Source organism: Oncorhynchus masou, chromosome 15 (genome assembly GCF_036934945.1).
Source record: "Oncorhynchus masou masou isolate Uvic2021 chromosome 15, UVic_Omas_1.1, whole genome shotgun sequence".
Classification (NCBI taxonomy): domain Eukaryota; kingdom Metazoa; phylum Chordata; class Actinopteri; order Salmoniformes; family Salmonidae; genus Oncorhynchus; species Oncorhynchus masou.
In genome coordinates, this window is record NC_088226.1 from 46,099,016 (window position 1) to 46,243,194 (window position 144,179).

The 144,179-nt window shown below is 45.0% G+C and overlaps 5 protein-coding genes and 1 pseudogene across 14 annotated transcripts in view; 2 read left to right on the forward strand and 4 right to left on the reverse strand.

The window, feature by feature from the left end:
* Positions 1 to 659: 659 nt before the first annotated feature.
* LOC135556322 (protein furry homolog-like) lies at positions 660 to 71,814 on the forward strand. Its single transcript, XM_064989423.1, is given in 63 exon segments — positions 660 to 1,180; positions 25,338 to 25,537; positions 28,870 to 28,923; positions 30,243 to 30,382; positions 30,550 to 30,646; positions 31,201 to 31,280; positions 34,886 to 34,966; positions 35,155 to 35,323; positions 36,048 to 36,140; positions 36,633 to 36,731; positions 37,201 to 37,302; positions 40,059 to 40,162; positions 40,439 to 40,547; positions 40,657 to 40,743; positions 40,840 to 41,011; positions 41,263 to 41,395; positions 41,480 to 41,587; positions 41,748 to 41,985; positions 42,431 to 42,610; positions 42,770 to 42,856; positions 43,147 to 43,415; positions 44,101 to 44,302; positions 44,489 to 44,613; positions 44,799 to 44,856; positions 44,948 to 45,039; positions 45,159 to 45,331; positions 45,460 to 45,620; positions 45,716 to 45,826; positions 46,085 to 46,239; positions 46,333 to 46,432; positions 46,538 to 46,706; positions 46,894 to 47,159; positions 47,254 to 47,394; positions 47,485 to 47,656; positions 47,871 to 47,958; positions 48,035 to 48,147; positions 49,890 to 50,040; positions 50,137 to 50,240; positions 50,404 to 50,586; positions 50,784 to 50,985; positions 51,316 to 51,437; positions 51,601 to 51,788; positions 52,089 to 52,183; positions 52,637 to 53,253; positions 53,438 to 53,706; positions 53,945 to 54,085; positions 55,466 to 55,666; positions 55,973 to 56,134; positions 56,228 to 56,302; positions 56,433 to 56,609; positions 57,361 to 57,573; positions 58,612 to 58,788; positions 60,888 to 61,017; positions 61,020 to 61,215; positions 61,392 to 61,469; positions 62,780 to 62,987; positions 63,078 to 63,227; positions 63,506 to 63,604; positions 64,369 to 64,437; positions 65,451 to 65,468; positions 68,426 to 68,536; positions 69,624 to 69,817; positions 69,918 to 71,814. Coding segments are annotated over 63 exon segments (9,522 nt in total). The 5' UTR covers positions 660 to 960; the 3' UTR covers positions 70,162 to 71,814.
* Positions 71,815 to 72,078: 264 nt separating this feature from the next.
* Positions 72,079 to 73,617, reverse strand: LOC135556323 (zygote arrest protein 1-like). Its single transcript, XM_064989424.1, has 4 exons — positions 72,919 to 73,617; positions 72,679 to 72,771; positions 72,515 to 72,589; positions 72,079 to 72,407 (listed from the first exon to the last, which is right to left on the reverse strand). Exons 1-4 carry the CDS (start codon positions 73,606 to 73,608, stop codon positions 72,264 to 72,266), a joined length of 1,002 nt encoding a protein of 333 aa, XP_064845496.1. The 5' UTR covers positions 73,609 to 73,617; the 3' UTR covers positions 72,079 to 72,263.
* Positions 73,618 to 74,414: 797 nt separating this feature from the next.
* On the reverse strand, positions 74,415 to 77,204 carry LOC135555113 (sodium/bile acid cotransporter 4-like). Its single transcript, XM_064987472.1, has 3 exons — positions 76,657 to 77,204; positions 75,934 to 76,144; positions 74,415 to 74,942 (listed from the first exon to the last, which is right to left on the reverse strand). Exons 1-3 carry the CDS (start codon positions 77,202 to 77,204, stop codon positions 74,415 to 74,417), a joined length of 1,287 nt encoding a protein of 428 aa, XP_064843544.1.
* A 7,660-nt stretch (positions 77,205 to 84,864) lies between these two features.
* On the reverse strand, positions 84,865 to 103,572 carry LOC135556324 (SLAIN motif-containing protein 2-like). 5 transcript variants are annotated; one of them, XM_064989428.1, is made up of 9 exons: positions 102,655 to 103,572; positions 99,389 to 99,531; positions 93,608 to 93,781; positions 93,324 to 93,509; positions 92,244 to 92,600; positions 91,905 to 92,054; positions 88,403 to 88,441; positions 87,695 to 87,908; positions 84,865 to 87,572 (listed from the first exon to the last, which is right to left on the reverse strand). In XM_064989428.1, exons 1-9 carry the CDS (start codon positions 103,140 to 103,142, stop codon positions 87,512 to 87,514), a joined length of 1,812 nt encoding a protein of 603 aa, XP_064845500.1. In that variant the 5' UTR covers positions 103,143 to 103,572; the 3' UTR covers positions 84,865 to 87,511. The 5 variants fall into 5 exon arrangements, with proteins under 5 accessions (XP_064845500.1, XP_064845499.1, XP_064845497.1 ...); XM_064989427.1 differs by lacking the exon at positions 88,403 to 88,441 and adding an exon at positions 90,607 to 90,738; XM_064989425.1 differs by lacking the exon at positions 88,403 to 88,441 and adding an exon at positions 90,607 to 90,741.
* Positions 103,573 to 104,454: 882 nt separating this feature from the next.
* LOC135556859 (anaphase-promoting complex subunit 4-like) lies at positions 104,455 to 120,589 on the reverse strand (annotated as a pseudogene).
* A 3,455-nt stretch (positions 120,590 to 124,044) lies between these two features.
* The window catches only part of LOC135556325 (palladin-like), a 121,272-nt gene continuing 101,137 nt past the window's right edge, over positions 124,045 to 144,179 (forward strand). For 3 of the 6 annotated variants that reach the window (XM_064989431.1, XM_064989432.1, XM_064989436.1), the window contains exons 1-2: positions 124,046 to 124,216; positions 127,965 to 129,050. In XM_064989431.1, the coding sequence (XP_064845503.1) occupies positions 127,966 to 129,050 (1,085 nt within the window). In that variant the 5' untranslated portion in view covers positions 124,046 to 124,216; position 127,965. Of the gene's footprint in view, positions 124,217 to 127,964; positions 129,051 to 144,179 lie in introns of all 6 variants that reach the window. The other 3 variants (XM_064989434.1, XM_064989435.1, XM_064989433.1) reach the window with 2 other exon arrangements.

Consider the following 144,179-nt stretch of genomic DNA (forward strand, 5'->3'; position numbering starts at 1 on the left):
TTAATCAAGTCTGGGCTTATGTAAAACTGGTGTTATATGTCCATGGGAAATTACGCATATATGGTAAAATGTGTTTCGGGGCTATAATGATGGAACGTTCCTAACTGAAGGGAGTTCCTGGAAGGAGTACTTTAGGTGGTCAGTTGGCCTTTGCCTGGGGGAGAGCAGGCTGGGCAGGTAACAGGTTAGCTAGAGTAGAGCAGAGCCATACCTGAGTTTTGTAATAGGTAAAGAGTTGTTGTCGGAACAGTTTATACCTAGAATATCTTAGATTTATTCTTTGTCAACATCTTGTTTTTATTTTCTATACTAAGTTTATCGTCCTGCACCTGTTTAATATTGTAAATAAAAGCCTCCTAAGAGAGGTGAGCGCCAGAACATCCAGTCTCTCTGATCTGCCGCTTCTGTTTTTACACTCCACTTCTCACTAATTCCCCACCAAGACTGGTCTCTCTTCCTTCTCGCTCACTCTTCTAAGAGAGGTAGGCCAGGGTGTTGTCTCTGTTTTGATTGGCTGTGGGCCCAGGCGTGCGTTATCTCCTGTGGAACATGTTCTGGTCCTGCCCCTGATAGGGCCTGGCAACTGACCTGGCTTGGCTCCACCCACTCCTGATTACATCACTGCTGGAGTGTGATGTCTGTTTGCCTTCTCCCTCTGAGCAGACAGGTACTGTTTCTGGCTGCGCAGGAAGTTTCTCCCATTCCGACTCTTCGCTGTAGGGGGATACAACAGACTGAGTTTCAATAGGCCAGATAGTGTCTTTTCATTCTTCTAATGGGCTGTCTGTTGTTGACTATCGTAGTCTACGATATCACTGACTGTACAGCGCTAAGCAGCAGACAGACCTAGTGGCTGTAACCCTGGCTATTAGTGGTAAACAGCCAGGTAGTTTTGTGGGGGAAGATGGTGCAGAGTGACTGGATGCTGGACTGAGTGAGTTAGCGTGAATACAGACACACATGGAGTTCCTAAGGAGCCTGGTCCCGGCCGCCATATCGTGGGACGGGGGGGCGTTGGAGTCTGGGGGAGGGTTGCCCCGGGAGACAGGCCCCCGTCTGCTGAGGATGAAGCGCCTGGGCCTGCTGGCCATGGGCCAGACCATCGAGGAGGACCAGGAGGGTCTGGTGAGTACCTCCACTACCAGGCCCGTCCGCTCCAACCGGACCAACCGCATCAAAGGTACTGACAGACTAGGAAGCTTTCTCTTACAATGAATGACTGGCTCGCCTTATCAAGACCTACAGAGTTTTGCATTCATGTTTAACTCTGTCGTATGCACTTGAGGCATTGTGCTGTTGAGCAGAGTCATCAGTCAATCAACTGGCTGAATCTTTAGTTTGATCTTGGCCTAGTACTTGGTAAACCAATAACGTCATCAGCTGCAATAACTTTCTAATGTGATACCTATGAGACGCCATCACATGAAACACAGTAGGCTATAGGGTCATTGAGGGTTTGTGCTGTTATTGCCACATCAGTACCTTCAGGTAAAGTAAGGCTTTGTGTCTTGTGTGTGTGAAAGAGTTTAAAATTATTGTGGTAGTGAGTGATCTGGGACATTGACGATTCTGGGCTCTAAAGTGGTGCAGCGGTCTAAGGCACTGCATCTCAGTGCAAGAGGCACTGTGTGAATCCATGCTGTATCACATCCGGCCGTGATTGGGAGTCCCATAGGGCGGCGCACAATTGGCCCAGCGTTGTCCGGGTTTGGCCGGAGTAGGCAGTCATTGTAAATAAAAATTTGTTCTTAACTGACTTGCCTAGTTAAAGGTTAAATAAATAAACATTTCACATGCAGTATGCTCATACTGCTATGACAGACGGAGAACTCTGTGAAAGGGCCCAGTGAAAGTTAGCAGGACGGTGGAATATTCTATCACAAAGTCACTGAGCGGTGTTATATTGTATGCTGAAATGGAACTTGAGTTGCTGTTATTTTTTTATTTTTTTGGCTGAAATATATTTTTTATGCTCTATGATACGGTAGCTTCTGAGTTTAATGGCTTGGAAAGGACTTCTAAAATGGTTTGTTTTGTTTCTGAAAGACCATTAAATACACAAAAAATAATTTACTATTGACTTCAAAATGGAGGACCCAAACGTATCGGTTTATAGTAAGCACTAAACAGGCCTCTCGTTTTGTGTGTGTGTTCACCAGCCTCTTTCCATCATCCGCAGGGTGATGACTCGTCAGTCGATCAGCGTGGCTTTGTGCTCAACCCTGCCTGTCAGAACACGCTCGCTCTTTGTTTGCTCCTCCCTGAAACATGGCTGAATCAACAAATCAACCAATTCTCCCTATGAGAGATTTACAGCTAGTCCACACTGACAGCTTGCTACACCTAAATACAGTCCCACGCTGTTTTCCCTTCAGACGCACCAGGACACACCAGTTCTGACCCGAGGTTGAGAGAGAGAGCTTACATGTCTACGAGACGACACAAACAACTTTTTACTGTAGCAGCTGGGTGAAGGTATGAGTGTTACTCTGAACTCCACGCTGTTACACCTGATATTCCTATTCTGGGGCAATGAGGCGCCTCTATTCAGGTTAGATTTGACAAAGTCGCTGAGTTGTACAGAAATGTATCCATGCCACGCACATGGTGGAAGTTGAGCGGGTAGCACTTTGCCCGGTTTGGAAGTTGACCCTCCCCTTCTCCGGGACTTTCCTGTGTGGAACATGTTTGTGGTCTCTAGATGAATTTCCCTCCCAAATTTTCTCTCTGAGAATGAAAAACCTGAATGAATCCAGGTTCTATTCAACCAGGACACTGCCTTCCGCTGTATTAGACAGGAACAATGGTAATGGTGGTAATGTGTAATGGATGGGGTGCGTGATGATGATTTACTGTAGTTTATGGCATAGCCTAAAGAATCAAGGAACCATTTTGAATGTTTTTGAAGCGGCTCTTTCTGCAGTTTGCGACCTCCCTCACACACCCTTCCCATATGATTCAGTGTCACGTCCTAGGTCTCTCCTCTAGTCTGCCATGGCCTGCCCTTCCTGCATTGACTTTTGAGGTGGTGCTCTCTTTCGCTCTCTGTTATTGGTCATTGAAGCACACAATGACATCACCCCTGTGGTGGATGTGCTGCAACCTGATTCCAGGGAATTATTTGATACGTATTTGGTTAAAGGGTGCCCGGTGTGTTTGTGAATGTGACCTAAACGCAGTGTTTTTGTGTGTATGTGGTGTACTTTATAATGTGGAGGTGTGTGTGTTAGGGATGGGGTTATTGGCTTATTGGCTGACTCTTGATACACATGTTGTAGCCTAGTACCTCTTTCTCAACTGGTGTCTCTGACCTCCAGGATGGTGCTGGTACAGACATCTAGCGCCAGTTTTGTAATCGGGCTGCGTACAGGGAGCAGTCCTGAAAACCCAAAAGGCAGTAACAGTAAAATAGTATTACCGAGCCAGCCAGCACAGAGCTTGGTCTGCAACTCCAATGGGAAAACTCTCATAGCAGAGGGGACACATCATTTTATGAACACTCAGACTCTCAAATAACTGACCCATCACATGAGGAATGAAATTGCAGAGAGTGAGGGGCTACGTGTGTTTGTGAAGAGGCTTAATTCCAAATTGGCTGGCCGACAGCAGCTCTGTGCTTCTATCCGTAGGGAGGGACTCATTGTGCTGTGCTGTGGTGACCTTAAAGTAACTCTCCCCTGACTCGGCTCTGTGGATTTGATAGTCAAATCTGGGGAAGCTGGGTCAAGTGAGGTGGAAGACAGGATATGGTGAAATGGCGTGAAGGAGGTGGTGGTGGTTCTGGTTGGAAAGTGAATGGTTATGGATGGGAGCTTCTAGTGCGCATTGTTAGACATGTTATTAACATGTTAAACAATTATTGAATATGCTCAGCTAGTTGCTTAGGGATCAGAGTTGAAACAAAATATTTTCGAACCAACCTTGCCTCTCACCTTGACGTAGTGTTATGGCGCTAAATGTAATGTTGATAGCATTGTGAGCCACGGAGGAGGACGGTCGACCTGTTCAGAATTTTTATATTTTTTATTTTACCTTTATTTAACTAGGTAGGCCAGTTGAGAACAAGTTCTCATTTACAACTGCGACCTGGCCAAGATGAAGCAAAGCAGTGCGACACAAACAACAGAGTTACACATGGAATAAACAAATGTACAGTCAATAACACAATAGATCAAATCTATGTGCAGTGTGTGCAAATGTAGAAGAGTAGGGTGGTATAAGGCAATAAATAGGCCATAGAGGCGAAATAATTACAATTTAGCATTAACACTGGAGTGATAGATGTGCAGGGGGTGCAAATGAGCAAGAAGATAAATAACAATATGGGGATGAGGTAGTTGGGTGTGCTATTTACAGATTGGCTGTATACAGTGATCGGTAAGCTGCTCTGACAGCTGATGATTAAAGTTAGAGGGAGATATAAGCCTCCAGCTAAAGCAATTTGTTCCAGTCATTGGCAGCAGAGAACTGTAAGGAAAGGTGGCCAAAGGAAGTGTTGGCTTTGGGGATGACCAGTGAAATATACCTGCTGGAGCGTGTGCTACGGGTGGGTGTTGCTATGGTGACCAGTGAGCTGAGATAAGGTGGGGCTTTACCTAGCAAGGACTTCTATATGACCTGGAGCCAGTGGGTTTGGCGACATATTTATTTATATTATATATATTTATTTATATTATATATATTTATTTATATATATAGATATATAGCGTGAGGTCCAGCCAATGAGCGCATACAGGTCGCAGTGGTGGGTAGTATATGGGGCTTTGGTGACCTAACAGATGGCACTGTGATAGACCACATCCAATTTTCTGAGTAGAGTGTTGGAGGCTATTTTGTAAATGACATCACCGAAGTCAAGGATCGGTAGGATAGTCAGTTTTACGGGGGTATGTTTGGCAGCAGGAGTGAAGGATGCTTTGTTGCGAAATAGGAAGCCGATTCTAGATTTAATTTTGGATTGGATATGCTTAATGTGAGTCTGGAAGGAGAGTTTATAGTCTAACCAGACACCTAGGTATTTGTAGTTGTCCACATTCTAAGTCAGAACCGTCCAGAGTCGTGATGCGAGTCGGGCGGGCAGTGATTGGTTGAAGAGCATGCATTTAGTTTCACTAGCATCTAAAAGCAGTTGGAGGCCACGGGAGTGTTGTATGGCATTGAAGCTCGTTTGGAGGTTTGTTAACCTCTGGGATATGTGGGACGCTAGCTAGTGAAAATGCAGAGTGCCAAATTCAAATAAATTACTATAAAAATCTAACTTTCATGAAATCACACATGCAAGATACCAAAGTAAGCTACACTTGTTGTGAATCCAGCCAACATGTCAGATTTCAAAAAGGCTTTTCAGCGAAAGCAAATAATGCTATTATCTGAGGATACCCAGTAAACAAAGACAGAAAAGCATATTTCAACCCTGCAGGCGTGACACAAAACGCAGAAATAAAGATATAATTCATGCCTTACCTTTGACGAGCATCTTTTGTTGGCACTCCAATATGTCCCATAAACCTAACAAATAGTATTTTTTGTTTGATTAATTCCGTCTATATATCCATTTATTTGGCGCGTTTGATCCAGAAAAACACTGGTTACAACATGCGCAACGTGACTACAAAATATCTCAAAAGTTACCTGTAAACTTCGCCAAAACATTTCAAACTACTCTTGTAATACAACTTTAGGTATTTTTTAACGTAAATAATTGACAAAATTGAAGACTGGATGATCTGTGTTCAGGAGGAAAACAAACTGCAGCTAGCTTTCAGGTCACGCGCCTCTATCAAAGAGTCCTCTTCACTCTAGCCTTGTTCTGAACCATGTTTCTTCTTCATTACATAAAGGAAAAACCTCTCCAATTTCTAAAGACTGTTGACATCCAGTGGAAGTGATAGGAACTGCAAGAAGGTCCCTTAGAAATCTGGATTCCCAATGAAAACCGATTTGAAAAGAGTGACCTCAAAAAAACAAAAAAAATTGTGAATGGTTTGTCCTCGGGGTTTCACCTTCCAAATAAGTTCTGTTATACTCAGACATGATTCAAACAGTTTTAGAAACTTCAGTGCTTTCTATCTGAATCTAATACTAATAATTTGCATATCTTATCTTCTGGGGATGAGTACCAGGCAGTTTAATTTGGGCAGGCTTTTCATCCAATATTCCCGAATACTGCCCCCTATCCTATCGAAGTTAAGTGTCCAAAGAAGGGCCAGATATATACAGAATGGTGTCGTCTGCGTAGAGGTGGATCAGAGAATCACCAGCAGCAAGAGCGACATCATTGATACATACAGAGAAAAGAGTTGGCCTGAGAATTGGACCCTGTGGCACCCCATAGAGACTGCCAGAGGTCCGGACAACAAACAGGCCCTCCGATTTGACACACTGAACTCTATCAGAGAAGTAGTTGGTGAACCAGGCGAGGCAGTCATTTGCGAAACCAAGGCTATTGAGTCTGTCGATAAGAATGCGGTGATTGACAGAGTCAAAAGCCTTGGCCAGGTCGATAAAGACTGCTGCACAGTACTGTCTTATCAATGGCGGTTATGATATCGTTTAGAACCTTGGGCGTGGCTGAGGTGCACCCATGACCAGCTGGGAAACCAGATTGCATTGTGGAGAAGGTACGATGGGATTCGAAATGGTCGGTGATATGTTTTGTTAACTTCGCCTTTGAAGATTTTAGAAAGGCAGTGCAGGATGGATATATGTCGATAACAGTTTGGGTCTAGAGTGTCTCACCCTTTGAAGGGGGATGACCGCGGCAGCTTTCCAATCTTTGGGGATCTCACACGATACGAGAGATTGAACAGGCTAGTAATAGGGGTTGCAACAATTTCGGCAGATAATTTTAGAAATAGAGGGTCCAGATTGGCTTGCCCAGCTGATTTGTAGGGATCCAGATTTTGCAGCTCTTTCACAACATCCGCTATCTGGATTTGGGTGAAAGAGAAATGGGGAGGCTTGGGCAAGTTGTTGCAGGGGGTGTAGAGCTGTTGGCCGGGGTAGGGGTAGCCAGATGGAAAGCATGGCCAACTGTAGAAAAATGCTTCTTGAAATTATCGGTTATTGTAGATTTATCAGTGGTGAGTGCAGTGGGCAGCTGGGAGGAGGTGCCCTTATTTTTCATGGTCTTCAATGTCCCAAAACCTTTTGGAATTAGTGCTAAAGGATGCAAATTTCTGTTTGAAAAAGCTAGCCTTATTTTTCCTAATGGACTGTGTATATTGGTTCCTGACTTCTCTGAAATGTTGCTATTTGACGCTAATGCAGTACGCCACAGGATGTTTTTGTGCTTGTCAAGGGCAGTCATGTCTGGGAGTGAACCAAGGGCTATATCTGTTCTTAGTTCTACATTTTTTGAATGGGGCATGCTTATTTAAGATGGTGAGGAAAGCACTTTTAAAGAGCAACCAGGCATCCTCTACTGATGGGATGAGGTCAATATCCTTCCAGGATACCCGGGCCAGGTTGATTAGAAAAGCCTGCTCGCTGATGTGTTTTAGGGAGCGTTTGACAGTGATGAGGTTTGACCGCGGGCCCATTACGGACGCAGGCAATGAGGCAGTGATCGCTGAGATCCTGATTGAAGACCGTAGAGGTGTATTTAGAGTAAGTTGGTCAGGATGATATCTAAGCGGGTGCCCGTGGTTATGGATTTAGGGTTGTACCTGGTAGATTCCTTGATAATTTGTATGAGATTGAGGGAATCTAGTTTAGATTGTAGGATGGCAGGGGTTTTAAGAATAACTCCGTTTAGGTCACCTAACAGTACGAACTCTGAAGATAGATGGGGGGCAATCAATTCACATATGGTGTCCATGGCACAGCTGGGGGGCTGAAGGGGGTCTATAACAAGCGGCAACAGTGAGACGCTTGTTTCTGGAAAGGTGGATTTTTAGAAGAAGCTCGAATTGTTTGGGCACAGACCTGGATAGTATGACAGGACTCTGCAGTAGATTACAGCTCCTATCAATTGTTGTTCTCCCCCCCTACTTTGTGCAGAACACTGTGGACAGGAAATGTATCTTCTGTCCTCACTGTGGCCGTATAGGAGGAACTCCCCCTGCCCAGTAATGTCTGGAGCCAGTCAGGATGGCCAGCCACTGTCACTCCTCCCATTGGACGTCTGCCTCTACCTGACCTGCCATGGTCTTTTTCAATTGAGCTTTGAGCGCTAGTACAGATGGGCCTATATCATCAAAACAAATTGCTAAAATGTGGAGGTATGCATAGCTTAGTTTCATTGTTGACATTCTTGTTGGGGGCCCAGTGCTCTTTGATGATATCCTGTTCTGTTTTGGAAGAATACTGTTTGATCTAACCTGAGAGAGCTGATACTGTTGTACTGCGTTCCTGAAGATATGAACAGTGTTTATTCTAAACAGTCTTACCTCTGATATGGGCTCCTGAGTGGCGCAGCGGTCTAAGGCACTGCATCTCAGTGCAGGAGGTGGCATTACAGACCCTGGTTTGATTCCAGGCTGTATCACAACTGGGAGTGATTGGGAGTCCCATATGGCAGTGCACAATTGGCCCAGTGTTGTTTTGGGAAGGTCGTCATTGTAAATAAGAATTTGTTTCCAAACTGTCTTGCCTAGTTAAATTAAGGTTAAATAAACAATTTGAGCCATGGGTAGGTGAGGTGTGTGTGTGTGTTAAAGGGATACTGCTGAACTTGACCAATGAGGCCCTTTATCTACTTCCCCACTATCAAATGAGCATGCTGGCAGATACCCATAGACTTCCATTCAGTGCGATAATGCTAGTTAGCATTGGCTCGTGAAACTACCTCTTAACTTCCTTGATACCAAACAGAGACTTAAAAATGGTATCCACAAGTTCATATGACTCTGGGGAAGTAGACATTGCCAAAATCCAAAAGTATCCTTTTAAGGCTGGGAATTTCCAAGGACCTCACAATATGATATTATCACTATACTTGGGTGCCTATGTATTGCTATTCGATATCATGATTTTCTATGTATTGTGATTCGATGTTCCAAACTTGGGCCTATTGCTCACTATGCCTGCTGCAAAGGGACGAGAGTGCATGAGAAAACGAGGTTTGATCAGTCATTGAATGAAAGTACTGAAAACGTGTTGGCTCATCATTGGCAAAAAAAAGAGTTTGAAGGAGAAATATTTTAAGTTTTTGTGTAGGTACAGCCAAGTAGCACTAGCTACCGTTACTTAACTCTAGAAAAGCCCTGTTGGACGCCCACCTTTGGGCCAATGACATGCTTTTTGAATGTCAACATTTTTATAAATACATTTCATACACGTTATTGCAAAAATGAAGGTTTTTATGAAGGTCTTGGGTAACATTAGAATACGAAAGAAAATGTATCTCAAAGAACACAATAGCATTTTCATTATTTTATGTAGCTAGACTATGTCATGAACAAACCAAAAACCACAATACCAAAATTCAAGTATTGAAATCCGTTAAAGGGATACTTTAGATAAATGGCTTCATTGCCAAAATCCCACTTTCCCAGAGTCTGATTTGACTCATGGATACATTTTTTAGGTCTCTGCATCCATTATGAAGGAAGTTATAGGTAGTTTTGTGAGCCAATGCTAACTGGTATTACGCAGTTACCCATAGACCTCCAGTCATTGTGTCAACGCTAGTTAAAGATTTCGCTAACGCTAGTTAACAACTTCAAATTGCGGTTGAGGAACATTGCTTCTGAATGAAAAACTGAGATGCAGCAGAGCTTAGTATGCTGGTGTTTAGACCGACGCCTCAGAATGGCACAGCCACATACGGTCAATCACCGACAGCAATGAACATACTACTCCCGCTCCTTTCTACTGTTTTTGTTTTAAATGGCTAAACTAATTCAGTACTGCTCCATCATAAGGCTCCTGACTGCCCAGTGACAATACTGCAGGGCGGGCAGGGTGTGACAATGCAGGTCTTTGTGGAGAGTTTGTTTACAATGCAGAGCCCTGCTTGGTTTTGCATAACTTGTTATGTTGTGAGAGACAGTCATGTGATGGTGAGAGCGACTGAGAAAGAGAGAAGTGGAGAGGTTGCGCTACAAACGGAGGAAAAATAGATATTTTGTTAGTGTTCTTCTTGTATATCTGTTCTCCCTGAAGTGTTTTGTGAACCAAATGTAATAATGTGTATGACCACAAATCTGTTGTCATGTGGCTCTATTTCAGTCTGCAGCCAGGGTTTAAAAAGAGACACAAACACACAATGGGGTGTGTGTCGCCAACGATGTGCGTGCGTTTCTTTGTGTCTTGATGGCTGTTGCTGGACAAAACTATGATGTAATCCTATGACTCCTATGGGTGTGTCAGTTTGTTGTTGACCCAAACGGATTAAGTATCCTTCTACCCATCATGCCATGCTCTGTGGGTGAGGGCTGCAGCGTGCCATGTTCTGTGCCCCAGGCAGGTGTAAAGGTGAAACGCCCCAATCTGGAATCTCATGGCCAGCAGCATACTCTAGGCTACTCTGTGTTGGTGTGTGTGAAATACATTTTTATAGGTGGAACATTTTTTGTATTTAAAAAAAATAATTTCCTGTTTTTGTTGAAGTGCTGAATGGAGTTTGAATAGTGTTTAATTTTTTGTTTTATGCTGCTCTGGTGTCCTCTGCCTCCCTCCATATTCTTTCCTCCAGCCCCCACCCCCCGGCTTATTCAATCCCTCTTTTTCTTCCTCTTCCTCATACTGCAGTCGGGGATGACGCATCAGTACTACTGTGGAGAGAACAGGAAGTGTAGTTTTGATAGGCCAGCAGCGCTGGACCACAGCCAAGGAACACTCGCAGCATTTTGATGACATCACCTCTACCCCCCCCCTCACCCAGCTATTGAAACTAACCCTCTAGAGGGGGAGAGAGAGTGCGTCAGCAAGCATCAGTGAGCGAACAAGAGCTAGTTGAGGAGGGGAGGGGTTGTCCGCAAGCGAATGGAGAGGGAGAGCGCGACGGGGGGAGAATAGCTGACAGTGCTAGCAGTAGCAAGCTTGGACTCGACACAGAGGAGAGAGAATATTGCTGTGCTCCGCCGAGACAAGAATATATATTTTTCTGCGTGCTGCTCCACTTCCCATTCCTCTCTCTAACATCGGGAGGAAAGTTGTTTGTTTTATTTATTTATTTTCCTACGGTATTCATTCACCTCTGTGTTGTCTGTGCTGGGAGCGTGGTAAGGGACTCTGTGGATTGGCTAGCGAGCGGACGTTTGGATGGAAATGCAGCTCTAAAGATCCTCACACTCTCCTCTCTCCGTGCCTCACTGGGTGGTTGTACTTTCCACTGAACCCAGCTTACCGCCTGACACTTCCCCATGGGCCTCTCTGCAAACAGCAGCTGACTGGTGTCTGTTCTGAAATTCACCATGAGTCCTATAACCAGCTCCTCTGGAGGGTAGAACTGGGCTCCTGTCTGTTAGGAGGAGAGGTGTGTGTGTGTTTTGGGGGAGAGGAAGTGTGTATTTGTGGGCCAGCGAAGTTGGAGTTTCCGGTCTGTGTTTTGGAGGATAACGTTAACAAGACTGGTCTTTGGTAACAGCCCTCGCTGGCGTCATGCTGAGCCTGCAGGATTCGCTCTTCTTTGAGATCAGTATCAAGTCTCTGCTCAAGTCGTGGAGCGGCAGCTGTGAGTACCCTCGTCACAGAGCCCGTCACAAGCGCACACCCAACGTTTACATACCATACCTAGCAAACGACACGCTCATCCATCTATATCACACGCTTACGTGGAACACAGCCATTAAGACTGCTTATTCTCTTGGACATTTGCACCAATGGTTTAATCCGAGCAGAAAGGGGGAGCGGGGGGTCTAGGCGGTAGACAGATGGGGAGATGTTTGGTCCAGCTGTGCCCGGTCTAGTTTGGTCTGTGTGCGGGTAGGAGAGGATTGAGTGTTCCCCCCCCCCCCTCTCGTCCTGACCTCTCTACTGGTTGGCTGCCCTTTATTCCTCGGGGCCTGTTGCCCTGATGAGCATCTGCAGATACAGACTCCGATTACAGGCGCACACAGGCGGGAAGTCCTCTCCCCTGAGTGTCTCCGTGAGGGCGCCAGGTGCTTGTTGTGTGGGTAAATGTGTCTGCACGAGCTCTCTCTCTTTTGCTCTCTGTCGTCTGTCTGTCCGGGTCTCTCCCTCTCTGTCATCCTCTGGGATGGCTAATGTTTCCTCATTGATCCGTCTTCTCGTTGACTCCCATTAGTCGACTGGTATACAGATCACATTGGAGGGCCTGTGCACCATCCTATTGACCTTACCCATGGTCCTCATCTCTACTGGAAAGTTAATTCCAGTAAGGGTCACTACTGAAGCTGTGCTTGTTTGCCTCCCCTCAGTGCCTTTGATTATCAAGAAATACGCACAGTGAGTCACTTTTCTTGAGCAGTGACCCATTAGACTATGACTAAGCCTATTCTGGCTTTGTCTCATTTTAATATTTCCTCAAGGCCTAAGTGGCCCAGTTTTTAATGTATTTGATTTTTTAAATCATTTTGATAACTGTTTTCTGATCAAATGATCATCTGTACTGTGTTCCTTAGCTTTGAGGAACTTCGCCCGTACTGAGAGTGTGACTCAATTGCAGAGCCTTCGGAGGCCAAATCAAGCTCCGTACCGCATCGCGGTGCGCCTCCCAAATGTTGTCACAATGCAGAGGGCTCCGTAAAGCTCTGCGTTGACATGATTTAGTTGACGGTAGGTGGGGAGTGGTGGTACGTCCTGTATCAACACAAACTCACTTCCTTGACAACTTCCTTCACAACAGCCTTGCGAAGCACACATGCCCTGACCTCTGCGGAGGCCGAATCGCAGTACATCAAATCAAATGTTATTGGTGTCACACATATTCAGCAGGTGTTATTGCGGTTGTAGCGAAATGCTGTGCGGCCAATGGAGACACTGGAATAACATAAATAGCATTTAATGTGGCTTAAGCACAATGAGCGGTGCTTCATTTTCTGTTGTCAAACTGCTACTACAACCCTAATTGTAAACCAGACTAAACGGTAATATGAAACTGACAGTCTGTTATTCAGTCTGTTACAGTAGCTAGCTGGCACCTCGTAATGGCTCAGTAGAAATGCAAGGTGACCGTTGGGTAAACATGTTGTTTCCTAATGAATGCCCCTTCACCCCTCTGTCCCCCCTCTGTGTTGGCTGCCAACTCTCCATTGGGCTTCTCACTTAGAACAATGACGAGTAAGGCTTAGTTTCAGCAACTGTCACTATGCCATCCTGCCAAAACGCTTTTCTCCCGCTTTCCTTCTGTTTCCCCCTATATTTAATGTCCCAGGATGTGCCCTGTCCTCAGTCACAAGTGTTCAGCCTAAACACTCATTATAACAATGTGACTCTGATCATCATGCTCGGCAGTGAACCGACAGGTGTGTAATCACGCCTTAGTACAGATAACCCTGCTATCAGTCTGCTTGTTACACCAGGGTTATCCACGTCCCTTTTTAAACACTGGGAATGCATTTCACTTTTACTACATTGCATGTGTGATCTGAGTAATACAGTGTTGTCTCTGAATTGACTATGGGATTATTTGGACCAAAAGGAGGCCAGTCCAAACGCATTGGAATCTGGACGTGTCCAGACACATTTCTAGAATAGCGCTTCAGTACTACAACAGTGTTCTGTATGTGCGAACACATACACATAGTGTGTGTTCGATTATCCCTGGTTGTCTTGGGAGCGGAAGTGAGGGCCTTGGGCAGGGCTCTATTTTTAAAGTGACAAGGTGGAGTCGCTGGCTCTAATACTTGTATAATCCCGCTGGGTGCTCTTTTTAATTGCAGGTCTCACAGTGGACCTCTGGCACGCTATGCATGATGAGCATGGAGCATGTGTGGCCTGGTTCATCTCCACTCAGCACAGTAGCTACTAGACTAGCTCTGGCTGGAGGGCTTGATCTGCAAGAGTAATCACTATTATTAGTCTTGTAGATCCTTACCATTCAGAGTCCTCTTCTCTCTAGAATGTCCTCTTCTTGGAAAGATCACGAAGCGCTCTGACGGGCTTGGTCATTTACTTGCCATCACAAGGTCATACTATGCGTTTGCATTGCAATTTGAATGTGAAATGGGGTGTTGGGTGAGTCAGTACTGTAGTAAATCAGTATGACAGGCCAGACAGCAAGTGGAAGCAGCTCACAGGTTTATGGAGTGTTTGTGAACATGTGCAATCGGGTCAGTTGGGAGAGGGAGGGAGGGAGGGAGGTGTTGCACGTCACAAGTGAGCGAGGCAGAGACTTGGCCAGGGAAAGGAATTGGATGGTTTGCATTTTTTCTTCACTCTGTTGTTGAGTGGAAAAGTACAAACAATGTTGGGTTTCTCATTTCTGTGAGCCAGGCAGTCAGCAGCCCAGCAGGCCCGGGACAGTGGGAGACTGGGGGGAAGGGGGTGAGAAAGAAGGGGAGAGGGACTGGGAAGGAGTCGGAGAGGGAAGAGGGTAGCAGAGGGGGGGCGGGTTGGAGGGGAAGGGAGAGGTGGTGGGGAGAAGGGTATGAGCAAGGGAAGTGAGGGAGAGGAAGGGAGCAAGGAGGGGGAGTGAGGGAGGGAGCAAAGAGAGAGAGGTGGGGTGAGGGAGAGGGGAGGCAGTGGGGTAAGGAGGAGAGAGCGAGGGGACTGAGGGAGAGCGAGAGCGAGGGGACTGAGGGAGAGCGAGAGCGAGGGGACTGAGGGAGAGGGAGGGGAGAGAGGGGGGGGACGGAGAGAGAGGGAGGGGACGGAGGGAGGGAGGGAGGGAGGGAGGGAGGGGGAGGGAGGGGACGGAGAGAGAGGGAGGGGATGGAGGGAGGGAGAGAGAGGGAGGGAGAGGGAGGGGAGAGAGGGAGGGGACGGAGAGAGAGGGAGGGGGAGGGAGGGAGGGGACGGAGAGAGAGGGAGGGGGGAGGGAGGGAGGGGACGGAGAGGGAGGGGAGGGAGGGAGAGAGAGAGAGGGAGGGGAGGGAGGGAGAGAGAGGGAGGGGACGGAGGGAGAGAGAGAGAGGGAGGGGACGGAGGGAGAGAGAGAGAGGGAGGGGACGGAGGGAGGGGACGGAGGGAGGGGAGGGAGCTGTGTGAGGGTAAGGGTATGAGCAGGGGAAGTGAGGGAGAGGAAGGGAGCAAGGAAGGGGAGTGGTGTAGCGAGAGGGAGGGAGGGTGAGGGAGAGGTGTGGGGGGAGTGGGGTAAGAGGGAGAGAGTGGGGAGGGACGGAGGGTGAGAGCGAGGGGACGGAGGGTGAGAGAGGGGGGGACTGAGGGTGAGAGAGGGGGGACTGAGGGAGAGAGGGGGGGACTGAGGGAGAGAGGGGGGGACTGAGGGAGAGAGGGGGGGACTGAGGGAGAGAGGGGGGGACTGAGGGAGAGAGGGGGGGGAATGAGGGAGAGAGGGGGGGACTGAGGGAGAGAGGGGGGGAATGAGGGAGAGAGGGGGGGACTGAGGGAGAGAGGGGGGAACTGAGGGAGAGAGGGCGCGAGGGGGGGGTGGGGAGAGGTGAAGGGGTGAGGGAATGAGGTGAGGGTAAGGGAACGGTATTGTAGAGGTAAGGGAACGAGGAGAGGAGGGAGGGGGGACACTGGAAAAGGGCAGGAGGGTGGGGACTGGAAAAGGGCAAGGGGAGGAGGAAAAGGGAGGCTGAGAGCACAGGCCTGTAGTGAGCTGGCTATGTGACGTCATCAGGGGAGAAAGAGGGTGTTGGTGTGGAGCACAGTAAACAAAGTGGGACTGTTTCAAAGGCTCTCTTTGCTGCAGAACAACATTTGAACTACTCTCAGCTGACACTCCCCAATTTTGTTCCCCCATTAACCCAAACACTGTCCCTGACTCCCTGAGCTCTTTTACATAAAGCAGCATGACTGTGCTGCGATTCTGCTGCAGCTGCTGAACCAACCGGAAATGTCCGATTTATGTTAAGTCTGCAAGTAAGGGTGCCACCTTCAGCTTTTTGTGACTGTGGCTGGCTACAGTAACAGTAGACTAACTTGCGTGGCTGCTGATTTAAAAAAAAAAAAAAAAAAAATTATTTAAAAAAAAATAGAAGGGCTGTAATGCTCCCCAACACTAATGTATAGGCTAAAGCCACCCAACTCTGAAACGCAAACGATTCTGTTAGGGCCCATTCATGTAACCTATGAGTTAAACTGTGTGTCTGTTTGTTCAGTAGGGTTTTAATGGGGGAGTTGCTGGGTGTGAACATGTTTCCTTCTCTTCTGAAAAACTCATTAATTTTTACTGTGTGCTGGTTCACTCCTTACTATTGTTTTGAAGTTTGGGCAACACACCAGTGTTCCCATGGTAATCAGGAAGAAACAGTGAGGCGTTTCCTTGGAGGGAGGTTGGGAGTCAGCTGACCATTGGCCATCCGTCCCAGAGTCCCCTCTGTCCTGGCAGGCAGACTGTGTCCTAGTACAGCAGCAGGGCCCCTCTGTTGGTTGCTGTGTCTATTAATTAGAGGTCGACCGATTTATGATTTTTCAACGCCAATACCGATTTATTGGAGGACCAAAAAAAGCAGATGCTGATTTTTATTTATTTATTTGTAATATTGACAATTACAACAATACTGAATGAACACTTATTTTAACTTAATATAATACATCAATAAAATCAATTTAGCCTCAAATAAATAATGAAACATGTTCAATTTGGTTTAAATAATGCAAAAAGTGTGTTGGAGAAGAAAGTAAAAGTGCAATATATGCCATGTAAGAAAGCTAATGTTTAAGTTCCTTGCTCAGAACATGAGAACATATGAAAGCTGGTGGTTCCTTTTAACATGAGTCTTCAATATTCCAAGGTAAGAAGTTTTAGGGTGTAGGTATTATAGGACTATTTCTCTCTATACCATTTGAATTTCATTGACCTTTAACTAACTATTGGATGTTCTTATAGGCACTTTAGTATTGCCAGTGTAACAATATAGCTTCCATCCCTCTCCTCGCCCCTACCTGGGCTAGAACCAGGAACACATCGACAACAGCCACCCTCGAAACAGCGTTACCCATGCAGAGCAAGGAGAACAACCACTCCAAGTCTCAGAGCGAGTGACATTTGAAACGCTATTAGCGTGCACCCAGCTAACTAGCTAGCCATTTCACATCGGTTACACCAGCCTCATCTCGGGAGTTGATAGGCTTGAAGTCATAAACAGCGCAATGCTTGAAGCACAGCGATAAGCTGCTGGCAAAATGCACGACAGTGCTGTTTGAATGAATGCTTACGAGCCTGCTGGTGCCTACCACCACTCAGACTGCTCTATCAAATCATAGACTTAGTCATAACATAATAACACACAGAAATACGAGCCTTAGTGTCCGGATTCGACCATATTAATGACCTATCATCTCGAAAACAAGAAGTTTATTCTTTCAGTGAAATACGGAACCGTTCCGTATTTTATCTAACGGGAGGCATCCCTAAGTCTAAATTTTCCTGTTACATTGCACAACCTTCAATGTTATGTCATAATTACGTAAAATTCTTTCAAATTAGTCGGCCCAAACTGTTGCATATACCCTGACTCTGCCTTCATTGCACGCAAGAGAAGTGACACAATTTCACCTGGTTAATATTGCCTGCTAACCTGTATTTATTTTAGCTAAATATGCAGGTTTAAAAATATATACTTCTGTGTATTGATTTTAAGAAAGGCATTGATGTTTATGGTTAGGTACACATTGGAGCATGTCGTGGAAATTTCCTCTATTTACCAAATCATGAGAGCAAACCACACACACGTCAGAATTAGTTATCAAAGTCCATCTTTAATTATATGAGCTCTATCACAAACCCTGTGACTCTCAGATCAATTCAGTGTCTATCAATAAGTTCTCTGAGTCCCTTCCACATTGCAATAGCATTTTGACTTTCAACAGTTCAGTATCTCTAATGAAAAGTTGAGAGTCCCAACATAATGGCAAATGGGATCATTTAAAGCAAAGATCCACCACCCCCCTAGATGACATGACAAACCACAGGTCTCCTAAACAAAGCTCTTATTTCATCCCTGGTACAAAATGGTACCAAGACATTACCCCCACCCTATGATATATATCAAATTGTCATTTAGATACAACCAATTCTAAATACAACCAATACTGGACAAGCTCACAGAGAGGAGAGTGAAGCTATAGGTTAAGATAGGGGCAACAGAAGAGGGAGCATATAATGATTCCAGACACTGCCATCCTCCTCTCCCCGATGGGAAAAGTAGGGAGTGACTGGCACACAGACACAGTGGAGCAAAAGATATGTTTACACATGATGACACCTTGACCTCTCCCCTCTCTGCGGCCCAAGCAACTTAGTCCTGACAGAGAACAGATAACTGCCAATGGCCACCACTATAGTACAACAAAATACATTCTTATGAGAAATAACTCATAAGCATATCATGAAAATAAAACATCCTATCTATGTTACCCAACTAATTCTGATTATTCCCCAACAAGCAACGGCAGTCCTTTTTCACATATACGCACCGCATCAATTATATGCAACGCAGAACACGCTAGATAAACTAGTAATCTCATCAACCATGTGTAGTTAACAAGTGATTATGATTGATTGTTTTTTTATAAGATAAGTTTAATACTAGCTAGCAACTTACCTTGGCTTACTGCATTCGCGTAACAGGCAGGCTCCTCGTCGAGTGCAATGTAATCAGGTGGTTAGAGTGGAGTTAACTGTGAGGATGCAAGATTGAATCCCCGAGCTGACAAGGTAAAAATCTGTCGTTCTGCCACTGAACAAGGCAGTTAGCCCACCGTTCCTAGGCCGTCATTGAAAATAAGAATGTGTTCTTAACTGACTTGCCTAGTAAAACAAAGATTAAATAAAGGTGTAAAAAATAAATGTAAAAATCGGCCAAATCGGTGTCCACAAATACCTATTTCCGATTTGTGATGAAAACTGGAAATTGGCCCTAATTATTCGGCCATTCCGATTAATTGGTCGACCTCTACTATAAATGTCAGAGAAGCTTTCTTTCCCTTCAGCTTGGGCAGTGCGTATGCAACCACCTTGTGTGTTAAAGGTTGACTGTGTTTAATAGAAGTAGTCCTGGATGTGTGTGTGTGTGTGGTTCTGTATAGTTTGGCAGACAGTAGACAATTTTGTGCTTGAATAATGAGGTTCCTGCCCCTTGTAGAAATACAGACATGTGTTTTCACCTGTTTCTAGAGAAACCAACAGGCTGGAACAGCACACAGATCAAACGAAGACTTAACTGACACACACACACACACACACACACACACACACACACACACACACACACACACACACACACACACACACACGATGGCTATTGGCTATATTTAGTATTACAATGTGTGCACGTACCAACCAGTGTTTCCATTAGGAAAATATGACTCCGATTTTAATTTCCTGGACCTATATCCATTGGGTACATAAACCATTAGGGGCGTCCACATACAGTGCTCAGAATGACACAGATCACATTTCTATTATGGTAATTCATCTTAACAGAACATGCAACTTGTGTAATGAAGCAGCCAATAAAACATCATTTTCAAACATGTGCAAAAATGCTATTTTGTGGGAAAGCACAATTCTAAACAACTCCCCTGATAGCAGTTCCATATGTGACTGAGATCTGAGGATGCAACAACGAGGATGGGTTGCTAACATGACTAGGATGGTGCCTTTGGCTTCTGGGCAATGAAAGAAATTGATATGCAAACCAATAGAACAGGAGAGAAATTGCATAGTGGTGGATCCAATTGGGAAGTAAATGGAAATACATTTTCCAAAATTATAAAATGACTCATGTGCATACAGAAATAAATTAAATAATTAAAATACCTCCCCAGAAAGCATGACTTAGCCTAGGGTTGCACATTTTGAGGAATATTCAGAGGTGGAAACTTTCCATGGGAATTAACAGAAATGTATGCAAATTAATATTAATACCATTTAAATGTAGATGTTTTTTTGCATTGGATGTATTTACCATATATGGAGACAAACAAACATTTTACCTTATAAGTAGGCATAGTTGAAAATGATAAAATCCTAGAAATATTACACAAACAATTTAGTTACTAATTGAGATTAATTAAAATGAGTTGACTCTTCACATGGGATGATTTCACTGAACAATAAAATAAATGGAATATTAAATGATCCATCGCATCTCCCCAAAAACATTTTGAACATGCATCTGTAAAATTATATTCTAGAAACTAAAGCTTTGGTTGTCTTCCTCTCAGGCTTCCATGTCTTCTCCCTGGACCTCCTCAATGTCCAACTCTTGAACATCAGGCTCTGAGTTCTCATCTTCACTGCCACTTTCCAAACTTGTTGAGGATGGCTCATTGTCAGGCTCAAAAAGCCTCAAATTGTTGATGGCCACCAATTTTTTAAAACCTTGTATTGGTCTGTGTGTGTGTGTGTGTGTTCCCAAACAAGGACCAGTTGCGCTCTGAGGAGCCTGATGTTGGTGGGATTTGGAGGAGGATGATGATGGCAAAAGGGGAAAGAGCCTCAGATCCACAGTCCCTTCCACCAGGTGGCTGATGAGATATGTTGGCACGACTGCCATAATGCATTTTCATCCCAAAGCCCTTGCTTGGAAGTGTACTTCACCAGACTGCCAAGAACCTTGCCCTCATCCAGGCCAAGGTGGCGAGACACCGTAGTAATGACACCATAGGCCTTGTTGATCTCTGCACCAAACAGGATGCTCTTGCCAGGACACTTGGGGTCCAACATATACGCTGCGGCGTGTAAGGGCTTCAGGCAGAAGTCTTCACGCTTTTTGATGTATTTCTTTACTGCAGTTTCCTCTGCTTGGAGCAACAGTGAAGTGGGCAGGGAACTACACATTTCTTCTCTTACATCTGCAAGCAGAGTCTGAACAGCAGACAGGATGGCATTGTCTCCCACAATCCGTGCAATGGCTCCTGCTATAGGTTTCAGGCTGCTTACCACTCTCTCCCAAAATCCATCATCCAGGAGGAAATGGTTCGGTATGTGAAGGGTCATCAAGTTATAGCAGCAATCTACCTCACCAAACAAAGTGAGAAGAATAAGAGCACCACATTGAAGCTTCCCAGCAACACAGGTTGTCCCCACATCCCCATCAAGAGGATCCACCAGCTTCAATGTGGTGCTCTAATTCTTCTCACTTTGCTTGGTGAGGTAGATTGCTGCTATAACTTGATGACCCTTCACATACCTAACCATTTCCTTGGCTCTCATCCATTGTTTTCAGTGCCATGATGTCCTTGAGGAGCAGATTTAACGCATGAGCAGCACAGCCAATGAGTGTGATGTGAGGGTAAGACTCCTCCACTTTAGACCAAGCAGCCTTCATGTGCGCAGCATTGTCTGTTACCAGTACAAATACCTTCTGTGGTCCAAGGTAATTGATGACTACCTTCAGCTCATTTGCAATGTAGAGACCGGTGTGTCTGTTGTGTTTGTGCGCTTGTAGAATACTGGTAGAGGGGTGGAGATGATGTAGTTAATTATTATTTTCCCACGAACATTCGACCACCCATCAATGATGATTGCAATACAGTCTGCTTTCTCTATGATTTGCTTGACTTTCACTTGAACTCTGAACTCTGCATCCAGCAAATGAGTAGATAAAGCATGTCTGGTTGGAGGGGTGTATGCTGGGCGAAGAACATTCAGAAATCTCTTCTAATACATATTGCCTGTGAGCAACAGAGGTGAACCAGCTCAAGCAAGACATTCATCAGCATTTCTCTGACTATTTTCCTTCATTGATTAAAAAAAAACTTCTGATTCCAGGAGGACCATTAGCTGTTGCTGTCATTTTCACCTCGAATAGAAGTAGAGGGACTTTTGTCAACGGTTGCTTGTTGTGAGCGCTGAGGGAACTTTATAAACTTGGCCAGATGATTCTGCATCTTTGTTGCATTCTTCACATATGATTTGGCACAGTATTTGTAACTGTACACAGCTTTTCCTTCTACATTAGCTGCAGTGAAATGTTTCAACACATCAGATAGTGCCCGTGGCATTTTCCTGTTAAGAATATGAAAAAAATGTGTAAAACAAAAACAGAATACAATTCCATGTACACCTAAATAGTTAAGCAGTTAGATTAAACAACTGATTTTGTAAGATGTTTTAAAATGAAACATGTATGGAAACAGGTTAATTAACACTCCTCAGTTAGCAGGCTTAAGCAAGCTAAAACCAACATGTTAGCAAACCCTAACTAGCAGAAATTAACAAGTTAGAAATGATTTAAACACACTTTGCTGTAGGCTACTATTTAGTAGTTAGTAATCAAACCAGTATTGTAATCAAACTTACCAGAAAGCGTTTAGTCCTTGACTCAGACAGTGTAGTAGTGTGGGCTCAATAGCATCTCATTAGGGTGCAAGATCTTGAGAATCAGCTGTACATGTGATGGAGGAGTGCACTGTACATGCTGAGGGTTGCACTTCCATTTGAATTGGGGATAGTTTAACCAAAATATGCCGCAAGACCTAGAACTGCCTTATGTGTATCCCACAAAAAAAGTTTCACTGTTATAGGCTAACTTTTTTTTGATGAATTTAAGCAAAATTTCCCGAATTCCAGGGCTTAACTTCCCATTGAAAATTTCCAGAAAAAGTATTTGGTTTGTTTCAAATCACAGGCTCGTAGGCCTATGCCTATTTGGGCAGCGCCCTTGGCAATAGGCCTAGCTGATTATTGAGTTGCGTATGTCAGTGAAATGCATCTAAAATATGTGTGAAGATAATGTGGCTTTTTGTATAATTAAAAATGTTGAGACAAGAAGGGCAGGGGTGTGTGGCGAAGATATAGACAAGTTAATCTCTAGATTGGCTGAGCTGTCACCTGCCAATTCTTGCACATTCATTGTGTGAATGTTTTGCTCTTTTGATTAATTTATTTTTATTCACCATTTACATATGACACTAGTATTAAATGTACTGTTAATCCCTGTCATTTGGTTACATACATTTCTGTTAATGCATGTATTAATTTGTCATTTTACCGTTCTCATTCTTGGAGTGGAAACATTGTTTGCAGAGTCCACATCCTGCTACACTTGTGAAACAAGTTTTGGTTCATTTCATAACCATCATTTAAGAGATTTGTCCCTTTGTTGATTGCTAACATTGAGCACTTCAAAGAAAAGACGATAAGAAAATCTGGTTTCTCTGGCCTGCTGCATAGAAATGTCGGAAAGTGTTGTACTATAATGTTAAGATGTTAAGAAAAATGGATGTTAAAAAAAAATGGATGTTAAGAAAAAACATCATTACAAATTATAATATATTTACTGTAGTTCCTCACATTAAACTATTTTACAACAATCTCCCCCTAGATAATCACCAATCCTCAGTGTGTGAAAGAGCAATTGCAATTATAGGCCATATGAAAATCATAACTGGCACGCAGAACAGTAGAAATGGTAGGATAAATTGTAAACCATTCCCTAACTTGAAACTCACTCCTATGAAGTCTTTATACAAGCGCTTCACTACACCCGCAATGACATCTGCTAAATAGATCTATGTGATCAATAAAATGTGAATTATAAAATCATTGCCTCTCCATTTCCATGGTCAGATTGTGCCTATAGGCTACTTTGTAGCAAGGTACGACATGCCTCATAATATGAAATAAAACGTTTTTAGGTTTCAAACAATTAAGTATTTCTTAAATGCATACTGCCTCCAGCTCACATTGTAAAGTGGTTGGTGACTCGCTTGATAGCCTGTTGCCTGCAATTGAATGGTGAATGGGAGGCGCACTTCAAATTCCAGTTGAGAAACAAAACTAATTTTAACATTGCATTTAGCATTGTTGCGCAATGACAGGGTTCATAAAAGCAGATACATTTTTTTCCTCCAGTGGCAACCAGCTGAGGAGCTGCAGGAGAAATCCATCTGGATGCTGTGTGTGTCTGATAGTCATCGTGTATCTTATTTATCCAACAACTAACGAAAATACACAGGCAAAAAAAAATGTATTCCACTAAATGATGCACATTTTACCTATAGACCGATAAGTATGACTGTCAAATGTATTTACTTCGACTGGTATTTCCATGAATGAATAAAAAGCATTATTTTGCAACGGGATTTTCTTTGTGGTTCCATGTCATTTTTGTCCGTCAGGTTTATCGGCCTTTCACTTTGTTGATTAACAGACACCCTGGTACCAACCAGCCCTCACATAAGGGCGCACATTCACACACTCTCCTCTCTGAGTTTAGTTTCCATCCTGACCCCTCTAGGAACGTGTTACAGGAAGCTTGTCTAAATATTGAATGCTTCTGTGCACAGTTTGTGTGAAGTTTTTCACTCTAATCTGCTGGGTTCTTTGCTATTCCTATTTACATAACTGTGTTTGTGCAATGGGGCAGGGAGGGTGAATCTGCTTCTGTTTTAACTTCTCATGCGCTAACACGGAGTGTACAAAACATTAAGAACAAGAGACCTGACCAGGTGAAAGCTATGATCGCTTGTTGATGTCACTTGTTAAATCCACTTCAATCAGTGTAGATGAAGGGAAGGAGATGGGTTAAAGAAGGATTTTTAAGCCTTGAGACAATTGAGACATGGATTGTGTATGTCTGCCATTCAGAGGGTGAATGGGCAAGACAAAATATTTAAGTGCCCCTGAACATGGTATCGTAGCAGGTGCCAGGCGCTCTGGTTTGTGTCAAGAACTGCAACGCTGATGTGTTTCACCTCCAACCGTTTCCTGTGTGTATCAAAAATGGTCCACCACCCAAAGAACTTCCAGCTAACTTGACACAACTGTGGGAAGCATTGGAGTCAACATGGGCCAGCATCCCTGTGGAATGCTTTCAAAACATTATGGAGTCCATGTCCTGACAAATTGAGGCTGTTCTGAGTGCAAAGGGGGCGCAACTCAATCTTAGGAATGCCTTGTTAATGTTTTGTACACTCAGTGTATATTGTTGCTCTTCGTTGGTCAACTCATTTGGGTTTGATTCGGTGTAGTCCAGTGAGGCCAGAGACCAACGCTACATCCCTTTTACCCAACATTGAAAGTGTGCTGTCCTCATAGCCTGCAGTTAGTTGGGTGATAGTAAACTTTTCTAGTGAAATCAAGCAACCAATAGGTTATAGGCTAATCAAATGTGTAGATTCTTTTTGTCGTCTTCCACTGAGCACCCACTGGCATACTAGCATAGCTCCTCTGTGTGTTTAGGTTGATTTATTGAGGTTCCTTCTCTCTTTCATCTCTCCACTGCTCTCTCTCTCTGTTTGGATTATAGCTGACTCCTGACCTCCAGTCATGTGATGGTGTTCAGAATCACTGCCTGCTCTCTCTACGCAGTGTCTCTGACCTGTCCCTTCTCTCTCTCTCCCTGCAGCCTCAGCCCCAGTCAGCAGTGTGAGTAGACGCCGCGCCCCCTCCGTGGCCCCCCTGTCGTGGGAGAAGCGAAACGCCGCCATGTCGAGCATCACCATCGACCCCGAGCTCAAGCCCGGGGAGTTTGTCATCAAGAGCCTGTTGGCTGAGTTTGCTGTGCTGGCTGAGAAGAAGATTGAGGTGGTGATGGCTGAACCGCTGGTGAGTTGCTGTGATCTGAGAGCGAGGAAGTAAGGCCACATTTCAAATCAACCCCTAGCCCTGAATCCTAGGCACTTGTCTGAAAGAATTGGATAGGTGAAGCAATAAAAAAAAAATGTATTCATTTATTTGACCCCTTTTGTCCCCAATTTCGTGATATCCAATTTTAGTTAGTCTTGTCCCATCGCTGCAACTCCCTTACGGACACGGCAGAGGCGACGGTCAAGAGCCATGCGTCCTCCGAAACACGACCTTGCTAAGCTGCACTGCTTCTTGACACTGCTCGCTTAACCTGGAAGCCAGCTGCACCAATGTGTCAGAGGAAACATCATCCAGCTAGCGACTGAAGTCAGCTTGCAGGTGCCAAGCCCGACACAAGTCGCTAGAGCACGATGGGACAAGGAAATCCCGGCAGGCCAAACCCTCCCCTAACCCGGATGATGCTGGGCCAATGGTGCGCCGCCTCATGGGTCTCCCGGTCACAGCCACCTGTGAGACCGCCTGGGATCGAACCCGGGTCTGCAGTGACTCCTCAAGCAATGCAGTGCTTTAGACTGCTGCTCCACTCGGGAGGCCCATTGAAGCAATATTCTGACCGATATTGCAATGTGCTTTTACCTTTCAGATCTACATAGTTCCCCTATTTGTAGTGGCTAGCCTAACTGTTTATTTGGAATTAAGCAAAAAGTTTACAGCTTTTCTCACTAGCCGTTAATCAGGCCGTGTCCTTAGCCAAGTACTGCTCTGTAGCAGGAACTAAGGGCCAAAGAGGTTAAATGTAATTTTTCTAGTGACTGCTTAATGTTCAGTCTGTAAACAGACACATCCTTAAACTTGGAGGGGTTTATGTGTGTGATTTCTTCCTCTGTGTGTGTGAACGTCTAGAGTGTAAGAAATGAGGCACATTCCAATGTGCTTTCCCAGAATTGGAGCAATAACATTTTTCTAGGAATCTAGAGCTTTTTCTACCCGGATATCGAGACTCCGTGGGAGGTGTAATCCCATGCCTTAGCTAGGGGCTGGGAGGTGTGTGTGTGTGTGTGTGTGTGTTGGACACTCGACTGTTCTCTCCATTTAGCTCTTCATCTCTATTCATTTACCCGAGTGCTTCCCTCGTTCTGCTGCCATCCCCTCTCTCTCACCCCTTCATTCTCTCTCCCTGGTCCCTGGCTGGTGTGTTTGTCCAGTGGTCAGCTGGTAAATAGACTCCTGACTGTCTACTCAGGGGCTGCTAGGCTGGTAATGACCCCAGGCTGATGGCAGAGCTCGTTCACTGTCAATTGCTATACTCTATATCGCGGGGGGGGGGGGGGCTAAAAGTACGGCCTGCCGGTCACTTCAGTCTGGCACGTGAGACACAAAAATAAACATTATATACACACAGCCTGTGTGTGTACAGTGGGGCCAATTGTGCAAGTTCTGCCACTTAAAAAGATGAGAGGCCTGTAATTTTCATCATAGGTACCCCTCAACTATGACAGAGAAAATGAAGGGGAAATATCCAGAAAATCACATTGTAGGATTTTTTATGAATTTATTTGCAAATTATGGTGGAAAATAAGTATTTGGTCACCTTCAAACAAGCTAAATTTCTGGCTCTCACAGACCTGTAACTTCTTCTTTAAGAGGCTCCTCTGTCCTCCACTCGTTACCTGTATTAATGGCACCTGTTTAAAGTTGTTATCAGTATAAAAGGCACCTGTCCACAACCTCAAACAGTCACACTCCAAACTCCACTATGGCCAAGACCAAAGAGCTGTCAAAGGACACCAGAAACAAAATTGTAGACCTGCACCAGGCTGGGAAGACTGAATCTGCAATAGGTAAGCAGCTTGTTTTGAAGAAATCAACTCTGGGCGCAATTATTAGGAAATAGAAGACATACAAGACCACTGATAATCTCCCTCGATCTGGGGCTCCACGCAAGATCTCACCCCGTGGGGTCAAAATGATCACAAGAACGGTGAGCAAAAATCCCAGAACCACACGGGGGGACATAGTGAATGACCTGCATAGAGCTGGGACCAAAGTAACAAAGCCTACCATCAGTAACACGCTACGCAGCCAGGGACTCAAATCCTGCAGTGCCAGACGTGTCCCCCTGCTTAAGCCAGTACATGTCCAGGTCCGTCTGAAGTTTGCTAGAGAGCATTTGGATGATCCAGAAGATTGGGAGAATGTCATATGGTCAGATGAAACCAAAATATAACTTTTGGGTAAAAACTCAACTCGTCGTGTTTGGAGGACAAAGAATGCTGAGTTGCATCCAAAGAACATCATACCTACTGTGAAGCATGGGGGTGGAAACATCATGCTTTGGGGCTGTTTTTCTGCAAAGGGACCAGAACGACTGATCCGTGTAAAGGAAAGAATGAATGGGGCCATGTGTCGTGAGATTTTGAGTGAAAACCTCCTTCCATCAGCAAGGGCATTGACGATGAAACGTGGCTGGGTCTTTCAGCATGACAATGATCCCAAACACACCGCCCGGGCAACGAAGGAGTGGCTTCGTAAGAAGCATTTCAAGGTCCTGGAGTGGCCTAGCCAGTCTCCAGATCTCAACCCCATAGAAAATCTTTGGAGGGAGTTAAAAGTCCGTGTTGCCCAGCAACAGCCCCAAAACATCACTGCTCTAGAGGAGATCTGCATGGATGAATGGGCCAAAATACCAGCAACAGTGTGTGAAGACTCACAGAAAATGTTTGACCTCTGTCATTGCCAACAAAGGGTATATACCAAAGTATTAAACTTTTGTTATTGACCAAATACTTATTTTCCACCATAATTTGCAAATAAATTCATAAACAATCCTACAATGTGATTTTCTAGATTTTTTTTTTTTTTTCTCATTTTGTCTCTCATAGTTGGTGTACCTGATGATGAAATTATGATAAATTACAGGCCTCATCTTTTTAAGTGGGAGAACTTGCACAATTGGTGGCTGACTAAATACTTTTTTGCCCCACTGTATATATATATATTTTTCTCCCCAATTTCATTGGTTCCAATTGTCCCATCGTTGCAAGTCCCGTATGGACTCGGGAGAGGCGACGGTCGAGAGCCGCGTGTCCTCCGAAATACGACCCAGCCAAGCCGCACTGCTTCTTGACACAATGCCCGCTTAACCCGGAAGCCAGCCTCACCAATGTGTCGGAGGAAACACCGTACACCTGGCGACCGTGTCAGCACGCATTGTCTCATCTCCTGTTTCACCTGTCCCCACATCCAGGGGTCTGCTGGTATCAGTGACATAGGGGTCCTATTATGTTAGGAATCCATATTTGTCCTTTGTGAACTTGACTGACAGCCCTGTTTCTGTCTCTCTCCCTCAGGAGAAACTGTTGTCGCGATCCCTCCAAAGAGGGGAAGATGCGCAATTTGATCAGGTGAGTTCTAATATATATATATGTGTGTGTGTGTGTGTGTGTGTGTGTGTGTGTGTGCACATGCATTGTTACATAGTCTATCCCTCCCCCACCCTCCCTTCCATACAGTAGTTTAATACTCCAGCTCCACCCAATCAATCCCCACTCAGTGCCCCATGCATCCCTCATCTCCAACTGGTTCCTGCAGAACTCTGAACAATGGAGCTGCTGCGGAGTGCTTTGTTCAGCACAACACAAAGTCAATGAGGATATGGCGCTATAGATCCAGCTGCCTCCATTGTGACTGGGTGAGGGAGAGGGGGCATACAGGGAGGGGGAGGAGAGTGGGCACAGAATCGCTGTGTCATCCTCCGCAGTAAATCAGTGTCGGCCGCTGGAGTGTGTCCGCCTGGCGCCTGGAGGGCTCAGAGAGCAGTTGCATAACTCTCCCTCCCAGCATCCATCATCCAGCACCCTCAGCACACTGCCCCTCACAGCATACACTGACATGCACTTAATTCAGGCACGCGCCATTCATTGTGCGGAAATGTACGATTACTCGGCCCAGCTGCATATTGCCTGACTGTGAACACTACACACTTGACATGCATAGGACTATGATTGCTCTGGTGCATGTTATAGAAGAACAACTGAGGATAATGTACCGTAAACCACGTACATTTATTGCGAGCATTATGGCTCTATACCCCTACCATTTTGTCTACCATGATGTTGATAAAATATCCATGGTATGAGGTTGCAATTCACCCTCTGTTCGTTTAACATATTTGATCTGATGATCAAAGTGCTGAGGAGGTATTTCAACCAGAGCCTGTTTGTTGGTCGGCCCTGACGTACTCGCTGTAGGGCCACTGCAGAGCCCTGTGCTGTGGCGGCTGCAGCGCCAGCTAGCCGCTCAATAGGATAGGACCTCACTGTGCTCAACACGTCAGCGAACACCGCACTCACAATCCCAGTCGATACATCCTGTTCTCTACTGTATGTCACCCAGTAATTACGTCATCTCCCCGCAATCCCTCTCCACTTCTCTCTTTCTAGATCCCCCACTCCTCTGTATCCCTTTCCCTGCCTCCTCCTTTCTCCTCATCTCAACTTACAGTGGAGTCTTTTCTCTGTGGTGGTAGAATGGGCTGTCAACATAAAATATAGCGCCTCTGTCTGAGTGTAATGATGTGTGTAATATTGGCGATGAAGCTGTCTGTTCCCGTGAAGATGTTTGTATTTATGTAATTTACTTTTTTTGTTGTACATTCTCATCTGGTAAGCTATAATAACGTGTGTCGACTCTATTATGAAGCGTCTGCGTGCTCTTCTCACAGTTAATAAGCTCTATGAGCTCCATAGCGGAACACTGTTTGCCCTCCCTGCTGCGCACACTGTTTGACTGGTACCGGCGGCAGAGTGGCACCGAGGATGAGTCCTATGAGTACAGACCTCGCTCCAGCACCAAGTCCAAAGGGTACGATACTCCTGTTATCTGCTCATCCCTCTCTCCTGTCCTCCCCTCACTTCCTGCTCCTGAACAATCAACCTGTTTCTGGTAAGCGTGTTTAGTGTTATTCAGTCCGTCATAACCCTCTCCCTCTCTCTCTCTCCCTCTCGATTTATCACCCTCCCTCCCCATAGGGATGAACAGCATCGGGATAAAGACTACCTATTGGAGCGGAGGGATTTAGCCATAGATTTCATTTTCTGTTTAGTATCAGTAGAAGTTTTAAAACAGGTAAGTCCTGTTTAACTTTACTTCTGTTTGTTTGTCTGTGCTGTCAGTCCTCTCCCAGCATCCCGAGTGGCGCAGCGGTCTAAGGCACTGCATCGCAGCGCTTGATGCGTCATTAGACCTGGGTTCGATCCCAGGCTGTGTCCCAACCGGCCGTGACCGGGAATTCCCATTGGGCGGTGCAAAATTGGCCTGTGTCGTCCGGGTTAGGGGAGGGTTTGGCCGGGGGGGCTTTACTTGGCTCATCGCGCTCTAACGACTCCTTGTGCCGTGCACCTGCAAGCTGACTTCAGGTTAATCCTCCGACACATTGGTGCGCTGGTTTCCGGGTTAAGCGGGCAGGTGTGTTTTGAAGGACACATGACTCGACCTTCGCCTCTCCTTAGCCCGTCGGGGAGTTGCAGTGATGAGACAAGATCGCCAGCCCCGACTGAGCATAGAGCTTGGTTGTCCTTGGCTACAACAGGGAGGAGAATGAATGTTAGCAAAGAGAGAGGGAGACAGCATGAAGTATCAATGTGCCTATTATGACTGGAGATTTAATGTTTGCGTCACAGATTCCTCTTCATCCCGTGCCAGACGCTTTAGTACATGAAGTTCTGAACCTGGCATTCAAGCACTTTAAACACAAAGAGGGGTAAGTGTAAATAACACACACACACACACACCAGACCTGGGATGACTCTAGTTAACTATCCTTTGTGATCAATTCAGGGGAACAAATAGTTACTTAGGAAGTGACTACAGCTATTTGAATACAGATCTGAGAAAGCAAATACTTTTAAATATTTGACTACTGATCTCAGGAAGTGGTTGGTTTAAAACTTTTTTTATTTTTATTTTTTATTTTTTTAAACTATTGGATTGGCTGCCTTCAGCTAATGGCAGGGCTGTATCTGGAACTGTATGTTGAGGATAGAAATGAAATGATTTGTGCAAACACAATATCCTGTACAATTCCAGTATACCGGACTTTGATCTACCGAATACATTTCTATCGGACAATTCAGGAGATCTCCATTCTCCCGAATGTCCATTGCCCCAGGTTTACATTATCACGTCAAGCCAATTATATTTTGTGGAGGGAAGAATAAATAAGTTGTGACGCTCAACTATTGTATGGCTCTTTCAACATGCCACTGAAAAGGTTAAAAGCTGCTATTCATTTAATGATACCTGAAAATACTGTAGAGTAATTCAAAGCCATTTGCAAACAGCAAGTTGAACCTCTTTGTTGAGCCGAGGGTAAGTGTTGTTTCAAGCACACACACAATACCTTTTAAAGGGATAGTTTACTCGGAATACAGAGTAACATGATTTCCCACCGAACTCTGCTGTAGTTGATTCAACAAGGCCGTTTTGGGATATTTAGGTTCCTTCCGACACTTAATAGAAATATATTTTATTACTGTGAGCATTCTCCTTAAACGTTTAACATTAAACTGTTCTTGTGCCTGTGTAATAAAACTGTAATTACTTTTGGCGCAACATTTTTATGAGCGTGTTATATAATACTTTCGTAGTAGCATTTTAATTGCGCGGCAATTAAAGTTTTTAACTACTGTACCCAAGGAAGTTCCACATTTTAATGTCACATGCACAAGTACAGTGATATGCCTTTCTTGTAAGCGCTAATCCTACAAATGCAGTAATCAATAACAATGTAATACTAAAAGTAACAAGGTAGAACAAAAACACACGATATAGAAATAACACAAACTATACTATATACAGCATACTGCTATATATGCGTATGCAGAGTCAGTTCCAGTGCAATATTTACAATGTGTAGGGATACCGGATTGATAGAGGTGGATATGTATAGGGGTAAGGTGACCAGGCATCAGGATGTATGATAAACAGAGTAGCAGCAGCTTATAGGGTGTGTGTGTGTGTAGAGTCTGTGTAGAAGTATGTGCATACGTGTGTGTGTGTGTGTGTCTTCTCAAATTGTGGAGTGGGCATTTTGTATGTGAGGAGTATCGGTGTGCGTAGTATGTAAGACCCTGTGAGTGTGCATGGAGACGGTGCAAAAATAAGAATAAATGACGAAGGTCAACTCCGATAGTCTGTGTAGCCATTCTGTTAGATATTAAGCAGTCTTATGGCTATGGGATTGAAGCTGTTCAGGAGCCTGTTGGTGTCAGACTTGATGCACCGATGGCACTTGCTGTGCAGAAGCAGAGAGAACAGTCTATGGCTTGAGTAGTTGGAGTCTTGAACGGTTTTCTTGGCCTTCCTTTCAAAACCCCTGATGTAGAGGTCCTGGATGGCAGGGAGCTCTGCCCCAGTGATGTTAATGGGCTGTCCCATTTTGAGGATTTGAGGGCCCATGCCAAACCTTTTCAACCTCCTTAGGGAGAAGGTGCTGTCGCACCTTCACTGTGCGAGTGTATGACCATATTAAGTTCCAACTGATTTGGACACTGAGGAAATTGATGTTCTTGACTGACTTCACTACAGCCCCGTGGATGGGGACTGCCCCCCCCCATCAGGCCTGCCACCGTCGTGTCCTCAGAAAACTTGATGGTTTTGGAGTTGTGAGTGAACAGGGAGTACTGGAGGGGACTGAGCACACACCCCTGTGGGGCCCCCGTGTTGAGGGTCAGCGTGGCGGAAGTGACGTTGTCTACCCTCGCCACCTGGGGTTGGCACGTCAGGAAGTCCAGGATCCAGTTGCAGAGGAAGGTGTTCAGACCTAGGGTCCTAAGCTTGGTGGCAAGCTTGGAGGGGACAATGGTGTTGAATGCTGAGCTGTAGTCAATGAATAGAATTGTCACGTACAGTAGGTAATCTTATCTAAGTGGGTGAGTGCGCAATTGAGATTGCGTCGTCTGTGGAACTGTTGGGGCGGTCTGCAAATTGTAGTGGGTCTAAACTGTCTGGCACTGTCGTTGACGTGTGCCATAACCAGCCTCTCAAAGCACTTCATGATTACAGATGTGGGTGCTACAAGGAGGTAGTCAGTGTGGCATGAAGCCGTGGAGTTCTTGGGAACAGGCATGATGGTTGTCATCTTAAAACGTGGGGATTCTCTGAGAATGTGCCCTAGCATGCTACCAGGTGACTGTTCCCTATTCCATGGAATAACCCCATTATTATGTACAACTTTGCTATGGTAATAATCACAAAGTTACAAAAAACTTCATGTCAAGTATTACTGTATTACCTGTCCCAGCCATTATGAAAATACATTTGTCAGTCATTTTGAAGCTGCAAAATTGGTCTACTCTAATGTTGAGGTGATGTTAATGTCCCTCATGTGTTTAGTTCTAGGCTAAATAGGCTGTATTAAGATGTATATCTAAGAGCCCTTAAAACCATGTGCTTATGATCCTCTTTTTCCCCTGTTAAAAAAAACACTAATTTCCAACTTGTAGATATTGGTTCTTCATCAAATATTTTGTTGGTTTTCAATTTAATTGCATATTTTCAAATGTTGCTTTGGTTTTCTGAGAGGTATTCAAAATAGTTTCAAATGTTACTTGTTTTTCGGAGACCTGTATTTGAATATCAAATCATTTTTGCCTTTTTGTTGTAATTATATAGACTAAATTCGACAACCTTGAGTATTTGAAAAGTTGGTATTTTCAAATAAATAAATACGTTACAGCTTTTTTCTGCCTAGGTCTGTCATATATATATATATATATATACCAGCGGCGTTCACTCTGACCCTGCGAGGGCCGGAGCCTGCTGGTTTTCTGTTCTACCTGATAATTAATTGCACACACCTGTTTCCCAGGTCTAAATCAGTCCCTGCTTTGAGGGGAACAATGAAAAAACGCAAAGGAGCTGGCTTCGATGTCCACAGTTGAGTTGTGAGGGCTATATACAGTACAGTACTCTAAGTCCAACACAGATAATATTCCTGAGTGGTTTTGGCTCTGCAGCGCAGTGACTCATTACTCATTACTGTTTGGATAGACTGTTTTTATAACCCATGTGTGTGACTTTATGGCCTGTCCACATCATTGTCACTTACAGAAAACACAATCGCCACTTGTTAGACAAGTTGAGTAAACCGTCACTCAACTGTTTCAACCCTACATTATACAGCCACATGCCTCTGGTTTTTACAGAGATGACTGTTTGGGATGATATTTCCTTTAATAGTTTTGTTTGTTCAGCTGCTTCTCACAGGTCTGTTTATGGGTCAGTGTCTTCGTACACCCATGTTAAAATATTAGGAGAGCTACTTCTTTTTGTGTGGGTGGGTCAACGATGTCTTCTGATTGACAGGTACTCCGGCCCCAACACTGGCAATGTGCACATCATAGCAGACCTGTATGCGGAGGTCATCGGAGTTCTCACACAGTCAAAGTAAGCGTTTTCTCCTTGGTGTCCTCTCAACACAGTTGAAATAACTGAACAGGTCACTCCTGTTTTATTCACATGCCACTTCTAAACTTCATGTTAAAAATGCGCCAACTCCTTATGAAAGACTCAGTCCGTTGAATCAGAGGCTGAGTCAGACGCTAAATCGGTGTAATGTGCGTTGGTCGCTCCAGGTTCCAGGCGGTGCGTAAGAAGTTCATCACGGAGCTGAAGGAGCTGCGGCAGAAGGAGCAGAGCCCCTACGTGGTCCAGAGCATCATCAGCCTCATCATGGGCCTGAAGTTCTTCAGGGTCAAGATGTACCCCGTGGAGGACTTCGAGGCCTCCTTCCAGTTCATGCAGGTCAGTTGTCCTGGGTCGGGTTCATTTAGAGCACACCGTAGCAAACCGTACCAAGAAGAGAAGCGTTCCTCATTGGACAAGTTCAGGCATTCCTTCCCTGTTTCAAAACTTCAGTTTTTGGTGAATTCAACCCTGATGTGTCCAAGCAACAGGCGTTGATCTAATCTACTGGATGCCCAGACTGTACGGTACTGTATGTCTGATCGTGTCCGAGTGGCTCCGTATGCTCGACTGATGGCTCTCAGCGGAACCACTGTACACCCATTAGAGGTTTTACTGCAGCCCTTTTGTTGGGACTCAGCAGCTCTCTGTAGCAGAGCCTCATAAAGCTAGAGTAACGATCAGATAGCAGATCATTGTGCCAAGAGGAGTGTGTGCGTTGTAGGCCCAGCCAAGAGCACTGAACGGAGCAATGCCTTGTCGTTAAGCTCAATACGGCAGCAAAAATCTTGCTCAATATGCTCCCCTCGAAACAAGCCCTGATTTTTCCAGCGTGTTAATGGAATATGTTGGGTAATATGCAGAGATTTGGGGGTTTTAGGCTGGGTTCTGTACAGCACTTTGTGACATCAGCTGATGTAAGAAGGGCTTTATAAATACATTTTGATTCTGCCCATATGCGAGAATCTGTTGCACTGTCTTGGTTTTATGTGTCTAATGGGTTTGTGGATCTGTCACACTGTTTGTCCTCATCCATGTTGGTATGGCTCTGTGTGTTCCTCAGGAGTGTGCCCAGTATTTCCTGGAGGTGAAGGATAAGGACATAAAGCATGCATTGGCTGGCCTCTTTGTTGAGATCCTCATCCCTGTTGCTGCTGTGAGTACCAACCAGACAACATAATACAAAACATGGGAAAACCCCACATTCCACAGATAGATTCCACTGTGTTAGTTACCATAGAAAGCACATTAGATTTGCTGCAATGTCATTGGCTGCATCTGAAATTGCACACTATTCCCTAAGTTTGGGCCCTGGTGAAAAGTAGTGCAGATTTTATTTATTTATTTCACCTTTTATTTAACCAGGTAGGCTAGTTGAGAACAAGTTCTCATTTGCAACTACGACCTGGCCAAGATAAGGCAAAGCAGGGCAACCCAAACAACAGCACAAAGTTACACATGGAATAAACAAACATTCAGTCAATAATACAATAGAAAAAGTCTATACACAGTGTGTGCAAATGAGGTAGGATAAGGGAGGTAAGGCAATAAATAGGCCATAGTGGCGACTATAAAGGGAATAGGTTACCATTTTGGTCGCACATATTAATTGAATGAGCTGTGGTGAACCCTTCCTCCCTCCCTGCAGGCGGTGAAGAATGAAGTCAACGTGCCGTGCCTCAAGAACTTTGTGGAGATGCTCTACCAGACAACCTTTGACCTTAGCTCCAGGAAGAAGCACTCTTTGGTAACATCAACTCTTCCCTCCCACTCCTCTCACCAGTCTCTTTTCCCTCTCTCTTTTTTTATTATGTCAACTTGTTAACTTTCCCCCCCTCACTTTCCCCATTTTCCCTCCCTCTTTTCCCCATTCCCCCCCCTCACTTTCCCCATTTTCCCTCCCTCTTTTCCACAATTCCCCCCCTCTCTTTTCCCCATTTCCCCCTCTCTTTTTCCCCATTTCCCCCTCTCTCTTTTTCCCCATTTCCCCCCCCCTCTCTTTCCCCCCCCCTCTCTTTTTCCCCATTTCCCCCCCCCCCTCTCTTCCCCCCCCCCTCTCTTTTCCCCATTTCCCCCCCTCTCTCTCTTTTCCCCATTCCCCCCCCTCTCTCTTTTCCCCATTTCCCCCCCCTCTCTCTCTTTTCCCCATTCCCCCCCTCTCTCTTTTCCCCATTTCCCCCCCTCTCTCTTTTCCCCATTTTCCCCCTCTCTTTCAGGCTCTGTATCCTCTGGTGACGTGCCTGCTGTGTGTCAGTCAGAAGCAGTTCTTCCTCAATAACTGGCACATCTTCCTCACAAACTGCCTCTCGCACCTGAAGGTAAACGACACAATCAGCTCAAGCATGTACCTGACAGAGTTACTGGCCTATAAAGGACTCTGAAAAGAAATGCAAATGCCAATTTCACATTTGAATAGGACGCTTTCTGTTTTATCTTTAAAGACTGTGGATTCCCTAATGTTTGAAATTCACTGTGACATGTCATTGAGTGTTATTTTCGAAAGACTGTATAATGAAAATAGATTTCTCCCTTTAGCTGTATCACGTGCTATGAACCTCAAATGTTTGTTGCGTACCGAGTTCTGTCATGTGTTACTGTTACCATGACTGAAACCTTATTGCTCTAGCAGAATGTTCTTTAGCCCAGGTAAGTTGTTAATTGTCATAGTGAGATGTTAGCCATCCCACACACATCAGAAATGGATCTGAGGTGTTTTGGGGTTGAAGGGTGTGCCTTAATAATCATATCTTCCTCCTACCCTGTCCGACAACCCCTTCCAAACCAATCAAGCCAATCAATTGTGCTCCTCTCCTGTACCGTACCTCAAGCCAATCCAGACCAGATTTTACTTTGTTGTGTGACTGTCTCCTCGCTTCTCAACTCTGAATAGATTCCCTTGTGGCGATTCATTCCCTCTGATTCCATGGTGGACACATGCTTTAATTCCCTTTGCTCCTGATGACTCTGTTGTTGAACTGACTCTCTATAATCACAGTCAGGTGGTGATTCAGTTGCTTTTGATATCCTGTGAAAGATTAGATTCTCTTTGACGACGTAGTTTTACTGAACCTGGTGATTTTAGATTACATCAGCACCAAATGGACTCATCTCCCTTCTTTTTGTGGTGGAACCTCGAGTCTCTGGTGGAGATTTGTTTGGGAATGAGTGATGATTTAGCTCCTATTGTCCACTGGGCCATTTTAACCCTGTCCTTGTTCTCACATCACTCCAGATCAAATGCTGACTCCGATTTGATTCAGTTTTGTGCCTTACCTTGTTTTGGAGAGCAAGAATCAATCCGATTTTTTTTGGTGCCGTAACATACGGCCTGCTTTCCTACTTGGTGTCCGTTCACTGTCCCTCTCCTCACGCCATCTGTCCACACCTTCTTCACCCCTGCTTTGTGTGTGTGTTCTCTTCCCTGTCAATTTGATTTGCCATCTATTGCACATCTTTCATCTCTTCACTTTCACAAAGTATGGAATATAAGATCATGCTACATGTCAAAATGTAAAAAACAATAATATTGTCTAGTGTATCATTGCACTCTTTCTATACGACTATATTGATGGATATTTGTGTTTTGACATATTACTGCTTTTGCATTTCATACTTTGCATCTCACTTCTGTGTCTAATATGAGACTGACTCAAGTCGATAGGAGGCAGTTAGTTGGTAGTGAGGGTTTTTAGTCAAACGTCTCATTTTTGTGTTTCTATTATTTTGCTCTGTTCTCTTTCTAACCTGCATGTCTCCCTCCCCTCATCCTCACACGCCATGTCTCCTGTCGTTTTGGCTCACATTTTCACTCGCTCCAGATACCGTCTAACAACAGCATCCGAAAGCAGATTGAGACACTGCAGGTGAGTTTGTCTGGTGGCATGACCCCACCCCCCCACCCCCCTCCGACAGGTCACCTGGCCCTGTCCTGAGCCTCTGGAGGACAGAGGGGATGCACCTCCTTAGCCGAGGGCAACAATGCGCTGGACACTGATAGTCCTCTTAAAGTGGAACTTACTGAGAGAAAAGATTACACAGAAAATAGTGGTTGGACACTTGGCTCTTAATCGCAAATTGTTTGAAACGCAATGATGACTTTGACTTCATCAGTGGTTTATGGCCTTGCTGTTTTCTATGTATAATAGTGGTTAGAGCATCATCTTGGTGACGTCAATCGAGCGGACTGCATCATACCAATGTGTCGCTAACACATTCTCAGAGACCTACCTTACGCTTTGAGGGGTGTTACGAAGCCAGTTACCTGGAAGGGGTTGTTGGTAAATCTGAGGACTAACCAGATGGATTTTGTAGTCTCGGTTTGGAGACCCGTAGGGTCCTGCATCATTTTGTTTGTTCTATTAGCGTTTGTGAGAGGCTGTCTCTCATTACACCCAATTCTATTATCTCTGTGGCGTTGCCGTGCGGCTGTGTGATGCACCCTTGCAGCTCCATGGCCCACTGAAGGGTTGGAAAGGTCATTTTAGTACCCTTGAAAGAATCCTTTGTATGGTTGTCCGCTGTGTTGATGTTGGAGGAGGGTATGTTGCGTGCCTGGATTTGATTTGGCAGCACTGTGTACTTGCGTTTTTCCTCACCATTTTTTATTTTTGTTTTTGTGAACGCTCAGCTGTACAAACATTCCCCGGGGTTCGGAACATCAGAAACTACCGCTAGCATAACACGCTGTACTACATCTATATATAGACGGGCTCACTCTGGCACGGGCTTCTTTTGCGACAAGCTGAAATCTTTTCAAGAATCTCGTACATCGGTCGTTTTTATATAAGATGATTCCTAAATGTAATTGGTGTGTGACGGATGTATGAATCGGACAGGCCGTTAGATCTGAAGGCGGACCTCGTTATCAAATCACAGATACGACTTGCCGCGAGTCATATCCGTCACTGGGGCATCTCAAACATTTTACTCTAAATGAGACATGAAACACGCTGTATAAATTGTCTCATTCAGTACAGTAGGTCAAAGGGATGGTTTGTGCACCACACCGGACTTCCTGGAGGAGGCAGTTGTTCTAAATGTTCCCTCTCTGTCCCCCTTTTCTTTCTTTTTTTAGAACAAAGACCCCAAAATGTCCCGTGTGGCGCTGGAGTCCCTCTACAGACTGCTGTGGGTCTACATCATCAGGATCAAGTGTGAGAGCAACACCGTCACGCAGAGGTCAGTACCAGCCCGGGCCAGAGACTGAGACGGGTCAGGGTCCACACACTCACCCTGTTGGCCCATGACCACGCTATCTCTGTGTGAACAGACACTGTGAAATGAAAGTCACCCAGACAGCACCTAAATCACCATATTACGACAAATAAATGCTCACTCCTTCTACAGAAGCAGAACTAGAATCCCATCTCCACTCAGAATTGGTCTAGTCTACAGTCTCCTTGGTGAACATCTCCAGTTGAATAATCCCTTTAATCCTGTCCTGTTTCCCTGCAGCCGGCTGCTCAGCATCGTTTCAGCACTTTTCCCCAAAGGTTCCCGTAGTGTGGTGCCGAGGGACACGCCCCTCAACATCTTTGTCAAGATCATCCAGTTCATAGCTCAGGTTTGTCTTATGAGGTCGTGCTGGAGCAGTTCTTCCTGTATAATTATGCTAATGGCTTGAATGTTATCTGTGATTAGTGATTATTGGTCTTTCGTGGCTCATTTTACAGGAAAGGCTTGACTTTGCTATGAAGGAGATAATTTATGACCTCCTGTGTGTGGGGAAATCTCACAAGACCTTCACCATCAATCCAGAGGTAAGAGATGGCCGAGAGACGACAGTCATTTTACAATCATACTCGCTGTGATTATACTCTTCAATCTCTGACTGTTTCTTTCTCCCACTCTCTCAGAGGATGAATATTGGCCTGAGGGCCTTCCTGGTGATAGCTGACAGTCTGCAGCAGAAGGACGGGGAGCCGCCCATGCCCACCACAGGGGTCATCATGCCCTCAGGAAACACTCTGCGTGTCAAAAAGATCTTCCTTGCCACCACCCTCACTGACGAGGAGGCCAAGGTCATTGGTAGGTCAACATCTCTGAGCTCCACCCTGGTCACTACAGGACAGTATGACTCAGCTATGACTCAGGGACTATGGACCAAAGTTAGCTTTCTTCCGAACTCCGGCAATTTTACATTGATGTTGAACCTGAAATGTTGATAATTGTACACTGTCCCTGCCGAATACATTTCTCAAATAAATAATCTTATGGGAGTGGGTCATTTTAAGGTTAAGTTTGTGTACAGTGTCAGAGTAATGACTGTGTGTTTGTAGGCATGTCGCTGTACTACCCAGCGGTGAGAAAGGCACTGGACAACATCCTGCGTCACCTGGACAAGGAGGTGGGGCGCTCCATGAGCATGACCAACGTCCAGATGTCCAATAAGGAGCCTGAGGACATGATTACGTAAGGGCCTCTCTGACTTGTGTGATCCATAACGTGTGTTTTTTACTATGTGTGTGTCCTTTACGTGTGTGTGTTATGTTGCAGGGGGGAGAGGAAGCCAAAGATCGATCTGTTCCGTACGTGTGTGGCGGCCATCCCCAGGCTGATCCCGGACGGCATGAGCAGACAGGACCTGATCGAGCTGCTGGCTAAGTAAAGGACCCCACTCCTTCGCATGCGCCACCTCTGTCTGGGACTAATTGATGAACAGAGCAATGGGGATTTTTGTTTTGCCAAAGCTGTGCCTTCAAAAGCTCTGTTTGTGATCACGTTTTGACCTCTGTCTGACCCATGCATCCTGTCCTCTCTCCAGGCTGACCATCCACATGGACGAGGAGCTACGCGGCCTGGCCTTCACCACCCTGCAGGCCCTGATGCTGGACTTCCCAGAGTGGAGGGAGGACGTGCTCTCTGGCTTCGTCTACTTCGTGGTGCGCGAGGTCACCGACGTACACCCCACGCTGCTGGACAACGCCGTCAAGATGCTGCTGCAGCTCATCAGCCAGTGGAGGCAGGCCGTCCAAACCAGCAACAAGACCCACGAGGCACAGGTGGGTGGAGAGTGGATAGCTCTCATTTTGTCCGGTTGTGGTCAACTCTGTGTGTTTTACATGTGCGTAACGCCGTACAAGGACAGCGGCTCAAACGTCTTGCTCTGTACTGTAGTAGTAGGATTATTTAAGCAATAATGCCAGAGAGGGTGTGGTATATGGCCAATATATCACGGCTAAGGGCTGTTCTTAGGCACAACGCAACGCGGACATTCCTTAGCCATGGCCACATATCACAAACCCCCGAGGTGCCTTATTGCTATTATAAACTGGTTACCAATGTAATTAGAGCAGTAAAAATAATGTTTTGTCATACCAGTGGTTTACAGTCTGATATATCATGGCTGTTAGCCAATCAGCATTCAGGGCTCGAACCACCCAGTTTATATTGTGTATTTTGAATTGGGTTTGTGTGATAAAGTAACCATGTCTGTGTGTGCTCCAGCAGGGCCCTGGAAGCGGGCCATCTCTGCCCCTGGAGCGCTCTCCTCTGTGGGGGGTGCTGCATGTGGCGGAGGGCCTGGCACTGGTGGTTCTGTGCAGCTGCCGTCCCGCCACGCGCAGGCTGGCTGTTAATATCCTCAAAGAGGTCCGAGCCCTGCACACTGCTCTGGGCATCGCCAAGGTAACTACCAACTCAGACTGAGATGGGGTTGTGAAAGTGACTCAAATAATGAGATGCATTGTTGTTAAAGTAACCTCAGATAAGATGCAAGAGACTCTCTATCAAAAAAAAAAAAAAAAAATGAGACTCACATTCACCATTTCTGCCTGTCTTTTTCAGGGAGATGAGGAGTTGGCCATAGATGTGATGGACAGGCTAAGTGCGTCTGTGCTGGAGAGCTTCATCCATCTCACAGGAGCTGACCAGGTAAGAATTGCAAACCTGTTGTGTAATACACACATGATTTTGATTTAACTACGCAAGTCAATTAAGAACAAATTCTTATTTACAATGACTGCCTACCAAGAGGCAAAAGGCCACCTATGGGGGCTGGGATTCAAAATAATAATGTAGGACAAAACACACATCACGACAAGAGACTACGTAAAGAGAGACCTAGGACAACGCATGGCAGCAACACAACATAGTAGCAACACATGGCAGCAGCACAACATGGTACATACACCCTGACCCTCATCCTCCCCTCTCCCCTGCAGACCAACCTGCTATATTGTCCCAGCGGTATCGACCTGCAGACGCTGGCAGAATGGAACTCGTCTCCCATCAGCCACCAGTTTGACGTGGTCAGCCCGTCGCACATCTGGGTGTTTGCCCACGTGACGCAGGGCCAGGATCCCTGGGTCATCAGCCTGTCCAGCTACCTGCGCCAAGAGCACCTGCCCAAGCACTGCCCCACCGCACTCAACTACGCCGGGATGTTTGCCTACACGCGCCTGCAGCTGCTCTCTCCGCAAGTGGACATCAAGTATGTCTCTCCAGGCCTTTACTCAATATTGTCAATATTGTTCTCTTGGGTGCATGTACACGTTTACATTTGAGGTTGGTAAAAGCCACTTAGAATTGATGATGTTGCAGTCCGCGCACTAGAGGGCTGAGTGACGTCACCTTGTCTCTTGTACGGTGTCCATACGGTCTACACCGTCACTGGGGAGACTGCGCGTGGCTGTGAATGACTTCATCCTAATATATCCCTCAGCTGTATACGTATGTGATCCCCGTGAGGAGGAGAGTTGGCGCCTGTCTTTCTACTGTTTGTATGTCTGTGACACACATGGAAATTATTTCAGTAATATTGTATATCAGTCCCTCCAGGATTCCAAGATTCTGCGATTTCCCTGCATATTATGCTATGGCTTGCAGATTTGACCAATCACCTCACTATTTCCACGTAAAGCACTCAAAGTGTAGCAATATTATCATATTAAACTTACCCATCAGCGGAGTACAAAAAGAGGACTTGCAATTTCAACCAATCCCAGCAAATTTACCGCGTAGTATGGTTCAATTAAGCCACACGTCAACAAACCTTTTCCCTTTGCAACTAATTTTAAAGTTTTTGCATATTGCCTGCAAAAAAAACAAATAAGTGTGTGTATGTGTATATCACCTGCCTGTTATTAATATTTTCCCTTTGTCCTCTGCCCCTGCAGCAGCCCTATAAATGCTAAGAAGCTGAACAGCCTGAGCAGCAGTAGTGACTCGTACGTGGGGCTGTGGAGGAACTACCTGATCCTCTGTTGTAGCTCTGCCACTTCCTCCCCCAACTCCTCCTCCACCTCTGGCTCCGTCCGCTGCTCCCCGCCTGAGACGCTGGCGTCCACGCCGGACAGTGGCTACAGCTACGACTCTAAGGTCAGAGGGCATGACCTATCCATTTTTTTTCTCTATGTTTTACTTGAGTGCTGTCAGTGTGATAATGCCTATTCCAAGTTGAGAAAACGCCATGTTTTTTTACTATATACATCTCTATCCTATTAGTTAGACATTGAAAAATTATTACTTTCCATATTGATTTCTGATCTTTGTGTGTGTGTCCAGATTATTGGCACTCCGTCCCCCTCATCCCTGTTCAAACACGTTGTTCCGATGATGCGCTCTGAGAGCATGGACATCACAGAGTCACTCGTCCTGGGGCTTGGCAGGACCAACCCCGTGGCCTTCAGGTGAGGGAGCCACCCTGTACGTCGACCTGTGGCTGACAGTCATGTTTCAGTTGCCTGTGTTCGAATTTTCATGTTTGAATATATAGTAGTGTGTGCGTTATTTGGTTAGTAGGCACAGAATGTAGTGAGTGAGTTTGTACAAGCGTTTTCCCGGTAGTTTTCCTTACTTCTATTCCGTTTTCCAGAGATCTGATAGAGGAACTGAACCCCATCATTAAGGAGGCTCTGGAGAGGAGACCTGAGGTGGGTGCAGCTCACTGACCCTCACATCTCCATGTATCTAACATAACACTGTACTACCTACTCAGTACTGGCTCTGCTCATCTTGTTGCAGAACATGAAGCGACGTAGGCGTCGCGACATCCTGAGGGTCCAGCTGGTCCGGATCTTTGAGCTGCTGGCCGACGCTGGCGTCGTCAGTCAGATGTGAGTGGAAGCCAGAACAGAACCATTACATATAAATACACAGTTATAGTTATAGAATCATGGACCGTCCATCTTTTGACTCCACTGACCCCTGTACTGTACCCCCTGTGTGTGTGCAGTGGGAGTGGCGGTCTGGACGGGGAGAGTCACTCTCTGAACTCGACACTGTTGGAGTATGTGGATCTGACGAGACAGCTGCTGGAGGCTGAGAACGACAAAGACTCAGACACACTGAAGGACATCCGCTGTCACTTCAGTGCTCTGGTGGCGAACATCATTCAGAACGTCCCAGGTACTACACACACACACACACACACACACACACACACACACACACACACACACACACACACTATAAAGTGTAAAATGTTGTATATGTGTGTTTTGAGTGGCTATTTGACATCTGCATACTCCCACCAGTGCACCAGAGGAGGACCATCTTCCCCCAGCAGTCTCTGAGACACAGTCTGTTCATGTTGTTCAGCCACTGGGCGGGTCCCTTCAGCATCATGTTCACCCCACTAGACCGGTACAGCGACCGCAACATGCAGATCAACCGACACCAGTACTGTGCTCTCAAGGTACAACCAGCTGTTCACACGCAAGACTATCACTGAGATCCCACTCTGTAAACACGTCATGACGGGGTAAATGTTTGTCTACTGCGTGTCTGCAGGCCATGTCGGCAGTGTTGTGCTGTGGTCCAGTGGCTGATAACGTTGGCCTCTCCTCTGACGGTTATCTCTACAAGTGGCTGGACAACATCCTGGACTCTCAGGACAGGAAGGTAAGAGAAGAGCCCTTCTGCACTACAGCCTCACTGCTGGGCTTAAACTATTCCTTGATTACCACCGGCTGTCCGTCATCGGCACTGATATGATCGCCAAACAGGATAAGGCTAAACTTTCACGGGTTCAATTACTTTGAGTGGTACGGATGAAAAGAAGGAAATAGCTTGACTCTTGAGGTGCAGCGGTGAGTGTATATGGAGGGCTTGTGCTGATGGTCCCTCTGATAGTCTGTTTGTCTGTGTGTCCCCCTGCAGGTGCACCAGTTGGGCTGTGAGGCGGTGATGCTGCTGTTGGAGCTGAACCCAGACCAGAGTAACCTGATGTTCTGGGCTGTGGACCGCTGTTACACTGGCTCACGCCGCGTGGCTGCCGGCTGCTTCAGGGCCATCGCCAACGTCTTTCACAACAGGCATGTCGGCCATTTTATAGTGTGTGTGTGTTTCTGTGTATTAACTCTGTAATCCATAATGTGTTAATATGATTGATATCGTATGGTCTACAGGGATTACCAGTTTGACACTGTGGTGCTGCTGAATCTGATCTTGTTCAAGTCTGCTGATTCATCCAGAGATATCTATGAGGTGGCCATGCAGCTGCTGCAGGTTGGTTTGACACCATCCAGGCCACACACTGGATCTATTTGGGAAAAATCCAGTATTTTTTACATGTACTTAATGGGATTTTTCTGTGCGTGTTCTGTTCCCCAGATCTTGGAGCCCAAGCTCTTCCGTTACGCTCACAAACTGGAGATCCAGAGAACAGATGGGATCCTGAGCCCTCCCTCCCCGCTGCCACACCTCTACTCTGTCTCCTACTACCAGCTGTCTGAGGAGCTGGCCAGGACATACCCAGAGCTCACCCTGCCCATCTTCTCAGGTCTGCACCGTTACATCACACACCGTCCTACACTCTTCTGTCTCATTGGGCAAATCTCAAAGGACACCCTGGTTAATGTAGTGCTCTTTAAAAGGAAATGGCCGGTCATTCGAGATGCGTAGCTTTGGCGTTTGACAGGTAGATTTGAGTCTTATCGGTGCGGCGACTGTGCCGTTTCCTTCCCCAGAGGTGAGCCAGCGTATCCAGACAGCACACCCTGGTGGTCGCCAGGTGATGCTGCACTACCTCCTGCCCTGGATGAACAACGTGGAGCTGGTGGACTTCAAGCCGTCGCCACGGCGACAGGAACCCCCAGTCTGTGAGGAGGATGAGGAGGCCCACGAGCGCGACATGATGATGGTCAACAGCCGGCGCTGGCTCAGAGGGGAGGGCTGGGGCTCCCCACACGCCACCACCATGGTGCTCAACAACCTCATGTTCATGACCGCCAAGGTATGACCGCGACCTGACCACACACAGGCATTACGTTGTCTGCTGCTGATAAATGATAGTGTTTGTTTGAACTGTGTTTGGCTTGTGTATACAGTACGGGGATGAGTTTGCGTGGTCAGAGATAGAGAACGTGTGGACCACGCTGGCCGACAGCTGGCCAAAGAACCTGAAGATCATCCTGCACTTCCTCATCAGCATGTCAGGGGTCAACAGTGAGCCCAGCCTCTTGCCCTATGTAAGTCCAGTTTACACACAGTGTCCTCTCTCCCTCACACCTCCCATATTCGGTCATCTTAAATGTTTGTTAAAACGTGTGTGTCATCAGGTGAAGCGGGTGGTGGTGTACCTGGGCAGGGATAAGACTATGCAGCTGCTGGAGGAGCTGATGTGTGAGCTGGACCTGACAGACCCAGTGAGCTCTGCTGTCACTCACATGGACAACCCTCCCTACTACCGCATCACCTCTAGCTACAAGATCCCCTCCGTCACCTCAGCAGGTATATAATCACACGGTCTTCTATACATGTCCCTCTACGTTATAGCCCCACTGTCCTGGTATATGAAACACAGATGCTTGATGTTTCTATGTTACATATTCTCCCATCTGCTCCCTCATGGACTGTTGGACTGTCATAATGACATTGTCTGTCATGTACCTCATGAACCTTGTTGTCATAGTTTCTAGATGTCTATCCCCATCTCTGTCCACAGGAACCAACTCCAGCAGTAACACCATGGTGCCAGGAACCGACGCTCACCATGACAGCAGCAAGAATAAAGACTCCAACATGGATGACGGGTATGAGATCACACACACACACACACACACCGAGACACTCCCAGTAAGACTACAGCTGTCTCTCTGTTGTCTGCAGTTCCACCCATCTGGACATCTACAGCGGTCTGAACAGCAACCTGAACCGTCAGCACCACCGCCTGGAGTCTCGTTACAGCAGCAGCTCTGGAGGATCTTATGAGGAGGAGAAGAGTGAGAGACAGCCATACTACTCTATGCTTTATGTACAGTTGATGTCAAAAGTTTACATACACTTAGGTTGGAGTCATTAAAACTAGTTTTTCAACCACTCCACAAATGTCTTGTTAACAAACAATAGTTTTGGCAAGTCGGTTAGGACAGCTACTTTGTGCATGATACAAGTAATTTTTCCAACAATTGTTTACTGACAGATTATTTCACTTATAATTCACTGTATCACAATTCCAGTGGGTCAGAAGTTTACATACACTGTGTTGACTGTGCCTTTAAACGGCTTGGAAAATTCCAGAAAATGATGTCATGGCTTTAGAAGCTTCTGATAGGCTAATTGACATCATTTGAGTCCATTTTTGAGTCAATTAGAGGTGTACCTGTGGATGTATTTAAAGGCCTACCTTCAAACTCTGAACCTCTTTGCTTGACATCATGGGAAAATCAAAAGAAATCAGCCAAGACCTCAGAAAAACAAATGGTGGCCCTCCACAAGTCTGGTGCAGCCTTGGGAGCAATTTCCAAATGCCTGAAGGTACCACGTTCATCTTTACAAACAATAGTTTGCAAGTATAAACACCATGGGACCACGCAGCCGTCATACCGCTCAGGGAGGAAACGCGTTCTGTCTCCTAGAGATGAGCGTACTTTTGTGAGAAAAGTGTAAATCAATCCCAGAACAACAGCACAAGACCTTGTGAAGATGCTGGAGGAAACAGGTACAAACGTATCTATATCCACAGCAAAACGAGTCCTATATCGACATAATCTGAAAGGCCGCTCAGCAAGGAAGAAGCCACTGCTCCAAAACCACCATTAATAAGCCAGACTACGGTTCACAACTGCACATGGGGACAAGCTCGTACTTTTTGGAGAAATGTCCTCTGGTCTGATGAAACAAAAATACAACTGTTTGGGCATAATTACCATCATTATGTTTGGAGGAAAAGGGGGAGGCTTGCAAGCCAAAGAACATCATCCCAACCATGAAGCACGGTGGTGGCAGCATCATGTTGCGGGGGTGCTTTTCTGCAGGAGGGACTGGTGCACTTAACAAAATAGATGGCATCATGAGGGAGGAGAATTATGTAGATATATTGAAGCAACATCTCAAGACATCAGTCAGGAAGTTAAAGCTTGGTCGCAAATGGGTCTTCCAAATGGACAATGACCCCAAGCATGCTTCCAAAGTTGTGGAAAAATGGCTTAAGGACAACAAAGTCAAGGTATTGGAGTGGCCATCACAAAGCCCTGACCTCAATCCCATAGGAAATTTGTGTGCAGAACTAAAAAAAGAGTGCGATCAAGGAGGCCTACAAACCTGACTCAGTTACACCAGCTCTGTCGGGAGGAATGGGCTATAATTCACCCAACTTATTGTGGGAAGCTTGTGGAAGGCTACCTGAAACATTTGACCCAAGTTAAACAATTTAAAGGCAATGCTACCAAATACTAATTGAGTGCATGTAAACTTCTGACCCACTGGGAATGTGATGAAAGAAATAAAAGCTGAAATAAATCATTCTCTCTACTATTATTCTGACTTTTCACATTCTTAAAATAAAGTGGTGATCCTAACTGACCTAAGACGGGGAATTTTTACTAGGATTAAATGTCAGGAATTGTGAAACTGAGTATAAATGTATTTTGCTAAGGTGTATGTAAACTTCTGACTTCAACTGTATATACATACTGTATGTCCACGTTGCCACAGGTGTTTGATAAGCCACTGTTTTTGCCAGGTGACTCCATGCCGCTGTATGCTAACTGGCGTCTGAAGGTGATGGACCACAACCGTCCCGAGCCCCTCCCTTTCCCTCCCACAGGGGGCTGCTGGTCCCCTCTGGTGGACTACCTGCCGGAGACGAACACCCCTGGAGTACCCCTCCACAGGTAACCTCAACCCTCCCCCCCTCTCCACTTGACCTCTGACCTGTCTGTATGACCTTTCCCCTGTCCTGGCTGACCCTCTGGTGTGGTGTATCTCAGGTGTAACATAGCTGTCATCCTACTGACTGACCTCATAGTGGACCATGGGGTCAAAGTGGAGTGGAGCGCCTACCTTCACCTCCTGCTGCACTCCATCTTCATAGGTAACTAACTACTCACCTCTATACAGCTAACTGATTACAATTTGAGTGAAGTATACTTGTCTTTATACTCATCATTTACAGGCAAAACAAATGCAAACTCTACTTTTGCCAGTGTTGGAATAGATTTTCTCAGCAGTCCCTTGTTTTTTCTCCCCCCCACCAGGGTTGGACCACCAGCACCCTGAGGTCTACGAGCACTGCAAACGCCTCCTGCTTCACCTGCTGGTCGTCCAGGGAACCAACAGTGGAGTCCAATCCCTGGCCTCCGTGCTGCTGCGCAACCGAGAGTACAACGACCCAAAGGTGCTGACCGTGAAGCCACCGCCCCACGAGTTCAACCTCACAGGTCAGTAGCGCTCTGCGAAGATCTGAGTAGCTTAGCTCAAGCACACAAATATCCCTTTGCCTGGTTCTATAAGATCAGTAGGGGGCAGCAGAGATCCATGTCCATATTTGCTCTCCAGTCTTCACAGATCAGTGTGTGACATCTCAAGTTTCTAGCGATTTGTCAGCCATGCTCGTGTCTGTGTGTTACTCATGCAGGAGTGTGTGACTTTGTGCCAGACTACCAGCCGTCTCCCATGACAGACTCAGGCCTGAGCTCCAGCTCCACGTCGTCCAGCATCAGCCTGGGTGCAGGAGTCGTCCCCCTGCCCCACCTCACCCCCACCCTGATCAACGAGGTGGATGTCACCGCAGAGCAGTACGAGAAGGTCAAAGCCCTCATCGAGTTTGTCACCTCCAGGTAGTGCCCGACACTCAACTACACTACATTTACCTGAAAATCTTTTATTTTGCACTGTACGTGTGTGTCATAGCTCTATATATCAGTTTGTCTTGTGTGATTTCCTGTACCATCATGACTCATTTCTTCATCCAACCCATGCATCTGATCTCGCACTTGCAGCCATGTCTGAAAGGATGGGGTATCGTTTATTTGCATGTGTTTGCGTGTGCAACTACAAACCATTTTTGTCTTGGGGTGAGAATATCAGGGTTCGATGAGTTGTGTGACGATCGTTCAGACTTCCCCTCGTTTTCTTTGCTGATTCGGTCTTGTCTGTCTGTCCTGCAGGAAGCGGGGGCCCCTGTGGAACCATGAGGATGTGTCACCCAAGAACCCCAACATAAAGAGTGCTGACCAGCTGAGCGTGTTCCTCCGACATGTAGTGACAGTCTTCAAACAGTCCCAGTCAGGTCCTTGTGTGTTTGTCACTTCCTTATCCCTCTCTGCTGCACTGACTGTCCTGTCTGTAGTATTTCTTAGCGCTAAAATATTGCCATTAATTATCCCTCTGTTCTTATGTCTAGCATCCTTGTGTTTTTATATTAAATATCTCTGGCGGTTTGTGTTAATCAGGTTTCCAACTGGAGCAGTTGCTGAGTGAGGTAGCGCTGCAAACTGCTCTGTCCTGCTCGTCTCGTCACTACGCAGGACGCTCCTTCCAGATCTTCAGGGCTCTCAAACAACCCCTCACAGCCGCCACGCTTTCTGATGTCCTCTCACGCCTCGTAGAGACAGTGGGCGACCCGGGAGAGGAGGCACAGGTGAGCTTGACCACCCACCGGTATCAAGACAACCATCTTCTAGTATGACCTTTGGGCTGTCTGCTCTATTAGTTTTCTCACTAACTTCTGATCGCAGATGAGAGAGAGAGAGAGAGAGAGAGAGAGAGAGAGAGCATAGCCGCTTAAACAGGTACTATACTCCAGAGGGTTCAGCCAGAGGGTTCTGACCTGTGATCAGTGTGGATCAGCAGCTGTGTTAGGAAGCAGCAGCCACTGGGTACTGCAGTATCAGGGGTCGGTTTGTCTCGGTGGTTGACCTCTGCTCCTCTGTCTCCTCAGGGTTTTGTTATCGAGCTGCTGCTGACTCTGGAGTCAGGGATCGACACGCTCGCTGACACCGTCAAGAACTATGACCTCCTCACTGCCTTGGCACAGTAAGCACTGACCAGTTAGATCTGGGCAATTCCACGGTAACAGTGACAATGAGATTCTCTGATTTTTCACATGAAAATGTATGTCTAGCAAAACCAATGATTGCAAAGTTAAGCAAACCATACAACTCTATGCACAAGGACTACTTAACAATTTCCACTGAGAATTTTACAAAAACACGTTTACAGTGCAGATGCAAAATTTGGTAACAGAATGACGACTGTTTGTGCTGTTTGTTCCGTCATTCTGTTACCAAACTTTTGCATCTGCACTGTTCTTCAAGTAAACGTGTTTTTGTAAAATGTTCAGTGGACATTGTGTCTCACATTGTTACTGTGGAATTTCCCGTCGCTGATACGAACACAATTTTGTCAACTCGCGCTCTCTAAACACACGCATTATCGACACTCTAAAACCCTGTGTTAGCGAAATACTCATTGTCATTTATCCTGCAGGGCCTCTGCCCATGAGCACCTGCTGGGGGCCAAGTTTGCAGCTAAAAGGAAGAGCACGGGCCAGCTGAATCTGAGTAGCGGTGGTCTTTTCCACCAAGGCCACTACCCCCACAGCCACACCCGCAGCAACTCCCTCCGCGCCAACCTCATGGGTGAACGAAAGGGAGACCGCCGCCGCAGTAACACCCTAGACATCGCCGACCGGCTGGCCGGTAGCCACGGCAACCTAGCGCGAACGCAGAGCTTGTCGTCGTTGCGGGAGGGTGGCAGAGCGGGTCCTGGGGAGGAGGCCATCCCTCCTGTGGACCCATCCAACCTGATGGCCACGGTGTTCTGGATAGCGGCCTCCCTTCTGGAGTCGGACTATGAGTTTGAGTACCTGCTGGCCCTGCGGCTGCTCAACAAGCTACTGTGTCAGCTGCCCCTGGAGAACGCAGACAGCAGGGAGAGACTAGAGAGGGTGCAGGCCAAGCTGAAATGGTACAGCTTCCCTGGTCTGCTGCAGCTCTTCCTCAAGGGCTTCACCTCAGCTTCCACCCAGGAGCTCACCATTCACCTGCTCAACAAGCTCATCAGCGTCTCCCGCCACACACTGGTCGACCCCTCCCAGGTGGCAGGTAAGCGAGCAGGTATTGATCTTATAGATTTTAATTCAGCACAAGTTCCTGGCTTCATGCTTGGTAAATGGCACTAATCTCCCTAGAGCCTTCCGGTTGGTTTAGACCTGTTTCTCTTCCTGTGTTAGCTCGGGCGATCTAGATTCACTTGATCCTGATGTCGTCTGTTGCCGTCTCCTTGTAGGTTTTCCTCTGAACATCCTGTGCCTGCTGCCTCACCTCATCCAGCACTTTGACAGCCCCACTCCGTTCTGCAAGGAGACGGCGGATAAGATAGCCAAGGTGTGTGCCGAGGAGAAGTCAGCCACCCTGTCTAACCTGGCCCACATGATGAGCCTGTACAGCGCACACAGCTACTCCAGAGACTGCGCCAACTGGATCAATGTGGTGTGTCGTTACCTGCACGACGCCTTCGCTGAGATCACGTTCAATCTGGTCACATACCTGGCCGAGGTAAGCACCCGCAACACCAGGCTTTCATAGAAGTAATGAGGAGAATCAAAGCTGGCAACTTATTACGTAATCCATCTACATTACACCCACTGGTTAACCTCCGTTTACAGGAGCTTGTGTTTTTTTTATTATGGCAAATCAGCAGTGGATTGTTGATCAGCTGGTAATCAGATGTCCAACATCTAACCCATGATAGCTGCTTTTAGCCTGTTCCTTACTCTTCCCCTCTCATCCCCAGTTGCTGGAGAAAGGCCTACCCAGCATGCAGCAATCCCTGCTGCAGATCATCTACAGCCTGCTGAGTCACATTGACCTGTCGGCTGCACCCGTCAAACAGTTCAACCTGGAGATCATGAAGATCATTGGAAAATATGTCCAGGTGAGACCTGGTTTCGTCCTTTAGGTTTCAGCTCAACACTCTGACACTGTTTAGGCCTCATCTCGGAGAGGTTTGAGAAGAATGAACGGGAATTGGCTGATACAGGAATAGAGCTGCCTGATGCAATGTACTGTATGTGTCACGTGGCTCTTTCATTTCAGCAGATACAGCCTTTGGTGTATAAGAGTGAATATGTGAGAGAAAGCCAGAATGACTCCCTCTCTACAGAGTGACACACTTGAAGATTTAAAGCAGGTCATGGATCTCAGGCCATTTGGACATAGTCAGCCAGCCAAGGCTCTTTATAGAAGAGCCTTTTACCAGCCCTGACCCCTGGGCTTGAACTGCTCTTCAGTCCGAGCTGCAGCTGGCCTGACTAACACTCCTACCCTCCCCCCACCCAGCCTCAGGACAATTCTCCACTCACCGACCTCCACAGCAGTGTGTGCTTTTGTACAAGTGGATTCTTTTGTTAGTATGTTTGAATAAAGACTGTTAATTCAGACCGAGTTCTTTCAAGGTTGCTTGTAAGGGTTGTCAGCCTGGTCCGAGAAGGATCGAATATGCTGACCCTCAACACAGGGCCCCACTGGGGTGTGTGCTTATTTCCCTCCTGTACTCCCTGTTCACCCACGGCTGCGTGGTCATCGTTAGACTCCAGCCTCCAAAGCCATAGATTGTTCTCTCTGCTTCCGCACGGCAAGCAGTACCAGTGCATCAAGTCAGACACCAACAGGCTCCTGAACAGCTTCTATCCCCAAGCCATAAGACTGCTATATATCTAACAGAATGGCTATGTGGACTAGTTGACACTTCTATGTGATTTTGACACTGTTTCTATGCAAACTCACAGGACTCTATGCACTCACGCATAACATGCCCACACATTTATACTGACTCTACACACGCACACACACACTTACTCACATGCAATCATCATTTACGCTGCTGCTACTCTGTTTATCATACATCCTGATGCCTGGTCACCTTACCCCTATACATATCCACCTCTTTCACGCCAGTATCCCTACACATGGTAAATATGGTATTGGAACTGACCCACTATACAGCCTCTTGCTTTTGCGTGTTCTTATTTTTATTGTACATGTTTTTGTTCGAACTTGTTATTTTTAGTATTTTTAGTACTATATTGATTACTGCATTGTTGGGTTTCAAGCTTTCATGAAAGGCATTTCACTGTACTTGTGTACGTGACATGAGAACTTGAATTAGAAAATGTCATACAGTATCATAGGAGCACTGAAAGACAATATATTTCTTAACTTTCCCTATAACTGAGGTGTCCTCCTAAAACCATTTTAAAATTCTCTCCTATTGACAATCTAACCAACATCACCTCTGTTCCTGTGCGTTCCCCAGAGCCCGTACTGGAAGGAGGCCCAGAACATCCTGAAGCTGGTGGTGTCTCGGTCGGCCAGCCTGGTGGTGCCAGACGAGGTGCAGCGCTCCTACAGCACCGAGTCCTCTGGATCCCCAGAGATCGCCTTCACTCGCATCTTCAACAACTCCTCTAAGGAGCTGCCCGGCAAGACGCTGGACTTCCACTTTGACATCTCAGAGGTGAGGTCTTGCCTGCTCAATGTGTAAATTGATGTTTTTAAACTGTTGTGCTTTGTGTGTTATGTTGTAACATGTTTTTGTATGAAATTGTATATGCTGCTAAAATGTCAATACAAAGAAGTACCTTTCTCAGACATCTGTCCTGAGCTCGGTCCTTGTTATCTTTTCGTCCTTCTCTGATTGATTGTTTTTTTTCACTCTTTCCATGTTTCTCTCACTCGTCTTTTACCTTCATCCCCTACCATTTATCAGAAAATAATCAGACTTGTCTAATCGAGATTAACTGGTTTAACCTTTGACCCCCAGACGCCCATCATAGGGCATAAGTACGGGGACCAGCGCACAGCTGCAGGGCGGAATGGGAAACCGCAAGTCATCGCTGTGACCCGGAGCACGTCCTCCACTTCCTCTGGATCCAACTCCAACGGCCTGGTGCCTGTCAGCTGGAAGAGGCCCCAACTCTCTCAGGTACTTTCAGCCACGGGATATGTTACGACGTGGTTTGATGTGTTTAATGTTGGAATGTCTCATGCATTTTTGGTTTATGTTGTCTTATTTCAGAGGAGAACCAGAGAGAAGCTCATGAACGTTCTCTCTCTGTGTGGTCCTGAGTCTGGCGTTCCCAAGAATCCTTCTGTAAGACACCTGGCATGTCAAACTGTGAGCGAGCAGGACTAGTGATCAACTTCAACAAAACATATCCTATCCCTCCATGTGCTTTAATTTGAACATGTTTACCATAACTGTACTCTCTGTCTGTGTTTAGGTGGTGTTCTCATCCAACGAGGACCTGGACTCAGGTGACCAGCAGACCAGTCTGATCCCCACGGTGGAGGAGGTGGTGAGGGAGGAGGATCTGCAGGGAGAGGATGCAGGAAGTGAGCAGCAGTTTGGAGTCTTCAAGGACTTTGATTTCCTGGACGTGGAGCTGGAAGATGCTGAGGTGAGGGGTGATTTACTGTACACTAGGATAAGTCATCTGTACACACACACCTGTCTTGTATATAATCATTTGCAATAGTCTCTCTGCTGTTGCATCATTTTAGATCATGTCGTTGATGGGTGACAATAAATGGTTTCATTCAGTGTGTGTGTGTGTGTGTGTGTGTGTGTGTGTGTGTGTGTGTGTGTGTGTATATCTGTGTGTGTGTGTCTCGGTATGACTTTTCTTCCATGTTGTCCTCTAACTGTCCCTACTGCCTACTCTTCCTAACTCACTTTGTTACATTTCCTCCTTTCCCGCCACAAGGAGTTGCAGGTAAGTTTTGGGCCAGTAAGAGCTGCTCTCCTCAGTGCCCTGGTGGCCCTCTGTCAGTCCATGTGATTGTCACCCTGTCGAAGCACCTGTTTTGTCAGTCTAGAAACAGACAGCCAATGAAGCATGCCACAAATACATTGTGTTTCATGATTGATGTCGTCTGCACTTTGTCCTGTTTTTCCTCCTCTTGTGCTTTTATTTAGTTTGTCTTTAAAGTTTTGCAGCTCTATGTCCGAAGTGATTAGGGTAAAAAGCCTTGGAGAAAAGGCGTTGTTTCCTCCCCTTCCCATTACTGCAAACACAGCTCTTTTAGATGTGGCATGTTAGTGACGTACTTCTGGTTTCTTGTGTACTTGTGCTATTGTCATCCATCCACATCTTCGAATATCTCACACTTCAGTTAGTTCTACTGGTATCTGACTGCTGTTTCCTGTAGGGGGAGAGCATGGACAACTTTAACTGGGGCGTGCGCCGGCGCTCCCTGGACAGCATGGACAAGGGGGAGGGAGACGGGGACACACCATCCCTGCAGGAGTGCCAGTACACCGGGAGCACGCCCAGCCTCAACCTCACCAACCAGGAGGACACGGACGAGTCATCTGAGGAGGAGGTACTGAGCGCTAGCCAGATTCTCACCCGCTCTGGCCTCGTAAGTCTCACCCACCACCAGGGTGCCCCCGTCCCCCTCCCGTCCCCATGCTCCTCACACAGCCCGTTGGCATGGTGTGTGTGTGTCCGCTGAGCAGAGCTATTGCAGAGCTGCTACCTTACCCGGTTTGCCCTGGGGCTAGATGCTTGCTTCCGCTGGTAACAGTCACTATTTCCCTCTCTACCCTCCTTCACCCCAATCCTAGATGCTCTATCCTAATTTTACCCACCAACCAGTACCCCCCCCCCCCCTTCCCCCAGAAGTTTGTTTTTAGGTAAGTAAAGTAGAGACCCAAACACTGTCCTTCCAAGAATCGGTCCAGCTTTCTGATATGTTAAAGGTCACAGACATAACATATGGGAATCAATTAACTAACTAGGAGATTAGTTACAATAAAGTCAAAATAGAGTCCATAGCATGCCATGTCAAACACGTATGTAGTCAAGTTACACCTGGCAGAAAATGAACAGCATGTTCCTTTGTGAGCATGAACCCAATATCATTTTAACCCCCAAACCTCTGGCTGCCTTTCTCTAACGTCTCTTTGCTTTGCTATAAAAAATATATATATCTTCCCAGGGTGTTATTGACAATATGCTGTTATTCCTGGAGCTGCTCTTCAGTCTGTGCTGTCTTCTTAGTCCTTCTCGCTTGATAGTGCACTGTGAGACTGATCCTCTAGTGGCCCTTGGGCCCAAACACGGCTCTGTAGTAACTTTTAAACAATGCTACCATGAGCATGCAGCATGTCCTTTGCAGACGGAGTAATGTAAGAATATATCGTTTTTCGAATAACAATGTTTTGTAAGGATGGAACGGAGCAGATTTTTCTTTATTGGTAAACGCCTTACTCTTGTATGCAACAAAAAAAAGAAACTTGCATGTTGAACAATAGAAACGTAACAGTATACGAGCAGATATCCTGGAGACTCGGAGCAGAGGACCAGATAATATATCGAGTTTGGAGGTTTGATTTATTTACTATCTAATTCCAAATGGAAAAGTTTAACCGTTCTTTGCGTCCGTCTCTCACTCCAGATGAACAGTGACTCGGCTATGGACGATGCCACGTCCAACCACGTGGACTCTCTGCAGCAATCGCAGGAGTCGTCCAGCAGTGCCTTGACAGAGGAGACCACGGCCCTGCTGCCCCGCCAGGACAGCACTGCACTGGAGATGCCCCGCTCTGACTCAAACAGCAGTCAGCTGCCTGAGGTGCGACCAATCGGGAGAAATAGATTGGGGTGCTCCGGTTCTTTCTAGCGCCTTATCTTCTTCTTTTAACCACTTTCTACCTCTGCTGGGCTCTCTGTCAGTCATGTTTTTTTCACGCAGAGGGTTGGTGGCCACCTCCTCTCTCCGCCTGCCTCTAGGGACAGTGCTGTACCTGGGGTGCAGTGGGCTGGCTCTTGTCCTGCCTGTTCTCTGGACAGGGCCGTAAGGGGTGCTCTCTTTGTTCCCTCCGTCTCATCTCTTTCTCTCTGCTTGTTGCGCTGCTCGGGGCTTGTGGGTGTTGTGGTGGGCTGGCTCTTGCTTTCTCTGATTTAGCTGGTTTGTGGTTCTTGCTTGTGTAATTGGGGGGGACGAGATCATTGTCAATGCTCACCTCAGGCTAGCCGAAACAGTTCACCTCTCAATTTGGAACCTGAACATTCAAAACGAAACCCCTCGTTAAATACGTGCTGCGCATTGGACACCAGCGGGGCAGACCCATATGTGAGTATGAGCTAGTTCAGCCGGCTACACTAGAGAGCATTGTGACACGACACAGACATGCGTTAGATATAACCAGTGAGGACAGTTCACCAGGGAACACAGTTAGGGAACCCATAGTCACTAACAGCTTCCATTAGTCCATTTTATCTCTGCCACTACTACACCTCTTCCACATAATGTTTAGGTTTTGTGTTGATAGTATGCCGCTCTTGTTTGTCCCCGACGACCCCATTTTGAATTGACCATCTCATACACACTGACACAGGATGTACATCTGCGGATTGTGCGAGTGAATCTGAGAGGTGGGATTTTCAACGGGGGCTTTCAGTCAGAGAGAACCCCCCCAATAATGTGAACAAAGATTCCTTGTGAGCCCCTACTGTCCCTGCCTGTACCCATCAGCTCAAGGACATCTCCTCATGATAGGCTCAGCTCTTAGTGTAATGAGCCCCAGATAAAACCATCGATTCTCTTGCTCATCCCCTCCACGACGGCCCGGACGTCCACCCACTCCTAAAAGCTTTCTGTAATGAAGCCATCGTGCCTAAGGGAACACTCTGGCAGCCTGCCACCTTCTCCTCTCTGTTCCTTAGACCCTTAAATGGAGGGAAGCGAGGCACAGACAGAACACGTCCATTTCAATGACATGTTCTAGACCCCCGTTCTGTGGAAGTGTCTTCCATGAACACAGTTGACTTGTAGTGTTTCCTGTCTAATGACGCACACTGCTGTTTAATGCAGGTAACTGCCACCGCACAGCAGTTTGTCATTGTCAGTCGGGTAACAATGTGGCATTGTTTTCAAATGTCACGTTTTATGGTCTTCTGTAGCTAGTCATTTAGTGTGAGCCATAAATGGGTAGTTTATGATCCATCCGTATGGGTTAGAATGCATAGGGCAGGGGAGGACGGCTCATAATAATGAATGGAGGGAATTGTATCAGACACAGGGAAACCAGGTGTTTTGTGGGAGACCATTCCAATTATTCCGTTCCAGCCATTACCATGAGCCCGTCCTCCCCATTTAAATTTTTTTTTTTTTTTAAGTGACACCCCTGACATGAGTGCAACACTAGATTGATATTGGCCCTATTTCTTTAGTGTGTTCCCTTTCTCTAGAGAGACACCAAGTTACAGTATGAGCTTTTTAAAGTGAACATCAATCTCTTGAATTATGCTGACCGTGACCTCTATTATTTTCTTGAATGTAATAAAATGAGATTAAGCCAGTAATGTTTTTGTCAGGCATAGATAAAGGTTAAGTAGATCAGTGGTTCCTACCCAGGGTTACTGGGAGCCCTGGGGGTACATGGCCAAGACACAGGGGGATTCTTGAGAAGACCCACCAGACCATAAACTCACTGGGGAAGTGAGGGGGTACTTCAGGGGTACTCCAGGCAGAGCAAAATTCAGTTGATGGTACAATAAGCAAAAAGAACAGTTGGCAACCACTGAAATAACTCTTAGGGAGACTTTTAGAAGGGCTGTCATGCCAACCAACTGGTTCTGTAAGGTCTCGAGAGAGAATGTATCTTTGTATAATGATGGAGTGTGTGTATGTATATCTGACCTCCTGAGCTCCCCCTGCTGGCTGTTTAGGAAGGGGTGAGCATGACGGCGGCAGATGAGCTGAGCAGCAGCGTGAGCACGGACACGGGGTTTGGCAGCAGCGCCCCCCCTCTGCCCCCTGAGTTGTGTGACCTCACCGACTCCCACTACGACCTGGACCCGGCCCCCCTCTCCCACCGCCCATAGACACCCCGCCGGGGTCCCTCTGTGAAGAGAGGGACTCCCTCACAGCCATGCCTCTGCCCCCCATCCTAGACAGCCCCTGTGGCTCTGTGTGTGAGGAGGACGTGACGCTGGCACTGAAGGAGCTTGACGACCGCTGTGAGGAGGAGGAGGCTGACTTCTCCGACATGTCCAGGTAAGTCTACTGACTTTACTGACCAGTATCAGAGGACCTGTACGAGTGGCCATATGTGCGGTGGTTGTGGCCTCTAGTCAGATATCTGTTTGTCGTCAGGTGTATATTGTTGGCAGGTATCATTGATCCCGTCTCTAGATTGTCATCCTGTTTTACATTTGCATACCTGTTTTCAGTTCAGACTTGCATGCGGCGAAGCAGAATCTGGGGGGAGTGAGTCAACAACCAGAGTATTGCTGGCATCAATATCTCAGGTGCCACGTACTGCTGACGTGCCCTTGAGCAAGGCACTTAACCCCTTAACCTGCTCCAGGGGCACTGCTCTGCAGCTGACCATGTGTTGCTCCCAACCTGTTTTGTGTGTGTGTGGTGGGTCTTCGTATCATGACAGCAAGTATTGTATGTGCGTTCTGTGTTTGCCCAAGTAATTGATCGAGTGGGCGGCTGAGTGTCGTGTCGGGGCTGCCTGGCGTCTCTGCGATTTCCCTGGTCTTATGAGCTGCTGTAATTGGTGAGCTCATCTCTGGCTCTTCTCCCACGCGGGCAGGGCTGGTAGTGGAGCTGGGGCTGGGCTGGAGAGGCGGGCATCTCTCTGAAGGTGGGCCAGCGCTGGCTCCTCTCTTTCCTTTTAATATACACACGCTCATCAAGGTGGACCAACTCCGTCTAGAGGACACTGATCACAGTACAGCCACATACCAACTCAACTACCAGAGATGTAGAAACCACGTATACACTTCTTGCTTGCTCATTCAGTACACAAGTACTTGAATTAATTTCCCCCATTTCCAAAACCCAGGCAGTTTGATTGATCGCTAGAGGGAATGGCAGTGCTGCTAATGATCTTCCCCCGGAAAACAGAGGGCTCTGCTGTGTGTTTGTGCGCCAACAAGAAAGCTTAACTCGGCAGGAGGTGTTGCGCTGCCTGCTGTGAGATTGGGGCCTGTGTGTGTGTGTGTGTGTGTGTGTCAGATGCTGAGCTCAGATAGAGCTCTGCATTCCTGTGTGGTACGGTGCCGTGTGCTAGGCAGGCTAGTGCAGCTAGCAGAGAGACTCAGTGTTACTGTGCTGCAGAGAGAGAGGGAGTTAAGGTGAGGATGAGGACGAAGTCTGTGTCCTCCACAGCGCTCGGCAGCGCAGGCATCAGATACTTCTACTCAGTCTGCTTCGTCAGGCTGTTCGGTCCCACAGGCCTGTGAGTATCCGTGTGTGTGTGGTTGTGTTAAGGTGATAGGAGAGCCATGTGTTATCTTTGCTCTGTAGTAGAGCTCGGCAAAAGAAACACTGCAGCAGAAACATCTGCAGAGAGAGAGGGGAGGAGGCGAGAGACGGAAGAGTGAGGTTGTTTTGGTTGCAGTCAGATCGAGGGTGTATGTGTTTTGTGCATTCAGAATTGGGTGAATCCTGTGTGTGTGTGTGTGTGTGTGTGTGTGTGTGTGTGTGTGTGTGTGTGTGTGTGTGTGTGTGTGTGTGTGTGTGTGTGTGTGTGTGTGTGTGTGTGTGTGTGTGTGTGTGTGTGTGTCAGTGGTACTAAGACAGACCCTGTGTGTTTGTCTGTTCTCAGTCAGGATGAGGGCGATCAAGATGGTTTCTCAGAGGTCCAGGCCTCTCCGCCCCCCTCACCCTTCCTCTCCGCCATCCTGGCAGCTTTCCAGCCCGTTGCCTATGACGACGAAGAGGACGCCTGGCGTTGCCATGTCAACCAGATGTTGTCGGACACGGATGGGTCCTCTGCTGTGTACACCTTCCACGTGTTCTCCCGGCTATTTAAGGTGAAAGCGTGGAATATGTTTAGTTGTATGTTTTGTGTATATTTGTGTGTGTTCGCTCTGTTGAATGTGTTATTGTCTTGGTGTCTGCAGAGCACGCAGAGGAAGTTTGGCGACATCACCCACTCGTCAGTGCGTTTCCTAGGAGAGCGGCTGCAGCGAATGGGGAACCAGTTCCTCAGCTCCCTAGAGGTCATGACCTCTCACTCCCAGTGCCCCACGGTGCTGCTGGACGCTGAGACGGTGAGTCTGCGCCTGCTAACCCAGAGATGACCACTTCCTTAATAATGTGAAGTTATGTTGCATCATTTCTCTGGTTGGGAACCATGACGAAGCTAACTGTAGCATGCTTGTCGGTAAGATATTTTTAGCGACAGCAGCAGTTGTATAATCAGACGTACTTGTTACGCAGTGCAAATGCACTTGGCCTATACTGCAGGGAGATGACACACTCATGTGATGTTGTATTGTGTAGTTGGTTGTGTCCTGCAGTTGGTTAACGCGTCTGGTCTGTGTCGTAGTTGGTGTCATGTGGACTGCTGGAGACTCTGAAGTTTAGTGTGCTGGAGTTGCAGGAGCACCTGGACACCTACAACGGCAAGAGAGAGGCGGCTGAGGAGGTGAGCTTTCCCCGTTCATCACCATGTACATCTAACCGTTACACACTCGTCCCTATCTACAGTACTCTGGCCTCTAGTTTCCTAAACCCTCAGACCACGCAATCACACATCCTTATTCTATGGCTAATTATCATAGCACATATCTGTCTACAGACCGGCCCTGCACCAGAACACTGAGTGGCACTTCAATGGCTTCTCATTTATAGTGAGGAAAACCTGAAGGCTCAATGAGCTGTCCGATTACGCCTCATTTCACCTCCAGCCCAGCCCAGGGAGGAAGAGGCTGAGGGAACAGAACCGAGACAATGAGCTGAGTCATAAGGAGATAAATGTCGGCTGTCGCTTGTCGTCGGGTCAGCCATTGAATCACAGGAGGATATGAGTGGATTTGGCGTCCGTTAGCGTCCTCATTGCTAGCGACATCCTCTGCTGACGGGCTAAAAATATTCTCTGGCGCTCCTAAATCAGTTAGAGGGTTGGACGGGGGAGGGAGGAAGGAGAGATGGGGGGGGGAGAAGAGGACAGATGAGATTGAGAGAGAGGGCTCCAGGATGCAGGGGCGCTAATTGAATGAGACTGGTGCAGTTCCTGGAGGATTGGTCTCCACCCCCTGCACTGGAACCAACCCTCTTTAATTCGCTAAGTACAGCACTCTTATTAAATCTACCCCCCACCTGACCCCTGCACAGACACACACTCGTCGAAAGAAAAAAGACAATTTCATGACGTATTCTCTCCCTCCCTCCCTCATCCCATTCACACAGTGGCTGGAGAACTGCAGGAAGACATTTCGTGACAAAGATGGCAACCAACAACCCAACACTCAAGCCCAGGTATGACTAACCCACACACATCTGAACACAGCAACTTTTCGTCTTTCAGGAAATGAGACGACATTCTGCGTGCCTTTTCTAACACAGTCAAACAGTCGATACGCATGATAACACGCCTGTTTGAGAACAAAAAATGTTTCAAAGAAAATCTTTACGCGTCAAAGCTAATTAATCTCCCCTCGTCCTCAACACCATATTTTAACATCCCACAAGCTCAGTGATATAATCACTACTGAACTGTCCACTGGTCCTGAAGCCAGTATTACTTCAGCTCATCATGGTAGATGTAGCTGATCTGAGGACAGTTGAGAACCTCTACCGTGCGGTCTCCTTCTGTCCCCTGATAATGTTTAGTACTCTGACACCGCTGCTGGAGGTTATAGATTTATTGCCTCTTTGCTTGCTGCCCCCCTCCCGCTCCCCCCTTTCAGGTCAGAGGACATGCTTGGCTGTGAAAAATGAGCTATTACAGACGAAAGCTCTGTTGTACTCTCATCAGCAGAGAGGCACATATTCATTCGCTGCTCTCTTCTACTTAATGCTCTCTTCTCCCCCTCTTGGCTCTCTCTTCTCCCCCTCTTGGCTCTCTCTTCTCCCCCTCTTGGCTCTCTCTTCTCTCCCTCTTGGCTCTCTCTTCTCCCCCTCTTGGCTCGCTCTTCTCCCCCTCTTGGCTCGCTCTTCTCCCCCTCTTGGCTCGCTCTTCTCCCCCTCTTGGCTCGCTCTGTCTATATCCTGCTCTCTTTTTACCATCTCTGTATTTATACACTGCTTTGACTTGAACACACTGATCCTAGACCAGCTAATGTGCGCTGTGTTATCTGAGAACCACTGTTGGGACTAAGCCTCCCCCTGACCTGGGAATAGGCGTTATGATGGAGGGGTTGTTACCCCTCCCCTCCTCGTCTGTCAGGTCACTGTATCAGGGTTGCGATGTGAAGGCTCACTAATTCTTGGTCTTTCTCTCTTCCTGTTTTGTTTGTTTGTTTTTGTGACCTGCTCACCCTCTTGCTTAGCAAATGGAAAAACTAGCAGTAAGTGGTTCTCTAAGTATTCTAGACTCCAATATAATCATGATGTCCGGACTACACACTGACCATCTCATCCCTCTCCGCGGGTACCTGCCGCAGTCGTCAACCAACCAAGGCCTGGGCCCTCCCACTCTGACTCCATCTCTCTCTCATATATCTAAATAATTTCCCCAAGCCTACTGTTTCTCATCATTGGCATGTATGCAGATATATGCTCTACTTTTGGCTTCGCCTTGGCTGAATAATCTTGTCAATGTCTTAACCCCTCCCTCATCCCTACTGATTTACACAGCAGATGTAAAATTGCGCAAATGAAATCATGATTGTGGTAGTTGTCTGCCTGATTTGGGAGGGGATGTTGCCCTGGGTTACGGGGAGGGGAAGAGGATGGGGAGAGAGCTGTGAAGCCATGTTTAGTCTACCTTCATTTTGCATGCTTATTGCACCATTTCCATATCTGTTCAAATTCCCATTCTCTTCCATGTTTCCTGCATTAGAGAGAATGTTTTGATCATTCCAGTAACATATTTGGTCGGTTTACCTCTGTGGTTGGACGGACCTTATCCATAGGGGTCGTGACAGACAGGTGGTGATGGTCTTTGTATAAGCCAGTCCTCCATGGCTAATAATGATACCAACCTCTGATTGGTTAGTAGCTAGTTAATAGGGCTAGACCTTAACCTAGGCCTGTCGGTTCTCTTTAGGGCAGGGGTCTCCAACAAGTCGATTTCAGCCCACCGATGAGTAGCTCGCCAAACAATTCTGAAAGTACACTGTATATGCAAAAGTATGTGGACACCCCTTCAAATTAGTGGATTCGGCTATTTCAGTCACTTCCGTTGCTGACAGGTGTTTATCAGGCACATCGGCATGCAATCTCCATAGACAAATATTGGCAGTAGAATGGCCTTACTGAAGAGCTCAGTGACTTTCAACGTGGCACCGTCATAGAATGCCACCTTTCCAACAAGTCAGTTCGTCAAATTTCTGCCCTGCTAGAGCTGCCCCGGTGAACTGCTGTTATTGTGAAGTGGAAGCGTCTAGGAGCAACAACGGCTCAGCTGCGAAGTGGTAGGCCACACAAGCTCACAGAACGGGAGTGCTGAAGCACGTAGTGTGTAAAATATATATATATAATAATTGTGGGTACTCAGTTGCAAACTGCCTCGAGTAGCAACGTCAGCACAATAACGGTTCGTCGGGAGCTTCATGAAATGGCTGTCCATGGCCGAGCATCCGCACACAAGCCTAAGATCACCATGTGCAATGCCAAGCGTTGGCTGGAGTTGTGTAAAGCTCACCGCCATTGGACTCTGGAGCAGTGGAAACGTTTTCTCTGGAGTGATGAATCACGCTTCACCATCTGGCAGGCCAACTGACAAATCGAGGTTTGGCAGATGCCAGGAGAATGGAACCTGCCCAAATGCATAGTGCCATCTGTTAAGTTTGGTGGAGGAGGAATACTGGTCTGGGGTTGTTTTTCATGGTTCAGGCCCCTTAGTTCCAGTGAAGGGAAATTTAAAGCTACAGCACACAGTGACATTCTAGATGATTCTGTGCTTCCAACATTGTGGCAACAGCATGACAATGCCCCTGTGCACAAAGCGAGGACCATACAGGAATGGCTTGTCTAGACCAGTGTGGAAGAACTTGTCTGGCCTACACAGAGCCTTGACCTCAACCCCATCTAACACCTTTGGGATGAATTGGAATACAGACTGCGAGCCAGACTTAATCTCCCAACATCAGTGCCCGTCCTCACTAATAATCTTGTGGCTGAATGGAAGCAAGTCCCCGCAGCAATGTTCCAACATCTAGTGGAAACCCTTCCCATAAGAGTGAAGGCTGTTTATTGGAGCAAAGGTGTGACCAACTCCATATTAATGCCCATGATTTGAGCTGTTCCACGAGCAGGTGTCCACATACTTTTGATACATGCAATTTTCACGCGTCCTGCCGCAAACTGTCATAATCAAATCTCACTAGTATCAGACACCGCAAGCTCCCAGCTACTATCTAACCAACGCAACATTGACATTGTCCCACTCCTGGTTAGCTACTATTTGCTTGAAAAGCCAAACCTATCTGCCAATTAAGTTCCAACAATATTGACCCTTTCTTTGTGGTGCGGGAGTTTGTCTATCACTCCGCGTTTAGGTAGTTGATGTGGCAAGTCTCGTGGGTTGACAAATACTTCCCCCAAAATGTCTCAATTAAATGTTATCTGCAAAGTAGGCTTGTCTGGCATAAGTATATCATGAAGTACTGTATATCATTTGTATCTGTTATTTGCAAACATTATCATGAAATGAGCAGCAGCAGTACAGAACCATCACTAGACTGGCACATTAGAAATCACACCAGATGCGCAAGTAAAGGGCCAGATGCACAAGTAAAGGGCCAGATGCGCAAGTAAAGGGCCAGATGCGCAAGTAAAGGGCAATTACACTTTTTTATTTATTTATCTTCCAGCCCCCCCCCCCCAAAAACGGTTTTCTGATGTGATTTAAGCATTGACATCGATGCAGAACATCAATTTAAGGGGGGGATATATATATATATATATCTATAAATCAAACAGAACATAATTTGGGAAAGAAATCACAGATTTTATAGGGCCCCCCGTGGAGTTGTTTATACTCCAAAGGTGTATTGACAGAACACCGTGCACTACTTTTTCTTGTACACTAAGGACTCGGGGAAGAGCTGCGGGGGGAGAAGAGAAGAAAGTGCCTATTTGAAAGCTCAAAAGAAGTAGCTTGCAACGTTTAAATGTTTTTTAAGTAACTCATGGTAGAAAAGGTTGGAGACCCCTGCTGTAGGGACGTCGCTCCGCGCCTTGTTAACCCTTTCATCTCCTCCCCCATTAGTCTCTAACCCAGGATATCCGTCCGTCTGATCATGTGACCATTATGACCTGGTGTGGCTGGTGTGTTACTGTCTCTGCTCTCTCTCTGTAGGAGCTGGAGCTGTGTCGCAGGCTCTACAAACTGCACTTCCAGCTGCTGCTGCTCTTCCAGGCCTACTGCAAACTCATCAGTCATGTGGACACCATCAAGAGAGAGGCAGAGGTGAGACAGAGCAAGGGGTTTGCCCCCAAACACTTTACTGAACAGGGCCTGTGTGGTGGGACACTCCATGTGGGTGGTACAGAAGGGCAGCATGAATACAGTTCTAGGCTGTGTTAATAGGGGTTAGTTGTGTCATTTATTTACATGCCAAGAAGAAATATTGCTTGTCACCCACTCAAGCACACTTGGAGTGTTTCACGTCACACGCACCATTGTGTGTGCTAGGTCAACACAGAGAGGGTGTGTTCGTTGATTTCCCTTTCCCAATGAGCTCTTTAATTGGACTTCAGGTTGGTTTCAGGAAAGCTTGAGACATTGAGGCCCCCTGCATTTTCCCACATCTTCCCTGAAAGGAAAACAAGCAGTGACTACGCACACGCTCAATTAAACTCACTTGCTTCCTGTGTATATACACTGAGTGTACAAAACATTAGGAACACCCGCTCTTTCCATGACAGACTGCCCAGGTAAATTCAAGTTAAAGCTATGATCTCTTATTGATGTCACTTTGTAAATCCACTCCAATCAGTGTAGATGAAGGGGATGAGACTGGTTAAAGAAGGATTTTTAAGCCTTGAGACATGGATTGTGTGCCTGCCATTCAGTGGGTGAATGGGCAGGCTTATGCTTTTTGAAATGAAAGATACTGTAACGGCAAAAGTCAAAAGTCATGAGCCGCTTTTGTAGATGACAATGTACAAATGTGCCCCGGAGAAAAGATATAAACGTTCTCCAAGATACCTCCACGTATATGCTCTTTCTCTCACGCGCTCTCACACAATTTTGCCGACCAGACATACAAGCACTCAGACATAGTGACAGTCAGGCACTCTCTCAGTCCCTATCTAGTGGTTCTGCTGCTGTCTAGCCCTGCTGTCTTATAGCTTTTTACTGGAGATAAATCTCATTAAATCCCTTGAATGAGAGTGAATCATTTCTCACATGGAGAGATGAGGTCAGATATTTCAATTAATCACATCAATACTAATTGCATTGCTTCATTGACTTTCTAGACAAGTCTTGCACGTGCCCAAATACACGTGAGATTATCTCTGTGGTTATCTGACCTTTTTTGTGTGTCTCCAAGGTGACCAACATGTCAGAAGAGCTGGCCATCCTTGAGAGCTGTTTGAAGCAGGTGGAGTCGGGGGTTGATGGGCAGGAGGATGTGGGCGTGTCGGATGCCTCCCAGACCAGTACGGAGACAGCCATCCAATCACTGATTGAGACCCTGAGAGCCAGAGACTTTGGCTCTGCCCTCACACAGGTCAAAACCTTCAGGTAAAGAAACAAAGGACTACATCTTTTCTACCCTCCACCTATTCCTCGATGTATAGACTTCTGTCCTGATGCTTTCTTCCTCCTCCCTCTCCTCCACTAGGTCTCTGTGGCCTAACGACATCTTTGGGAACGAGTCAGACGACGCGGTCCAGACACTCCTGCACATCTACTTCCGTCACCAGACGCTGGGCCAGACAGGCTGCCTGGCCGTGGTGGGGCCCAGCAGGGACCTGTCCCAGGCCAGCGGGCGCCTCATGGAGCTCAACCTGCAGATCAGAGAGGCTCTGAGCCAGGCCCAAACCTGCCAGGCCCCCCAGACCACAGTGGTCAGCACTGGACTGTGATCCTTCAGGCCCAAAGACTAGACTAGTCTAGACTGGACTGCAGCAGACCTCTCCTGTACCACTCGCAGCTTCCATCTGCTCTGGAGGCTGGGGAGACAGTGACGTGTGTTTGGGGAGGACAGAAGAGACTGCACCTAATAAGGGCTAAAGGATGTGTGGGAATAGCTGTGACTCATATTAATATATATTACATATATAAAATACTTTAAAAGCTCGTATCTGTTTTCCCAGAATAAGCCACCTTGCCAAATTCAGCTGCAATAAGTTGGGGTATTATGTGACTGGTGAAGACTGGCCCAGGAGCGAGAAGTAGGAAGGAGACAATGGGGATGATGATGCTAAACTGGAAGCGTTTTGGCGGAAATGACCTGATGGGTCTCCCATATTGGCCAGTTGCCTCCTCAGCCCCAGTCAGGAGACTGGTTGGGGTATGAGGTTTGGTCAGGGAGATGTGGTGTTCTTGTAGCAGAGGAGTTGGAGCATGGGCGCCTTGGGAGTCGGTCCGGAAGGAAACCGGATGGCTTTGTGAGAGGACAGGGCAGTCCTTGTCAAGATTCATAAACAAACACAAAAACAAAGAAAAAAAAAGTTTTCAAAAGCATGCTTGAAAGAGAGAAGCACTGCAATAATATTTTTTGAGAAATGTACTATTTTTTATTAGAGCTAACATCCTAGGTTGTAAATGTTAGGGTATTTAACATGTAATTGTAATCCTAGGGGAGCTGAGTCCCCCTTCCCTTAGGGACTGGAAAATATAAATTGATCTGTTTATTCACCTGCGTTGGAGAATAGCATCATCTTCAGCAAGTCTTCTAATGAAACTCAACTCTGTAACCAAATCAGTAGCTGCCTGTAGAGACTTTAGGCTGTGTGGTATATATTCTTGTATACACAAATGCATATAATTGCACAGAAGTGCAGACTGGCTACAACTCATTATGTAAACATCTAACTTATTTTACTCTGTATATATTTTAGAAAATGTAAAACCAGTATTTTCCCCTTGTACTTTTGTTGCACTGTTAATCCGAATAGGATGTATGAAGCTGATGTGAGAAAGATAGCTGATATTGAGTCACTAATGACCCACTCCACTATTATAATCCTGTCACACGAACTTTAACATTTCCCAAAGATTGGCCTGCCTGGTGGGGATTGTGGGTCAGAGTAAATTGGAACTGGTTAAAGGCGCTAGCTAGCATAGATTCTGCTTCCTGTTGGACTGCCACAGCCCAACCAAGCCCAGTCCTATGCATTCCTTCTCTCCACTGTGATCTCCATGTTGGCCCTGGAACAGGCTCCTCTAAAAAGACATGAGGGGAAACTGAGGCCTGTGTTTATCCATGTTGGCTGCACTGATGGTGTGCCACGGCCCTATGTTCTGAGGGGAAACTGCTGCCATTAAGGCTCTGCTTATGCTTCTGAAAAGGCACTGCTTGATGTCAGTGTTGCAGGAAACTTGTCATGGCACATTGTAAACGATCACTGTACTCATTCCTCACAGAACTTGTCTGTTGCATTTGAATGCTGATCTTAGTTATTTAACAGATTTTCCTGGAAAATTGTTTTTAATTGTAGGGATGCATTACCAATATTTTTTTTGTCATCTCACATACCAAGCCTTCTCTCTGGATAAATAAAAACTTGATCATATGAATGTTTGACTATTGTTATTTAAAGGCCCATTGCAGACATTATTTCCATTGAAAAGTCAAACCTAAGAACAAGTCCAGGTTCATGAGACCAGACAGTCCTAGCAAAATTACATCTGCATTGAGCTCCAGTAACCTCACTCAATGGCTGGCTAGTCAGGCCATCCTCAGTAACAGGTCATGTGCATAGTGATTAACGTCTGAACCACTGACAAGCCATGCTAGACAGGGAGAGAAAAATACCAGAGAATGTAGACTGCTGAGTATTGCCACTTTATTTCACATTCAGAAGTGTTTTCCTGCAATCGCTATCATAATGAAAATAAAGGCATAACAGAAAATAATGAAATCCAAAATTATTCTCCTCTAGCCCAGAGCCTCTTTAAAATGTGCACAGGGGCTTCTCTGGGCTGCAGGACTTAGATGTGACAGTTCATGTGCAGGTTCCTGCTAGATGATGTATTTGAAACTGAAGGTGCGGTCACAGGAGAGCCGCTTGCCCTTACACCTGCCACACAGATCCTGTCTGTGGGGGCGTTTGGGGTCAATGTGGCGAGGGGTCACTTCGCACACGCAGCGTGACTTGTTGCAAGTCTGTGGAGACAGAGGACATGGTTAAGTGGAGGACCCAAGTGTAGTGTCAAGTCATGCTTTGTCAGTTTAACAATGTACAGTATAGTACAGAAGCCTAGATCCTTAACCTGGCAGGTGATGTCCTCCACTCGGTAAGGATTGAAGGACTTCTGGCACGTTCTACAGAACTGCTTGAAGTAGACCTGAAACGGAGACAGTACTTGATAAGAGGCACTACCAGAGTAGCAGCAGTAGTCATACGCCAGGGATTGAATGGACCAGTTTACTATACCTTGCTCGTTCCTTGGACGCACCAAACATATGCGCTCTCCCAACGCAGGTTGCAGTCTCTGCAGTGATAGTACCCATACTTCTGCTCCAGAAACTAGGAAGGCATCGAGTCTAGTCAGAATGCGAATTACATAGAGCATCTTGGTCTACACAGCCACCTTTACAATTACTCACATGTCAAATGTTTATTTTGAGTCTTTCAGACTGGCCGACTAAACTACCGTCAACGTGTGGGGCTCACCTGAAACCTCACGCGGGTCTTGACTTCCGATCCATCCTGATCGGCTTTGACATCCTCGGTCGTAACTGACCGGTCAGTCTTCTTACTAGTTTTTTTACCTGGCCCAGTCTTTTCGTCCTTTGCCTTTTCTGTTCTGTCCTCTGCAGACTTTTCGCCTTTATTCTTTTTCCCGGCCTTCACGGTTTCAGGTGGGTCACCGGTCTGTGCTTCACTCGGTCCCCCTTTGTCGTCTTCTAGAAAATATGCAAGTCTCCTAGAAGCGACAGGCGAGTAGACGGCCAGTGTGCGAGGGTAGAGCACGCCTCCCACGGAGCTGCCTGGACTACCCGCAGGGCTACCGGGTGCCTGGGCCTCCTGTTTCCTCTTGCGCAAAGCGTCTCGCTTTCCGGTCATGAGAGTCCTTGGGCCGAGGGAGCACTGCACGGAGACATCCTTCTTCGGGTTGACCTGCACAGCGACATCTTTGGTATTTGCTTTCCGTAGCCTCGGTGTAAGATTGGGGTTTATTTGAGACAAGATGGATTTAAGTTGCGCGCGCTGGTGGTTATCAAAATAGTCCTCTGTAGCCACATAGTTTGCCAAATAATTGTTTCTCCAGCCCGCACCTTTTGGTTTGGGATACCTGCCAGAATAAGGGTTGTAAGATGAATAGAAATAACTGTCGATCGACTCGTCTACATATGTAGCCATTTTTTCTCAGCCAACTTGGGTTATTTGGTTTGCCGATTTAAATAGATTGACGAGACACGATTTCATTAATTGTACGCAGGTGTGGCAGTCCTCCTAAATTGGCCTCCAAGACCAATCCGCCAATATAACGGAACTCCGCAAGATTACAGAATGCAGAAGTGTCAGTAGATATTTTATTTTTCCTATATCATATATATTTTAATATACATTGATAAACATATACACAATTGTATATTTTACAGACGGGTTGTCATCGTACATATATGGTGATATGGAGTAGTTAGGTTTTGTTGAAGAATTGTACTGCATGATTTTTCTTCTTGAACTGAAACTATAGGCACCAAAACATGTACCCTTCGACTTGAATACTTGCTTTGAATGCAAAACAATCATTGATAATGTTAGCTATGTAGCTCATGATCATGTTTGACTTTACAAGCAAGTGAGATGATACATTTGGTAAACCGCTGTTGTCCTGCATCAGTGATGCGAGAGTGGATGAATATATTTTATGAAATCCATTTTCACAGCCATTTTGATTCATACACAAGATGTTGAAGTAAGCTCAGATATGCTTTTTTACTTCTATGAACCTGTTCATAATTGTTTTTATGGTCTTATGAATTGTTTCAAATATATTTTGTATCATTCCCTCACTTCATAAATAGTTGCAGTCTTCTGTCCTGTCATGAGACACACCCATAGAGTTTCTGCCCTTCGGGATTTTTTTTGATAGTGACGTCATGAGCGAACCTGAATGTCTTTATGCGCCACTCCGCCCATGGTGGGCCGTCGTCTCATGCGCACTAAACAGGAGTAGAGTCAGGACAAGGCTCCAGCATGATGAGATTTGGGTCACTCGTGGTGACCGCCCCGTAAGAAGTGTCAAAACCCATATCCTCGTCTTCAAACCTATTATATCCAATATCTCTGTTGTCCCCTGGTGGGATTGTGTCTGGTTTGTGTAAAACCTCTTTCCTGTACATCCGGTAGGCCAGGATGATGATGCCGGCCTCGGCGGCCTGGAAGAGGGCGTAGAGCAGAGGGAACATATACATGCCCCCCATCAGCTGTGGTGGAAAGGCCATCTTCAGGATGGCTGTGCAGAGCTGCACGTTCTGGCACCCGGTCTCCAGGGACACGGTCCTGCGGATGTTGGGCGGGAGATCGAAGAGGGTGGCCAGGCCGTAGCCTGCGGCGTAGCCACAGGCAGGCATCAGGACAGCCACCACATAGACAGACGGAGGGATGGTGGCCAGCAGCTCTGGCCCCAACATGGCCCCCGTCATGATGAACAGCATCACCAGGGTCACCAGCAGAGACCACAGAGACAACTGGGGAAACAAACAGCACGGAATCAACACAGGTTTTATGACATCGACATTCTCTACATCCAGGTTGTTTTAAAAGGGTAGAGGGAAGAAACAATGGAGGCATTTTCAGGATATTCAAACAGAACCAGTATTATTAAGGAGCAAGGGAAAGCCACAAGTGAGAAAGGTCCACTTGAATCGATGTTGTTTCTTGCATCCTTTCCCCTCTGTGGATCTATCATCCAGTTCTATGACTCTGTCACACATCTCGTGCCCCTCCCTCTCCTGTCTGAGCTGCCTTTAGATACATTCATCTGAAAGGGAGGGGCCGAGGGGCTCTCCCTGACAGTACTCGGATAGGATAGGATAAGTAATCCTTCTCACCCCCCCCCCTTAAATGATTTAGATGCACTATTGTAAAGTGGCTGTTCCACTGGATGTCAGAAGGTGAATTCACCAATTTGTAAGTCGCTCTGGATAAGAGCATCTGCTAAATGACTTAAATGTAAATGTAAAATGTACTCTGCCTCTGACGTCATTGTGCAATGTGGGCAGGCTTTTGTCGGCACTAAAAGCTAGACATAAAAAAAATGACTCAATGGGTACAATGTCACACTAGAAATTCTAAAGTCAAAAGATCCACAATTGACTTTTACAAAAATGTTGATTTATTTTACTAGCAAAAGTACCCTGTTTAATCATAACATGTACTATTTTAGTCTTGTATGTCATTCTTAATGAGACACTTAGAATCAGGAAGTGATTGAGGTAATCTTACATTTGTATTCTTTATATAGTACCTAGGTCTAATACATTTTATTGATGAATTTCGTGTAATATCACATTTCTAAACTAAACTATAAAAAGGAAAAGGGCAGGGGAACATAACAAACCAGCTTTTCACTGTCTGTCTAAAGTATGTGCCAAGTGCTCTCAATCTCACAATGAACCAGTCAACCCATCTCCAAACCTTCCTCTATACCGGACCGTTATTTGAGGCCGCCCTGTATACCTTTAAAACGATGTCCGCCGCCCGGTTGTAACGGTACCGGAGCACAACCCCCAGGCCAATTGGGATGAGCGTGCTACAGAGGGTGAGGATGATCGCGCCGAACGGCATCAGGTTGACCACCGGGGTGTTGATCCAGGCGCGGCTATATATCCACAGACATAGAGGCATCAGAACCAGCGCTAGGACCGTGGAGGAAATGGTCATGATGATGCTGAAAAGAGACAGACAAAAGTGAATCACACCATCACATTAACTTTATTCGAGTCCCCAAAAGCAGTGACCAGTACATTAATATGACTTTTTAGAATGGTGGACGAATATTAAGTGATAGGTCCTCAAATAATGGCATCAAGTTCTATTTAATAAATTAAGATGTGTTCAAATCCATCTTTTTTGAAAATCTGGACCACAAGTCCCAACAGTATGCTATGCTGGAGATACGACTGTGCGTAAAATTCCATTTGAATTGTCATGCGTAAAATTCCATTTGAATTGTCATGCGTAAAATTCTACCAATATGCGTAAAATCCAAGTAATAGCCTACGTGTGCCTAAACTTCGAGTTATATGCATCGTGAATAAAGTGCAATATCAGACAATGTATCAATTCATATAGGTTTAGGTTTCCATTCATCCAAGTAGGGTATAAATTGAGATAATTTTATTTGCGTTTTATAGTTCACTTGGAAAGGTGGGGGATAGTTGTATTCGTTCCTTTAGTTACCTCAGATTCATCTCCCCGTTCACTAATAACGACATGATGTTAGATAGGTTTCCTCCTGGACAGCAGCCACACAGTAGCACGGCCATAGCCGCCACATCGTCGAGAGAGAATGCCAAAGCAAGCAGGAAGGCGACCAGGGGCATGATAACAAACTGGCACACTAGCGCCAGCAGAACCCCGATGGGTCTGCGGATATGTTCCCCAAGCTGACTCACATCTACCGTACACCCTAGGCCCAGCATGGTGAAACACAAGACAATCCCTACAAACACATTGATTCCGTGACTTAGCGGGGAATCCCAAAAAGCAACCACCAAGTGAGCAGGTTCCGTCGGTGGCAGCTTAGCCCGAAGCCCAGCAGCAAACGCAGTCCTTAGAGTGTTGACTTTCAGAGATCCCGGGTCGTTCGTTACGCGTAATTCTGTCATGGCGAGCTCATCTGTGAACCCTTCGTAGAGTCGGGAGATGGTGTCATTCATGGTGAAGTTGAGGAATTCTGTTAGGCCAGCAGTTGGAACATCAGTGACCACCACGCTTGAGTTCTCCATCGCCTTACCAGGGTACAGATGCTCTCCACAGTCGGTGTCCACCTGAAAGTGTCAGTGCGTAAACTGTGGCCCCTAGCGGTGCATCGTCATTGCGCCCTGTCACCAATGACAGAGGAATAAACTCGAGGCTCAAAGGGTTAGAGAATGCCGTGCATCAGAGCATTTCTCCGTTTTAAACACAGACCATGAGACCCACATAGTGACGTTTGGGGCCACGGATTGGCTCACAGCTGACACACGCGCCAGCATTCCAGAAAGACGCAAGTTGCTCAAGGCGGGGGAGTCTGCTCATCATCTCTGGAGAATTCATATCAGGGGTGATGGGCTCGATCACCCCTGCAGGGCTTTTATATTGAGCTCGTGCACAGAAGAAAACGCCTTTATTCATCGCATTGGAAAATGTATATCACACAGTTTTCTCTGTGTTATAGTATATTAAAATATGTATCGGGTTGGAACACCTAATTTGGGTAATATTACTTTCGAACAATACATCCATATTTTTAATAAGTGCCTGGCTGTAGTTTACTGTGACAAGTGCACAGTTCTAATGACTTGAAATGTTTAGGTTGAGTAGGCAAACAGGGAAACTGGGATGCTCTTTATATACATTCATTTACCGCGGGCACGTTTCTTTTCTTCTCTGTGCTATTTCGATCTTTCGTGAATTGGATTGACAGTTTTGAAGTAATCACCATAAACCTGCGTACGTCTCAGAGTTATTTGTAGGCGTTATCTCACAGATCTTTCTGAATCGGACTGACCTGCTGTTTTCAAACTGGCCACTTCCAAGTCATGCCATTAAACGAATGAAACCATTAATTAAATGACAATTCCCGGTTAGAGAGGACCATCTTTCCCCGCCAAATCAATCCAGCGTGGGTAATTGCATACGTGGAGTGTCTGAAAGTGGGCGTGCGAAATAAATTGGAGGATCAATATAAGTGGGTGTATGGAAACATAACAGCTAATTGGGCAGATTGGTTGTCACTCAAGACAGTTTTGTGTGGCTGCTTGCGGCTTCCTTGTAGTGTTTTAGTTAAACCGGTTAGGATAATTAATGTGGACGGTTAGGAGAACTAACATAGCAGGTTATGAGAATTAACGTGGCAGCAGTGACCACACGTCATTCAGGGCAGGTGGGGGGAAAAAAATATAATATAATAAAACATATATAATAATATAAATATATATACACATATATATATTACATGTTTTGCATGTTATTTTGACATTAATATGTGTCACATATCAGTTTGCAAACAATGTACTTTTTAAAATCATTGAGTTAAAAATGCAGCAAACAAAGAGTAAGGCAGCTCCAAAATGTTGTCGTTTCAGCCTAACCCGGTGCTTTCTGTGGTGGTGGGGCAGCCTCATTCAAAACAACTGGAAACTGGGTAAATCTCAAACTCCAGTGAGTCCAAGACAAATGGGAACTTGGGAAAAAACGAGCTCTGACTGAGGAAAATACGTTTTGAACGGTCATCCAACTCAAAATTCCAACTCGGCAACTCTGACCTCGCCTCCCGAGTGATGTAGTGGTCTAAGGCACTGCATTGCAGTGCGAGCCGTGCCGCTAGAGATTCTGGGTCGAGTCCAGGCTTTGTCACAGCAGGCCGAGACCAGGAGACCCATGGGGCAGAGCACAATTGGCCCAGCATCGTCCAGGTTAGGGGAGGGTTTGGTGACTCCTGTGGCGGGCCGGGCATAGTGCATGCTGACATGGTCGACAGGTGCATGGTGTTTCCTCTTACACATTGGAGCGGCTGGCTTCCAGGTTAAGTGGGCATTGTCATGAAGCAGTGCGGCTTGGTTGGGTTGTGTTTCGGAGGAAGCATGACTCTTGACCTTCGCCTCTCCCGAGTCCATACGGGAGTGCAGCGATGAGACAAGGCTGTAACTACCAATTGGATACCACGAAATTGGAGAGAAAAAGGTGTAAAAAAAACAAAAAAAACAACCTCTGACCTCTTTCTAGAGCTCCGACCTGGAGATACATGACATTATGATTCAACTTTGTTTTTTTATTGAGTTCCCAGTTGTCTTGAAAGCACCATAAATCCAGAGAATGCCAGACTTGGATGACAAAGTTTGCATCACCTTCCTGTTCAAACGAACACAGAACAAGGGGAATCCAAATGTCTTGCATAAATCCAAATGTCTTGCATAAATGATGTAATATGCCAAGGATATATGCATACTGTAGCTTGAAAGTAATACCAAGTGTATGTTGTGTAGTAAGCTGTTATTAGCCCATGTGCCTCACCCTAATAATTTGGTCCATTTCCCTATAAATAACTTAGAGTCCTGTTCTGACTTGGTAGTGCACATGTATTCTATAGCCTGTTTTAGATAAATGTAATCATCAAATATTGTAAGAGCTTTCATTGCCCGCTTATATGCCCCCTTTATTTATCTTAAAGTTCTGGTTTGGTGTACAGGGAGAATACTGTAAGAACGGCCCATCTTCTGTTGCTGTACATTTCAAAAGTGCTGAACAAATAGTTATATTGACTAGAGGAGACCCTGAGTAAGGAATTGCATTTTTTAGAGATTGGTTGACTGACAACAAATTGTCACTACATTTGGGAAAAACTTAATTGATTTTGTTTGGAAAAAAACATAGATTGCTTAGGGCTGACAAGATAAAGGTAAACTGTGCAGGCAAGGAGATTGAATCTAAAACAAGTGTATCTTATCTTGGTGTGTCCCTAGATCAATCCCTTTCTGGAGACCTGATTGCTGCTAAAAATTATTTCTAAAATGGCAAACAAATATACATTTTTATATCGTAGCACTAGATAATTTAACATCAAAGTTAAGAAACTGCTTGTCTCAACCTTGATTCAGTGTCATTGTGATAAATCCTGCTCTGCTTGGTATAGTGGGCTATCAAAAAAGCTGAAAAAGAGAATGCAGGTCATGCAAAATAATGTAATCAGGTGCTGTATATGCTGAATGTCCCCCCTAGGACGCACATTGGGGTACAGGACTTCCGGGAGATGGGCTTGTTGCCTTTGGAGTCCAGAGTGGACCAACTTAAAAAACGTTTAAGGACCCAACTCTTAAAAAAATGTTTTTGCCTAAAATGACATACCCAAATCTAACTGCCTGTAACTCAGGACCTGATACAAGGATTTGCATATTCCTGATACCATTTGAAAGGAAACACTTTGAAGTTTGTGGAAATGTGAAATAAATGTAGGAGAATATAACATATTACATCTGGTAAAAGTTCATATTAAGAAAAAACGTGTTTTTTTTGTACAATCATCTTTGAAATGCAAGAGAAAGGCCATAATGTATTATTCTAGCCCAGGCGCAATTTAGATTTTGCCCACTAGCAGTCTATGTGAAACTTTTTAGACTGATCCAATGAACCATTGTATATCTGTTCAAAACATTGTATCAATACTGCCCAGATGTGCCTAATTGGTTTATTAATGCATTTTATAATTGTGCACTCTCCTCAAACAATAGCATGGTATTCATTCACTGTAATAGCTACTGTAAATTGGACAGTGCAGTTAGATTAACAAGAATTTAAGTTTTTCAGACTCACTCCAGGTATGCAGTTACCCATGACTAAATTAATCTCACATGGAACGCTGTCAGATGGAGCAGTTTCCCCCCAAAGCCTAATTGAATGGTAACCTATGGAGCTTCAAGTCGCCTTATAACGGGGACAGAAGCAGCCTACTTTACACATACAGTACATGTATATTGTGCTGGCACATAATGCAGGACCTGTCAGGAGCAGGAAATTAACTGAAACACTACAGATGACTTGAGGCTCTATTCAATCTGCAAAATTGAAGCGTACAGATTGTGCAATAGAAATATGAAGGTTTCCCGAATGAGACGACATATGGCAACAGATACATGGACTACAGAGGGACGCTGTTTCGCTCGCCCGGATGCTTTCTCCAGTGACAGTTTCAGCATAGAGGAAGCGAGAGCGCTCACTCTCGCCAAAATCTGTACAGAATAAGCCCAATGCGTTTCTATGGGCATAATATGCAGACCTAAACTCGTCACTTGCCTTCCAGCCTTTTGGACAAAGACGTCCATTGTTACGGCAGAGACATTAGCATCTCGTCATTATATACAGAACCCTGGTTTCAGCCTCTAACGAATTGGTAAAGGAAAGTGGGCGGGTGCATAGTGCAATGTTAGGATGATAGTTTCCCCGAAAGTAAATTGATATTGCCAACATTATATAATTACTCCTGTCTAAATAAAATCATTCAAAATACTACACCAGGGAGCATAATTTAGACACAGAGGATCATTAGCTTTTTATTTTATTTTATTTTAATTATCACAAATTATCACAAGTGGTAAACCCACAATTTGGGTAGTGCGCATGGCAGTAGGTCTAGCTGTGCTGTTAGTGAATAGCATCTAAAATATATGTGAAGATAATGTGTTTAGTATAATTTAAAATGTTGAGACAAGAAGAAGGGGAGGAGTGTCTTTCTCCAGAATGCATGCACTCAGCTCTCCAGAATGCATGCACTCAGCTCTCCAGAATGCATGCACTCAGCTCTCCAGAATGCATGCATTCAGCTCTCCAGAATGCATGCACTCAGCTCTCCAGAATGCATGCACTCAGCTCTCCAGAATGCATGCACTCAGCTCTCCAGAATGCATGCACTCAGCTCTCCAGAATGCATGCACTCAGCTCTCCAGAATGCATGCACTCAGCTCTCCAGAATGCATGCACTCAGCTCTCCAGAATGCATGCACTCAGCTCTCCAGAATGCATGCACTCAGCTCTCCAGAATGCATGCATTCAGCTCTCCAGAATGCATGCACTCAGCTCTCCAGAACGTGTTTAGCTGTCTCCTGCCAATTCTTGCCATTCATTGTTTCTTTGTGTGAATTGTTTGCCCTTTATATGTTTTTTTATAAATAAATTACCTGTCACCAGAAAACCTAGTACATGTACCTTTAATCCCCCATCATTTGGTTATATTAATTTCTGTTAATGGTGTATTTAGGCCTACTGTTCTCATTCTCAGACTGGAAATGTTGTTTGCTGAGTTCACAACCTGCAACACCTGTGAGAAAACATTACGAGTTTTGTCATTGTATTTTGTTTGGAGTTCTCCATGTGTCTGGTTTCTCTTTCCTGATAACTTGAGGGAGCATGTACGCATGAGCATACACAGAAGTAGGCCTACTTGATAGCCTGCATGCAAACGTAGGAAAGTGCCCATTTGGCAATGTCTGATTTCTGATTGTCATAACTCACCACGTCCACCGCTAATAAACTGAGTTTCTCAGAAATGTTTTCTTCACCTCACACAGTAAATCAACAAAGCCTGTTTTTCTATTCATCAACTGCAGCAAATGATTAGTTCCTCAGTATTTGAAAAATCCTTCCAACACTCCCAGCCTCGATAATCACCAAGCCTCGGGGTGAAAGAGCAAAATACATAATATGACCTAAAGTATGTGGACACTTGCTCGTCGAACGTCTCATTCCAAAATTATGGGCATTAATCTGGAGTTGGTCCCCACTTTGCTGTTAAAATTAGCGTCCACTCTTCCGGGAAGGCTTATACTAGATGTACTTTACATCTAGATGTTGGAACATTGCTGTGGGGACTTGCTTCCATTCAGCCACAAGAGCAGTAGCCACCCTTTGCCTTTATAAGGGGCGGCAGTGTAGCCTAGTGGTTAGAGCATTGGACTAGTAACCGAAAGGTTGCAAGTTCAAATCCCCGAGCTGACAAGGTACAAAATCTGTTGTTCTGCCCCTGAACAGGCAGTTAACCCAACTGTTCCTAGGCCGTCATTGAAAATAAGAATTTGTTCTTAACTGACTTGCCTAGTAAAATAAAGGTAAAAATAACAGCTTTGCACACTTTTGGCATTCTCTCAACCAGCTTCATGGTGTTGTCACCTGGAATGCATTTCAATTAACAGGTGTGCCTTGTTTAAAGTACATTTGTGGAATTTCTTTCCTTCTTAATGCGTTTGAGGCTATCCGTTGTGTTGTGACAAGGTAGGGGTGGTATACAGAAGATAGCCCTATTTGGTAAAAGACCAAGTCCATATTATGGCAAGAACAGCTCAAATAAGCAAAGAAACGACAGTCCATCATTACTTTAAAGACATGAAGGTCAGTCAATCAGGAAAATATCAAGAACTTTGAATGTTTCTTCAAGTGCAGTGGCAAAAACCAACAAGCGCTATGATAAAACTGTCTCTCATGAGGACCACCACTGGAAAGGAAGTCCCAGAGTTACCTCTGCTGCAGAGGATACATTCATTAGAGTTAACAGCCTCAGAAATTGCAGCCTGAATAAATGCTTCAGAGTTCAAGTAACAGACACATCTCAACATCAACTGTTCAGAGGAGACTGCGTCAATCAGGCCTTCATGGTCAAATTGCTGCAAAGAAACCACTACTAAAGGACAGCAATAAGAAGAGACTTGCTTGGGCCAAGAAACATGAGCAATGGACATTAGACAGTTGGAAATCTGTCCTTTGGTCTGACGAGTCCACATTTGAGATTTTTGGTTCCAACCACCGTGTCTTTGTGAGACGCAGTGTAGGTGAACGGATTATCTCTGCATGTGTGGTTCCCACCGTGAAGCATGGAGGTGGTGTGATGGTGTCGGGGTGCTTTGCTGGTGACACTGTCAGTGATTTATTTGGAATTCAAGGCACACTTAACCAGCATGGCTACCACAGTATTCTGCAGCGATACGCCATCTTATCTGGTTTGCTCTTAGTGGGAATATCATTTGTTTTCAACAGGACAATGACCCAACACACCTCCAGGCTGTGTAAAGGCTATTTCACATTTTTTTGGTTACTACATGATTCTATGTGTATTCTTTCATAGAAAATCCCTTGAATGAGTAGGTGTGTCCAAATGTTTGACTGGTATTGTATACTGTAGTGTATCATGATCTGATTATTCCATATTTCCAGGGGAAATGCCATAGGAAAGAAAACAGCCATCTGTCCCGAATAGGCTAGTTGATACAATGTTGCAAGTTGACAATTTGATACAATGTTGCACCTCGCTCAAGTCAAGACAGATAGAAAGGGAGGCAGACAGGCAGAGTAGAGAGATTGTGAAATGTTTTCTACTGTTTTAATGTCGGCTTTAGGCCTATATATTTTACTTAATTGATGAAGTTATAGGCGTGCTGCCCATTGGCCTATAGGCTATCTCGGAGTTGCGCTTATTTCTTTAGCCACCAATGGATCACAGTTTACATTACCAATGTGTCCATATAGCAGAGGCTGGTGCTCTCCTTTATTTGAATTTTAACGTTTAGATTATCATTTTACTTCAGATTGATGATTAACCACATGACAATTATTGAGCAACAAAATGTTATTGAAATTAAAGTGTTCCACAATAATGAACATATAAAATAATAACTGGCACGCAGATCAGTAGAATTTGTAGGATAAATTGTAAGCTTCCCCAAATTTGAAACTCATGAGCTGCCTATAATGTTCACTATAACACCCATTTAAAAGTGTAAAATTGATTGCACAAGTGCGTGCACACATGGGAGGTACAGTGGAAAAAAATATGCCCATCAACTGATTCCTTCTGGCGCCGGCCCTGACTGAAATGACAAGTGTTTGAATGAAATTGACCCATTCATGACACAGTAGACAACAGTTTCTCAACTTTTTAAAATTGAAATGTGAGTTTATACAGGGAATCTGAGGTCTGGATTCAATCCGTATCGCAGAACATTCGACATAGGCAGCGTGAATGTAGTCTCTGTGGACGCGGAAACATTGCCTTTAAATTTCAACATGTATCTTCCGCGATACTTATGCAATACGAATTGAATCCAACCCCGAATGTCATGTTGGTGAATATAAAAAGGTGAATTAACAAAAACTATCCCAAAATGGTGTGGCATGTATTTTTTGCAACACTAGCCAAGTTTTCCACTAAATCCAAACCTTGACATACAGAGGCACCTCTCTTAAATAGTTTCATTTACAGAATGAGAGTCATTTGTTATAAATATCAAGGCGCATATTATACACAAGCAATCATAAATGCATTGATGATACAATTAAAATAACAAAATTAGCCCAAACTAAATCAAGCAGAAATGCAAAGACACAAATTATATTGGCAAACCAAGACATTATTGGCACATAATGATAAATGAACAAATAAAAGCACATTCAAAATAAAGTGAAACTTTAAATGAATAGGCACTAGTTTGATAATTTCTGGCACACCAATACCATCCCTATGAATCTCGGCACTCCTCTTTGATTCATTTTAAAGCACAAGAGGCAAATGGCCACAAACTTATACAACTTCCATTATTATCTTACTGAAGATGTCATGATAATGTATTCTCTCCGTCTTGACATAACATACACTGACACAATATTGTTGCAGGTTTTAAATGAACTACATCAAGCCTTTTCAGCATGCTCAGATCTCAGGGTTACAAGTGCGGAATTCTACATATTTTAGTGGGAGCATGTCTGACTATACAGTAGATATTGTAACTGCACATTAAACCAATGTGGGAGAGCAGATGGAGCTAACCAACCAATCCAGAAGTAGATTTGGAGTGAGACTGTGATGGCTACCAGTGATTGGCCCAGTTTGACATGACTACTGTCTACCCAGCTCTGGAAAATATGTGATAGTCAGTCCAGGTTAAGCGATAGTTATGGTTAAGATCAGAGATGGGGCTTTGGCCTGTTTCTACCAGTCACCTGTGTGTTCAACATAAAAACACAAATGTCCTGTTATTAAACCATCTAAAAAGACTTTGGAGAATAAGCTTTGCAGTTGAGGTTCAAAATGTTCATTTTTTACAAATTACTCAAATCAATAGAAAACGAATGCTGAAAATGTATATTTGGAAAAGGAACTCTTTAAATAATTATTTGAATAAATAATGTCCCAAACAAACATTAATACATTCTAGTTGTTTCACAAGTGGACAAAAACTATGATTTGACAACACAACCATACAGAGGTGAGTTCACTTCGTAAAACATTCACAACATTTCTTTAACATTAAGGGAACACTTCACCTGCACAGCATCATCATAGAGATCTCTAACCAAGGCATCTGTTAAGAACAGACTGCAAAAAGAGAAATGTGTAGAAACATTTCAACCTGAGGGAGGTGAAAAGATAAGAGACGAGGGAAGGAGTAAGGGAGAGATGGAGAAAAGCATTGTGTGATTGACTGATGGCTGAACAGACACCCCGAGGCATGTGACAGTGCCCTCTGGAGGCGACGTGATGCTGGAGCTTGGCTGGTTTCTTTGGCATCTCTGGGCTTCCGCATGCAAGCCCTGCCTGGCCCCTTCCGCATGCCAGCCCTGCCTGGCCCCTTGGTTAGTGCTATACAGGACCCTTGGGACATCCCTACCCTAAACCTATGTTTATGTTATGCATGATTGAGGCGCTACACAAATTTGACAATCACAACCTCCCACATAGCCTTAATATTAACTCCGGCAGAATTAAGCATTTCCTGAAGTAAAATTATACACCAAATGTAGGCAACATTTTGACTCAGGAACAGGAGTGGAGAAATCATTTTGTTCTTTTTCACAGCGTTCGATTTCCTTACAAATATCCTTAGAAAATGTTGCACAGAAAATCGTTCCTGTTTATATTTTTTGTTATTGCCCGGTCCCTAAAAGTCTTACATCCGCAAAATAAACAGATGACAGAAAACTACCGATGTCAACTAGATTGAAGCGTTCATTCTACTGATTAATGGATTTACTTGGTCTTCTAGGGCTACATATAATGAAAGAAGGGAAGCTGCATGTATCTAATTATAGACAAGTTAAATAACAAATAGCCTACTAAAATGTTAGAAATTATATGCAGTAACATATCTAAATTTTGCACAAATCCTGCACCCCCTGTCAAAAAATAGTTTAGCTGGTTTCGAATGTGGTATACAGCGCATTTTCTATATTAGCGGGTAGGGGTTGGGTGCGGACCTCAGATTTTCACATTGTCGGGCGGTTCCGGATGGGTTATTAGCAGTTGCGGGCCACTAGTAGGAACGTCCTAAGTAACCGGAATAGCACGGCCCCTGGCCCCTTCAGAACCTCTCCACACAGATAAACACACCATGTTGCTTCAGCTGTTCAGATCATGTTGCTCATGATAGTACGAAAAATGTGACTTGTGTATTTGATATAGTTTCTTGATTCATGGTAAAAGTAATCTTGGTTGATAAAGTGCCGCATTGTAATGTTTGTATGCCTCTTTGTGCTGATGAGAGAGCAACAGTGCCCCCTGCTGGCCATGCCAGCCTCAGTAGCAGCCCTCTCTCCAGTTCTCTCCGCCACTGTAGGTCCGAGGGGCAGGTAAAGACCTGGGCAAGAGAAGAGCCAGAGAAACAGATTAGTTCTGCCAGTACGCAAGAATAAAAGAAAGTCTGATACACCTGTAACCAACTAAACTTGCTTTGAAGCTCTGTGTAATGTGTGTACCTACCTGCGTACTGGCTGGGCCAGTTTGCTGCGAGGCACAGGGATGCCACCTCCTCCTCCTCCTCCTGCACTGGGCCGGGGCAGGCCGCTGCGTGCTGGGCCCAGGGAGCGTGTGGGGGTGGAGGCTCCAGAGCCAGGGGTAGACGTGGCCTTTACAGGCTGCCTCAGGGCCAGGGGAGACGGGGTGGCTGGGGTTCGCAGCTTACTGGGAGAAGGGACTGGAGGGGCAGGAGAGAGAGGAGGAGACAGGTCAGTAAAGTACACTGTAGTATGAAGAGATGGCTTACAGATGATACAGTATTATTCCCACAACAGAGGTCTGTGGTCTCAGTGGCCTTCCAAGCAATGAACACCACAATGATCTGAGGCACATATGATACAAATACAATGTGTATGAGGAAAATGGAGATCACCACCTAATATGCATTAAGAATCAATCTTCGAATAATCTAATGTGATGGAATTTTGCATTAAAATCACAATAACCATGTAAAAATCAAGAAAAATAAAACGACGAATGAAAAACGAGGCCTTGTATAAAGTCTATACAAACTGTACAAACTCCCATGATGCTTGTTCATGTGTAGGATGAGGCACACATGCCCTCTAGTGACAGGAAGGGCACAGATAATACCACAACATTAACACATCACATCATGAGAGCACAATCACAATATATAAAAAGTAGGGAGCACGATCAGTGAATACTCACTGAAATCCCCTTCTTCTCCAAAGCAACAGGAAAGATGGACTAAAAGATGAAGACAGGAGAGATTGGACTTCATTCAGGACAGCAGAAGAAAGTTTAGGATTGTGGATGGAAAAAGAACCTTGGGACTAAAAAGTTTCTTCGAGCCCTATACTAAAAAGCAGACCACCTAGTTACCAATACAGGTCTATACGTAAACTAATCCATGGACAACTTCAAGTACACTGGACAAAATATAAAACGCAACATGCAACGATTTCAAAGATTTTACTGAGTTACAGTTCATATAAGGAAATCAGTCAATTTAAATAAATGAATTAAACCCTAATCTCTGGATTACACATGACTGGGAAAACAGATATGCATATGTTGGTCACAGATACCTTTAAAAAAATGTTGGGGCGTGGATCAGAAAACCAGTCAGTATCTAGTGTGACCATTTGCCTCATACAGCGCGTCACATCTCCTTGGTATAGAGTTGATTGTGGCCTGTGGAATGTTGTCCCACGCCTCTTGAATGGCTGCGCGTAGTCGCTGGATATCGGTGGGAACTGGAACATGCTGTTGTACACGCCTGTACACGCCAATCCAGAGCATCCCAAACATGCTCAAAGGGTGAGATGTCTGGTGAGTATGCAGGCCATGGAAGAACTGGGACATTTTCAGCTTCCAGGAATAATGTACAGATCCATGATAATGGTGTGCATTATCATGCTTAAACATGAGGTAATGGCGGTGAAAGAATGGCACGACAATGGGCCTCAGGATCTCGTCACGGTATCTCTGTGCATTCAAATTTCCATCGATAAAATGCAATTGTGTTCGTCGTCCGTAGCTTATGCCTGCCCATACTATAACCCCACCGCCACCGGGGCACTCTGTTCACAACGTTGACATCAGCAAACCGCTCGCCCACACGATGCCATACACGCTGTCTGCCATCTGCCCAGTACATTTGAAACCAGGATTCATCCGTGAAGAGCACACTTCTCCAGCGTGCCAGTGGGCATTGAAGGTGAGCATTTGCCCACTGAAGTTGGTTACGATGCCAAACCATAGTCAGGTCAAGACCCTGGTGAGGGCTTCCCTGAGACAGTTTCTGACAGTTTGCGCAGAAATTATTTGGTTGTGCAAACCCACAGTTTCATCAGCTGTCCGGGTGGCTGGTCTCAGACGATCCCGCAGGCGAAGAAGCTGGATGTGGAGGTCCAGGCCTGGCGTGGTTACATGTGGTCTGTGGTTGTGAGGCCAGTTGGACGGACTACCAAATTCTCTAAAACGACGTTACAGGCGGCTTATGGATATTAAATTATATGGCAACAGCTTTGGTGGATATTCCTGCAGTCAGAATGACAATTGTACGCTCCCTCAAAACTTGAGACATCTGTGGCATTGTGTTGTGTGACAAAACTGCACATTTTAGAGTGGCCTTTTAGTGTCCCCAGCACAAGGTGCACATGTGTAATTATCATGCTGTTTAATCAGCTTCTAGATATGCCAGACCTGTCAGGTGGATTGATTATCTTGGCAAAGGTGAAATGCTCACTAACAGGGATGTAAACAAATATGTGACCGAAATTGGAGAGAAATAAGCTTTTTGTGTGAAATGGAACATTTCTGGGATCTTTTATATCATGAAACATGGGACCAACACTTTACATGGTGTGTTTATATTTTTGTTCAGTGTAAATGTGAAGCTTACGCTTGATCTAGTCATCCAACCAATCAGCAACCATCGCCAAAGAGGAATGACTGCGATGTGGCTAACCACATCAGCTGTGCCACCAGAAACGGAGATTATTTTAAACGTAATCTGAAACATATTTGAGGTTTAAGAGCCCAAAGGCATTCAAGAGCCACAGGGTTTCTCAGCAGGTTCTCACCATCACCACTAGGGGGAGACATGAGTTCATCCTACAAGAACACTATTGAGACACTCAAAAAAAAAAAACGTTCAGGACCTGACGAAGTGACCAACCCACAAAACAATTACTTGCCTTGCAAATCTGGAGACAACTGTACCAAATTTCCTGGCACTTTGTATTGGGTCGAGTGCATGCAGGAACGTCACACAGCCAACCAGTCACGGTAAAAAGCTTTGCTTTTGTTAAAGAACGTGGTCATGTGTGTATTACTCAGGATGTGTGTGTATATAGGGGACTCTTTACTCATCACGTAGATGATCCCAGGCACTGGCAGGCTGTTACCTCGGAGGGAAGAAGGGCTTTGGAAGTGCTGTTTGGGTTTCGGGGACAGCAAGGATCGAGAGGGAGTTCCTGTTTGGGATGAGCGAGGGGGGGTAGAGTACCGGGAGTGGAGTGGAGTGGAGGAGTGCTGGGCTACTGGGGAAAAATGGAGATGACAGTTGGGGAGAAACAGAGTCAATCCTTTCTGTTTTGGTACTGTTAGTGGACCAGGGAGAAGAGGACATGAGATAGGGTTGAACCAGGCAGCCAGGAGGGGTTGTGGTAGCCAGTGGGGCCACTGTGAGTCAGCCAAGCCGGGCTTATAGTCGTTCCCAGCCAAAGGTAAAAGAGCAGCCTGAAATGCTATGGGGCACTGCAGTGCAGCCAGACATTCACAGTCCACAGAGACAGAAAGAGAGAGAGAGAGAGACTGCCAGGGGTAAAGTACTTCCAGAGCTGAGCTAACACTAGGCTAAACCATTACCAGTGACTCAGTAGAAAGAGAGGGGTGGGTGAAAGGCAGGGCATGCTCTACTGTCAGATAGAGAGGCAGGGATAGTGGTGTCATACTGCCCACCAGACAGAAAAAGCCCAGCGAAGTACAGGAGACGACTGAGTGTCAAGAGCAAAACCATACAACAGTGACACAGTACAGGATAGTACAGAACATTACGGACATTCACAAAGTGGTCCTATTCAAGCTCAGGCATGCCCGCTTCACTTACACATAGTTCATTATCAGTGTATATAAAAAACTGTTGAACAGATGAACTGATACAGATTACACATGTTATTTGTCCAGCAGCCATTTCTCCTTCAAGTGTCTGAGTGGGGATGAGTTATATGGATTAAAATACAACACTACCATCACTGATTCACTGTGGGTTTTTTTTGTCTCATTCTAGGATTATAGTAAATGGCCACTAGTTCCAATTCAGTTGGTGGATATTTCTAAAGAGCATTCAGTGTTTTATTCAGTTCTCTCTACATTCTAAATATAAATCCTCACAATGATTCTAATTGATTTAAGTAAAAAGGAGAAGAGTGCACGGAAGGAGAAATTATTAAAACGATCAAACAGAGAGATCCCCAAACCATCAAAGCCAAGACACTAAAAAGCAAGAGGTTTAATAAGGCGGAGCACGAAACACTACTCCTGTCATTACACTGCTGCAGTTAAATATGCTTCAGAAACAACTATCAGTATACAAGACCAAATATGAAAATGAAAGCATTTCTCGGACTGCGATTACCGAGTGAACATGCGATAGGGATATTGTGTGTGTGTGTGTGTGTGTGTGTGTGTGCATAGTACTCACTGGCAGACTGAATGACTGCCTGGTGTCTCGGTGAGCTTCCGTTTGGCACTTGCAGGTTGGACTCACAGCTCCTGCTGTTCTTGACGGGCTCTGGGCCCTGCTGGGCCACGTTGGAACGGGTCAGGTTAGGAAGACTACGCCCCAGCTTCTCTACAAACACCACAGCAGAGGAAAACAACCTAAAACAGGACTGACCAGATACCGTACACAGCGGTCCTCATTTGAATCAGAAAGGATAGACCATATGAATCCATATAGTTTGTCTTTCACATAACAATGACCTAGCCCCAACACAAAACCATTTCCCCTCTCTAGTCTAGTCACTCAATCCCCCCTTACCTTCGTTCTTCACCACGTTGGTCTGCAGGTCTTGGGGGGCGTGGCCCTGCAGGGAGTGACGTGGCGCCTGCAGCCGGCTGATGATTGGCTGCGGGGAGCCCCGGCTGTGGTTGTACTCCAGGGAGCGTGCTGGGGAGCGGGAGCGGGGGGAGTTCCTGGGGGAGGCGCGTGGGGAGTGTCTGGGGGAGTGGGAGAAGCGGTTCGAGGGGAGGTGGAAGGCGGGGTGTACAGCCTCCTCATCGTCCTCTAGACTCTGGGCATCCAGCTCCTGGTCACTGAAGGTGCTGCGTCTCAAAGAGTGGCAGGACGAACCAGAGCTACGCCTGGAAGCTGTGGCAGCATAGTCCTGCCGAAGACCTGGAAACACACACAGAGGGACACGTTCAGAACATATAGCGCTAGTACAGCCTGTACAAAGAAAGTCAGTAGAAACACTCAGCATCTGACAGGTGAGTAAAGGGTTTGTAGTAATATTGTGGAATATGAGAGACGAGAGAAAACCGCACGCTGCTCTTGCTATCACTGTTCTTTATAATGCTTCACTCATCGGCCGCCAGGCCTCCTGTCAGAGCCTTTGTGAGTGTTTTTTAATTTTGCACAATTACGTAGACATTGCTCCACCCCCATCCGTTCCGTGCATCGAATGGGGTTGGAGTCAAGGACAAATAAACACGTGTTACCAAATAGAACAAGGTGTGTACATAAAACTTTATTAAACACTTCTGAAGCCCCACAATGAGGACATTGACCTATCAAGTCGGTTTTCATAAATCATTGGGTACAGTGCAGGTAGGCTGAAGCGATTAATGACAAGGCATTAGTTCAGGTTCACATTTACAACATAACATGCATGGGCATTTCATCATTAAGACCTTTTGGGATTACTATCTGGAGGGTAAAAATCCTAAAACATTCTCTTTTACTCAGAGTATTGTTTATAGCTTTCTCTATGCCACAAATCTAAAAATGGTAGAAATATCGTGTTTTTGGTCGTTAAAATAATCCCTGTCGTTTCTCCTAATTGAACTGGTAATAGTGGACAAACGGACAGAGAGTTGATTGAGAGAAGATGGTACGTACTCTCCTCCTGCATGCGAGCCAGGATCTGTACATCAGTGACGTCGTTGAGTTTGTACGTGGTGGAGGATCCCACAGAATCCTCGTCCATCTCCGAGGTGCTCAGCTCACTGTCTATTGAAGACTGAGGGCTGACCGGTGGGGCATTCCTCTCTCTCTCTACTGAGCCACCACGCTGCTGCTGAGCTGCTGGGACACACACACACATTTATATTATTCATACTTAATGAACATAAAGGGATAGAGGAGAGAGTTAAAGACCGGCATATAAAGCCTGTGTACAGTACCCTGGTGGAGAGGGGGCATCAGCTGCTGTCTGACGATGGGCACCCTGCTGGGGGTGGAGGAAGGGGAGTTGAAGCCGCTGCTGTAGGGGCTGTTCACTGTGTTTGTGCTGTATGGGCTTCCGTAGTTCACCTGGGGACTATAGGGACTTCCATACAGGCTCCTCCGCTTGTTTGCTGTGGAGAATGAAGAGAATTGCTATGAACATGCTGTGCTGATATGGTCCCTTTACCCAGACAGTGGGTGAAGAAATTCAGCTTACAAACTTCTACAGATGCACCATTGAGAGCTCTCCAGAGGGTGGTGCGGTCAGCCGAACGCTGCCTGCCCTCTAGGACATTTACAGCACCCGGTGTCACAAGAAGGCCAAGAAGATCATCAAGGACCTCAGCCAACCGAGCCACACCCTGTTCACCCTGCTACCATATGGAAGGAGGAGACAGTACAGGTGCATCAAAGCTTGGACCGAAAGAAGCTGTTTGTCAGTCCAGTACCCTGCCCTGAACCTTAGAAACTGCTTCCTTATGTACATAGTCATTGAACACTGGTCACTTTAATAATGTTTACATACTGTTTTCCCACTTTATATGTCTATACTGTATTCTAGTCATGGCTCATACTATTTAACTACTACTGTACACACCTTTTCTTGGACTCTGACATTGCTAGTTCTGATATTTCTTTATTTCTTTTAACTTGTTGGATTGTGTGTGTATTGTTTTGTATTGCTAGGTATTACTGCACTGTTGGAGCTAGAAACATGAGCATTTCGCTGCACCTGCGATAACATCTTCAAATCTGTGTACGCTTCCCAAAAAAACTGTGATTTGATAGCCTATAACTACATCACATAAAGGATTGTTGTACAGCCAGCAATCTAAATCGTAATGACCAATGAAATCACTGAGATAATATCTTACATGGGAAATCATTGCAGGCATTACAGGTTGCCCCCTTCGAGGGAGTAGTTTAAATCACAGTGAGTGCGGTTAAATGCACACAATGCGATTAGTGTGAATAGTCCGATTAATATAATAGTTTGATTAAAACATTTACATACTTTGCCAAAATAACGATTTCCCTAATAATCCTGTTTACGTGGACACATCTGAAATCAGGCTACCTGACGGCACTTTGATAACAATGCAGAAAATCGCCACTCAAAATAAACGTTCTACCACAGTGAACATCTTAGATTTGATTCGGAGTTCAGACATGTGAAAACTTCTTCTAAAACGTATACATTCAGTTGATCCGAACTCACTCCACTCGCCCTAAAGATGGAGGCTCACGCGGCTGATGCTATCAGATGGGCAGATCAAATATACTGCTGGAACACCCATTTAAGGTGTTAATGTCCTATAAATTCAAAAGATTGCTCAGAAAACCAGGCCTTTTAATCGGCGTATGCTTACTTGGATTTTGACCTTACGCCGATTAAGATAAGTATGGTGTTTACATGACTATTGCATAATCAGCCTACTGACATAATCAGATGAATATCGAATTGTTATTGGGAATGCAAGCGTACTCAATGTGAGCCAGCTGACATACACATGCTGCATTATACCAACCATTGACACAAACACTAATGTGCACACAGACACACACCGTCTCCCAGAGTCTCCTCTCTAGTGTGTTGGAACTGGTGCACACTCTAGAGTCACTTAAATGGTATGGCAGTCGTAGGCGTCTTTATCATGGACTGAAGAAAGAGTTAACAATACGGCCCATTCACTCAGTAGTACAGTCAGAGCGGCACAATGCAGCACTGTGATACCCAGCTATCCACAGAGATTCCATACAGCCTGCCAGTCAGTCAGTTAGTCCCAGGTAGGCAGACTAACCATGGAGCCTGCCTCAGCTCAGCCATTAGACCAGACCTGGCTGCTCTGACAGGGATACGACTCACTGGCCAATGGCCATCAGTGTTGACTGCTATACTGCAGTCCCACTAGGGACAGCTCTGCCCGCAATGCTGCATGCACTCCAATCTCCAGGGCCACTTGTTTGCTCATCACCCTCCCTCCCTCCATGTGTTTACACAGCTGGATGATGACTGGAAAGAAGCCTTTTATTATCAACTCGCTCTCCTTTCTTCCATCCTTTCCTCATCTTCTGATGCTCTGCACTCGGCCCTACCGCATTATTTAGGAAATAACATGTCCACTCAACTCACTCACTCACTTCCTTCAGAGATCAGCCATTGAGGAATACTAGGATCACAACAACATGACACTACCACAGTACCACCTGCATGCTTAAGTCTTAACCAGGGACACAAGCACTCGACCACAGACGTACACGCCTCTCGATCACTTTGTCCTCTGTGGATTCCCAGACAGGTCAGACACTGAGATTAGCACGGGCTTATCTAAAACCAGGACGTCAAGAGACAGAGGCGTCTGTAGGACAGATTCTGTCCAGACTCCCAGTGCTGAGAGAGCGCTCTTTATAGGTCAGATATGTACAACAGTTGTGTTGTGGTATGATCGACATTATACCTATAGGCCTACATACAGGATATAGGTTCTCGCACACAGAGACAGCTGAGAGGGATCAAACACAGTGAGTTAAAGGAGGGAGGTTACCTGCCTCGGAGTGGCACCTCCATGTGTCCGCCGTGACGCCGAACACAAGCCCTCGCAACACATCGTGGGGGTCAACCTCTGACCTCTGGAGACAGACATAGCGGAGTGTGTGACCCCTAAAGTGGACATCTATCAGGTGCTCCTAATAGAGAGATTACTGCAGTTGTGGACTTACAAACCACAAGGAAAGGACAGCGTTTCAGAGGGTGCATTCAGTGATGTTCCCCCATGTATCCTTTGGTGCCAGGCTAGGGGTGAATGATTTAAGGGCTAGGAGGTGGTCAGATGGAGCAGCTTAGCTCTACAGTAAATCAGGAGGAGGAGATTGGAGACAGCCTATAGTCAGTGTGATGCTGGCTAGGTCTCAGCAGGGATTTGCAGCACAGGGACCAACTAAAATAGTGTCGTCCTAAAATACTGTGTCCTAAAACAAACCATGCTAAAAATATTTTTAAAACACCTAGAAATCTAAAAAAAATAGATAGGTAAATGCATGCAATATAAATTATCTTACTTACTCAACATTTAACACTTTCTCCCTCCATGCTAAAACCATTCCATAACACTATGAAGTTTATTTAACCCTTATTTTACCAGGTAAGTTGACTGAGATCACATTCTCAGTTACATCAATGACCTGGGGAATAGTTACAGGGGAGAGGAAAGGGGATGAATGAGCCAATTGGAAGCTGGGGATGATTAGGTGGACAACCTAGGACACGCCTACTCTTACGATAAGCGCCATGGGATCTTTAGTGACCATAGAGTCAGGTCACCTGTTTAACGCCCGATCCGATAGACGGGACCTTACATAGGGCAATGTCCCCAATCACTGCCCTGGGGTATTGGGATATTTTTTGGGGTCCAGAAGAAGGAGTGCCTCCAACTGGCTCCCCAACACCACTTCCAGTTGCATCTGGTCTCCCATCCAGGGACCAGATAAGATAATCAGGAGCAAAACCACTATTTCCATTCATTTGTAGCCAAGATACTAGCTGTAATAAAATATATTTCTCAGCTGATGGTTTGGCTGGAGGACCTTCAGTTTCCCCTGGAATTAGCCTAGACAGCATGGCATCAGTGACAGACAGGACAAGCAAACCCAGAGATTGCCAGGTCCGATTAAACAGCTCAGATGGACAGAGAAAAGTCAAACAATACCAGTCATTGAACGCTCCTTAAAGTGAAAAAGGGTTCTTGAGATGGACTGGGCCAGCTAGCTAGGAGCATTTCACATGAGGAGAGGGCAACAGAAGCTTTTATTGTGTGGCTCAGGGAGCGAAAGAAAATGAGGGGAGAGATGAACAAGTGAAAGAGCATGACTTAGAGAAGACAGAAATATCCAGTCCATTATAGCTTAAGTATGGAAACAGTAGCTACATGTTAGGGTGAGCATGGCTAGATAGCTGGCCTATCAGCTTGGGAATAGGTACTTTCTGCTGTAGAGAAGAACTGTGTGGGTGGAATCTGTGGACGTTTGTCCAAGCACTGTTCAGAAGGCTCCAATCTGAATCTAGCCCAGCATTACAGGACTGGTACTGTCAGGAGAGTCCCCGGCCCGGGCCATTCTTTACTTCCTGCTACGCTTTCAGGGTTATAAAGTCATGACAATGCCCATAATACATTTCTGAATTTCTAAACGTTTGATAACATATCACTAATGAAACTAGATAGTGTCTAATACATTTATTTAACTCGACTATGCTAAAAAAGAAAAAAAACTATTTGTCCCTGCTTCCAGTTTGTTATGTAACTGGGGCATGCCATTTAAGGGATCTCATTGCTTACATTTCGCAGGGAGTCTAAAGACACAAGCTTGGTTACCATGGACAAGCTAAAACAAAAGTACACACACACACACATTTCAGTATGCAAGCAATCGCCCTGGGCCTTCCTTCCAACATTTTGGGAGTTTCTCATGGACATTGAAGGCTAAGCCCTCTGAAAGGGTCTTCCATAAGCATTCCAAAGCATTGAACATAATCCTATGATGTGGTACAAATGTACTGTCAAACTGTGTATTACGTTAGTCATGAGCCAGACGCGATGCCCTGCTTTGTGAAATTCCTTCACCCATGGAAACAGTCCTCACACAATGCCATGGCAACAGATTTTCACACTCCCGAGAGGGTGTGTCACTGAGGAGCCCACATACAGTACAGCCACACAAGACTCTTAGTAGATGCATAGGACACGCCTAGGCCCGCTCTGCTCGTCCTGCGGTCGAAAAGCAGTGATTTAGGCCTGTTTGAAGCTGTCTGACAAATGCCTACCTCTCCTCCCCTCAGGTATAGGCAGTTAGAAGCCAGTCAGCAGGTGAGTCTTTTAACCTTTTGTTACCTGCATATTGTACAAGAGCTTTATAGCCTGCATTGCTGTTTTCTGCTTGTTCACACATACCTAAATAATTTATTGACCTGCTGCTGATAATAAGCAGTGCAAAAAGCAACCAGCTGATTGATCTTTAGAACCTCCCTATGCCCTTGGAGTGAGGTGGAGGGGGGGGGGGGCAGTGATTTGAAGCATTAGATGTCCAAATGAATGGGTAACATTATTCTCTCCTTACGAGGATTTCAACACCACCCACCACCCAAGTAACACCCACCGGAGCCTCAGAGCCTGTTGTGGTCTATGAACAGTCGGAGTTGAACTTCAGTGTGATACATAACTCCAAAGGGCACTCGCAGGAAAGGGATGTGAGGGGAACAGGTCAGCTGTTGACTCCATGTCAGGACAGGAACCCCATGGTCCTGCGGGTGCTGTCTGCCTGCCCAGGAAGTCTTTGACTGGGTGTTGCGTAACACCCCCAATGTGATCATTCACCGTTACGGAGCACCCGCCGGTTTAGGGATAGCGACCTTCAACAAACTGTTGCTGGAGACGATATGTGCGTCATATGAGCATACCTCTGTAAAAATGGAACTGGTCTCACTTTAGCCTTGCTGTCCTGATTGTCTATATTTAGCTGTCATAATACGCAGAGGGACATAGATAGAATTCACAGGCACACTGGCCATGATAATGTAATACATACACTCATACATCATAGTTCCTACTACCAAACAAAAGAATAAATATGTCCTAGATGTGTGCACGCTTGTTTGGAGCAAAGCTGGGAGAAGCGAGGGGAGAAGCGAGAGAAGACAAGAAACAGGAGGAGGAGGAGAATGGAGAGGAGCGAGGTGACAGTACCTGACATGGTGAGGTCCAGTCTGTGGATGAGGGAGCGCTTGGCTGACTCCATGTCAGGACTGGGGTTGTCCAGAGCCTGGCGACACCACACGATGGGACTCAATGCTTTCTGCCAAGGGCTGTTCAGCTTCGCCTCATACAGCCTGGACGAACACAACACACATTAACACACACACACATCAATGGACATGGCACACAAAAATACACGTTTAAAAGTAGTGCTTGAAACTTTGTTCCTGTGTTTTGTTTATTGAGGAAAAAAAGTTTGCTTGCTGTTGGTCTTCACTGTAGCTGGAAATGCATTAGCTAACATTTGCTCATTCATGCCCCATTTGCAAGGTGAACAAATAATGTAAAATAACATTTTATTTGTCACGTTCACTGAATACAACAGGTGTAGACCTTACAGTGAAATGCTTACTTACAAGCCCTTAACCAACAATGCAGTTAATAACCTCTTGAAGCTAGGGGGCACTATTTTTATGTTTGGAAAAATAACGTTCCCAAAGTAAACGGCCTATTTCTCAGGAACAGATACTAGAATATGCATATAATTGACAGATTAGGATAGAAAACACTCTAAAGTTTCCAAAACTGTTAAAATTCAATCGGTATCGTCTTTTTTGGTCCTCCGATAATCTGTATCGGTGTTGAAAAATCATAATCAGTCGACCTCTAGTCAGGATGCTCTCGGCGGTGCAGCTGTAGAACCTTTTGAGGATCTGAGGACCCATGCCAAATCTTTTCAGTTTCCTGAACGGGAATAGGCGTTGTCGTGCCCTCTTCACGACTTCTACAGCCCTCCTTCATGAATATAATGCTGTCCAGTGGACAAATCGCTAACCAGGCAAGGCAGGCTGAGGCTGGCTGGGATAATGATGACAACAATCAATAAGGTAAGAGACCTGATGATAATCAGTGGAAATAGATGTGATGAGGGGTGATGTAGTTTCGGTGAGTGTTATAACCTGCTTAGGGCCACATCTCATCACAGCTGCTAAGGCTGATACTTAAGCCTGCTTTATACCGAGAGAGAGAAAGAATCTGTACCAGGAAGAGGAATCTGAGTCAGCTTTGTCTCAGCGACAGAGAAAATCTCCCACATGAGAGTCCTCAACTAAACAACAATAACACTAAGGCCTACGAGTAAACAGAAACATGTAGGCCTAGATTCAATACATTATGGGCATTCTAAAAGTATGCCACATGGAGAATCTGACTGTAATCCATAACATTTAAAGAATCAAATTCAACAGCACTTGTAGACCTATCACTCTAGCATTAGGCATAAAGCTGTGTCACATCCATATTTCTATGGTTTTACATATAGCTTAGCCTAATTATCCTGTAAACATGTGTCTGGCTGGATCCTCCTAACTGTATTTTAGAATGAAAAGCTTAACAGCAGGATGGTGCTGTGCTGTCGTCAAATAGCTGCAGGACCAGACGGCCCTGCAAATTCAGTCTGATGCTAATTCAGGGATTATGGGAATCTATGACCAGGACTGGCAAGCCATCAATCAGTAGTACTATGGGTAATCCTGTGTGTATCACCAGCCAGAGGGCAGAGAGACCACCGGTGGAGTGTGTGGGGATTGGGTGAGAGGGGCAACAAGGAACTGGTACTAATAGTCCACAGTAAACTTCCCAGTCATGCTTCCTCTAGCCTCTCTTCCAAATATTGAAGAGTAGTCGAAGATGTTTCTGTATCTAATACATTCATATAGTGTGTGAGTTTGCCTGCCCTGAGTCAGGCTAGGGAAAGGCTCATTTCATCTGATTAAATGACCAGGGGCTGCCAAAGCCCATGCAGTATTACTAACCTGACAGTCTGGCCATAATTAGTTACTGTACCTCCTTTCTATAGCTGGCTGCCTCCAACCTGGGCCTTGACCTAAAGCACAAGCCATTACCATTAAGTTACCCTCAAGAGGCCCATAATATGCCAATAAAAACCCTATCCTACGAACCGCACCATGGCAGACAAGGGCCTATCTTTCAGAGAATGAGAGGGGGAGAGAAATTAACACTGACCCAGCTTCCTCATTATAGGCTAATGATTCCTACTGCTCTACTAAACAAAACTACAACATCTCATTTATAAACAGGGCTTATTTCACATCAGCTCGACAGTGAGGTCTCATCACTCTCTACAACTGTTTCAGGGATTTCCTCAGGTTGGGATCAGCAGTGAGATTTGTTCTGCCTCACAAATCCAATTAAACAGCTCCAGTTTCAAGGATTAGGCTATACTTCTAAAAGTTCATCTGTGTAAGCGACCTAACCCTATAAACCACAAATGCTCAGTCAGTGCACAGCAAACAATACATGATCCCGAGATTCAGTGTGGCGTGGCTAAAAACTGTGGCTGGGCCTGGCTATTACAACAATTCAAGTACTATAACATTGTCATAATCATATAGGCCTAGTAGGCAATGATTTCCCCTCAACCTCGTTTCATATACTAGACTAGTGGATGGTGTGTATTAGTAATGATAGTCCTCCTAACAAAGAAGGTAAACATGGTTGTGGCTGTTTCCCCATAGCCTTTGGTTTGGTAAACAACTTTAAATTTCACTGTGCACACTTCTCCCTTCCCACCTGACAGCCTTCCGCTGTCACCAAAATAGTGCAAATGGCCACCATGCCAACAGTGCTTCCCTTATCCAGAAAGCACAATACTGTAGACCTACTGTTAATTAACTAACAACTAGCTTTTATGGTACATCATTTGACAGAGAAAACAAGACCACTAAAATGCAAACATTATGACTAAGGCCTAATAGTAAAGGGGTGTGATTAGTCCAAGCACAGCAGCAACCACAGAACAATGAATGCCAAGTTCTACTGATACAATATTGATCAGGATGTAATGTGACAAGTGCAGGTGGTTTGACAGTCCCCACACGTGATCCAATTTCCATTCGGATTTAATTCCATCCACCACCCCTCAGTCATCAAGAATGAACGGCAGACAATCCGTCTGCGGTGTGTGATGACCTCTGTCTGTGGCAAGCTATTGTATTGAGAACATGGCCGTGCTGTGCATTCCTATAGCGCAATTTCATCGAGGATTATTTCCCTCCCCCAAGGGTTTGTCATCGTAGATAATGTCTGGAACAGCTGCGCTCGGCTGTGGAGCTGTCACATATGGGCGCATGATAGAAACACTGGTTGACTAGCTAAATGCATTAGGGCGTACTGTTGTGTTCTCGTTGTTCGAAAATCCCTCAGGCTACTTGAATTACAGATGGTGTATCACTCACCAGCTGTCTTCATCTTCGTTCAGACAATCCATGTCTTCAAGATCGAGGATGTCTACTTCATCCAAGATTGAAGTTTCCCCTTCATCCATAAAACCCAGTGTTTCCCCTGCGTCAGTAAAGTACGAATTGATGCCAGTGAAAGAGGTGGCAGCCGATGCCCCCTCGCCCTCATATGCTCTCCTGAAACTGATGCCATCATATGACAGTCTGGGGCTCAAACAACGGGAGTTTTCCAAAAGCCCTCCATAGGCACCCGTTCCGCCGAACCCCACCCCAGGGAAGCCGACCAGCCCCGCCGCCGAGGCGGCTGACAGGGGTGAGTCATATCCAGCACTAAGGGGTCTATGGTTTCCTGACACTGCTCCAGACGAAGACAATAGAGTAGACCGACTACGGAGCTGCTCGTTTTGCTGTTCGAGTTTCTTTACCAAGTCCTGCAGCTTGCGCACCTCCAAGTCCGCGTTGATGTTTGAGTTAATATCCTCCATAGCTAGCTAACGTTAGCTAGCTAACGTCAGCGCTACCAACCACACAAAAATCCGCGGCTGTATCAGTGTGGTTTATCCTTTCTCAGCTGGAGGTCACGATATGTGAGTCACTCTAAGCAATAGCACGTTTATACTGAAGAGACTTTGGTGTTCAAATAAGTTATTGGGCTTATCGTCATCTTCTCCAAATATTCGTACACACGGGTAGGGTCGAAAACATTTCACTATCCCTGTCGCCAACTGTGAAAGACATACAGGCAAGGCTAGGAACGTCACCACGTGAAACATAGGTAACGAGCACGTAACCAAGCGCGCGTTTACAGTATCGATTATACCCCACAGTACTTACTGTCTGCAATGCATTGAATATTATCATGTGAGCTCATATACAGTACAATGAAAAGTATGGTGGTTTATCAATAAAAACAATCACACGAGCTAACTGTTGCTCATATGTTACTTGTCACGGACCTAGAATGTACTTGTTTGTTTCACCTATCCCCAACTTACGTTAGACATGGTCTTGCCTAAATCATTCTATGATACCAGCTTTTTGGTGGTACAGTCTGACATAAAGCACTGAAAAAACGTGGAAACGTTTTACACCATCAGAAAGCTAATATTACAGTCTGGTGTATTAGGCAAGACAGAATATTGAATACAATTACATTTGAACAATCTTTGTCTGTGAGGTTGGTCCTCTTTCGGGTCGAAATTTGAAAACAAATATCCACAGGAAATGATTATGTATCTGACTTTTCAGAGCCCCGGTCGGTATATACACTCGCCTATTGTCTACATATTGTGCAAGTGTTTATGTCGAGTGCGTCAGAAGATTGAAAATACAAACCGCTAGATCCATATACAGACCAGCGTTCCCGAAAGTCATATCTGTAGCCGAAAAAGGACAACATCCGCAAACAACGGGGTAGATAGAGTAAGTTCAAATGGAGTTTATTCAACAATGTTTACCATGTTAGACGAGTGGGGAAGGAAATCCCACAATCAGAATTTGAAAGGGGAAAGGTGTGGTCAAGTCTAGTGCGCCCCAAAATACATTATTTTGACTGTACTCTAGGAATTTGTGTGAGGATCAGATCCATGTTATATTATCTATCTGGAGACCAGTCTTCACTTGCCTTATGTAACGGATGTGAAACGGCTAGCTTAGTTAGCGGTGCGCGCTAAATAGCGTTTCAATCGGTGACGTCACTTGCTCTGAGACCTTGAAGTAGTAGTTCCCCTTGCTCTTACAGACATAGGAAACAACCACATCAAAACAACTACCAGAAGATTGTTTTCTTATCAAAACGTTTATTTCCACTTTGTTAGGAAAAAGGTGCAACTAGGGGGCCATTGGCTTTACAATGGTGGCATAACTAGGATTGATTACCGCCAAAGTATGGGGTAGTCAATTGTTATATTGCCTAGATGAGGTGCTGCTCAGCACTTTGTCCCCCTCCCTGCCCCTTAGTCTCTCCTCCTTCAGCTTCCCCCTGGCTGGCCAGCGTCTCCTCCCAGACCATCCTGATCAGAGCTGGCGTTCTGCAACTCAGGCCGCTCTTCATCCTCCACATCCATCTCAAACACACGGACGTGCCGCAGGTTGGAGCTCAGCTGGGACACAGAGAACAGAAAGGAACTTCGGAACGAGAGATTCTGAATAATCTAAACCAAACTACAACAAGCCTGTTAAAGGCTTAGTAAGGGAATCCCCTTTCCATTGTCTTACCACACAGGCCACTTTCCGGATCCAATTCACAGCCCCAAACTGGGCCTTCATCTTCTTCAAGTCTCTCCACTGATTCTCCAGTACCACCACCCGAGGAAAGATGGCACCACTCTGCTGGTCTAACCTGAGAATACAGTTGGCACAGTCAACAGGGACCCGTGATGACTACAGTGAAGATAACCTGCAATTCACTTAAGGTGATAGTTGGTGTTTAGTTGTATAGTTCCTTCAGAAAGTATTCACGTCCCTTTAACTTTTTCACATTTTGTTACAGCCTGAATTTTAAATAGATTAAATTGAGATTGTATCACTGATCTACACAAAATACCCTATAATGTCAAAGTTGCAAGGACTCATTTGTGTTCAATAATAGTTGTTAACATTACTTTAAAATAACTACCCCATCTCTATACCCCACACATACAATTATCTTTAAGGTTCCTCAATCAAGTAGTGAATTTCAAGCACAGATTTAACTACAAAGACCAGGGAGGTTTTTCAATGCCTCTCAAAGAAGGGCAGCTATTGGTAAAAAAAAAATTGAAAAGCTGAATATCACTTTGAGCATGGTGAAGTTATTAATTAAGCTTTGGATGGTGTATCAATACACCCAGTCACTATAAAGATACAGCCGTCCTTCCTAACTCAGTTGAGAGGAAGGAAACCGCTCAGGGTTTAACTTAAATGAGTGAAAAGGAAGCCTGTACAGAATAAAAATATTCCAAAACATGCATCCTGTATTACTTAAGTAATACTGCAAAAAAAGTAAGTCCTGAATACAAAGCATTATATTTGGAGCAAATCCAACATCACTGAGTACCACAAGCATGGTGGTGGCTGCATCATGTTATGGGTATGCTTGTCATTGGCAAGGACTAGGGAGTTTTTTTTTAAATAAACAAAATAGAGCTGAGCACAGACAAAATCCTATAAAATCTGGTTCAGTGTGCTTTCCAGACAAATTCAGGAGACAAATTCACCTTTCAGCAGGACAATAACCTAAAACACAAGGCCAAATCTTTACTGGAGTTGCTTGCCAAGACAATATTGAATGTTCCCGAGTGGCCAAGTTACAGTTTTGCCTTAAATCATCTTGAAAATCTATGGCAAGACTTGAAAATGGCTGTCTAGCAATGATCAACAATCAACTTGACAGAGCTTGAAGAATTTAAAAAAGAATGGGCAAATATTGTACAATTGAGGTGTGCAAAACTCTTAGACTAACACAAAAAGACTCACAGCTGTAATCGCCTACAAAGTATTGACTCAGGGATGTGAATACTTAGTGTCAAGAAAAAGTATGTGAACCCTTTGGAATTACCTGGACTTCTGCATAAATTGGTCATAAAAATTTGATCTGATCTTCATCTAAGTCACAACAATAGACAAACACAGTCTGCTTAAACTACTAACACAAACAATTATACATGTTCATGTCTTTATTGAACACACTGTGTAAACATTCACAGAGCAGGGTGGAAAAGTATGAACCCTTGGATTTAATAACTGGTTGACCCTCTTTTGGCAGCAATAACCTCAACCAAACGTTTTCTGTAGTTGCGGATCAGACCTGCACAAAACGGTCAGGAGGAATTTTGGACCATTCCTCTTTACAAGACTGTTTCAGTTCAGCAATATTCTTGGAATGTCTGGTGTGAACCACTTTCTTGATATCATGCCACAGCATCTCTAATCGGGTCAGAACTTTGACTGGGCCACTCCAGAAGGCGTATTTTCTTCTGTTGAAGCCATTCTGTGTCGATTTACTTCTGTGTTTTGTCTCGTTGTCCTGTTGCATCACCCAACTTCTGTTGAGCTTCAATTGGCGGACACATAGCCTAACATTCTCCTGCAAAATGTCTTGATAAACATGGGAATTCATTTTTCCGTTGATGATAGACAGCTGTCCAGGCCCTGAGGCAGCAAAGCAGCCCCAAACCATGATGCTCCCGCCACCATACTTTACAGATGGGATGAGGTTTTGATGTTGGTGTGCTGTGCCTTTTTCTCTCCACACATAGTGTTGTGTTCCTTCCAACCAACTCAACTGTAGTTTCATTTGTCCACAGAATATTTTGCCAGTAGCACTGTGGAACATCCAGATGCACTTTTGCGAACTTGAGATGTGCAGCAATGTTTTTCTGGGACAGGAGTGGCTTCTTCAGTGGTGTCCTCCCATGAACACCATTCTTGTTTAGTGCTTTACATATCGTAGACTTGTCAACAGAGATGATAGTATGTTCCAAGGATTTCCGTAAGTCTTTAGCTGACACTTTAGGATTCTTCTTAACCTTATTGAGCATTCTGCGCTGTGCTCTTGCAGTCATCTTTGCACGACGGCCACTCCTAGGGAGAGTAGCAACAGTGGTGAACTTTCTAACTTTTTAGACAAATTGTCTTACCGTGGACTGATGAACATCAAGGCTTTTAGAGATACTTTTGTAACCCTTTCCAGCTTTATGCAAGTAAACAATTCTTAATTTTGGGTCCTTTGATATCTCTTTTGTTTGAGGCATGTTTCACAGCAGGCAATGCTTCTTGTGAATAGCAAACTAAAATTGTGTGAGTGTTTTTTTTATAGGGCAGGGCAACTCTAACCAACATCTCCAATCTCGTCTCATCAATGATTGGACTCCAGGTTAGCTGACTCTTGACTCCAATTAGCTTTTGGTGAAGTCATTAGCCTAGGGGTTCACATACATTTCCAACCTACACTGTGAATGTTTAAATGATGTATTCAATATAGACAAGAAAAATACAATCATTTGTGTGTTATTAGTTTAAGCACACTATGTTTGTCTGTTGTTGTGAGTAAGATGAAGATCCGAAATAATTTTATGACCAATTTATGCAGAAATCCAGATAATTCCAAAGGGTTCACATACTTTTTCTTGCCACTGTATGTAAATTACATTTCTTTATTTCGTTTTTTTAATAATAAAATAATTATGGGTTATTGTGTGTGAGAAACTCAATTTCATCCATTTTGAATTCAGCCTGTAGCACAACAAAATGTGGAATAAGTCAAGTGATATGAATACTTTCTGAAGGCACTAAGTCTTGAGTTTCAGTTTGTAATCAGGTAGAACATAATTCACGGTTTGAGATGAGGTGCAGGTTACAGTTACAAATAGATCACGGATTAGGAATATAGGGCTAGGTTTGCATGTCAGGGAAAAAGGTGTTTCAACCGTACACTAAGACTGAGGTTCCAGTGGAACTCCTCCTCACAGCTGAGAGCTGAGCCGAGAGGACAGGACACGCCCCCTGCTCTCCTCCTCCTCTGATGCTTGCAGCACCACTGACAATGTCTCATCGTCATAGAAATGAGCATCCTGGCAACTGTACACACAGTCAGAACTTAAACACACAGACATGCAACAAAAAAAATCATGGGTCTATAATAGTCAATTAAAAACAACAAATAATCAATTGCAGATCATCATTAGAGCAAGTAATATGCAATGCATGTTCCCATAATTTGCCTGCACAGCTAGATGTTGCATTGTTGAGAGGGTAGGATTCTAGGAAAGAGAGGAAGACAAGTGATGCACTCACCTGACTCCTGAAGCATCATTATCAATACTGTGGCTGAGAACATCACTCAGATCTATCGCCACGAAACCAGTGAGAACAGGTCTGTGACAACAGACATAAAAAGATAAACAATCAGTGAAACAAAAAAAGCACATGCTCAGTCATAGACAAAGACCTAGTAAATTGGGATTGAACCAGATTAAAATAGGGTGCAGTGCTGTAATGTACTTGTATGGATCAGTACCCTTCCGCAGTCTGTAAATCTTCCAGGGTGAAATCTCTGGCATGCAGAACACTACATATTGCATATTGGTCTTCTTATCATTGTATCTGGACACCAATAATCATGATAATAACCTTGGCAATATACATTATCTGCGTAATCATCATGAGGAGAGTGTTTTGGTAAAATAAGAAATGACAAGATGTTTGTGTCTTTCAATGACAGAAGTACAGTTTCTGATCTGAAAAGATCGAAACAATAAAATGTAACAAATAAAACACACCACAAATTAATAAACATAATTATTCACTAAAATTGTTATCTGACACAGTGTAGAGAGGAAAACAAACAGCCTGTTTCACAGATTTTCCAATGACCTCCTACAAACAGAGGCAAATCAGTATCACCATAGCTCATGTCATGTCATAACTCAAATTCATATGCCTTCATTTGGATGTAATTTCTCCAGACTGCTGTCTCGTCATGCAAAACCAATTGAATTAGAATGATAGAATAGTTTCTGCCACATGCAAAACATAAGACGAAGTGTTCCTTGGGTATGTGGAGTTGTATGGCTTGTTAATGCAATCATATTACCACAGAAACAAAGGCTGGGAAGGAGAATATAGAAGAGAACTGAGGGGGATGGACAAGGCAACTAAAATAGTGTGTGAGAAGGAGGGGGAGAGAGAGAGAGAGACTGCAAGATGACAAAACTCCTGTGGTGAGTTAGTCAGATATATAGCTGCCTGGAATTCCTAGCAGAAGCCTCATGAATGCATGACCAAAGTTCTACTGAAGCCTAAGGCAAATAAAAATTTTTTAAAGTAGACTCTTGGAATTCTCATTTGAATTACTTAAAAAAAATATATATACCTTTGTTATTCAAATTAGATACTAAGTCATTTGAACAACTTAGCTTGTTTGAATTACTTAATTGTTCTTTTGTCTAATTAAGCCTAATTTGTTTTGCAGCTTGTCAGACCGTGTAATGCTTGCTGCAGCCATTCATTCACTGATTCCATCCATTGATATGATTATTCATTGACAGTTCTTTGATAGCTTTAAAGCATGGCTGCTTCTGAATACCAGAGCATGTAAATGGGGTGAGTGAGGAGCAGAGCGTAATTCGAGCAGATTAAAAAAATGGTGTCTACCTTCTCTCCCGCTCCAATTTCTCTCTGGTACTGCTCAGACACAAGGTCTGGGCATCCTCTGCCTAGCTATTTTTTTCCTTTCTCAGTATTCTTTTAATTAGGTCTATTCAGTTGTAATAATTTAACCTACTCCACCCACAGTACCCTGTATCTAGTTTATATTGTAGATTGTATAGTTTATATTATATATATTGTACTTGTAGCGAAGTCAGGTGCAGGAGAGCAGAGTTTTGTGAACAGGTGCACACTTTATTTAGGCAAAAGTGCAAAACGCGCAAAACAGTCACAAGAATTACGTTTAAGAATAAACATCTTCGTGACAAAATAACAAGGAAAAAACAAGCCAGTCTGGCGCGTCAATAATACACACGTAACACAAACAATCATACACAAAGACATGATGGGGAACAGAGGAATAAATACATGTACAGTGGGGCAAAAAAGTATTTAGTCAGTCACCAATTGTGCAAGTTCTCCCACTTAAAAAGATGAGAGAGGCCTGTAATTTTCATCATAGGTACACTTCAACTATGACAGACAAAATGAGAAAAGAAAATCCAGAAAATCACATTGTAGGATTTTTAATGAATTTATTTGCAAATTCTGGTGGAAAATAAGTATTTGGTCACCTACAAACAAGCAAGATTTCTGTCTCTCACAGACCTGTAACTTCTTCTTTAAGAGGCTCCTCTGTCCTCCACTCGTTACCTGTATTAATGGCACCTGTTTGAACTTGTTATCAGTATAAAAGACACCTGTCCACAACCTCAAACAATCACACTCCAAACTCCACTATGGCCAAGACCAAAGAGCTGTCAAAGGACACCAGAAACAAAATTGTAGACCTGCACCAGGCTGGGAAGACTGAATCTGCAATAGGTAAGCAGCTTGGTTTGAAGAAATCAACTGTGGGAGCAATTATTAGGAAATGGAAGACATACAAGATCACTGATAATCTCCCTCGATCTGGGGCTCCACGCAAGATCTCACACCGTGGGGTCAAAATGATCAAAAGAACGGTGAGCAAAAATCCCAGGACCACCAGGGACTCAAATCCTGCAGTGCCAGACGCGTCCATGTCCGTGTCCAGGTCCGTCTGAAGTTTGCTAGAGAGCATTTGAATGATCCAGAAGAAGATTGGGAAAATGTCATATGGTCAGATGAAACCAAAATATAATTTTTGGGTAAAAACTCAACTCGTCATGTTTGGAGGACAAAGAATGCTGAGTTGCATCCAAAGAACACCATACCTACTGTGAAGCATGGGGGTGGAAACATCATGCTTTGGGGCTGTTTTTCTGCAAAGGAACCAGGACGACTGATCCGTGTAAAGGAAAGAATGAATGGGGCCATGTATTGTGAGATTTTAAGTGAAAACCTCCTTCCATCAGCAAGGGCATTGAAGATGAAACGTGGCTGGGTCTTTCAGCATGACAATGATCCCAAACACACCGCCCGGGCAACGAAGGAGTGGCTTCGTAAGAAGCATTTCAAGGTCCTGGAGTGGCCTAGCCAGACTCCAGATTTCAACCCCGTAGAAAATCTTTGGAGGGAGTTAAAAGTCCCATGTTCCATGTTGCCCAGCAACAGCCCCAAAACATCACTGCTCTAGAGGAGATCTGCATGGAGGAATGGGACAAAATACCAGCAACAGTGTGTGAAAACCTTGTGAAGACTTACAGAAAACATTTGACCTCTGTCATTGCCAACAAAGGGTATATAACAAAGTATTGAGATAAACATTTGTTATTGATCAAATACTTATTTTCCACCATAATTTGCAAATAAATTAATTAAAAATCCTTTTTAAGTAGGAGAACTTGCACAATTGGTGGCTGACTAAATACTTTTTTTGCCCCACTGTATATTGATTGGGGAATGAAAACCAGGTGTGCAGGGAACAAGACAAAACAAATGGATACATGAAAAATGGAGCGGCGATGGCTAGAAAGCCGGTGACGTCGACCGCTGAATGAACAAGGAAAGGAGCCGACTTCTGTGGAAGACTCCTGGAGCGGACCAGCCACCACCGGCCCGATGAGAGACACATGGAATGAGGGGTTAATATAGTAAATCGGGGGGAAGCTGTAACCTGTAACATACCTTGTTCACCCTCCTCAGGACTTTGAATGGCCCCACAAACCGCGGACCCAGCTTCCGGCAGGGCAGGCGGAGGGGCAGGTTTCGGGTCGAGAGCTAGACCCTGGGCCTCACTGCGGTGACGGTCTGCGCTGGTCTTTTGTCGCAGCGTGACCTGCTGGAGGTGACCATGGGCGGCTTCCCAGGTCTCCTCCGCTCGTCTGAACCAATCGTCCACCGCAGGAGCCTCGGTCTGACTCTAATGGCACGGTGCCAGAACCGGCTTGTACCCCAATACACACTGAAAGGGGGAGAGGTTAGTGGAGGTGTGGCGGAGCGAGTTCTGCGCCATCTCTGCACAGGGCACGAACGCTGCCCACTCCCCCGCCCGGTCCTGGCAATAGGACCGCAGAAACCTGCCCACATCCTGGTACACTCTCTCCACCTGCCCATTACTCTCAGGGTGGAAACCCGAGGTGAGGCTGATCAAGACCCCCAAACGTTCCATGAACGCCCTCCAGACTCTCGAAGTGAACTGGGAACCTCAATCAAACACTATATCCTCAGGCACCCCGTAGTGCAGGAATACGTGTGTAAACAGGGCCTCCGCAGTTTATAGGGCCATAGGGAGACCGGGCAGAGGAAGGAGATGACAGGACTTAGAGACACAATCCACAACGATCAGGATTGTGGTGTTTCCCTGTGAGGGAGGATGATCCATTAGAAAATCCACCGACAGGTGTGACTAAGGCCATTGTGGAACGGGTAAGGGATGTTGCTTGCCTCTGGTCAGGAGTCCAGGAGCCTTACACTGGGCACACACCGAGCAGGCGGAAACATAAACCCTAACGTCTCGAGCCAAGGTGGGCCACCAGTACTTCCCAGACAGACAGTGCACCATCCGACTGATCCCCGGATGACCAGTGGAGGGTGATGTGTGGGCCCATTAGATCAACTGGTCACGGACAGCAGACGGAACGTACTGACACCCGACAGGACACTGGAGTGGAACGGGCTCTGTATGCAACGCCTGCTCAATGTCCGCGTCCAGCTCCCACATGACCGGAGCTACCAGGCAGGAGGCCGGAAGAATGGGAGTCTGATCCATGGGCCGCTCCTCTGTGTCATACAGCCTGGACAGTGCATCTGCCTTCTTATTCTGGGAACCTGGTCTGTAGGACAGGGTAAACACAAAATGGGTAAAGAACATGGCCCACCTTGCCTGAAGTACCAGTCAGTATCTGGTGTGGCCACCAGCTGCATTAAGTACTGCAGTGCATCTCCGCCTCATGGACTGCACCAGATTTGCCAGTTCTTGCTGTGAGATGTTACCCCACTATTCCACCAAGGCACCTGCAAGTTACAGGACATTTCTGGGGGGATGGCCCTAGCCCTCACCCTCTGATCTAACAGGTCACAGACATGCTCAATGGGTTTGAGATCCGGGCTCTTCGCTGGCCATGGCAGAACACTGACATTCCTGTCTTGCAGGAAATCACGCACAGAATGAGAAGTATGGCTGGTGGCATTGTCATGCTGGAGGATCATGTCAGGATGAGCCTGCAAGAAGGGTACCACATGAGGGAGGATGTCTTCCCTGTAACACAGAGTTGAGATTGCCTGCAATGACAACAAGCTCCGATGATGCTGTGACACACCGCCCCAGACCATGACGGACCCTCCACTTCTAAATCGATCCCGCACCAGAGTACAGGCCTCGGTGTAACGCTCATTCCTTCGACGATAATCCGACCATCACCCCGGTGAGACAAAATCACAACTCGTCAGTGAAGAGCACTTTTTGCCAGTCTTGTCTGGTCCAGCAACGGTGGGTTTGTATCCATAGGCGACGTTGTTGCCAGTGATGTCTGGTGAGGACTTGCCTTACAACAGGCCTACAAGCCCTCAGTCCAGCCTCTCTCAGCCTATTGCGGAAAGTCTGAACACTGATGGAGGAATTGTGCGTTCCTGGTGTAACTCGGGCAGTTGTTGTTGCCATCCTGTACCTGTCCCACAGGTGTGATGTTCGGATGTACCGATCCTGTGCAGGTGTTGTTACATGTGGTCTGCCACTGCGAGGACGATCTAAGCTGTCTTAGGCGTCTCACAGTACGGACATTGCAATTTATTGCCCTGGCCACATCTGCAGTCCTCATGCTTCCTTGTAGCATGCCGAAGGCACGTTCACGTAGATAAGCAGGGACCCTGTGCATCTTTCTTTTGGTGTTTTTCAGAGTCCGTAGAAAGGCCTCTATCGTGTCCTAAGTTTTCCTAACTGTGATATTAATTGCCTACCGTCTGTAAGCTGTTAGTGTCTTAACAACCATTCCACAGGTGCATGTGAATTAATTGTTTCTGGCTCATTGAACAAGCAGTGTTTAAACCCTTTACAATGAAGATCTGTTGAAGTTATTAGGATTTTACGTATTATCTTTGAAAGACAGGGTCCTGAAAAAGGGACGTTTCTTTTTTTGCTGAGTTTATATACAAAATAAAACATTAGCAAATCAGCCTGAATATCAGAACACACAACTGCAATGCGTTGACTACTGATTAATTCGCTCATTGTATCATGACTACTGATTAATTTGCTCATTGTATCATGACTACTGATTAATTCGCTCATTGTATCATGACTACTGATTAATTCGCTCATTGTATCAAGTAGCGGTAGGCACGTGGGTAAAATCACTGGAGAAACCAAGTAAAGCCTGTTAAAAATTCATATTACAACCTATTTTCCATGTTTGCTCTAGAACGCATTCGGTCAAACTCCAACATGATATCAAATAAGGCTGTCACAAAAAGACAACAGGCACACAGTGGCGGAATAAATTGAACTACACATACACTTGTTTCATCACAAAACCAGAGAGCGACATCTGTCTGGTGAAGTCCACAAAGCAAATATTGCATGTAAAAAACAGTTATGACCTGCAGCATGGTCAAGCAAGTTAATGTTTGACAGTTTACTAAACAACTACTTACTGCAAGTCAGCACAAAGACAATAGGAGCACCTCCTCCGCTATTCCAGTAGCATTTCAACTTAAACATCATCAAATCAACACTGCTATATATGTTTAGTTTAATACACTGAAAACAAAACTTAAAGATACCAAAAACTATTTAGTCCAATAAATATCATGTGGGTGTCCATGGCACTGGTGTGTGTGTGTGTGTGTGTGTGTGTGTGTGTGTGTGTGTGTGTGTGTGTGTGTGTGTGTGTGTGTGTGTGTGTGTGTGTGTGTGTGTGTGTGTGTGTGTGTGTGTGTGTGTGTGTGTGTGTGTGTGTGTGTATGTATATATGTGCTTGCATCCACGTTTTTTTTTACTCACCCTACTTGTGGACTAGTTGAACACCAAATGCCATTCTCTTTTCTTTCATGTTGGCAAAACGGTCTATGTCTCTATACACTTTTAGTTTTTGCTTTCATAGGCTACCTAGCTAAAATGCTATCTGCCTCGCATGGGCGACAGTGAACCAGCTAAGTTAACTAGCTAGTTAACGTGAGCCTACATCTAGGCTACATATTGAACTTCAATCGTCTCAGGCCAGTGGCACAATATATTAATTTAGATCAGAATCATCATCATAATTATTGGCCTGTAGAGAATTAAATGAAAACCACAAGTCCAAATCTCCATCAATTGTTTTTACATTTGTGAGTCATTTAGCAGATGCTCTTATCCAGAGAAACTTACAGTAGCAATTAGGGTTAAGTGTCTTGCTCAAGGGCATATAAACAGATATGGCTCGGGGATTCGAACCAGCAATCTTTTGGTTACTGGCCCAACACTCTTAAATGCTAGACTACCTGCAACTCCAGCCATGGCTTAAAAAAGGGCCGATTTAGCAAGCTAGCTACTGCAGGACATCAACACAAGCAGATGAGAAACACGTGTTTTTCTGACAATGATGATGTTTTGCTTAGGATGTGATTTCATTGGGGAGAAGTCAAATCCAAACGGGACAGTTTGGACTCTGTCAGGAAAACAATCAAATGCTACGGCGGCAACATGTCATACTCTTTTGTTCCAGACAGCATCAGATACATGGGCTGCACATACTGAGACAGAGGGGTGCTGTTTCCCTCACCCGGTTGATTTCTCTTGTGAGATTCAGCCACTTGCGAATCGATGAAAAATTATGAAAACACAGAAATGAAAGACACATCATTTTTAATTGGCCTGACATTTTCTGGTATTCCCTTAGCATCAATGAATACATACCACTGATTGCATCCAAAACTGTTCTTTAGAGATTGCAAGTTGAAGTTAGGGCTTCATCTACGTTCATGCCACCTGGGCCTATTGACCCAGCTGTGGATAGGTACACTACAGATGCCTCTCTCCCCTATGTCAGGAATAATTTTACCCGCTCTGAGGAACAAGCCCTTACATCTTCAGAATGACACCTCCAAAGTCATCCGCCCAGAGGACAAGGGAGACGATGTTACTGTACAAGACTACACTGTCTATAACACTGAAGTACTCAGGCAGCTGAATGATCAGACATTCTATAAGAGACTCACTACAAACCCCACAAAATAGCTTTTGGCTGTAATCGTACAGGCTGTCGCTAAAGGCATGCGCAGTGGTAACAACACCAAAAGAGAACAGTTTATTGCTGCTCCATGCTGGTTATATGCAGTCCCTACAATACTGGTGAATTATCTAAATCCCCAAAGGGACAGGACCAATCTTCTATGCGATATCAGAGCAGGTTTGGATGAAGGCATGAAGATCTCTACTCGGCTTCAAATGCCCTGATTGTTAAATGCGCAACACATGTATTGTGACACTTTTGTTTACCAAAGACCCACAATTAGATATTAGTTCAACTCCTTCCCGCTAATAATAACGACTCCATACAACATTATCGTCCAAAGAGGTGACTCCTGGTTTCTTGAAGTGTTTGAAATAGCCCAATTGGTCTGCAGCAAGTTGATCCCTGCTATGCAAGGATTTATTTTGCAACCCATCTACCAAATCCATCCATTATGCACGGTTCTCCCTCTCAAGCGTTCCTTCTCAAAATGCTTTCAAATCAATATTCTTTGCTTTATCATCAAATGAATGGGTTGTTGTCGTCAGTGCTATTGGAAATCGGATAGCTTCCTTATGTTTCAGTAAACCATTAGCCAACAGTTCAAAGATTAAACATAGTGACTAAATGTACTTTCTTCCTGTTATTGTGAACTGTAGGCTATAACAAGTTAAACCTTTAGATTGAAGGCATATCACAAACCTCTTTTTATAGGCGATCCAATATTACTTTATGCAAGTAAGCTTTTACATGTGTATTTTTCTGTCTTTATAATAATATTATTGAATTTGTAGAACGAATTTCACACGCTCAATGCACATGTGAAGCTTGTTGATGCTTGCTTTATGTGCGCAAATCATCTGACCGCTGCAGTTTGAAATGATTTATTCCCTTTTATTTATGGAAAGAAGCAGATACTTGTTTTTATTATTTACAATTAATTAATTAATGACATTTTAGATTTGTTTTTACAGTATGGTGTTTCTATTCCAAGGAAAACAAAATACATTTTTCAGTAGCCTATGTATTGCCTACCCAAAACATCCGTTAATACATTTGAAGTCCTTCAAAATATAAACTACATGTCCTAATGTTAGAAAGTAGAATATAAACTAGATATAGGCTACTGTGGGTGGGGTAGGTTAAATAATTACAACCATATCACATCATTCTTACAAAGCTACAAAATTACCAACTGTGGTGGCTTATTTCTGCATTACCAAATGAGGAGAAACAAACTTCACACAGCAGTCAGAGTTATACTTAAACTACATTTTTAATAATGAGAGCTTTGCAATAGCATTTTGACTTTCAATAATGCGCCATTTCTAATGAACCATTGAAAGTGACAACAGAAAAGTACAAAGATCTTTTATAGCCAAGATACACCCCTCTCAACCTACATGACGAACCACAGATCTTAGGAACAGTTCACAAAGGGACTTTATAATTGAGAAAGGAGTATCCCTTAGCCAGATAACATTCACTATAAATTATCGTTCAGTTTGGTCCCTAAGACGAGGTTCTAATCTTGTTCCTGGTACATAACCATTACCTCATCAAATGGCATAACTCAATTGTCAACTCTAGATACTCCCATTTCAAGTAAAACCCCTTCTTGACCCCTCTCCTGGACAAGCTCACTGAGAGGAGTGAGCATCTAGGTCATATACTATCCCAGGATAAGTGCAACATAAGGGATGACATACAATGGTTCCAGACACTGCCATACACCTCCCCCAATTCCAAAGGAGGGATTGACTGGCGCACAGACATTGTGGAGACAGGTAATTGGTTCCCCATTAATCACGCCATTCCTTCACATGGTTTAAGAATAGGTAAAGACACATTCACATATGAAGACAATGTTCCATTCTGTCCTGTTCCCTTTCTGCATAGCACCAGAGACATGTGAAAGACAAGCCTGACCTCTCCCCTCTCTGGGCCCCAAGTGACTGAGCCCCAGCTGAGGGAAAGAATGCAACTGCCAACACTAGAGTAATTAGAAATACATTCTCATAAAAAGTATATCACATAAGAATATTATGCAGATAAGACATCTTAATTACTTATGTTACCCAACTAATTCTGATTCATCCGCCACACAACATACTCAAACATTATTATTCAGCTCACCTTGACAGTCAGCTGATTCGTGAGGAGAGCCTGTAGTTCTGGGCTGATTAAAAATAGAGAATTTAGTTAGTCTGCACTTTAAAAAACGTAGACATCTGCTATATCAGTCTTTTCAATGTCAGATGAGATTTGATGTCCTGCAGTGGCACCTACAGGACACTTTGAATCACTACATCTCAAATGTTTAACATATTTTTGCATTAGTGCTCACGGCTCAACTACATGATCTATTACTTATTATAAACCAGGTGGTGTGAGCCCTGAATGCTGATTGGCTGAAAGCCATGGTATATCAGACTGTATACCACGGATATTACAAAAAATAGTTTGTTTAATGTTCTAATTACATTGGTAAACAGTTTGATAATAGCATTAAGGCACGTCGGGGGGGGGGGTTGTGGTATATGGCCAATATACCACGGCTAAGGGCTGTATCCAGGCACTCTGCATTTTGTTGTGCATAAGAACAGCCCTTAGCCATGGTATATTGGCTATATAAGGCCCGAGTGGATGTGATATTACTTAGGTAGAAAGCACGTTCTGTGGAGGACAGGGTAGCGTACAAGTCATTGGACACTTTTCTCATCTTGATCGTCCCATAGTAGAAGCTACAGAAACTCATCCTGGACTTGTGTGCTGGTGTTCTTCTCCTAAAAACATGAATTGGTTTGGATCATGCCTTTTAGGGGTGCTGTCATTATTGGAAAATGGGCTGAGGCAAACAGTTACTTGAACGAACTTAGTGAGCCAAAGGTCAATCTGCATGAGGAATATCCTCCCAAACCTCACACATACGGGTGAGAGAGGGAGACGCAGGTACTGAAGGAAAGATATAGAGAGAGACAGAATAAGTTGGATCGAGAGAGAAAGACCAATGGCCAGACTAGTCTGATGAATGCCCTCATATCTCTATGGAAATATGAACTATGAGGAGACATCTTGCCATATTAGTTACATAAGGAGGGCATTGACCTGCAGCAGAGTGGAGATGTGGGTGAACTTGTGTGCCATCCTGGTGACCTCAGGGAGACAGTGGGACAGCAGCCTTATGTCAAGCTGGAGGACACAACAAGCGTACATGGTGAAAGAGCTCAAATAAGATAATATATACTGAACAAAAATATAAATGCAACAATTTCAAAGACTTCACTGAGTTACAGTTCATATAAGGAAATCAGTAAATGTACATAAATTCATTAGACCTTGATCTATGGATTTCACACGACTGAGCAGGGGCGCAGCCATGGGTGGGCTTTGGAAGGCATAGGCCCACCCACTGGGGAGCCAGGCCGAGCCAATCAGAATACGTGTTTCCCCACAAAAGGGCTTTATTACAGACAGAAATACTCATCAGTTCCATCAGCTGTCCGGGTGGCTGGTCTCAGACGATCCCGCACATGAAGGAGCCGGATGTGGAGATCCTGGGCTGGCGTGGTTACACGTGGTCTGCGGATGTGAGGCCGGTTGGACGTACTGCCAACTTCTCTACTTATGGTAGAGAAATTAACATTCAATTATCTCCCAACAGCTCTGGTGGACATTCCTGCAGTCAGCATACCAATTGCATGCTCCATCAAAACTTGAGACATCTGTGGCAAAACTGCACATTTTAGAGTGGACATTTATTGTCCCCAGCACAAGGTGCACCTGTGTATTGACCATGCTGTTTAATCAGCTTCTTGATATGCCACACATGTCAAGTGGATGGATTATCTTTGCAAAGGAGAAATGCTCACTAACAGGGATGTAAACACATTTCTGCCCTGCTTTTTATGCATATGGAACATTTCTGGGATCTTTTATTTCAGCTAATGAAACATGGGACCAACACTTTATATACTGCATTTATTTTTTTGTTCAGTGTAGAAGATGACAGTCATGATGGGTCAGAAATATATTAAATTTCACTTAAATGTAGGCATAACTGATTACCTGGATGGAGCAGATCTCTGGGTCGTTGTCAGCTGACCTGATTTCTGTGATGATTAACAGGGACTTCAGGTCACCGGACAGACACAGGATATGACATATCCCATGAGATTGTGTGTTCACTGAATCTCCCATAATAAAGCATGTGAAACTTGCATCACTCACTTCCCTTCCCCCATAAGGTTTAGGATCTCGTTTGACTCCTCACTACAAGACGGAGGGTTGGTTATGAGAAAACGTATCCTAGTGCAGACAGGTTGTCTAAAATATCATTTAAATGAATCGCAGTCGCTGAAGATACATACACATATCTGTAGCTAAGAATGTAGTACTGTAGCTAAGAATAAACAAAACGTGTCTTCAGTAGGGGGCAGATGCAGCAAAACAAGCTAAATGCTGTAAAGTATGTGTTAACACAGGAACCAAGAGTTCTCCAAAATATATTTTACTTGAATAAATGACAAATGATTGATTCGTCAGTGACATTATAAAGACACGTTTACCTCTTGGGAAGAGTTGGCAACTTGGGAAGAAAAAGGTTGGACTCGTCTTCAGAGGTGTAGAATGAGTAGAGGACACTGAAAGACACAATGTTTATATTTCACTACACAGTTCAGACACACTCAAAAGTATCTAGTGTAACTCTCCTCCCCCCTGTAGACCTGCTCTCCTCCAGCACCTCCATCCAGGGCATAGGGTTCTCCACTAGGAACAGGTGACGAATCTCTGCATCACACAGCCCCACCAGTTTAAGTGTCCCCGAGGCTAAAGGCCAGGACTGAACACAAAACAGAGGACACACATTAGATAAGCACTGAACAAATGCAGAGGCTGACACACTGTGCTGTAGTAAATGTGTTGAGTGTGTGAAGGTTTATTGTTGTAACAGTGGAAATGTAACATAATTTATATGCTTCCAATGTGATAAGTAACTTGCGACATTCAGGTCTATCTCTTATCATCAGGTCTCCAAGCTAACACAGTGATCTCCTTTCCCGTATTCTCATTGGGTGGCAAACACAGATGACTCCCATAATAAACTGATGTGATCTGGTATTGATCTGGGTATGAAAGAAAGTGTGGGTGTGTTTATCTCTTTACCTAGCCAGCAGTGTTTACGAGGGCAATGAGATTCCTCTTTGGAAACCATGCCATACACAGAACTGGGTTTGGGAGCTGCTTCTCCCCCACTTGACGAAAGGCAGGCATTATTGTGTACTGAAAATAGAATAAAGCAGCATTAACAAGATCATGCCAGGGGGCACAGTTTTGCTGCACTTGTTTATTAAATAAATAGCTAGCTAATTGTGTCAATGACAGTGTCTGAGGGAGTTTGGAAATAATCTCTAATAGCCCAGACCAGAGGCTGGCAGTGACACCTATCCTATAATCTGGTTCCCAGGCTAATTGCTCATACACGGAAGTGTCAGGGGAACGAGATCCAAGATGATCTATTATAAGAATGAGAGGATGTGCCTCTACCTCTCTGACGAGACTAGCCCGATGAGATTGAGACAGGTACAGAACAAAAACACAACAGTAGAAGACACCTTTATCACTGTTAGCCTACATAGATTGCCCACGCGTGCAAGCTATGCTAGCCAGTGACAAGAAGCAACATTGTAATAATTATTCAAATAGCTAGCTCGTTGACGTTTTATTTATCAACAATTGTCTTGTAAAGTTGACTTGTCAATAGCTAGATTGCTTAAGTAAGTCAACTTGCTAACAACAACTGCGAGTGCGAGGGGAAAGAAATAGCCAGTGTATGGCATTTTACTGGGATGTCTGAGGATGTTACTTTCAAAATAGCTACTAACGATAACAGTTTATGCCAAGCTATCTCCATGTTCACATTTCGCTGCGGACAGCGCCGTGGGTGAAGTCTTGACCAATTGTCTTCAAATCTGAGTAGCCAATGAAATACAAGCAATGGGGAAATTGAAATGACAAACTAAACTACTGTGCTACTGGGAAAAGAAATCGCCTCTTCGTTTGGCTGCTACTATCTAACTGCTGTTTGGGGATAGCTAGCTAGATATGATCGTCAATGCGTGTAGATTAAAAAATATATATTTAAAAAATTCAAAAAATGAAAACGAAATTAGATGACCAAATACAATATCTCATTAATGGCTGGGCATTCGTGTAGTTGGATGATGGCCACTTTGGATGATTAGGACACTGACCCACCTAGAGTTTAAATGGTTATCAATGTGAGAGCTAAAAAAAATGAAATACTTCTGAAAAGTTGAAGTGGTAAATGACCATAAGTGTTAAACTGACAGTTCGGTCTGTAAACTGTTCTCTAGTCTAGTTGAAAGGACGCTCAGATTGGAAAAGCTCCAGTTCTATTCTTACCAGACCATGAGCGAGGCTATTCGAAGACACCACCAATTAATGCAGTTATTTTTAAATTATACCCTCAACAAGGTACACTTAAGCTATTTCAATATAGAAGATGGATGGTGTAAGTCCTTGTTGCTTTGAAAAGATGAGTGGGGTGTGTGTTCTGGGGCAGGGAATGAAGGGTTGGTGCTGTGGGACAGTTGATGGAGAAGTGGTGTTGGTGTCAGTGGTTTGCCACTGTGTGTATGAGGGGGTTGCTGGTTTGATAGAGCTGTCCCAATGGACATTCCTCCCTGCCCTGTAACTAGCACTTAACTCTAATCAGTAGTTGGAGAACCGGAATAGCGCTGTGCTGTTAGGACCAACCGTCTGCCATAATGGCCCACAGATTAACCAAGTGGGGCTGCCGAGCCAGAATGTGTCTGTGCCCTTCCAACCCAAACTTAGTTTCGCCGAGCAAATTTGGCTCAAGCAGAAAACTGTCACTCAGGGTATAAGGCAGAGGCATCAGTGAGAGAGAGACAGCCTGCAGAGAGAGGACAGAGAGTATTTCAAGGCTGATGGAGAGGATGTGGGCTCAAGAGAAAGCATTGCATGGACCATAAGTTACCCTGGCCCCCAACCTCCATTATGCAGAAAACGCTCATACACTGAAGAGTCTATACTGAGAACAGCTTCTTCAGAGGCTGAGTGGCAGGTCTCAGGTCAATGAATCAACTCCACTGGCCACAGAGGAGGCAGAGTTACAGCGGAGAGAAAAGGGAGATGTCAAGCTCTGATTCAAGATTAGCATCAGCTCCTAACCCATACCGTGACTGACAGAGCCTAGCCTTCCTCCTCCCCCATATTTATGGTACAGACAGATGCATACTGTGCAGGTACCCGAGTACAATCATCTTTCATGGCCACCAGCTTTGTAGGTTTGATAGTGCAACATATTGAGGTGAAAAGACTCCCAGTTCTATGTGTTAGAGAGTGTGTATGTGTGAGCATTTCGTTCTGTGTGTAAATTACTGTATATATTGTACTCAGTGGAAAGTATCACTCCCCTGCGGTTTTCTCATATATCCCCCCCTTTCGCTCTTTCTTATTCTCTCTCTCTCTCCTCTCTCTCAGCAGCTTTCTGGCTGTGAAACCTGAGCCCAATGCCAAATATAACCTGACACAGTGAGTGGTCAAACGCTGGGACAGATGGGACACAGCAGGCTACTCTGGAGGCACCGCTCAAGTGGCCCTAGACCCGTTCACAGTGCTCCCAGTCCCTGCACGACCGAAAAAGCTACTCTGCTGGAAGGAGACGCTTCTGACTTTCTTACACACAGATCATCTTAAGAGGAATCTGGAAACGCTAGACTGGTACCATACCTTTGGACAAAAACTTGAAGGTAAGGCTGTTATTGACCATTTATTGTTGACAATATTAGTAGAATACCCTGCAGATGTTGTTTCCTGCATTTAATCAGCAACCACAAGATCCTTCAAACTTCCCACTGGTCACAGACGTCAATTCAACGTCTATTCCACATTGGTTAAAGGTCATTTCACATGACATGGAAACATCATTGATTTAACCAGTATGTGCCCAGTGGGTTGTGATCAGAAAGACGCTTAGAGAAAACTATAGATATGTATTTACTGTTAGTGTATGCGGGGATATTCACTTTGCGTTTGAGAATCAGTTAGTGTCAGAACTGCAAGGAAAATGTGGTTATTTTCACTCAATATTACCATTACATCAAAGTACATTACAAAGTCAATAATAAGTAAGTAGTTATTGAACAGTGATAGCCTAATTTATGTACTCTGTTCTAATCTGTCATTGACAACATGTACAATGACCACTGGCAGTGGCCATTGACTTTTTGTCAATCAGTTTAAAATATTAAAAACATATTCCCCATTCATAATCTATCAATGTTGTATAGATTACTTATTTTCCACATGGAAAATAACAGGCTCTGAAGAGAATAGTGTCCCTTGTGTGCCTGACTGTGAATACATATGTGTGTATGTATCTGTGTGTCCTGTGTGAGCTCCTGTATGTGCTATACTGTAGTGTGTGTGTTTAAAGGGGTTGTTTTTTTAGGATGGAATTGTACTGCTGCTGTGTAACTTAGCCCAAGTGGAATAAAAACAACAACAGCTGTTCTCCTGGACGCCATGGCAGGCAGAATGTCACACTTGTATATACCACACTGACACACAAACACACTCAGTTTTATACAGACGAGCCTATTGCATAAAAGTCTGTTAGGTACCATCATCTACAATATAGCCATGGAGCTCACATGTAGATGTAGCCTACTGTACATAACACACAGAAACTTGCTTGAGATATTGATCACTGCCAGGGTTAGGTAGGTTACTTTCTAAATGTAATCCATTACAGTTACTAGATACCTGTCCAAAATTGTAATCAGTAACATAACTCTTGGATTACCCAAACTCAGTAACGTAATCTGATTACATTCAGTTACTTTTAGATTACTTTCCCCCTAAGCGGCATTAGAAGAAGACAAAAATGTATGTTACCAATTGAACAAAATCTTTTGCAAGATAAATCAATGTTAAAGTTTACGTATCTGGCCATATATGTATGTTGCATTTTACTTTATGGGTTGGTTATGTAGGCTTCTTCTAACCCATCACTTTCTACTACATATAATAAGAAGATTAAATTCAATATTTACATTAAAAATCAAAGTCTATCAGAATTCCAGTCATTCCAATAAATGTTATACCCTTTGATCTTCAAGAATAGCACTTAGATTATCCAAATTGTTTTGCCTGAGCATAACCCCAAAACTAAAGACTTATCAGCCAGCCCTACTCTGTTGTTTGTGATTTTGTTTTCATGGAGGCCTGTAGAAATGTAACCACTCTCAGATTAATAGACAGAGCTATGGATGCAAGGACTGACCATCCATGATATCAACATTATTGTTTTAACCATGTTATGAGGCTATACAGTGTTTGTTTTTATTTACAATGTTTACACACATTGGATAAAAACAAGCTTATATTTTGGGTTCTTATGTAGTGTGACAGTTCAACTAAGCTCATTAGGCATTTATAAGTTATATTCTTCAAGTATCAATGGATATACAGTACCTGTCAAAAGTTTGGACACACCTACTCATTGAAGGGTTTTTCTTTATTTTTTAGGGTCCTGTGTGGCTCAGTCGGTAGAGCATGGCGCTTGCAACGCCAAGCGTCGTGGGTTCGATTCCCGCTGGGACCACCCATATGTAAAAAAGTAGTGGCCCCAGCCGACTTGTAAGTCGCTTTGGACAAAAGCGTCTGCTAAATGGGATATATTATTACTATTTTCTACATTGTAGAATAATAGTGAAGACATCATAACTTTGACATGACATACATATATATTATATTTTATATTTGAGATTCTTCAAAGTAGCCACCCTTTGCCTTGATGACAGCTTTGCACACTCTTGATATTCTCTCAATCAGCTATGAGGTAGTCACCTAGAATGCATTTCAATTAACATGTGTGACTTGTTAAAAGTTCATTTGTGGAATTTCTTTCCTTCTAAATGTGTTTGAGCCAATCAGTTGTGTTGTGACAAGGTAGGGGTGGTATACAGAAGATAGCCCTATTTGGTAAAAGACCAAGTTCATATTATGGAAATAACAGCTCAAATAAGCAAAGAGAAATGACAGTCCATCATTACTTTAAAGACATGAAGGTCAGTGAATCAGGAAAATATCAAGAACTTTGAAAGTTTCTTCAAGTGCAGTGGCAAAAACCATCAAGAGCTATGATGAAACTGGCTCTCATGAGGACCGCCACAGGAAAGGAAGACCCAGAGTTAACTCTGCTGCAGAGGATAAGTTAGAGAGTTACCAGCCTCAGAAATTGCAGCCCAAATATATGCTTCACTGAGTTCAAGTAACAGACACATCTCAACAGCAACTGTTCAGAGGAGACTGTGTGAATCAGGCCTTCATGGTCGAATTGCTGCAAAGAAACCACTATTAAAGGACACCAATAAGAGGAAGATACTTTTTTTGGGCCAAGAAACACGAGCAATGGATATTAGACCAGTGGAAATCTGTCCTTTGGTCTGATGAGTCCAAATTTCAGATTTGGTTCCAACTGCCATGTCTTTGTGAGACGCAGAGTAGGTGAACGGATGATCTCCGCATGTGTGGTGCCCACCATGAAGCATGGAGGAGGAGGTGTGATGGTGTGGGGGTGCTTTGCTGTTGACACTGTCTGTGATTTATTTGGAATTCAAGGCACACTTAACCAGCATGGCTACCACAGTATTCTGCAGCGATACGCCATCCCATCTGGTTTGCCCTTGGTGGGACTATCATTTGTTTTTCAACAAGACAATGACCCAACACACCTCCAGGCTGTGTAAGGGCTATTTGACCAAGAAGGAGAGTGATGGAGTGCTGCATCAGATGACCTGGCCTCCACAATCACCCAACCTCAACCCAATTGAGATGGTTTGGGATGAGTTGAACCGCAGAGTGAAGGAACTCCTTCAAGACTGTTGGAAAAACATTCCTCATGAAGCTGGTTGAGACAATGCGAAGCTGCCATGAAGGCAAAGGGTGGCTACTTTGAAGAATCTAAAGTATGAACCATATTTAACACTTTTGTGGTTACTACATGATTCCATATGTGTTATTTCATAGTTTTGATGTCTTCACTATTATTTTACAATGTAGAAAATAGTCAAAATAAAGGAAACCCTTGAATGAGTAGGTGTGTCCAAACTTTGGACTGGTACTGTATATGTTAACTTTCGTAACTCTATGCTTGCAGTGAATTGTTGCAGAGAGACATAGATGGAAAAGAATAAGGAAGTGAGAGGAGAGTCAGGGAAATATACAGTTAGGGTGAGAATAGAGGGAGGGATGGTGACAAATTCCAGTCAAGTCCACTTTGACCTCCGGAAAGCCCTTTGTAAATACCCACCAGCTGTGCCGAAAGAATTCTAGCCTGAGTCATCACAACTGAGCAACTGTTGGTTTGTGAGGGAGTGTGGGTTTATTTTATTCAGATGACTATGTACTGTGGTTGTGTGTATTGCTTATCATTAGTGTCTTACTGTATCTACAGTGTTAACTGAATGTCATGTTTGTGTGTGTGTGTTACAGGATGCAGGATGGGAGATGGAACCAGTCCCTCCCCCCCTCTCTGCTTATGAAGGATGGGCGTGGGGTTCTAGAAGGAGACAGGGGCGTGTTCTCGGAGGCTTCGCCTGATGGGGATCTGTACCTGGACTCTATGGCGGAGCTGGACGCTGGTGACGGGGACTTTCCAGACCTTACTGCCTTTCTCAGCCAAGACGAGATCAACCGCAGCCTGGACCTGGCCTGGGAGGCCTTCAGTGACGCAGAAGACTGGGTGGACCCTGTCTCCCCAATTCCCAAAACCCAGGAGCCGGCTCTCCACTACCACCCCTCCCTTGCCCCCTTCAATACCACAGAATACCTGACCAAAAGCCCCTGCTTCCCCCATCAGACAAAAGTCTCAGCCATGGACGACAGCCACTCAGTCAAAGTCACCTCCAGCCAGAGTGTCCACCTCAGCAGGCCCATACAGGCCACCTTCGAAGCCATGGCCTCGCCTGAGAAGTTTGTCTGTCACAAGGACATCACCCCAGTCTATAAACAGGACAAGCCCCGGCTGGTCCATGAGGGCTTGGAGCTGAATGAACGGGCTGCCTCAGCCACAGAGTTCTGCAGCCGTGCCGCCACCTTCATCGAGGAGCTGTCCTCCATCTTTAAAGGCTCCTCTCGGCTGGAGCAACAGGGGGAGGAAGACTCCTCCTCTCCCGACAGCGGGTACCTGTCCCCTAAGAGCCACCGGCTTGCCCCCCGGGGCTTTGCCTCTGTCCCTCCACAGCCTTTCATCCAACAGGTGGCGGCGCAGCAGGGCCAGCCAGGTCTGGGTACCCAGCCAGCAAGCATGGTGGGCGTAACGGGTGTGACGGTTGTCCCTCCACTGAGTGTGACCGGGGTGTCAGTTGTCTCTGGTCTAATGAGTGGGAATGAGTTGATGGGAGAGCAGCAGCACAGTGGAGCCCAGTTGATGGGGGAGCAGCACAGTGGAGCTCAGTGTGTAGATGGAGACCTGTCGCTGCCACACTTCACCCAGAAGCTGAAGAGTCAGGAGGTGGCAGAGGGACACCCCATCAGACTGGAGTGCAGGGTGGCAGGAAACCCTCAGCCACTGGTCAGGTATGGAGACTGGTGCTTGGTGGAAGACTGCTTTGGTTGTGATCATATTAGTGATGAGTGATATTAGAATGAGAGAGTTAACACCAGTGGTTGCGCAAAGAGGTGGTTTATTCATACATGCATTATCCTTATGGTAAATATGACTGCTGAATTTGTTCTTTAACAACACTTACATTCGCTCATGCTTATTTATACGCTACTGTAGCCTCCTGAGTGGTGCAGCGGTCTAAGACACTGCATCTCAGTGCTATCTGTGTCACTACAGATCTTGGTTAGATCTCAGGCTGTGTCACAGCCAGCCATGACCGGGAGACCCATGAGGCGGCACACAATTGTCCCAGTGTCGTCCGGGTTAGGGGAGGGTTTGGCCGGCCAGGATGTCCTTGTCCCATCGCGCTCTAGCGACTCCTATTGAGGGCCGGGCACATGCACGCTGACACGGTCGCCAGGTATACAGTGTTTCCTCCGACACATTGGTGCGGCTGGATTCTGGGTTAAGCAAGCACTGTGTCAAAGACGCAGTGTGGCCTGGCTGGGTTGTGTTTCGGAGGAAGCACGGCTCTCGACCTTCGCCTCTCCCATGCAGCCATAGGACAAGATTGTAACTACCAATCGTGAAGAAAAAGGGGTGAAAAAAAAATATATATATACAAAATCAAACATATGTATACGCTACTGTATATCTATTTATCCTTTAATTGAGATCTCCAATGGTATGTGTTGCCCATGTGATGCAGTGGGTAAAGATTAGAACGCTGGCGTCCTTCTTTCCGTTACTGGAAAGTACAGTCACAGAAACTATATTTAGTCCTACAGTTCCAAGACAGTTGATCCTCTGGTTTGTCCCGACACCAATGTCCTCCCCCCCTAAGGGAAGTGGATCCCCAGGGTGGAGACTTTTGAAAAGATCCCCCTCTGGAAGCCGGTCAATTGAAACACACAGACTCCCCATTTGGAGAGAAACATGTGGTGACTTTGGAGTTTTATTCTGAGAGGATTTGGATGGCGGAAAAGATCCAACTGAAACACTAACGCGCTCGTACTCACATAGACTGATGTCAGTGGGATGACGCTCAGCCTTCGGACAGAGATAGGGTTGCTGGCTGTGGGAGATTGGGGGAACGGGAGGAGCTAGGAGTTGAGAGCTGTTGGGTGTCGAGAAGGCCTCCTTGGAACACCTGCTGCGTGGTTGGGAGAGTTCCACTGTGTTTAACCATAGAGTAACCAATAAGCCTTGTGACCAAGTGCTAGTGGAGGTGCTGTCAGGTCAGGGAGTTTGTGCCTGGGCAGTCGTTCTGCTCCTTTTGAAAATACAGCACCCCTTGGCTGTAGGGATTTGGATCAGTCCAAATACAGATGATGAGAGTCCTGGGTGCTGTGGTTCTGACACGGTTCTCTCCTCTGCTGGTGGGCTATAAGGGGCCTCTTCCTCGGCTGTATAAATAGTCTCCAGGCCAACAGGAGCCAGGAATGTAGTAAGCAATGTCATTACACAGCGTTTTCCGTCACCGCACTCTCCACATCTTCACCTATCCACACCTTCTTGGGAAATATGAAGGATGTAGTGTAGTGTTGTTTACCACTAGGAAACAGGAGAAGGGAGACATGGAGAGGGACATGGAGAGGGACATGGAGAGGGAGAGAGGGGGAGAGGAGAGAGGCTAATATAGACTGAGACTGGAATAGGACTAGGTCTCAGATCATTTTGTTTTGTTTTGTGTTGTCTTTGACCTATATGTAGTTTATTTGTGTCAATGTTGCTTGTATAATCAGTCTTGGATTGTGATTTTGATGTTTACAAGTCAGGAATTGTCTGAATTTTTGATATAAGACTAAGGTCTTGTTTACTCCAGTGTTGGGGATCCGGATAGAACATGGTTCACCCAGATGTTTTGTCACTTATCCTGCAGATAACGTCTTTTGAGTCCTGTCCTGTTTTCTGTCTATTGACACTAGGTGGCACTGTGGTATTTATCATTCAGAAAGATGTTGCTCAATGTCTTCAGTGTCCCCATTGGAATCTACACTATACCAAGTGGCATCCCAGTAATAAATGAATATGTTGACAACATGTTGACATATATGTATAAGAACATCTACTGGTGTTAGTTTCACGTGCACTGAGAAATGTCAGGGGTTTTATATCATGTTTACATACCCTACATTACTCATCTCATATGTATATACTGTACACTGTACCATCTACTGCATCTTGCCTATGTCATTCAGCCATTGCTCATCCATATATTTATATGTACATATTCTTATTAATTCCTTTACACTTGTGTGTATAAGGAAGTTGTTGTGAAATTGTTAGATCACTTGTTAGATATTACTGCACGGTCGGAACTAGAAGCACAAGCATTTCGCTACACTCACATTAACATCTGCTAACCATGTGTTTGTGACCAATACAATTTGATTTGATTTGATTTTCCACCACAACACTCTGTCAACTGCTTCACTTGTATGTTTTGTGTTCTCCAGGGAAATGGATGGTGTAACAGAGTAAACTCTACGGGGTTAGAAGGCTGAGCTACAGCCTCTGACTGAGGCTTTCATTAACTAACTTTTCTTGAAGTGTTCCCCTGCTCTTCATCCATCTCTCTCACCAGGACAGACACACAATAACAGTCAGACTCCCTCAGGGACTGTTTTGTGGTGGAAAGTGAACAGCTCTTATCCTGGTCAGGACTATATGAGACAATGCTGTCAGGGAAATGTTGAGGACCAAAGATTCCATGTCAAATGAAGAACACTTCCCCTGAATCAATATTCTCAGTCCTGGGCTGGCCCTAGTTTTAATACACCATAACAAGTAATCTACTCTCTGCCTTGTAATGCAACTACTCCTGACAATCCAACTGTAAGTAGCCTTGTACCAGCCGGAATGGCTCATAGGATCAGGAATATATCTGTAGCATGAGGCAGCTTGATGTACAAGTAAACCCCCTGAACAGGGCGCTAGTCTATCTCCTTAATGCTGAGTGCCAAGCAGAGATGCATCGGGTCCCATTTTTACATTCTTGGGTATTACTCGGCCAGCCTCACAATCTCAGGGCGGACACTAACCACAAGGCCACTGAGTTGTATGCTACAGGACCCCTTTACAATAGAGACAATCAATTCCAGGTGTGGAGAGATCTGCCATGTATGTAAACATTGGGTTTGGCATAGCAGACAGTGTATATCGCCCCCAGGCCTTGTAGGTGCTGTATAGATTTATGCATGCAGGGTTTGCTTACACAGGCCAAGTGGGGTCTGCGTGTGTGTGTGTGTGTGTGTGTGTGTGTGTGTGTGTGTGTGTGTGTGTGTGTGTGTGTGTGTGTGTGTGTGTGTGTGAGGATTTTAAGGATGAAGATACCTCCGTGTGTGTGTGTGTGTCACATCCGTTCCCTGCAGTTGTACCCCAGGAGCTTGCAGGGGTTTTGGGAATTACCCTGTAATGTGATACCTAGGATGATTTACTGCTGTAAAGTACCGCAGGGATGCTTTGATTCACAATTTCAGGAACAGTAATCAACTGCTGCCTCCCCACCCAGGAGCAAACGGTCAAAACTATTCATCTAGATTTTACAGAATGGCCAACATTCCTAGCTTACATATCCCTTGCTATTTAATTGGAACATTTTAACAATGACCTATAAATGAACATCTTATGTGATGTATTTATTTGAGTTGCAGGTTACCTCCCTGGAAGCCCTCCGTAAAAACCTGGCCGCAGAGATAACCTCAGTAATATGGCCATGGTTCATTATCTGTCATAACAAGGTTTTAGGAAGGGTCATGGGTCATGGCTCTAACTCCTTGGTCAAGCACATCAACCTGCTAATCTTATCAAATGAGATACCCCCCCCCCCCCTTATCGCTTTATGGACACGTGATGTACGTACTGGATGTGTGGATGGATGTGGGTCTCCAAGATAATCATCATAGGACTGTTCACTACCCTACAGCAAGCTTGTCTCAAAGGGCCATACTCACGCACACACGTATGTGTTTTCTATGTTTTCCAGAGGATAACTATTATTTCTCCTACCCTTTGTTCCTCATGACCCTCATTTCAATGGCTAATTGTCTCTATTGTGAGTGTGTTCTTATATACATGTTTGTGTGTGTGTGTGTGTGTGGTGTTGGTGTGTGTTTGTGTTTTTATCTTCCTTTACTTCCCACCAGTCTGTCTTTAATGGTTGCTCCCCATTTTAACAGTCATTTCCCCTGGGCAGGTGCTTTGATGGGGTTGCCAGGTCTTTGCAGGAGATCCCCTTCCTCATCTCTAAAAATGCCTTTTGCTCATTCACTCTCAGGGTAACGAGTTGGTGATGCGGTAGTAGTGCCAACATTTCACATGCTCACTGGGACAGTCATTCCTGGTGGCTGGGCGCGGTCCCCCATGGTCGTGGGCGACTGCAGTTGTCTGTGTTCTTGGTGGGAGAGTCCTACGGTCCCCGAGCGCCTGGTATTTCTCAGTGTACATTTCGGCTCCTCAAACACGCTGGTTTATACTGAGAGAGAGGCCTGTTTGGCATCAGGGCAGTGTGTGTGTGTGTGTGTGTGTGTGTGTGTGTGTGTGTGTGTGTGTGTGTGTGTGTGTGTGTGTGTGTGGGGACACCTCCTCTAAAGGCCTGGTTATATTAGCAGCAGTGTTGTTTTTGGATGTCTTTCCCAGAGAGAGGTGACTCCTTAACTGTATGTTCAGAAGAGAATCCATCTTTAATTGTTGTGTGTTGGATGTGCTATTTAAGGCTTCCCGTGTAATGTTCTTTCTTGTCATCACCATAACTGCTTGCCGTACAAAGCATTTTCTAAACTGTCCTTGGAGTAGAGAGTCGGTAGTGAGACGTAGAAGGAGACAGCTGTGGGGAAGCAGCCTTGGCTGCATGGGATAAACCAAACACACACAACCCCAGAGGAAACTTGAGGAAGATGAGAAGCTAGAGAGGAATTTTGAGCTGAAATCCAAACAAGGCAGCGTTTCCAACACTGTTGGGAACACACGCCATTCACTACGCTGATGTTGGAATTTGTCATCAAATATAGGATTCTTGTTTAAATTAAACGTTCCCATTTTGTACAGACTATGTTTACTCACACATGCCCAAAAAAATGTTTTCCCACCGAGTGGAACAGGTGACTAAGCTATATATTTATTTATTTATTTATCCTTTATTTAACTAGGCAAGTTAGTTAAGAACACATTGTTATTTACAATGACGGCTTACCAAAAGGCAAAAGGCCTCCTGCTGGAACGGGGGCCTGGGATTAAATATATATATGCAATATAAATATAGGACAAAACACACATCACAACAAGAGAGACAACACAACACTACACAAAGAGAGACTTAAGACAACAACATAGCAAGGCAGCAACACATGACAACACAGCATGGTAGCAACACAACATAACAACAACAACATGGTAGCAGCACAAACCATGGTACAAACATTATTGGGCACAGACAACAGCACAAAGGGCAAGAAGGTAGGCAAGAAGGTAGAGACAGCAATTCATCACACAAATCTTAGCATTTAACACAAAATATAAGTATAAGACTGTATCATCTGCTGCCTGAGCTAAAGTATGTTGTTGATGTAAATTGAGAAGCGTGTGAGGCCTAGGATCGAGCCTTGGGGTACTCCCTTGGTGACAGGCAGTGGCTGAGACAGCAGATTTTCTGACTTTATACACTGCACTTTTGAGGGGTAGTTAGCAAACCAGGCCAAAGACCCCTCAGATGTTTTTTGTGGGACAAGTTTAAGGAGCTCCTTTAGCACCTCGGACTCAGTGACTGCCTGCAGGGAGAAACTTTGTAGCGGGGCTTGGGAAAAAGAGGGAGATCATCTGGGATAGTCGCATTAGAAGGGGAGGGAGATGAGGAAATGTTGGACGGGCAAGGAGACATGGCTGAGTCAAATTGGAATCCTGACTTAATGAAGTGGTGATTATCAGAGTTCAGCCATCTTGTCAGTAACAACCACATCATCAACATTAAGGAACATGGGCAGCTGTGACGAGGAGGGTTTATTCTCCAGATCTTTAACCATTTTCCAGAACTTCTTTGGGTTAGATGCACAGAGAGAGAACTGCTCCTTAAAGTAACTAACTTTGGCCTTCCGGATAGCCTGAGTGCACTTATTTCTCATTTGCCTGAAAGCCAGTTAACCTGAGTATGCGTGTGCCGAGCCTTCTGCCAACTGCAATTCCTTCAGGTGGAGTAACTCTGCAAGATCATGGTCGAACCAGGGTCTGAACCTGTTTTTAATTCTTATTTTCTTTTTGGGGGTATGTTTGTTAACAATACCACTGAAAATATCAAAAAGGAAGATCCAAGCGTCTTCAATAGAGGGGATCAAGCTGATGTTATACCAATTTACAGGTGATGAAGGAAGGCTTGCTCAATAAAGTTTTTTAGCAAGCATCTATGACAAATCAGGACAGGTCGTTTCACTGAGCAGCCATTACGAACACAGGCTGTAAAACAGTGATCACTAAGGTCATTACAGAAAACACCAGACTGGTACCTATCAGGATTATTTGTGATGATAACATAGAGGAGGGTAGCCTTTTCTGGGTGTTCGGAGTCATACCTTTTGGGATTGGTAATAATCTGGGAAAGATTTAGGGAGTCCCATTGCTTTAGGACTTGGTCAGGTGGTTTAAGCATGTCCCAGTATAGGTCACCTAGCAGGACAAATTCAGACTTAGTGTAAGGAGCCAGGAGAGAGATTAGAGCAGGTAGGGTACAGGCCAGTACTGATGGAGGATGATAACACCCAGCAACAGTCAACAAGAGCTATTTGAAAGTTTAATGCTTAAAACCAGCAAATCAAAATGTTTGGGGACAGACTTGGTGGAGACAACTGAGCACTGAAGGTGATCCTTGGTAAAGATTGACACTCCACCGCCTTTGGAAGATCTGTCTTGCCGAAAAAGGTTATAACCAGGAAGGTTAACATCAGTATTCAAAACACTCTTCCTTAACCACGTCTCAGTAATGACCAACACATCTGGATTGGAGCTGTGAACCCACACTTTCCATTGATCCATTTTAGGTAATAAGCTTTTAGTATTAATGTGCAGAAAACCCAGGCTTTTACGAGAGCAGAAATCAGTGAAGCAGATATCAGAGCACAAGTCAGAATTGGGGCTAGCAACAGTAGATGGGCCCGGGTGTACATGCACATTTCCAGATATCCTCAACAGTAATACAATCAAGGCACGGCAGAGGACAGGGAGAGAGAGCTCTGCAGTGCTGATTTCTGAATGTGCATCAGATGGCAACAAGATCATATTGTACAGCAGTTTCATCAGGTAACATGAATACAAAGCCCGCTAGTGGTTAGAATAGGATGGGAGACCAAAAGTCTGTGTAACAAATAGAGAGTCAGAGTCCCCGAGTGTGGGAACAAACAGTCTGTCCCACTGTTGGGTAAATAAAGTTTGTAGTTAACAAAGTATGCAGGAGTCATGAGGCAAATAGCAAACTAAAAAAATGCACAAGAAAAAAGTAAATATATAACGACTTGCGGCGAGCAATTGTAAGTTCAGAGTCACTTGCCCCAACAGTGCATGTGCTGGAGGAGAGAGAGAGAGATGGTGGTAGCTGTACCAGAAAGGGGGAGACAGATCTATTTACTATATGTGCTGGTATCTCATTTGATAAGATATATAACTGTAATCCACATCAGTTATATCTTATGTTAACATTGGGATTTGGTCCTCGCCCTCATATATTGAAACAACTGGGCAGACATGGGTAGATTTGAAATTTGTGAGAGAGAGGGGGGTAAGGGAGATGTCAGAGTGTGATGTTTCTGTACTAGTAAAGAGAGAGAGTGGAGAGAGAGGGGGTACTAGTAAAGGAGATGTTGGCAGTGATGTTGCTGTACTAGTAAAGAGAGAGAGTGGAGAGAGAGAGGGGGCAGTAAAGGAGATGTTGGCAGAGATGTTGGCAGAGTGTGATGTTGCTGTACTAGTAAAGAGAGAGAGAGTGGAGAGAGAGGGGGAGTAAAGGAGATGTTGGCAGAGTGTGATGTTGCTGTACTAGTAAAGAGGGGGGCAGAGAGTGGACTAGAAAGAGTGGAGATGTTGGCAGAGGGATGTTGCTGTATGTTGCTGTTGGCTGATGTTGCTGTACTAGTAAAGAGAGAGAGTGGAGAGAGGGGGGTAAAGGAGATGTTGGCATGTTGCTGTAAAGAGAGATGTTGGCAGTGTGATGTTGTTGGCAGAGTGTGATGTTGCTGTACTAGTAAAGAGAGAGAGTGGAGAGAGAGGGGGGGTAAGGAGATGTTGGCAGAGTGTGATGTTGCTGTACTAGTAAAGAGAGAGTGGAGAGGAGAGGTAAAGGAGATGGGGCAGAGGATGTTGCTGTACTAGTAAAGAGAGAGAGTGGAGAGAGAGGGGGGCAAGGAGATGTTGGCAGAGTGTGATGTTGCTGTACTAGTAAAGAGAGAGTGGAGAGAGGGGGGGCAAAGGAGATGTTGGCAGAGTGTGATGTTGCTGTACTAGTAAAGAGAGAGAGTGGAGAGAGAGGGGGGTAAAGGATGTTGGCAGAGTGTGATGTTGCTGTACTAGTAAAGAGAGAGAGTGGAAAGGGGGGCAAAAGGAGAGAGTGAGAGAGAGGGGGTAAAGGAGATTTGGCAGTGTGATGTTGCTGTACTAGTAAAGAGAGAGAGTGGAGAGAGAGGGGGGTAAAGGAGATGTTGGCAGAGTGTGATGTTGCTGTACTAGTAAAGAGAGAGTGTAGATGATTTGGCAGAGGGTGGGTAAAGAGAGAGAGTGGAGAGAGAGAGGGGGCAGAGTGTGATGTTGCTGTACTAGTAAAGAGAGAGAGTGTTGGCAGAGTGTGATGTTGCTGTACTAGTAAAGAGAGAGAGTGGAGAGAGAGGGGGCAGAGGAGATGTTGGCAGAGTGTGATGTTGCTGTACTAGTAAAGAGTGTGAGAGAGGGGGCAAAGGAGAGTTGGCAGAGGATGTTGGCAGAGTGTGATGTTGCTGTACTAGTAGAGAGAGGGGGCAAAGGAGATGTTGGCAGAGTGTGATGTTGCTGTAGAGTGGAGAGTGTGATGTTGCTGTACTAGTAAAGAGAGTGGAGTGTGATGTTGCTGTACTAGTAAAGAGAGAGTGGAGGAGAGGGGGGGCAAAGGAGTTGTTGGCAGACATGGTGATGTTGCTGTTCTAGAAAGAGAGAGGGCAAGGAGATGTTGGCAGAGTGTGATGTTGCTGTACTAGTAAAGAGAGAGTGGAGAGAGTGGGGGTAAAGGAGATGTTGGCAGAGTGTGATGTTGCTGTACTAGTAAAGGAGATGTTGGCAGAGTGTGATGTTGCTTTACTAGTAAAGAGAGAGAGTGGAGAGAGAGGGGGGGTAAAGGAGATGTTGGCAGAGTGTGATGTTGCTGTACTAGTAAAGAGATGGAGATGTTGGCAGAGTGTGATGTTGCACTAGTAAAGAGAGTGGATAAAGGAGATGTTGGCTGATGTTGCTGTACTAGTAAAGAGAGAGTGTGTGATGTTGCTGTACTAGAAGGGGGTAAATGAGATGTTGACAGAGTGTGATGTTGCTGTACTAGTAAAGAGATACATTAGCTAGCTCTTCCTCTTTCTTTCCATTTAACAACAACCATAGCATGAGGTCATAGCATGAGGTCATAGCAGCCAGCTGACCCGACCCATTACTGACTCATGACGCAGTGGGACTGTAACACTGTTGCTGACTGTTTGGCCTATTTAAGCAGGGCTGTAATTTTTACATCTCCCTCATGGGCCCTTTTCATCTCCCTGGGAGGATTGTGAGCTGGCATTTTCATACCTTTTGTTAGCGTTGAATGATGTCATATCATAGTTCTCAATAATGACAGAGCTCAAGATTCAAGGGTTGATCCTTACTGTATATGTGTGTGTAGTGGGGTCAGTAATGATAGAACAGGAGTTTGTGGGTGTGTGTGTGTGTGTGTGTGTGTGTGCCGTTTTGACATAACAGGTCGTTTTCACTATCCTGTGGGTTGAAGGATGTGTGTGTGTATGTGAATATGTGTGTTTGTCAATACATGAGTAGATGTGTGCTGGTAGTTAACACCATGCTGTTTGGGAATGTAGTGAGGTAAACGAGTAAGAGCAATTGTCAGTCAGTCCATATGATCATTAAAGGTTGTGGCGTCATTACTACCGCTTTTATACAGACGTACAATTCATTCAATAATGTATAACACACATTGAACAGTGGGGGGCACACACACACACACGCACACGCACGCACACAGTAAGCTAACTCATCAGCAGTAAGGCCTTCAGATGTACACCTTCCACAGCTGTGCATCACCGGAGCTTTAACAGGCAGGAATGACGATGGAAGCCGTTGGTTCCCAGCCTCCCTCTTGGCCCCGGGCCCTGGACCCTGGCATCTGCTGGGCTGGAGACAGGGTGTGAAGTTTCTCCCCTGAAGGTGAGACTTTTCCAGCTCCGGTTCCAGTCTAGGAGGCTGGAGCATCAAGGACAGGGAGGGTCCTGCTGTGCTACGGCTCTTATCATCACACAAACATCTACGCTAATCCTACATTCAGCTAGGAGAGGATTTTGTGAACAAGATGTTTTTGTTGTTGTTGTGCGTATGATTGATTGTTTGAGTGCAGTAACAGCATTGCCTATAATTATAGGCCTACATCATTACCATACATGCTGTCTCTATGCCTTAGTACACAGTGAATGGTTTGGTTTGGCTGATATTAAGGGCAATCTTGATGCCTGTGGTATAGTCAACTCAGGGCCAGTTCACAAAATGACTTACGCACCAAACCAGAGAGAGATAAAGTAGGAGTGAGGCGAGACAGGGGTAAAGAGAGAATGAAGAGGAGAGAGAGGTGGATTAACAGAGTTACACTTCTAGAAGTGCATTCGTTAGACATGATTTGGAGAGTTAGGTGTAAAATACCAGATTTGATATTAAGTGTGTCTGTGGTCTGTGCCAGACAAAGGCAGCAGTTATGCGAGGCAGAAGGAGGGTAATGCTAAACTGCCTACAGACAGGAGAGGAGGACGAGGGACAGGACAGGACATAAATCTCCCACAGCTTCTTCAGATAATCTGAGTGTTCACTGTTCCTGTTCAGCTCTCAGGGTAAACACTCAGACACACACTTACACCCCCCCATCATCTGGAAACCCTGATCGCATCTCACCACACACTCACTGGCATACACACACTCACTGACATACACACACTCACTGACATACACACACACTCACTGACATACACACACTCACTGACATACACACACACTCACGACATACACACACTCACTGACATACACACACACTCACGACATACACACACTCGTGTAGCTCAGCATTCATCAGCTCACACACATCCAAAGTAGCCCTAAAGCACACAGATAATACCTCAAGCCGATACAAAGTACACCTCCAACACGAAGCCACAAGCAGGCTTCCGGGAACACACTTGGTTATAGAATCCAGATAGATCTTATGAACTTGGATGAATGGAGACTTGGATCTGCTTGAATATGCCACATCCCCTATAATCTTATTTCAAACAGAAGAGTTTCAGTTCTGAGATCAGTTGTGTTGTGAGTCAGAGGTGCCCTGGGGACTGTTCTACAGCTGGGCCTGGTGCAGTACAGCACAGAGCTAGCCTACATTCCTGGGCTCACCTGCATAATGACTCCCTCCTGCCATTCATCATGCTTGATAAGGCACGACCATTAGATTCAGCTTACAGTAAGATGCCTTTTGATGTGTTATATTTTGTGCTGTTTGTCTTGGGTTGGATTCTTGTGTGGCTGCCAGGACCCTGTATTTGATGAAGGGCTTTGTCCAATTATGTCTGATATTTAAAACAAAGGAATTCTTCATGGAATTACCGCGTGTAGACTGTTCTGCTGCCTGCCTGTGTGTGGGAGAGTTTGTAGGTTGATGGTTTGTAAACGGTGGGCATGAGGGTGTATTTTTTTACCAGGTGTGGGAATGGAAAATATTTTCCAATCATTTATTTCTGAACAGAATCAAAATAAAGTTCTGAAATGGTTCAAACCTCCCAAAAAGTAACTTTTTAAACCTCTAAAATCTTTTTTTATTTATTTTTTACATTTACTGTAGCTCAACATTAAATTACTTCATCAATGGATAGAGCAGCTTGCTAAGGAGCGGGCAAACTATGTACATACATGCATTGGACAGACAAGTGTAGTGTAGGGTGTGACTGAAATGTTGCGGGTGAGGAGAGCACTGAACATGAAGCTCTGGGCATCTTGTTGTTATGACGTATAATATCTGAATTAGGCCCACAGAATTATACCTACGGAGGAGCGTCTTCTAAGAAGGAACTTTGAATGTCTTTGAACTTCAGAGAGTTGGCTTAACTGACGGTGGACCAGAGCTAGCCCTTGATCATGACTCTCAGTTCCATTACATTACTCATAATGCCGCCTGGAGTTTAAGAGCTAGACCAGAGCTAGACCAGAGCTCAACCAGAACTAGCTCGCCAACAAGCTTGTGTGTGCAGAGTGGCACCAGAATAACAATAAAAATACATCTTACCTTTTTGTCGTTAATAAATTCAACGTGAAACGTGATAACAATAGTATTTTTTAACTAGCATGGAAAACGTTAATCCAAGTTAATCCAAAATGAAGTTCTCTAATTAAAAATCTCTCTAATTTCTGAATCACACCTGTAACATCAGTAGCTACTGTAGACTATGCTTTGGAGGAAGGGTGAGGGTCACTTAGCCTACACACACACACACTGGCAGGCAGATACTGGAATAAGTTTGAGTGACTGTAAGGGCTTTGCATAGGAGCTTTGTTTTGCATTTTTGTGGGACTGAAAAGAACATTTGAAATGTAACAGAATGTTATTGACTAGGGATGCACGATATATCGGTGAACATATTGAAACCGGCTGATATTAGTTAAAAATGCCAGCATCGGGCATCAGCCCATTGTCTAGTTTAACGCCGATGTGCAAAACCAATGTCAAAGCTGGCGTGCATACCTATATGACATAATGATGCCACTCAAAATGTTGCACGACGCGGGCAACACAGCATTCCTAACCTAGCCCACAATGTCTGCTGTGTGGATCGAGCACTCAACAAGTCGAACAGTCATTTGAAAGAGGAAGAAAATTTCAGCAATCAACTCAGAGGCGAAGGTGCAGCGTGGTGAGCATACATTTCTTTTTATTATGAATGTCGCCAACAAAAAACAAGAAACAACCAAAACAAACGTGAAGCTTGCTAGGGCTATACAGGCCACTAACAAAGTGAACTACCCACAACTAAGGTGGAAAAAGTGGCTGCCTAAGTATGATTACCAATCATAGACAATGATAGACAGCTGTCCCTGATTGAGAACCATACCCGGCCAAAACATAGAAATAAAGAAACTAGAATACCCACCCTAGTCACACCCTGGCTTAACCAAAATACAGTGCCTTGCGAAAGTATTCGGCCCCCTTGAACTTTGTGACCTTTTGCCACATTTCAGGCTTCAAACATAAAGATATAAAACTGTATTTTTTTGAAGAATCAACAACAAGTGGGACACAATCATGAAGTGGAACGACATTTATTGGATATTTCAAACTTTTTTAACAAATCAAAAACTGAAAAATTGGGCGTGCAAAATTATTCAGCCCCTTTACTTTCAGTGCAGCAAACTCTCTCCAGAAGTTCAGTGAGGATCTCTGAATGATCCAATGTTGACCTAAATGACTAATGATGATAAATACAATCCACCTGTGTGTAATCAAGTCTCCGTATAAATGCACCTGCACTGTACTGAGGTCCGTTAAAAGCGTAGAGAGCATCATGAAGAACAAGGAACACACCAGGCAGGTCCGAGATACTGTTGTGAAGAAGTTTAAAGCCGGATTTGGATACAAAAAGATTTCCCAAGCTTTAAACATCCCAAGGAGCACTGTGCAAGCGATAATATTGAAATGGAAGGAGTATCAGACCACTGCAAATCTACCAAGACCTGGCCGTCCCTCTAAACTTTCAGCTCATACAAGGAGAAGACTGATCAGAGATGCAGCCAAGAGGCCCATGATCACTGGATGAACTGCAGAGATCTACAGCTGAGGTGGGAGACTCTGTCCATAAGACAACAATCAGTCGTATATTGCACAAATCTGGCCTTTATGGAAGAGTGGCAAGAAGAAAGCCATTTCTTAAAGATATCCATAAAAAGTGTCGTTTAAAGTTTGTCACAAGCCACCTGGGAGACACACCAAACATGTGGAAGAAGGTGCTCTGGTCAGATGAAACCAAAATTGAACTTTTTGGCAACAATGCAAAACGTTATGTTTGGCGTAAAAGCAACACAGCTCATCAACCACAACACACCATCCCCACTGTCAAACATGGTGGTGGCAGCATCATGGTTTGGGCCTGCTTTTCTTCAGCAGGGACAGGGAAGATGGTTAAAATTGAAGGGAAGATGGATGGAGCCAAATACAGGACCATTCTGGAAGAAAACCTGATGGAGTCTGCAAAAGACCTGAGACTGGGATGGGGATTTGTCTTCCAACAAGACAATGATCCAAAACATAAAGCAAAATCTACAATGGAATGGTTCAAAAATAAACATATCCAGGTGTTAGAATGGCCAAGTCAAAGTCCAGACCTGAATCCAATCGAGAATCTGTGGAAAGAACTGAAAACTGCTGTTCACAAATGCTCTCCATCCAACCTCACTGAGCTCGAGCTGTTTTGCAAGGAAGAATGGGAAAAAATTTCAGTCTCTCGATGTGCAAAACTGATAGAGACATACCCCAAGCGACTTACAGCTGTAATCGCAGCAAAAGGTGGCGCTACAAAGTATTAAATTAAGGGGGCTGAATAATTTTGCACGCCCAATTTTTCAGTTTTTGAATTGTTAAAAAAGTTTGAAATATCCAATAAATGTTGTTCCACTTCATGATTGTGTCCCACTTGTTGTTGATTCTTCACAAAAAAATACAGTTTTATATCTTTATGTTTGAAGCCCGAAATGTGTCAAAAGGTCGCAAAGTTCAAGGGGGCCGAATACTTTCGCAAGGCACTGTATGGCCAGGGCGTGACAGATGCCTCTTGCACTGTGTGCCTTAGACCACTGTGTGTGTGTTTGTG

Coding starts and splice junctions, on each gene's coding strand:
- LOC135556323 (XM_064989424.1), bottom strand. CDS start 73,608: ATGGCTACATATGTAGACGAGTCGATCGACAGTTATTTCTATTCATCT. Junction 72,590..72,678: donor GCGTCCAAGGAACGAGCAAG/GTATAGTAAACT, acceptor TCTCCGTTTCAG/GTCTACTTCAAGCAGTTCTG. Junction 72,408..72,514: donor TGGAGGACATCACCTGCCAG/GTTAAGGATCTA, acceptor CTGTCTCCACAG/ACTTGCAACAAGTCACGCTG.
- LOC135555113 (XM_064987472.1), bottom strand. CDS start 77,204: ATGGAGAACTCAAGCGTGGTGGTCACTGATGTTCCAACTGCTGGCCTA. Junction 76,145..76,656: donor AACGGGGAGATGAATCTGAG/GTAACTAAAGGA, acceptor GTCTCTTTTCAG/CATCATCATGACCATTTCCT. Junction 74,943..75,933: donor CGGCGGACATCGTTTTAAAG/GTATACAGGGCG, acceptor TTGTTTCCCCAG/TTGTCTCTGTGGTCTCTGCT.
- LOC135556324 (XM_064989425.1), bottom strand. CDS start 103,142: ATGGAGGATATTAACTCAAACATCAACGCGGACTTGGAGGTGCGCAAG. Junction 93,510..93,607: donor GATGCCCCCTCTCCACCAGG/GTACTGTACACA, acceptor TGTGTGTCCCAG/CAGCTCAGCAGCAGCGTGGT. Junction 87,909..90,606: donor AAGCCCTTCTTCCCTCCGAG/GTAACAGCCTGC, acceptor CTGCCCCTCCAG/TCCCTTCTCCCAGTAAGCTG.